Source organism: Siniperca chuatsi, linkage group LG13, assembly GCF_020085105.1.
Source record: "Siniperca chuatsi isolate FFG_IHB_CAS linkage group LG13, ASM2008510v1, whole genome shotgun sequence".
Taxonomy (NCBI): Eukaryota; Metazoa; Chordata; class Actinopteri; order Centrarchiformes; family Sinipercidae; genus Siniperca; species Siniperca chuatsi.
The window spans coordinates 11,459,741-11,603,919 of NC_058054.1; the positions used below are offsets into that span (position 1 = coordinate 11,459,741).

A 144,179-nucleotide genomic window follows, 5' to 3' on the forward strand; every position below is an offset into this window, starting at 1 on the left:
AAGCTTTTGTGGATTCACTCACATCTAATTCAAGTCCTATCTCACATGTCAGAGATATGGTAGCTATGACAAGTGCCTTCCAAGTTTTATTTGGTCAATTTTGGAAACAATATCACTCAGTATAAGCCACAGTTTAGTGGATCTGTACAATGGTGTTATTTTTTGTATTATTTGTTCCTCTGGGCAATGACTAAATACATACTTGTACTTGTACTCAAGTATGGTACTTGTCAAGATACACTGAAATACAAAACGCAAATTCAAACATAATAAATGTTCAGCCAACAGCAAATACTATAATAATATTTTTATTATGCTTTATATTCCCATGAAGTTTTTCGGATCAAGGTCATTTTGATACAGAAAGTTGGTTATATGATGCTGATTGTTTTCTCTTGTGCTTTCTCCTTTCTTTTCTTTCTCTCTCTGGGCTTTGGATCAGCTGTGTTGTGTGTTTTGCAAATACTTTTTTCAAAATCATAATATTTATTATTGTGATATAACGCAGTCCCAGTCCTACTTATTCCAGTGGCTGATATTCATTTTAGATCTCTCATATTTATTTTCTGAAACACAACTAGTGCGATGTCTGTTTGGGTGGATGCAGCAGATGTTGTGCCTTTTGAGCGACAGTGAATCCTATATGTTCCCATATGTTGTGCTCTTCTTTCCTGCTTCTGCATCAGCACTCCAAATGGTCATGTTGTTAGTGGGGGTTGGTACTTCCCCGTGCATGTTTTCCCAAAAATGTAGTGAGATGTTGCTGGTCCATCTGGGCCCTGTCATGCAGATCAGACTTCAGAGCTTCAGGATAACGAATCATCTCTACTGGGCCACTTAATAGGCCTCTTTGTGTAAACATTATTGTCTTAGAAGTTGTGGTTTATTGTTATATTGTTTGGCTTTACCGTACCTGAAAGAACTTGAGTCTCAAATAATTAATAATTAATTAACACATACTGCTAATCCAAAATGTTCCTTCAGGTACTGGATACCAGTACTTACTGAACACAAGAGATGGAAAATGTGAGAATATTACAAGGTGGGACATGTATTTATTTTGCCAGCCAGTAGCTGTCATCTCTCCTCTCACCGCACACACTTCTTCTTCCCTCTCTGGTTCTTCTTTTTTCTTACTCTCTCTTTTGAATTCCCAGTGGTCTGGCCATTATTCTGTGTTTGTTTAGTGTTTCTGCCTGGCTGACAGACAGCTGTGGTGAGAGGCTCTGGGTAGGCCTGTGCAAAACGCACAGAGCCTCAGGACAGCGATGGATGGATGGCGATATGAAACACTGTAACAACTGTGCCTTCTTCCTTTCTTAGTGTGGAATGTTTTATAATTGAGACATTGACCAGTGGTGTAGAAACCGGCTGCTGGTGAGAGGCCAGGGTGATTTCTTTCCTTTTTTTCCTTTTAACGAGCCTCCATTGTGGCTTAGTATGTGGCAAACCTTGGTTTCAAAACATTTAAAACCAAACCCTGAGCCAGATTCAAACATATGACCCTGAAGTGAAGCTGAAATTTGATTTTCACTAAAAGTAAAACTCCAATATTTGACCTCTCATGAGCCTCTTTAAGAAACTTGGACCATTTTAAAATGCGTAACCTTGCGAAGGGAATAACTTTCTTACTTAATGGTGCTCCTTCAGTTGCCATTTTCCACTGACTTACCTAAATGACTTTTTTTAGTGTTTCCCAATGACAGTACTTAGAACAGTCAAACTGTCAGTTGCATTGCATCCACAGCACAAAATAGCATACTGTGCCGTCTCATGTGAAACGTTAGCCTCGCATTAGGTAATTTCTCCTCGAGGAAAAAAGGTCATAATTTCACCCAACACAATAACCTCTTCCTCCAACAGTACAACCAAAGACGATTTGCTGAGCCATTAGGCTGCGGTAATGAAATAAACACCAGTGTGAAAAATGATTTCTATCACTCCTGTCCCCATAGAGTCTGATCTGTGTACAACAACAAACACATTTTAAGCAGCTTGACATCCAATTAGCCTTAGCCTCTGTCAAAAGTCTAGACATTTTGTCCATTCAACCCCTGTACGACACTGATACTGAGGACTGTTTTTCATACATGCACATCAACAAATTAATAAGGGTGATTTTAAGATGCCAGAACTGACTGTTGAGCTTTGCTGTTTATGGGCCAAATTCAGTGAAACCTCTAGCAGTTAGATTTAACATCCCGAATGAGTCATCATCATCCTTTCCTCTAACTTTCGACATCTAAGTGTTGGCCTAAAATAGCTTCAGGGACACTTACATCAGATTTTGTGTAATAGTAAGTGACAACAATCCAACAAAAAGTAGATATTTGTCTGTAAAATGACCCTGTAGTTACATCTCTAAATCTCTGGCTACAGTCATTGATTACGCTCAGCATGAGTGTCATAGCTTCATCTCAGATCATGTGTGGTGATCTCAGATGTTTATACTGTTTCTTCAGGCCTTACAGAACATAGACTTGACCAGTCTTCACAGAGCATCATTGTCTAAATAACAATTTTCACAGCAGATATTTTGACATGACACAGCAGGAAAAGTACAGGTGTAATTCATAATATTGAAAAAGAATTCCATTTAGGTGTCCTGATATTGTGCATGCTCACTTACTTGAATGGCTTACTGGGACACTTAATGGAACTGAGCCATCGTTAATGTTATTAGTTAAACCTTACACCAGTGAAAAAGGCCTATTGCATTCCTGTTAGTTACTGCAAATTAATCAAAATATGTTCATTATTTTGTTTTCCTTTTAATACACATATACACATGCTAAAGAGGCAAAGTCACATCAAAAGCCTAATTCCCTATAGAAATATCATCAGAGCATTATGCCAAGGGCAACTTAAGAGTGCCACCAGCTCCATCTAAACTATAACTACTGAGCATTAAATCCATTCATACTTGGCTTGTCCAGTAGAGAGATCTGAAAATTGTATTTTTTTTTCTTGCTCAGTACATGTCTTTTTTAACAAAAATGTTTATGTCTTTATGTAATAAAAAAATATATTGGTCATTATCAGAATTGTTTTATAAATAAAAATAGACCATAAATTCATGTCTTTCTGCAAGTATTATTGATTTTTGTTTACTATAGGAAGGTTATCCAGCTTTTCATCAATCACTGCAACTGGTGTTTTTTGCATGGTGTGGCCCTTTTAATACAAATCATGTGTACTTTCCCATACTGCAGACCATTTCCCGAGAATAGCGTTACCATATATTAGTGAACACAAAGTTTTTTCCTTCTAAAAACCATCCATGCTGCCTCTACCTGAGCAGTTTGAGAAGCGCATCTGTCCTCCCTCTTGCTGACGTCAGGGCAGCAGTAGTTTGTCCTCGAGCTGCATGAGCTCGGACTGCTGGAGATATCTGCGAAGAGGAGGAGCTGTCAAAGTTTGAGTTTCCCAGAGAAGGAATGGTATTTTTCTTAACGAGAAAAAACTAAACATTTTAAGTTTTGAAGAGGAATATCGCGTGTCCTTGGCATGGAATGACACCTCCTCATCGGGAGCTTCAAAAACACGATGGCAACGAGTTTTCCGAAGTGGATCAGTCTCACCTCTCTTCTCTGCTTGGGCTGCTGTGTTCTGTCGGAAAAGAAAGGTATGTCAGGGAAGCTAATACAACATGTACGTGGCTGGGTCGTAATGTTAAGCAGGCTTTCGGTTTCCTCTTTGCTCGTCCAGCATTTACATAAATCTCACAGAAATCACAGACTACTCAGAAAGCCCCAGAGAAACTTGATCCCGCGTGAGAGAAAAGTTTCTCACTGTTTCGACATTCAGCCTGTGAGCTGGTAAAGAGCTACAGGGAGGCTCCAATACAGTTTAGCGTTCAGTATTAATGCGAGATAGTTATTGATCATGAATACAGTCGCGTGTGTGTTGCGGAAAAGTTGTGATTGAATGGGCAATTAGAAAACTGCGCAAATACGCATCTCTGTCACATCCCGTGTGAAATAACGATGACCCCATTCTACGAACATTTACACTTTGATGATGATGATGCTGCTACGGGGGGTGGATTGTGCAATTTACTGGCGTACTTTATTTTCTAGTCCCTTAATGTGTCTTTTCCCCCCTTTTTATTTGGAACTTTTTGTGAGCAACGCAGAGTGAGAATGTTTGTCTGAAGTGCTCTATGTAGTGTTTGACCTAGTTGTAGGCAAAATTAGAATTAAAATGAGGACGATGCTGTCACCTTGAAGCACACACCAAAAAGCTCAGTATTTATTTCTAGTACACAAAACCTTACTGTGACATGACATTTTCTCATTTGAGATTTGCTTTTCCCTCTATTCCCTCTGCCCACATGTCTTTGTCTTTTGAGAATCCTCTAACATTTAAAAAAAAAACACACAACTGGTGCATGTTTCCAGTGTGCATCTGGTCCTCAAAGGAAATCAAAATGTGAAGACAGTCATTTTATCCTTTTATACTTACATCCACTTTGTACTTAATTTATCTTACCTGTATTATAGTGTATTACATTTTGATTTGCTTAGTACTTCTATTCCTGTGTGCACTAACATGATAGTGAGCAGCTGTAACAAAAGAGTTTCCCCTTGGGGGATCAATAAAGTATTTCTGATTCTGATTCTGACTTGCACAAATGAGATAAAAAGCAGACAGTCTGTAAAGTTTGGAGTGAGGCTGATGAAAGTATGAAAACAGCTGCTGAAGTAGCAGGTTTCTTGGTTTATCTTGCTCTGCATGTTTAAGTGCTTTCTTTTGGCCCTGAAGTAAAGGTCACAGAAGTCTTATTTTTTAAATGACATGGCGGTGTTTTGACTGTTACTTAAATGTTGAAATTTCAGTCTCTAAATGAAGACCTCACTTTAGGCCAAAGCGATATTTGACATAGATTTGATTAAGAAAAATAATAATAAAAAAAAACGCACAGGAAAGATCCTGCATCTCAGTGGTTAAATTAAATGTTAGTGTAAGATTAAGAACTATAATATTTCAATATATTCCACATGAAGTTCGAGTGACAAAGGCCAGATGTCAGGAGAGAAAGTGACCAGAAGTATCACTTTACTCCCTAATGACTTTAACTTCCTATTCTCGTAAATCATCATTGTCCACACTCAATGTCGTGTTGTTCCTCCTTATAAGCAGATAAGCACAGTGTGCTCAGTGCCAGCAGCGCACATGCAAGTTGCATCTTTCCTGTCTGCTCCAACAAGTAACAACCAGTGCTGGTTTTCAGAGAACCATAACAAATCAAGAGTGTTTGTGAGCCAAAAAGACAGAGTCCCTAAATATTTCTGGGCTTCTAAACAAACTAGACAGCACACATTTCACGCAGCAGCAAGTCTCCCACAGTAAATAAAGATTTTAGAATTTTATTAAGACCAGAGAAGATTAGAAATGAGCAGCTGTAATGATAGTTATGCTATGCAGTACAATTTGGTTTAATTACTGTTAATTTTTTGCAACTGATCCAATTTCCATTTCCAGGCAAATGCGAAATCCGCCATATGGTCTGACAGTTTTAGTTGCTGTTGTTGTTGTTGGTGTTTTTTGTTTTTGGCCAGAGGCTAAGACAGATGTTTCTATGTGGCACACCGTGTTTCCGTAGCACACAGTGTCCAATAATTGTCAAACTTGATTTGAACAAGATGTCAAGCTCCAAATATGTTTCTATGGAATCAAAACTCCAAACTGAAAAAGTCAAATAACAAATTCTTGGGTATAAGGGTTGTTTTACATCATGATAAACACAGACGATTTTTGTTATTGATTAAAGAAGAAGTAGCTGTAAGGTGCCACAGTGTGTTCCTGGGGTTGTGCCATCCAGTTTGCAGTTGGCTTATCTATTAACTCAAAATAAAATCCTTAATAACTACATGTTGACTACTTGTAATACTTTTTGAAGCAAGCCATACAACATGCTGCTGAGAAAGTGTATGTTCCAAGGCTGTATTTGTAGTTATTAGCATTGCTGCAAATGTCAATGGGATTTTGAATGAGGTTTTCTCACTTCTGGAACATAATCCAGAAGTTCGTGTTTCACCATTGGATGTTTATGTTACTGGTGGGCTGATCATGTTTTTAGTGAGATTTGGATCAGTATATTTCCCAAATAGATATTAGACAACTTTTATTTAGAAAATAAGAGGTTATTTTCCTGTCTGGCAGAATAATAAAGGATTACTGAAGCTGACTGAACCTGCCTGTGTCTGTCAGCTGCAAGTCCACCAAAATTAAGAAACATAAATGATAAAATATTATAAAAATTATAAATATGAAATTATAAATAAATAAAGATTTCTTTCTTTCTTAAAATTTAAAGTAATTTAAATTGTACAGTACATGAGGTACTGAAATATATCATTGCTTTCCACTGAAAACCACGTATCTTCAAAATGTCAAAACAAAAAGCAGTCTTGATCTAAGCTTAGTGACAATGCATTTCTGAGATAATCCAAAGGCATTTGAAAGGGTTTTATAAGCCTTAAGAAGAAGGATAATTTTCTCAGCCCACAAAGGAGCATGTAATCCTTCGACTTATTTTAAAATCACCAAACTGGGAGCTCCATGGTTTTCAGGGATGGACGACTGTTCAATCTAAATTAGTCTGTTTGACCTGAAAGTGTTTGTGTTGCTAGGAAGCAAGTTAAACAATCTGGTCAACTGTTTACACCAAGAAGTGGCAAAAGATTTTCAAGTTGAGAAATACTTGAAACTGATGGAAATCATGGGTGAAAAATAAACACTTTGTGCATATCGTTTTGTGTTTGGGTTTTCTCTTGGGACATCCTGAAAAATCATTGAGCTCATTGTCACAGTAACAGCCCTCATTTATCACTGATACCTTTACAAAACTATTTGTGGCTTGAAATGTGTACACACATTAACACACGCTAATTCATCACTTTTCAATTGACAGCATGCTTAACCCCTCCCCCGAACAGCAATTGTCCAATTGTAGCTTAGCAACTGTAACTAGGCAAGGCAGACCTGTAAAGATTTCTCCACATGTTGAAACAGTGTGCATGGGGCTGTGGTAAGAGTGATTTAAGAGTTTGGAGGGTGGTGTCGACGAGCAAAAGTGTAAGGAATTAATTAAACAATGTGTTTATTTGCTCTAACGTAAGGCAAAGGAGCAGATTATTAACTAACGACATTGGTTTGTGGGGTTACTGGTTGCAAAAAAGCCCCATTTCATGATAGCAAATCCAATGTGTAGTATTTCCCTGCTGTGTGAAAGCTCTGTCCTGCTCTTTATTGGATTTAGGTACATTTACACTCCAGCAACCATAGCCATCATTACCAGAGATAGCTGTCAAACACATCGCTTTGTCCTTATCCTAAAAGCTTTTTCTCTTGTAACGTTAAAAGTGAAAACTTGGTTGAAAATATGAACAAAACAAGTGTGTAACGTAAGCAGCCAAACAGGGTTATGTTATGTTAACGAAATAACTGTCTGAAATTACATTTTTCCGTATCATACTTATAATATTTGGACTAACTAGCTCTATACTGCAATACAAGAACAATGCTGCCTCTTTCTTTGCATATTTATGACCCCTTTCACAACATTATCATTTTAAGCAAGCCAGCTAGAAACATTAAAATGTCAGCAGAGATGGTGTTTTAAACCAACTCATGGAGCTAATGTTAGCTTAACTAGCTACAGCTACCGAATAAAATATGCTACCAACAGTTCATTTCAGTCAGAAAATCAACATCTGCCGGTCAGAAATGAGAAACCTGCTTTAGTCTACCTCTGCCTGAAATCAAGGACTCATTGTTTAAAAAGATTATTAATAATTTTGAGTGGCTAATCTGACGCCGTTAACGCTGTAAACTGCAAGGTGTAACTAAGGGGGATAGGGCGTAGTAAACAGGCAATTTGTTCATAAATTGCCTTTTTTGCAGTAACTTATAACAGTTGATAAAATATCAAAAACAGCTGTACCCAATGATATCAAATATGGTTTTTGCCAATCAAAGATAAATGCCCAAAGGTAATGAATGATAATCGTACTTGGGAAATAAACAGATTCTTGACCAGGGGGTCATTTAGCCTACCCCTAGTTGCAATCCTGTTATGGGGGAGATGTTAAGGCCTCGTGGAAATTAATTTGCGATTTTATAAAGCACCTGGCAGCAGGCAGCCTCTCCCACAGGAGGCCCACCTGCCAGTCCACTGCTCAGCGACAGCCTGCCAGGGTGTGATGGCTTCTGTGGGAGTCAGACAGGACTTGCTGAATAATAGAAAAGCTCCTCGTCCCGCTCGCTTGCATGCTCAGTTTATTAACTGTCATCATCTGTGGGGAAGTTGTAAATAATGCCCACAGCTTCACCCAGCAGCCAACCACAAGTAGTAACTGTGATGATTTATTTCCCAGATCAAATGCTAAATGGTCTGGGAATCAACTGGACCACTTCTCTTTTTGACTGCAGTTGTACAGTAGAGGTGATGATTACATTTTTTATTGTATGCTAAAATATTTCTAAAGTCTTCTACCTTTCAATGTTGACTGTTGCTTTTCCAAGCTGCCAAAGTACAGATACGAGGTGAACCTGACTGAGAGCCCCTCTAACTGGGCTATGAGTTAACCTGTGAAAGATCAAACTAATCTCAGGGGCATGTCGACGGCTTAATCCTTAATCCCTAATGCGAGGCTCCCCGGCTCGCTTTGGGCACAGGATAACCCGCTTATATCAATATGCTTTTTCAGAGTTAATAGGTTATTCAAGTTCTTGACAGAATGAGATTGGAAGATAATATATATGTAGGTAAAGTCCAGCTCCATCATTTCTGCATTTAAATGTGCTTGCACACCTGCAAACGTTGAGCTGAATCATGACAAAATTTCACTCCTGCAGTGCATTTCAGCATCCTGAGTAAGTGCTTTTCCTTCTGTGTTGTGTTGGGATCTAACAAGCGAGCCTCCCTCATCAGTCATCAGTTTTTTTCCCATCACTTTCAGAAAACCATGCCTTTTCTTTTCATTAAAGCCCACTCTCTGGGATTAGATGGATGTCGGTAGTGAAATATAGGTTATGATCCTGTGTAATCCTAGAATCTCTAGTTCGCGTTTTAGGGTCCAGAGTGGCCCTGGTGCTACTACTGCTGCTGCTGTGTCTTGCTGATCCTCTGACGACCTTCCCAGACTTCCATCTGCTGCAGCCATTGTTGGAAATATGGCTTTTTGGTTTGGGCCGTGGGAGCTGGAGGATAATTTCTTTTCTCTCCTAGCTTTGATAAACTGCACCATGTCTGAGTGGTAGAGAGAGTTTTAAAGAGCTGCTGGTGAGGTGTAGGATTTTGGTTTCACTCTAGGACAATAGTGCCTCTGTAGAGGGCAGGTTATCTGGCAGCACTGATACTTTTGTAGAGCAACCGAGATCTGTGCCGTGCAGCGGATGCACCAGAGGCTAGACGTGTATGTCATCGAGAGGGAACACAGAAGTGAAGCAGCTTTTGTTCTTCTTTTTACTTTTAACCGTAAAGACACATCTGAATACAGTAAATCTATTGTGTAGCCCTAAAAACTAAGTAGTATTACAGTTCTCTAACCATTAATTATGTGTCTGGTTCCACTGCTTTCTGTCTAAACAAACAAATGACAAACAATACAATCTTATGTATTGCTTTCATGTCTGACATTAATATTTAATAAGTTAAGAAATGTTGCTACATCTCTGATTTTAATTATTGCAAGCTCTTCTTTTGGCCTGTCATTCAAAGTAAACCAGTGTTTATTGTCTTGTAACTGCAGCTACTAAAATCCATTCTGTAGTGTGTATACATCCACTGACAACCCAGCATGGAATAAGTGAGTGAATGTGGTTACTCATTGAACTGATTTGCGTCCTTTGTTTGTACATGGTAACGAAGTGATCCGTTGCATTTATGGCCTTTCCATGATCCACTGGTTGTGCATGGAGTCTTCAGTGGAAAGAGACCCAGGAATTCAGGTTGGAAAAAAGGCCTTCTGCTATCTTCCCATCTCATCAGGTGCAGTGTCGTGTTAAAAGGGAAAAGAGGCCACAGCTCCAATTGAGTTAGACATACATAGACAGGCTTACTATCTCCTACAGGATATCTAACTGAGGGGGTGTTGAGGAGTGGTCATAATTTTGTGTGATTTCATTCTTTTGCCTTTTTGAGTAATGTTTTAAGCCCCTGTTTGATGAAAAAAAAATGGTTGGTAGGTATATCTTTTCCAGTGTACTGTGTACGCCCTTTACATTTATGCCAGTTGCAGCAACTGAAACATTTCTTACCAATTAATTTCTGAATGAATTTTATGTTTTTCGTGTGTTTGACAAAGCAGTTTTTGAATGTGTCTTGTCATGCTGGAACTGCTGAAACAGTAAGTCAGCTCTGGTAGTGAAGGTAAAGATGGAAAGTGGGCACCGAACATGTTTCCATCCTGGAGGCTTTCAGCCTGGATGAAAACTGTTGCTCTAAACCGCTCAAGAGAATTTTGCAGCTCAGTTCAGTTCAGAAGTACAGTGAACAGGTAGATTCTGAGCCCTTTTTTTCCTTACAGATAAAAAGGTTGGTGTGTTTGTATTCAGTACTGAGCTCTATGGATCTTCGTGTCACAATGCAAATGTAGGCAATGTCAATGAGATGGACAGGGGTAGGGCACGGATTAAAGGAAGAATTGCAGCAAGGGGAGAAAAACAGGAAAGTTGAGGATACACAAACAAACATCAGAAGGATGGGGTGAGATCTTTGACTTTGGTATTCGTGCCCTTGCTTAATCGGTCATCAAAGCGGCCTCGATCTGTTCTTTCTAGTTGCTGTTGCTTCACTTTGGCATCTACCTTTTTAGATGAAAGTCTCTCACCATTATCCCGAAGGCCTCCTGTAGGTGTGGCATCTTCTCTAATGACCTAAGGGGTCATTCTGAGGAGCAATGTTTCAAACAGTGCTAACCCTAAAGAGGAATCCCCTACAGGGCAGGGAACAATAGCTTTACAAACAAATCTCCATCTCAGAATATTTCAGAAGAAAGCACTGGTTGAAGGGTGGTGGCTGATCTCTGAAACCTGCTTCCCTGAGAGCTTTTAGCTTCTTCCTGTGTGGTCCATTGGCCTAGTAAACTAAATGGTGTGTTTTAGTTGCTGTGACTCACTGTTAGTGGTTTGGACCTTGTTGCACATTATGGTTAATTTATCCAATTTTTAAAAAATAATTCCTGCATGTGGCAAAAGCTATCGGGACGGAGATCCAGGATGTTTAATTTGTAATCCCCTTTGCAGTTTGTGTGTGTGTGTGTGGGGGGGGCTTCCTGCTTCACATCCTGATTATAAGGATGTTGGAGCTCTTGAACAGCTTTAACCTGAAGGATTAGGTTATTTTCCATTAGTATGCATTGCATTGGCTCTGGGCTAATATATTGCTTAAGGATTTAGCTTTTTCCACATTCACACCTGTAAACAATGGAAAATGTGTTACATTGACCTAAAAATTGTTCAGCTTGACTTGACTTGAATTTACTGCAACTGACTACTTCACGCAGGGTGAAGGTGAATATGTTAACATCAAAAACTATATCTAGTTCGTTTATAGACTACATAATTATTTATGCCTTCTCCTGATCAGGCTTGTCTGGTAATTTTCATCGCTTGACTACCTATGAAAAAACGTGTTTTCTTTGCCAATGTGATTAAGGCATTACATGCTTCATTGCAAGGGCGTGGTAGAATGTCAATCAAAGACATGCAGTATGTAAGTTTCCAGTATTTATTGAAAATGTAGTAGTGGCGAGTAATAACTAGTCAAATAGAAACAGAAGGGGCTTTGCCTTGTTTGGTCTTTGTGGTCATCCTCTGCAAGAAAAATACTAAAAGCTTTGATGATATTATAACCTTTTATCTTGCTTTCAGTGCCACTTGAATGCCAGCACCAGAGAAAAATGGCTTATTAACTTGCTGAATTGGTTAGTACTGTAGGTGAATAGGAAAATAGGAAACTTGCTTTACAGAAAAGACTTTTTCACAAGCAAGGTAAACATCTACAGGCATGCAGAATCACATATTAACTGATACCTGTATTGCCTCCAGGTTTCTTCTAGTTTAGACCCCCTGTCATATCTTTGAAAGGGCCTGGTATTGACAAGTTGCAGAGTGCAAAGCTTGAATTCTCAACTTACAGTGTGCCTTTTGTGGTAAGCTTCCCTAGGCTTCTTAACAGGAGTGTCTCCTACAGAAAATGTTAATAAGGCTGAAAATTTGCCAATATACATAGTGGGTGGGTGGCGGGGATCCAGATAAGATAATGAGAGAACACGCTTGACTGAGAAACATACACAAAGACAAAGAAAAGTGCATGAAACAGATTAATTCAAACCCAGCCCCTGCGGCTCATGTGTTAAGCAAACTTGAATGACCCTCATCCCTGCAGAAACCCTAAGTCTTTGGACAAAAGGTTCTTTATTCAGGACTTTGTTGTCTTCTTTGACACAGGCTTATTTATCTTCCTTGACCTTAACTTGCCATATAGACATGACTTTTCAGCCCTGTGTCAACAGTGAGGAAAAAGGCATCCCTGTTGGCTAAAAGTTATGAAGGCTGCTAGGGTAAGATAATCCATTTTTGGAGCTTTATGTTGTATCAAGGCATCTAATCCTACATACAACTATCAGTAGAGAAAAATAGCTTATGCCTTGAAATGGTAGTCTGCAGTCATGCTAGGGCACTTAGGTCCAGCAGTTCTTTGAGCTAAATGCTAATGTCAACATGCTGAAATGCTCTCAGTGGCAGTGCTAACATGCTGAATGTCAACCTCATGGTGACACTAGAGAAAAATCCAGGGAATGACCAAAGTCATTAGGACTGACCCTCTGGGAACCATGAATGTCTGTACAAAATTCTGTTACAATCCAACCAGTAGATGTTGAAATATTTAAGTGAAAACTTTGACCTGCTGGTGGTGCTACAATAAATTCTCAGAGATCACCAATGTCATTAGGACTAATCTTCCTGGCACCATGGATATCTGCACCAAATTTTATAGCAATCTAGCCAATAGTTGTTGAGGTATTTCAGTCTGGACCAAAGTGGTCCACCAACCAACAAACCGACCGACATTTTTATCCCTAGAGTCATGCCACTAGTGTGGCTAAAAAAGTATTTTATAGATGCTTGATCAGGTATATTTTGAAGGTTTTAAAGGTTTGTCTCCAAAACTACAAGAACTCAGCAACTAAAGGGACACCAACGAGTAATCTCCTCCTAGACCAGTGAAGTATAATTCTGGCTAGCAAATAACAGACGTCCCTCCTCATGACATACCTCTGTCTGAATTACGACAACAATGATGATAGCGCTGCTGGCAATGTACTGTGGTGGGGAGTGTTAGAGGAGGAAAAGAAGATGTCAGCCCTTCTCTCGCCATGCATCCAGCATTTTACAAGCCAACATCACCTCTCAGGGATTTCATCAGCATCGTAAAACGTATTTCATCACAGCCATTTATAGATGAGATGACAGCATTGTTCATAATATTGTAGCGGTGGCAAGGCTCGGCTACAGAGTTGATCTGTGATTTGTTTAACTCCCAGTGCACTAAAACATAATGTGCTCTAAACACAACAAGCCTTCTGTAGTACCTTTTCTAATTGCCTAGTAAGTTTCAACAACACCAATGCTGCGTTGAGCTCAGAATTAATTTCCTGGTGGGACTTTGAGCGGAACATCTTCATTACCACATGTTTTCATAATTGAAGCCAGAGGCCTGTAAAAAAAAAAGAAGGAATACTGTTTGCTTCACTTGAAATGTTTCCCTCCATAAAAAGGTGGAACTGACCCTCTTATTGCAACACTGCCCACTAAACCATTAGTGAAGGCCATATATTATAAATATATTCCCACGCACTGCCTCATATTACAGCCGACACTTAAATCACTGATGATCAAATGATCAATATCTACTACTCTCCTTTCATTTTCATAACAAACCACTTCAGCTTGATAGCTATGCAGCTAGGTTGAGAATGGGTTCCCTGGTAGAAATACCCTGGAGTGCATAGTTGGACTAGTGCCAGGCAGTAAGGATTAGCCCTCTGGACCTGCAGTATATCTACTACATCAACAACCTCTTCCTGAGCTGATTAGAAGGCAGTCTGAGATTTTTTAATATGAATCCCCTTGTTTAGTTTTTATCCGAGTATTATTTCAATGATCAGGCACCCAGAAGATTTCCAAGAGATTAAAAATACTGAAAATCTAATTGGGTTTTGGGGTCACCCACTGAACTTGATTTCTTTTAACAGTCAAGCAAGAGGTATTTGAAATATACATGTTAGACTGGCAGGGGAAATTGCCTTTTCCATTTCTTATTGTTATTCAGGATTGGTAAGGCAACAGATACTTTTTATGCACTTGTGTCATATTTTTCCAAGAAATAGTGATCAGAACTGTCGAAGATGTATCCTGGGTTATAAATGCTTGGCACCTGTTGGTCCATTGAAAAACATCTGAAATGGGATCAGGATGTGGAGCTAGAAACATAATTTCATCTGTTGAGCTGTTTGTAACTGACAAGGAGACAAAGATTGTGTGATATGATCGAAAGCTCAACATGTTTGTAATGGTTGCACATGTGTAAAATAAACCAAAATGGCTCACCCCAATATTAAGGTTATTATCAAAATATATAAAAGTTGCATATATTTTCTGTCTACAATTCAACTGGTAATGAGAGGAAGAAAGCCAGTTTCTCTTGGATAACTATTATGTTGGAAAGGTTTTATATCCTGGCTTATACACTACAGTGATTGTCCACTCTCTGGAGTAGTCATGAGAGTTTGTAGTGTGTGTTTCATACACAGTGATTCTGACCCAGGGTCCTTGTGTTCAGCAGTGTAGCTGATAGCGAGGGCTAGCCTGCCAAGTCTGATGCCTTTGATGACTGATGCAAAGCAGCCAGGCCTTGTGGTTGATGCAAAAGCCCCTCTGTGTCTCTGTAGTGAGGGGGCGGCCTTGAAACAACCGCCCTCCTCAGTCATAATCATCTTAAACAAGCTAACGCATTGTTTTGCAGCTTTGTTACCCATGTGTGATGTGCTTTTTTTGTCAGGAACAGGATAACGCCCCGCATGTTAACAATGGATGAAATCTGAGCCGTGGGCTTGTGGGAGAGGTGTTTGATGAAACACTAGCACCATTTTCTGCCAGTCGTTTCTGTTCACACTACTTTAGTAGAGATAGAATTGTTTTGAAAATACTCTGAAGATTAGAACCAAGCACTCTGGGGCCCCAAGTACTTGGCAATGGCACCCCATTACATTTCAGACATTTCAGTTTGATGCGTCATCAGGAAGACGTAGCTAAATTCTTCCGATCTTTCCTGTGCAAATTAAATTGGTCATACTTTTGGTGAGTACAACGCAACATGTAACAAAATACCCTTTCACAGTGTTGAAAATTATAAGAGCTCCTCGGCTGTACAAACTAATTCCCCAAGCTCCATTTGTCCATGACTCTTGCCCTCGGCAAGTGTGGATGAGGAAGAAACTGCTCATCAGTGGATTTAAGGGCCTGCTGATTTGTAAAGCAGAGGTTGAAATGGTGAGTAAGGGCTGAGCAACAGAGTAAAGCTTACTAATGCAAACCCCATGCTTTTGTAGAATATTCCTTTTATGGGGTCTCTCTCTGTGAAGACTCCAGCGGGGCAGAGTTTCTAGAGAAATGACTAAGGCAGCAACAGAGTTGTTGGCAGGCAACGCTGCGAAACAGCGGTTAGACCTACACAGAAATGAGCCTGTCAGCATTCAGGCTAAAAATAAGAAGCCCTTAAGCCGAAAGACTGTCTCAAAGAGTGTCTGGCTCCTTTGTTTAGATGAAGTGAGGAGTCCAGTGAGTGAGAGTTATCAGTCCTCTCTGTTGATGTGCTCTAACCTGGGCCTGCTGCTCTGTACTGGGAATGCTTAAACCAACAGGGGATTCCCAAGTCACAGCTGCTTTCTCCTTCTGGAATGATGTGTGAAATGTGTGGGTTTCTTCGCTTGTGGTTGTTGTTTTTCTTTCTCTGCCTCTCTTCCTCAGCTCTTCTTTTCCAGGCATTGCTCAGTGACGGTTGGTGTGTGTGTGTGTGGGGGCATTGAGGAGTGAGTTAGCAGCAGTACGCTTGCCGTCCCCTCCCTCTCCAGTCTTCCTCTCGTACTTCCTGTGGGATTGAAGAGGAGTATGGTTTTAACAGGGAAGGAGAAAGATTTTAAAAAAAGAGGGAGGGGGGGGGGTTGTCTTGGCTAGAATGGGCTTCAATAGAAGAATGTCTGGACATTAAAGAGGAAGTGGGTTAAATGTTGGAACGTTTCTGGAGAATGGTGGTTGCATTATTGGAATTTAAATGGGGCTGGGGCTAATGGAGGTTGTGTGAGTTCTGGGTAACAGGAGTGGGATTGTTTGGTGCCTTTGTGGAGGACTAATGGACTTTCCAACAGGGCATGTGGGAGAATTGTCTGACTAATGATATGTATGGCTTAATTATTTGGGCCATCATGTTGGGCCCATTGTATATTGGTCACAGCTGGAGAGTAATAGGAGTGCAGCTGCGTTTAACTAACTCCAATAAATCAACTTGGTGCCCAGTAATTTCTGCCTTTTTCAATGCATCTTCTATCATTTATGGATTATTTGTCTCTTCTGTCATGGATATTGCTATTGGGTAATGAATGCATCATTAATTGAGAGTGCAGTATGTTGATTATTCACACCAGTAGCTCAAATGATAACCAGCATGAATGCAATGAAGGATCCTCTTGTAAGTCAGTAACTACATTATAAATGAATATTTTTCTAAATTACAAAAAAACAGACACATTTTCTCACTTCTCTCTAGTGGTATGTAGCCATGCAAACAGTTTTGGGTTGATTTGCCCACCTACACGTATTGGATTATGTTTGTGGTGCTCACAGCTTTGAAAAAACCCACTTAAACCTGCATTAAGTGAATTTTTAGTTTTGGCCACTTGAGAGTTGTAAACACAACAGTGACATATTATCACTTTATAAAGATGTTATGATGAATGCGTTAGCAAACAGTTGTCTATTTACACATTCAGCTAACACAGAATAACATTAGCAATGATTTGATGTCCTGTTTCAGGTGACCTGGCAAATATAACTGTAATATTGACTTTTTAGCTCTATTTTAACCTTTAACTTCTCAGGGAAATATCCGACTCTTTAGCAGCTAAATGCTCCACTATGTTTACCAGCTAGCTGCTAGCTGCTAACTTTTTCTGTCTACAGTGTTTGGCAGGTAGCGAAGAGTTGGTTTATCACCACTTCTTTGATGAAAACAGCTGTCTGCTGCAGCTGGAAACAACACTGATGAGTGGTGAGAGTGAACCAAAACTGAGAAAAGCCAAAAGACCCTTTAAAGCTTTGTAGAGCTGAGGGGAACTGCAGAGTTGGGTGATATTTCTCTGTGGGCGTGTCACTATGAACCCTTTAACATCACAAATAGTAATCTGGCCCATTGTTCATATACAAATATTGATTACTGCAGCTTTTAAAAAAGGACAACTTTTTTTCCAGAAACAATGTCTCTGTCAACGTGGATAATCCATTTTTATTAGAACTATTTGCTAGTGAAGAATTTGTTCCTATGAAAACTGTTGACAGCGAGGTCTGTTGTTTATCCAGAGTAACAGGGACACTGAAAATGTTTCTGTTGAATTTTGTAAATGTAATTTTTTATTGCTGTTAGCAGCACAAACAGAATTCCATTAACCTCCATTGTATTGGGGTGGCACTTTTTTTTTATTTGGGTGAATCAAGCCTCTATATGCTCTATATTCATTTAAACCCAAGAATTTAAGAATGAAATTGCTCTAAAGGTCTAAACTGCTTCTGGTTCTTAAATGAGGCATTATAGTGGAATAATTTATATGCCTTAAGGTCTTAGAAATGCTGATCACAATATGCAGGAGTGTGAGTATACATACTATGTATTCCTGTGTTTGTACAGAACCTAAATCCACTGTTTCCTCACATTGAGGTGGAGAGTAAACATTATGATGGGCCCAGCCACAGGTATCTGGAGTGTCTCACTGACTGGTAGAGAGTGCTCTTCAGGAGCGGAGAGTAAACATTAGCCTTTTTGGTCTTTATTTGGTCACTTTGCTGAGCTTTTAACAGACTAAACTTCACTGACTGTGCTCAAACTCAGGCAGGGCCAGTGAGTGTAGTCACAGGGGTTGAGCTGTTTAGAGGACATGTGACATATTCAGTGGGATGCTTCATTTGCTTGTGTTCTACAGCTGGCTGCTCTGATGCTTTGTCCCCTTTGTTACCCTTCAGGAAAAGGTCAACCATGTTCATACATCAAATGTGAGGCTTTACACCCCCTTTCCACAGTTTGACCCCACAGCCGGCTGCTATGTGCCACATCTACACCTCGGTTAACTAAACCACAAACCACTCCTGACTCTCCTTTTTTTCTTCTCAGTTTCTTTTTTCTCTCACTTCCTTTCCATCAGTTCTCCTTCTCCAACAGTACATTAAGTTAGATTTAGACTGTCGTCCCATCCTCCCCTGGAGATCAGCTACCATCTGGTTCAGCATCCCAGGGTGACCGTCTGGAACTGACCCCCATGCAAAGATCAACTTCCTGAGATGTCAAAGGGACTTGTGTTGTTGCATTCACTGGGGATAGGGAGGGAAAGTGGGGGTGGGTGGGGGTATCTTCCAGTCCTTACTGGCCCCTTTTTTCTTTTCTGAGGCCCCTAGATGTTTTCTCTAAGGGATTGGTGCATCTCCCACGCAAAGGAAGATTGCGTTTCCTCTCTACAGAGAGGAGGATATCAGGAATTTTGATGTCAAACTACAAAGTATGTTTATGTTTATAGGAACATAGTACACCACCAAAGAATGCACACTACTTGTGCTGCTGATTTCGGCTTTATATGACATTTGATCTCCTCCTGAATCTTAGCCAGTCAGAAAATATAAGAGCAGGAAGTATGAGCTGAACGCATAGAAAGAATCAAGGAAGTGGCTTTTTTTCCCTTCAATCACTGATAGTGGGCTTTGAGAGATTTATGCTTCCCTGAAATCTGAAGGTCTGGAAATTTGAGTTAATGCAGCCCCAAGTGAGCCCCAACTTTAAACTGAGGCCAGTAAAAGTAGAACGTGTATTTTTACCTCTTATCAACATCCTCTTACCATATGTCTGCAGAGACATACAGTATGAGGGGGTTAACTGTAATTTACCTCTAAATAAGGGAATTAATCTTGGCATCGATTTGTTATCAGCGGACAAACACTGCAGATTGAGTTACATGCGATACTTTGCCGTAATGCTGTTGACTTGGAGAGAGAAATAAACAAGTCATGTCAGTTAGCATTGTTACTTCCCATTAATCATGTATAAGTTTCAGATAATGTAATTATCAGACTCTGGACGCGGCGTAATTGAATTGCAGGTAGTGAATGAGAGGAAGAGAACACGGCAGGGCCATTTCTGTTGTCTGTAGAAAGGTATAAAGCACGATGATTTAAATTTATAGTAGATGGCTCAGTGTACCAAAGGAAAGCATTAGATGGGTTAGAGTTAGAGTAAAGTTTTTGCCGTGTCTCTGGAAAGTTTGGTTTGCATTTGTAGACATTCAACATTTCTTCTCATGGCCAGAAAAAAAACAAAGTTTCATCCAAAATGTGAATTTATGGCAGACTTTGACCTTTTTCCTTTGGTTGGTTTTGGTACTTAATATTGTACATTTGATCTTACCATGTTTAGTTAATGTGTCTCAAATGTTTACTGTAAATTTTGTCTGCCGTGACTTTGGTTTTGTATCCTGCTTCACTCGTTCCACTTTTCTCTTTCAAATAAGTTTTTCAGCTTCGAAGTTTAAAGAAAGGTTTACATTTTACAGTTTGGTGCCAACACTGCTTACATAAAAAAGGAGATGGACATAATAACACAAACACCTGTAACATATATGTAACAATAGCTCTTTAGTAAATGCTACCTTTGGAAAGCTTTTAAAGAAAAAGTTTGACATTTTGGGAAATATGCTTATTCACTTACTTGCAGAGAGTTGAATATACCTTGTTTGTTTAAACAAGGTATATTCTGTACAAACGCGAAAGTGTAAAAACGGCAATTCACAATTCAAACAGGCCAGATAGCTGTTTCCCCATGTTTCATGTCTTTATGCTAAGCTATGCTAACTGTCTGCTTGCAGTAGCTTCACATTTACTGTAAAGGGGTATCAATCTTCTAATCTAACACTCTGCCAGAATGCGAAAAAAGCACATTTCCCAAAATGTCGCACTATTCTTGTAAATCCAAATTAAGCTGAGCGAGACTGTCAGAGAGATGTCGAGTCAACACAAATGTCAGCTTTTTCTTAGGTTTTTACTTTGTGGTATTTTTGTATTGGATGGCAGTATATTGTAAGGCTTCCCTGTGATTTTGCCCTTTACAATTTTACTTTTTAAAGTAAAGGTTAAACAAATTTTTAAGCATTATATAGTTAGATTTGAGTAATTAGTCCTCAAGTCCCAGCTCTTGGAGAGAAATACAGGTAGTTAACACACCTTTTGATTTGACCTGCCTTCTCTGTAACAGTAGCATGTGAGTTCTCAACTTAAGTGTGGAATTTGAGTTTGTATTGAGTGTGGACCTGAACAATGAGCTAATTATCTCACATAATAAGTGTAGGCAGCTTCTTTTCCTGTAGTCACGCAGATCCTATAGCCTCAAGAAACAAATATCTACCACACACCCTTGACTTCCAACACAAGTCCCCAAGTAAACATGAAAAGAGTGATATGCGACCGCACATTGCAACAAGCTTAGATGACTAATGATCGGGTTTATCAAGTCTTTTGTCGAGCTCTGACTGGGTGCTGATCAGTGCAGCGCAATCCAGGGAATGGTTTGTACTCCTCACAGTGTTGTACACTCACACACATGCCAGTAAACACCCCCCCACACACACACACACGCATACAGTACTGAGGCAGAGATATACCAGACCTGCCACTCCTTGCTCCTAGAGTTAGAGTCCTGAACATATTGTGACGACAATACAGCTGGAGGAAGTGAAGCAATCGATAATTACTCTTTGGCACAGTATCAGTTACGTCACTGCAGGCCCTACCCTTACATTTAAGTAAATTGAAGACAGTACGCTGTGTTTTTATTTTTGATGAGTCAAAATTGAATCAGGTGCTATGGGAAAACAGTAATTTCCATAACTGCATAGTTTTTTCCAAACTAGCTGTTGTCTGTCTTTACTAGCAGAAAGGTAGTTTCCAAATTGCACAACCTTTTATAACACATCTAACTCAGATACTGTATATGAGAGTAATTTTCATTTGTAGAAGGCTGTGTTGTTAGAAGAACATAGAAGTTTAGGTAGAACTATGAAGCCATCTTTTAGTTATAACTTCTATGTAGCTACAGCCTGACCTTGTTTCTTTCTCATGTGCTGCAGCCTGATGAGGAAGTCAGTTTATGGTCGTGGAATATCAGGTAATTTATCACCTGCAACAGAGTTATGAAATCAACAATTGGACAGAGGAGAATGTTTACAATGGCTCTACTGCTCTTAGGTCTTTTTTTTTCTCTTCCTTGTGCATCACACAGGTCTGAGCCTCTGGTGGAGGAAGTTTGTTGAACTTTTAGTCACCTGCCTCATGCAGCCTTTACTGCTCTTATTAATATATTAACTGAACAAAACATTCAGACAGGAAGCAGGCTGTATGTTTGCAGCTGGGAGATATACTGTACATAGATGTACTGTATATGGTAAAACAACAAACTAATTAACCATAATCAGCATCCCTATTAGCAAACTGTCATTCGGGGATGTCCAAATCAGGTTGATTAATATTCACAGCTGCACAGTCATGACAACCTTTTTGCTTATTACAGTTTGGTTTCTCAGTCTGAGTAATAATTAGAGGGCTAATTACATCTCACATGGCTCCTCTAATTAAAACGGTCAGCTTGCTTTTGCTAGTCTGCCTCTGTTGCATGGGCGCTGCTGGACTGCAGGGTTCATGTCAGGGAGATCCCTCAGGGATAAACTAATGAGGAGGAAGAAGAGGGAGGGCGGGAGACAGCTGTTTGTACCTAATTCTCACTGATTGGTTGCCCAATTGCTGTTGGTTTGTGTGAATTCAGAACAACAAGAGGCAAATGCACAGTGGACGAGAAAAGGTACAAAATATTGGCTTCAGATACTAGTTTGACTGAGCTGAAAGATGATATCACGTCTTTTTCTTCAATTTGGCCAATCAGGCATGCCTTGGTGCAATTAAATTAACTGTTATGTACAGTGTCGTGAGGTGTGTCTCAGAATTTGGAGCGCATGTTGTGGCTTTCTTTCAGTCAAGAGCAGACACGTTGTGGAATGTGACCCAAGAGACATTACCCTAGTACCATAATTTCTAATAAACGGAAAGACGAATCTTTTGTTTTTCTGAACCTATTGCTCAAGTTAATCCATAAATAAAGACTTAAAAGATAATCAATTATATATGCTTATTATGTGTGCATGCAGAGCATTTGTGTGTAAGTGTTGGAGGGGTGTCACAGTGTTAAACACAGCTGACTCTCTCTTCAGTGCCATTCAGAACCTGTCTGACCAGCTCAGGGGACGACTGAACAGAGGACGACGACCTGCTTTGTTAAGACACGCATTCTTCCTTTAAAACTACATTCAATAAGAAAAAGCCTTGTGTGTCTTCTGCACTTTTCCGTAATACTGCCTTCTTTATCCAAACACTTTATTGCATAACACCAGATATGCTACATTATCAGCCCATAATTGTAGTCCTGTGAATCTCTCTATCAGTGGCTTTGTTGTTATTGGAACTGAAAACACGAGAAAATGCACAGATCAGCATACAATTTAAGCCTCAAGTTGTTATTTAGTCATGTCAAGAACTTGCCCTGAAATCAGATATGCTTAAACTAGGCTGAAGTTATTGAGGCAGTTATTAATTATGAGATTTAGAGAGCTAGTTCCCCCAAAGAAACGCACTCACAAATCTCATGGAATCTTTGACACACCAAATCTTTTCTCTGGAATGACACAGTGGGCCTGCAGATGCTGGTCGCAGTGGTTTTAACTAGCCCGCATAGCAGTGGAAAGACTCAGGCCTTTGCCAGTATAAATACAGCCAGTTCACTTTGACTCATGAGCCAGAATTTGCTTTGTTGCTGAGATTTGGTTCCTATTGTAGATGCAACCCAGATCGTGTATTTTCACATGAAAGCTGGCCAAGTTATGACCATGCAGATCAAATTCACAAATAGAGACACACACAGAAAGTGATAAATTGAGCCAGTGTGTTACATAAGCTCTGAATGTTAATTCAGATAGATTTGTGACATTTCTGATGATGATTTACAACCAGTTGGTATCTTGTATCATATAAATCTTACAAATTCTCCTATTGTTTTTTTTTTGTCTTTCCCTGCAGTATGCCAAGGCATCACTAACCGTTTAAACCTTCTGGGTTCCAAAGAGGACCACTACCTGAACATGGTGAAGACCTATAGCAACTGCACTGTGGTCCTGGAGAACCTGGAGGTCACCTACATGGAGGAGCACAGTGACCTGTCCTTCCTCAGGGTAAAGACTCTTCTCTGTTAGCAGTGGAGGCTAAACATACACATAACAGATGGGAGAAGGTTCCTATCATCTGTTTTTTCAGTTGTCTCTTTAGTGAAGCCATTTTTCTAGACAATCTATCCTGGATCTGCGCAGGCTTTTCACTGCTCTTATCGCTTCAGTACAGTTAATTAAAAGCAGTGGAGAGTGAGTCCATAGTGACGGATGATTCAATGTGTTCATGACGCTCTGGTTGGAGCTTTGCTTGAACCCCAGCTGTAACGACAAGGTTGTGAACTCTGGGCAGATGTGACGAGGAACCATGCACTCTTGCATGCAAGCTTGCACACACAAACACAGACCGTCATACAGTCTGCAGAGATCATGCAGTAGTTCCAAGGGTGTAATTTCCACTAGTAGGTGGGGGGGGGCTCCCCTCACTTTTCAAAATCCTATTTTTGTGCCCCTTACTTTTACATTTTCAGTTTGATAAAATCTCTCTAAATAGAGTCTGCGTAGTGTCGAGCTGTCATAATCTAGATGAGAGAAAGTGCTGATAAAAATGCTGATACGCACATCAATGTCATCTTCAATTGTTACCGTTTGATCTCTGCAAAAAGCAGTACATTGTACTTTTTGGACTTTTTTATATTGTCCTGGGTGTTGCCTCTCAGGCTACATATATAGTGGTCTAACCATCTCACTGGTGCAGGTTGTTAAGACCTGCAGGGACTAGTCAGGATGTTAAAGCTAAGCTGCAACCTCCTGTACATACACTTCAGTTTACAACAAGGCTTTCTCATTTTTTTCTTCCACAGTCTATTGAAGAAGTAGGCGGCTATGTCCTGATCGCCCTCAATACAGCGTCCAGGATTCCTCTGGAGAACCTGCGCATCATTCGAGGTCATTCGCTCTATGAGGGAGCGTTCGCCCTTGCTGTGCTTGCCAATTATGACAAAGCTACAGGTCAGGGCTCCAGTGAGCTTCTTCTGACCAGCCTGACAGGTCAGTCCACCTCTCCATTTTTCAGTTTCCTGTGACAGAATTTCTCACAAAATCTCAGTATTATTATAAAGCTGTAAAAATATTGGTGTGTTGTAAAATGAACTGTGTAATTCTATCAAATTCACATAGCAGTTTTCTTTTGCAGAAATTCTTAAAGGAGGTGTAAAGTTTGGGACCAGCCTTCTATGCAATGTGGAAACAATACAGTGGTATGATATTGTCAACGCGGACAGCAAACCCAACATGGAGCTCCCAGTGGCCAGCAAAAATCCACTTTGTAAGTAATACTTTTCACAGCAGAAGGCAAAGACTGCAAAGGTGTAAAGTAAACTTTAACTTTTTTTTCTTGTGGTCTGCTTTTACAGGTAAAAGATGTGACTCAAGCTGCTTCAATGGTTCATGCTGGGCACCTGGTCCTCAAAACTGTCAGACCTGTGAGTTAATTTTTTCATGGAAAAAAATAATGCTGTATTAAAGCTGAAATCTGTAATGTTTTTAAATTAATATATTATTGTTAGCATGCAGTATATCCATATATATGGTGTGGTGAATTACTAAAAACAGTTTGCCATGTTAGATGGTTAAAAATATGAATAGAAATAAAAATAGAAACTGAACAAGAATATATAAATCAGTCCAACAGAAAGACAATGGAGAGGAAAAGTAGTGTGAGTGTCCAGAGTATGCCAGACACTCTGGGAGGGGGGGAAAAGATGGCTGGTCAAAGTGATTGGCATAGTCTTTGGTCTCCACTGCTGTTGTACAGTCTGATGGCAGTAGGCACAAATGAGCGCCTCAAGCGCTCTGTTTTGCATTTCCTCGTCAATTCTCAACATTTTCACTGCATACTAACAACATCAATGTGAAAAACAATTGCAAACATGCTATGTTGTTTTTGCCATTATTTGAACATGCAAAACTTGTCATTGCACTGACTTTGTCCTGTTTTTCTTCCAGTAACAAAGCTGAACTGTGCACAGCAGTGCTCTAAGAGATGCAAAGGACCTTCACCCAGCGACTGTTGTAATGAGCATTGTGCTGCGGGCTGCACAGGACCACGGCCCACCGACTGTCTGGTGAGAGAAATATGGGGGACAAAAGTAATGATATGATCAAGGAGCTGTGGAGGAGACAAGCTGCAAGAAAACAAAGCCCTCACTCAGCAGCATCTGTTTTTATGATCAGAAGTATTGTTATTGGTTTCAGTACCAATGAGACATATACATGCTGATTAAATCTTTCATTTGACAGTGCCTCGAGTATCAGCGTCTGCTCTCCCTCTCTGTGCAGCTCTGAGGATTAAGCCAAGGCTGCGATAGAGGAATGCAGTGTTATCATTAGTGTGGGGCTCTGTTATGGTCCCAGTGTACTGGATGACTGTTGTTTGTGCTGCAGGCCTGTCGGGACTTCCAGGACGACGGGGTGTGTAAGGACTCCTGCCCGGGACTCATGCGCTACGACCCCAACCTGCACCAGCTGGTACCCAACCCACATGGAAAGTACAACTTCGGGGCCACCTGTGTCGAGAGCTGCCCACGTAAGAACGGCTATGAATGGAGAGACTTATTCTCAATTGTTTGTATTTTTAGCCAAGATTGATATTTGACTTTTAGCTGTTGTCTTGACAGTCGAGACATTGTGGTATGCTGAACACGTGACCAGGTTGTCCTTCAGGGCTGTTAGACATTCAGTGGTTACAGTTAGTCTCAGTTTAATTAACTGTAAAAACACAGAAAGAAAATGATTGAGTTTTAGGGCATGTTAATGCAACACTGTTCTTTCTCAGTTTAACTTCCACATGTCTGTCCCAGTATTACTCAGTCCATACTGTATGGTCTGCGGCATTATTATGTACCTATAGTCATACATATTCAACCTTTAAATGTTGAATATTACATGATTATGAAGTAAACAGCTTGTATTTTGCAATCATTCCAGATAATTATGTTGTGACTGATCATGGAGCGTGTGTGCGGACATGCAGTGGTGACACATACGAGGTGGACGAGGGAGGAATCAGGAAGTGTGCCAACTGTGACGGACTGTGCCCAAAAGGTTAAGCTATCACTGTGCAACCTGACTCATATACACAATATAGTTTGCAGTGGTGGAAAAAAACTAACAAAGTACATTTACTCAAGTACTGTGCTTTATTAAAATTCAAAGGTACTTTTTCCATTATAAAATATGATACATTGTTCTAAATTAATCTACTTATATGTAAAATTGTGGTTGATTTAGCTCCACAGACTACAACGTGCTAATGCTACTTTCATGTTAATGCATCACCAGTAATAATACAATATTATAATATATAATAATATACCATTTTAAGGGAACCTTACTGCTAGCATACACTACTTACGTACTTTTACATACGTTTGATGTATACGTACAGATAAGTACATTTTGCTGATAATAATTTGTACTTTTACTGTCCTTTACATTGTGGTGTTTCTTCTTTTACTGAAGTAAAGGGTCTTCTTCTACTTCCAACAGTTTGCTTTCTCTAAAATGTACTGCTCAGTTTGGTTTAGCTTAATACCAAAATTAGAGTAAGGTCAAGAGCTTTAAAATAGTTTCTGTACTGATATTTGTTTTCTTCATTGTTTACAGTGTGTAATGGACTTGGAACAGGAAACCTGACTCACACCCTGTCTATCAATGCGACCAACATTGACTCCTTTAAAAACTGCACTAAAATCAATGGCAACATTGCAATCATCCACACATCGATTCATGGGTAAGTCATGGACATCAATACTATACATTAACTATATCAACTGCACCTTTATAAATGGCAGATTATATGTACGTTGTTATTATTTGTAGGGATAAGTATACCAAAACACCAAAGATGGAACCTGCCCAGCTTGATGTGTTTAAGACAGTTAAAGAAATTACTGGTAAGACTGCGTAAGACCTGACTAATGCATGACACGCTAAATGCACACTAAAGAGTTTCACAATTAACAATCCATTTGTTGCTTCAGGATACTTGTGGATTGAAACATGGCCAGAGAGCTTGAGCTCACTCAGTCCTTTTAAGAATCTGGAGATCATTCGAGGACGAACTAAACGGTATGTTCCTTGTAAACGCCCCCCCTTAGATTCACAACCACTGGATCATGAGAAACAAATTTGTTTTTCAAGAGTTGAGTATTATTCAAGGCTGTCATAAAATATATCCTTTTTTTTTCTTCTTTTCTTCCTGTTCCACTTTTCTGCCTTTCATAGTGGTAGCCGCAGTGTGGTTATGGCTCAGCTCAATATCCACTACCTGGGCCTTCGCTCCCTCAAAGAAATCAGCGATGGAGACGTGGTCATCTTTAAGAACCAGAATCTGTGCTACACCAAAAAAAGTCACTGGGAGAGGCTCTTCAAATCAAAAAGCCAAACTGCTACCATAGAGGAAAATGCTGATGCCGCCACATGTGGTAAATTTTATTTTGTTTCCCACACTGAATTCAGTCAGATTCTTTTGTTGTTTTGTTTTGTAACATCTGATTGTGCAATGCACAAGCCAGATTTAATACATTAAGTCTAATTTCAAAATTGGATAATTATCCGTGAAAGATCTCTTCTTGAGATTGTATGTTTTTTTACAGCTCAAAGGAACAACACTTGTGACAGGAAGTGCACCGCGGACGGCTGCTGGGGCCCCGGCCCGGACATGTGTTTCACCTGCCGTGACTACAGCCGTAACGAGAGCTGTGTCAACTCATGCAACATCCTGGAGGGGTAAGGGGGGAATCTGGGTTTTAATGCCTTTTTAAGCTTTGAAATGCAGTGTTCCTTAGTTTAAACAAACAGTCTGAACATCAGATCTGTGTGCTGTACAGTTAACTCCTTCAAAGTCTATTTTCATACCACCAGCATTTCCAGACTATGATATTAAATGAGTTTGGGGATTTGTTATTGAAGCAAAAGACCAAATACGATCCAAGGTATTTTGAAGTTAAACCTCCAGTAGATATAAGACAAACATTGTAGCTGAAATGGCACATTCACTCACATCTGTTTATCTTTGCAGATCTCTGTCAAACATTGAATCTTGACATGCTTACAATTTAACTTATGCCCTAAAAAAAAAGGGATCAAGAATTTCACAGTTTGAATTGTGGTGCACCCGCGATGAGAGTCTGTCAGCTTTGTTATTGTTTTTGCAGAGAGCCGCGGGAGGTCGTCGTGAATAAAACCTGCATGGCGTGTCACCCCGAGTGTCAGCGGATGAATGGGACTGCAACCTGCAGCGCACCTGTATGTGTGTCACCACAACTGAACTATTATTACAAACATCCATTAAAAAAACAAAACCCCCAAAACACTTGAACTATTGTAGAACAGCTTTGTGAACATTATTTATTAATCTAAATTGTCAACAATAAATGTCATGTTTTGTGTCAGTTGCTCAGAATCAAAGAGCACCACAAATGAACAATTACGCAGCATGAAATCCATTCCAGAAGTGTTAGCGCTACCCATTTCTCCATCAACAGCAGCCTTAATAGACTCATAATGCAGTGCAGCCACAAGACATGTTGTGTTTTGGATAAGGGGTGTGGCTGTGTGATCTACTTGGCGCACTGTCTACTTGATATGCTTATAATCCTGTCTTTGACTGAAAACAACAAGTTCAAGCCCCTTTTTGAAGTTGTTGAAAATAACTCTGTTGAAATGTAGGGTATCATTATTGAAAATAGAAGTAGAGAGAAAATATTACATTTCAGCACTTGACTGCAATAAGTGTGTCAGAGAACAGAGTTGTACTGACCTAAACTAAAGCACCACATTTCTGGGTGGGCTTTCATTGCTAAACATTTACATCTTTATGAGGAAGATGGATGCTGCTTGCTTGATGAAATTATTACTATGAGACAGTGCAGTTTACATAATATGTACTACTCCTCTCAAGAGAGTTGTAAAACATTATTAGTCTTTTTTTTTTTTTTTTACTTCCAGGGTTCTGGAAACTGTTCGAAGTGTGCCAACTTCCAAGATGGACTGTTCTGTGTGTCTCGATGTCCCCAAGGCGTGCCAGGGGAGGAAGAAACGCTTGTGTGGAAATACGCAGATGAGATGAAAGTGTGCCAGCTATGCCACAAAAACTGCACTCAAGGGTAAAAGCATTGTTCAGTCAACCTGAGAACTGGCACTACTTTTCCCTGTGTTGCAAACATTTGTCTGTTGTAATGTTGATGCAGTAACTTAATCCAAGCCAGAAGGGTCAGCTGTGGTTCTGTTGGCACAGATTGGAGAGAGAGGTCAACTTTCAGCATGAGGCAATTTGTGCTGAGATTAATGATGAAATCGGACAATTTAGGAGGGATGTTGTGGACTAAGCTTAAAGGAAAATACCAGTGACCAAAGTACCGAAGCATGCTATCATTTTGAAGATTTCTGAATGCTTTTGCCATTGGTTTCCATTTATTTCAGTATTCAACGAATAGAGGTCTGCACTGCATTATAGAACAGATATGAAAGCAGACCTAATGTTCACAGTGATGCACTATCAACACTCAGCTGTGGTGGTGGGTGGTTGGTATACTGATGAGTGAGGAGGGAAGTGGTTCAGGGACACCAGAATGTCCTTTAAACCACTGCTCACTTTTGTAACCGTCATGTGCAACTTTTTATAAAGAAAAATATGACGAAGTATTTCCTCAACTCATTTATTGATGCATCCATTCAAAGCATTTAGTCTTTTAGATTTATAGCAAATTGCAGAGAACTTGGATGCTTTTACTGGCAGAAATCAGCTTTTCATTGTTTTTGCACTCACACGATGGAACAGTGAAATTACATATGTTAGGAAACATAGAAGTGTGGCAACAGTGACAGTTTTCTTTGATGGACACTGATTGCAAAGCATTTCCTTGATTGTTTAGCTTCATAGAGAAACAATGGACATAATGATGACTTGGTGAATTTGCAGTGTGAAAGCACAGTGATGGTATGCTTACATCAGATACATCTTTGCATTGATTTGTTTACAGGTGCATTGCGCCTGGTCTCGAAGGCTGCCAGGGTAAAAGGTGAGTAAATACAGTAACACTGATCATTGATGCTGAAGTATACACTGACTTTGCCTAAGTTCGACATTCTAATTTCATCTCTCCTTGTTTATTGAATTTGTAAATGTGCTCTGTTTTCTATCTGCATTCTTACATCAGCTCCCACCTGTCTTTCAGCCCTTCTGGTCTTTCCATGATTGCGGCTGGTGTAGTCGGTGGTCTGCTGGCTGTTCTTATTGTGGGCCTGTCTGTCTTTGTGTTGCTACGCCGACGCCACATCAAGAGGAAGAGAACCATGCGCAGACTTCTCCAAGAGAGAGAGGTAAGATGAGGGAACTGAGTCACCACGCTTGTAGGGAGACATCAATACATCAAGATGTTAAGAGGAGTTGTTTTTGAGATGTTAGGGTTAATTTAGAGAGAGAGATAAAAGCTGTGCTGTTTGCGAGACAGTATGTAAGATATTCAATCTTTCTTTTCCAGTTGGTCGAACCTCTGACTCCAAGTGGAGAGGCACCAAACCAGGCTCTGCTGCGGATCCTGAAGGAACCTGAATTTAAGAAAATCAAAGTGCTGGGATCAGGAGCTTTTGGTACAGTTTACAAGGTAATAACATGCTTCAGGTTTGTGTCTCAAAACACCTTATTGTCAAAATTCCACTACAGTGCTGAGCTTTAATGAAGCTGGAGTTCAGGAGTACTGTATGTGCCAAGTCCACATAACCAACACCCGTCAGTGTTTTCGCTCATCTACATCTGTTGTCAATTTTTCAATTAAAAGACACATTTTTAACTTGCCAGATCATCACTTTCAGTGCTGTGCGTATGTGTGTGTGTGTGTGTGTGTATATATGTGTGTGTGTTTATATATATATATATATATATATATATATATATATATATATATATATATATATATATATATATATATATATATATATATATATATATATATATATATATATATATATATATATAAGGCTGGTCTCTACAAAGTCTATTTTAGGGTTGCTTTTAGGTGAAGGTTAGGGTAAATCCCCAGAGAGAGAATGTAAGTCACCACAATGTTTTTACTTGGTACAAAAACAAGTGTGCATGTGTTGCTCTTGAATTTCTATCTTTGTAAGGACCAATTTGAGTTTTAGACCTTGAGAGTTAGGACATTTTTGGAAAGTAAGGACATTTTTTCAAAGGGCTATTTGAGGGTTAAGACTCGGTTATAGAGTTAAGGTTGGAATTAGGTTAAGTTATGGTTAGGATACATGTTAAGGTTAGCCAGTTAGTTCTGAAGGTTAAGGTTAGGTGTTGTCAGTGGTGAAAGAAGTATTGACATCTATAGTTAAGTCAAACTACCAATATCACGCTATAAAAATACTCCATTACAAGTCCTGCATTCATAATTTTACATAAGAAGAAGTTAAAAATATTAGCAGCAAAATATATCAAAAATAAAACTATTCATTACAGAATGGCAGAGTGTTAAATTATATGATTTAATTATTATTACTGATTCATTAAGGTGTAAGCAGCATTTTACTACTTCATTTACTTTTGAGTAGTTTAATCTATGACAATGCATCATATTTTATAACTGGTCATATGTTTTGTATGTAAAATACAGCAGTCAGATACATGGAGTACGTGGAGTAAAAAGTATAATACTGCCCTCTGAAATGTACTGGATAAGTAGTATAATAATAGCATAAAATGGAAGTACCTCAAAATTGTACTTGAGTAAATGTACTTATTAGTTATTTTCAACCTTTGGGTTTATGAGGGATTAAGGGTCCTCACAAGTATAGAGTACAAAGTGCTTGGGGGCGTGGTTGATCTCATGCAGTACATTCAGTACGTGTCAGCATTTGTAATTGTACTGTGTATGCTAACATTTGTATGTATGCACTTGTGTTCACTTGATAAATCAGGTAGAATTAAAGCGTGTAAAATTACAAACTTGTGTCCACACAGGGCCTGTGGGTTCCAGAGGGAGAGGATGTGAAGATCCCAGTGGCCATCAAGGTTTTGAGAGAGGCCACATCACCAAAAGCAAACAAAGAGATCTTGGATGTAGGTTTACTGATTTATGTGGTATATTTTTGGACTCTAAGCTTACTGTAATACTTAGTCAGGACCATTTATTTGAAATGTTTTTTTCCCAGACTACTTGAGTAAAGTGTGTGCTGCTGGTGGGAAATGACAGTGGAAGTATAAAAGTTAAAAACTCTATGCACATTTCTTTTTAGCAATTATCACAATATTTTGACTTTAAAGAAGAAGTACCTCAATGTGTTGCGCAAAGTGAGTTACAATTTTTGCTTCCCAGATGTCAATTTTGCTGTAAGGTATCCTGTAATTTATAGCATTTGCAACTTTATTTGAAATTAATGACTACTTATTTTCCTTGTAATGGAGAACGTGTCATGTTTCTACACAGTGACCCTCTTACGGGGCTGTAGGATACAGGATTAATTCATTGGAGGGCTGTGCGTGGGTGTTGGTGTGTAATCCATGGCTGAGGTGTTCTGGAAAGGAATGCAGTCCTGTAGCCACACTAAGAAAGCAGCCTGTTCAAAATGCATTATGCAAACGGCTGAATGTGCATCTTAGATCCTTAGATTTTGTGGTTGTGTTGCTCAGTTACTGTTCATCTGAAGATTGTGGTGGACATACACGTCCTCTGAACTTCATGACTTAAGAGCAGAGGCCTACTTTTAAATGTGCTTTGAAGCCTCTTCCTCATCAGTCAGAATTACAGAGCTCCTAACAATCAAGTGGTAATTTACTGAACAATGTCGATACTGTAATACGCATGTAGAAAATATTTCGGGTACAATTAATGCACTCGTGACAGGAAACCTATTAAATAAAGCTCAGTTTGAAGTGCTGTTTGCTTGGGTCTCTTTATAGGAAGCCTGTTGATGGTGGCCAGTGCGGATTATCCCCATGGTTAAGTCGCTTTTCTGTGATGACAACTGAGAGTTTCCACTCTCAGCTGAGCCACATAAAATATGCTTGGCTGGATATGACTGCTGCTAAGAAACTTATCACCCCCAACACTGAGTATCTCCACAAATGTTGTATTTCTTAAGCTATCAGTGTGGATACTTCTACCAATACTGCTACAGTGGAAGATGGAATAGGCTGTGAGACGTTTTACTCTAACAGACCATTTTTTGTCTTCGCACCTTTAATCCATCAATGTGCATGCATTTTTTTTCTTTTTCCCCCACGCACTAGAAGGAGGTTGTTTTGTTCTTTATGTCACCTGACTGCCCCCAAATAATATTAAACATCGACTGACAAAAAAACATTTTCGTATTTCTACATGCGCACTACAGGAGGCTTATGTGATGGCCAGTGTGGAACACCCCCATGTGTGTCGTCTGCTTGGCATCTGCCTGACTTCCACAGTGCAGCTCGTCACCCAGCTGATGCCCTACGGCTGCCTGCTGGACTATGTCAAAGAGAACAAGGATAATATCGGCTCCCAGTACCTGCTCAACTGGTGTGTGCAGATAGCCAAGGTAAGAGAGAAACCTTGTAAAGGCATTAAGTTACATGGTAGGGTCTGTTCAATAGGTACAACCTGTATGGGGCTGTAGTTGTTTAACACACCTACAAAGATATTAAATAATAAAGGTATAAACTAGTACTTTGTGGTTTACTTGCAATAACAATACTGTTTATTCGATGTCTATGTGAGTTTTATTGTCATACAGGGCATGTGATAAAAACAAAAGCAACATTTCTACAGAGCAAGTCATGTAGTTTTGTTTTTGCAACTGCTAGGAAGAACAGTAAGTGAAAAAGAGCACCAATAACTTGTACTTCATCGTTTGTTTGACAAAAGGGTATGAACTACCTGGAGGAGCGCCACTTAGTACACCGTGACTTGGCAGCAAGAAATGTCCTGGTGAAGACTCCTCAACATATCAAGATCACTGACTTTGGTCTGGCCAAACTCCTCAACGCAGATGAGAAAGAGTACCATGCAGATGGCGGAAAGGTCTGTTGGAGATTAAAGCAGTCTACAGTGTCGGCAGGGTCCATCTGTCTGTCATGAATATTTCAAAAAGATAAAATACATTTAAAAGAAAGTGTTTTATTTATCAAGATATTAAGACAAAGATTGAGCCTTACACTTTAAATTATTTTTATTAATTAAGTTTTATAGTCATCGGTTGTGCACAAATAGGCCTAAATATGAACAACCTTGTTTCTGCATTTATAGCCTGTTAGAAATTGGGTGCTTATTAGACATACAAATGAATTTGCACCATTTCATGAAAGATGGTATTTTTGCATTTGTAGTTTTGATGTAGTATAAATAGTTCTGTCAGTGAACTGAGTTCTAAGAAATCAGATAAGTTTCTTCTCTTATCTGAGTTTCTTTGTGCAGCTGAAAGCACTATTTTCCTCATCCAAAATCTGCTGTACTTGTGTTTACTTTTAACTACAGGGTGACTTATACACTTCTCTCTGTAGTACCTAATAATTTAATATTTTCCCCATAATATAATAATTCTCAAATATTTGTATTCTTTTGCTTAACTCAGTCAGAAATCCAATGATATGGTGGAATATCCTTGTAGCAACATATTTACTTATCTCTTATTGATCGTATTACCTTATTATGTTACGAGAACTCCATTAAATCTGTGGTATATAATTTTTTTCCAAACAGATGATATAATCATTTTGACTAGTAATGTAATACAATATTCAGTTTCTGTCCAGAGATTTTATTGCTGATCCTCAAATAGGGGCAGATGTGGAGACTAAGCTGGACTGGGTCTCAAACGTAGACACCTGCAACTGTTGAGATTTCCTTTATTTGTTGTAGTTAAATGTGTTGCTATTCTGAAACATGTTCATTAAACATTACATGACACTTTTCCAGACCAGGATTAAGCCTTGTGTTAGAAAAAAAGACAACTGAGTATAGATATCCTCTGCAGTATGGAACTGGACTTAATCCCTATGCAGGAAACCATCCCAGAAATTATTTTTTAAGCTTTGCGTGACGCACTTTGTGTGATGACAGCATACTGCTTCTCATCTCCTATAAATTTCAAACTGTGCCAAAACCTTTGTTTACATTTCTAAAATATATATCTATGTTAAATGTTAGCATTTTCAGTAACTTAATGATAAAATGTGGATTTTCTTAATTTGTATGTGTGACCATTCTGCACCACTAGGTGGCAGTACAGTTACATTATGTACTGTATGTAATGGATTTCAATTTAAGAAAGTGCTACAGTTCTTTGAGTAAAGAAGTCAAATTTGACTGGATGTTATTAAGGTACAAATTAAGTTAATACTCATTTTAGCAAGGCTATTACAGAAATCGCTGTTGAGAGTCATTAGGCAAGTGTACAGTTGAGGCCACTGTCTCAATGAGCTAAGTAACCGTCTCTTCATCCCTCTTTAATGTAAAATGCTGTCAGCAAAGATGATCTGATAAAATATATGGAGCACGGTACTGCATTCATTAAAAGACTGCATGTTGTGGCCCAGTCCAGCTTATTGTCCAGATGTACCCAAAGGAACATTATGGTGGTGCATTTTTATCACGTTAAATGCACATTTACTGGGTAAAATGCATTTTTTTAGAAATGACTGCAGTATTTGTAGATTATTACATTACCAATCTTTGTTCCACAGGTACCAATAAAATGGATGGCTCTTGAATCTATCCTGAACAGAACATACACACACCAGAGTGATGTATGGAGTTATGGTAAGTCGTGTGCTTTATGAATACAAGCTGTAGCTCTAACCCAGTGAGGCATGAACCCTGCTTGCAATGCAGATTGAGCTTGGATCCTTGCGTAACTTCAGATATGTAAAACAGTCGAGCTTCTGTGCTCCTGAGTATTGGTGACTGTCTCACCGTAGGAATATTTATTCATGGCTAAATGAAGTGTTTTAACAGCAAGCGAGGCAAAGAGAGGAAAGACGTTTTGAAGATTCAGATGGGATGTTGTTTTTGGATTTAATAAGGCTTGTCAACATTTTGAAACACAAAATGAGAAAGGGAGAACATCTTGCTAGCATCTGCGATTTTAGGATACTGGTAGCGCACACCTACACGCCATCAGTCTCAGATGGACAAAATCACGTCAGAAGAGATTGTTGCCACAACCCACACAAACAGTTCTTCCAGCCCCGGAGCACACATATGCACTTATGCCTATACACACTCACACACACACACACACACACACACACAGAAAACAAACACAGCACAGCTTTCTTGTGTGGGCCAGGTTCCAAATCTTCTTTTCCAGAGGGTTTGATCATGCCTTCCACTCAATATGGCAAAAGCATCAGTAGACCCTGGCAGAAGTGACGGGCTTCCTTTCCTCCTTTTCCCTTCTTCAGCTCCTCCAACACAGAGATGCATCCTGCTAACTCCCACTCCTGCAGGCAGAGCCAATTTGTCAACATAGCTATTTTGATACTGTGTGATATTTTGGGTGCTTACATCCTGTCACTCTCATTTCTTCTCATTTATTGGGAGCAAAACAAAGTGAATGACAGCTCATCAGACTGACATATACCAAATGTCCTCCTTTCTCTAGGTGTAACAGTTTGGGAGCTGATGACATTTGGGACCAAACCGTATGATGGGATTCCAGCCAGTGAAATAGCTGGGGTCCTGGAGAAAGGGGAGCGACTGCCTCAACCACCAATCTGTACTATAGATGTCTACATGATCATGGTGAAATGTAAGCTTGGTGGGATGCTAGTTGAAAGCTTCTGCTTTTCAGAAGTGCATTTACATAATAATTTCCTTTTAGAATCTACAAAATTTGCTGTTGCAGTTAATTTGCAATCATTTCCCCACTGCTGAAGTTTCATCTTCTTGTCTTATGAGCATATCTGCTGATGTGTCTGCACAGGTTGGATGATTGATGCGGATAGCCGACCTCGTTTCCGGGAGCTAATAGCTGAGTTTACAAAGATGGCTCGGGATCCTCCTCGTTATCTGGTCATTCAGGTATAATTTTACCTCAGACAGTCTTAAATCTTCAGTTTACTTGGTGACGAATTGTAGTAACCTATTGGACTTCCAATTCCAGGGTGATGATCGCATGCACCTGCCTAGTCCTGCAGACACTAGATTGTACCGCAGCCTGATCAGCGGGGAGGACATGGAGGACGCTGTCGATGCAGACGAGTACCTGGTGCCACAACATGGCTTCTTCAGCAGCCCGAGCACCTCCCACACCCCGCTGCTTCACTCCACAGTAAGCTACTTCATATAAAAAACAATTCATCATTTATTTATTTTTCTGAAAATGCACCCTGCAGTAGTAGTTGCATTTAAACTATAGCAGCTGTTGACCTGGTCCACCACATTTACTTCTAATCATGCAAAGGTTTTACACAAATCTGCGATCCAGAGCCGGAATATTGTCACAATATTTTATTCTGTGAACTTTCAGCAACTATAGAGTCAACTGAAAAAGAGTGAATCAGTACATATAATGAGGCACAGATACCTTTACTAGAGACACACACACCATACTCACTCACATTGACCTTCTCTATTAAAACAGTGAATGAGGAATACCAGCTGCTTTGGATGCTGGGTAACATTTCCCAGAAAAAGCAACATTAATTGATTAAGAAATTGCACCACATGCACCAGCAGAGCACACTTTACCAACATGCAGTCAACTGTTTGAAAATTGAATTGTGCTATTTTAACAGGGTTTTGGGGAATGGGATTTCAAATCATTACCCTCTGAGTCAGAATGTAAATAAACGCAGAGTCATTTTTTAGCTTGTTGAAAGCAATTAGCTTTCACCTGAAGCAGCAGAAGCAAAACACTGACTGTTAAACTGAATCCAGGTGATCATACAGCGAGGCGAATTAAACTTTCTTTATTTCAATTCAGTGGGGCTTTATTGACATGGGCAATATATATATATATATATATATATATATATATATATACATATACATATATATATATGTATGTATATGTATATATATGTATATGTATGTATATGTATATATATGTGTATGTATATATATATGTATATATATGTGTATGTATATATATGTGTATATATATATATATACAGATAAGTAAAATAAGATAGGGGAAAAATAATAAAAAATGTAGACTTGCAACTAATTGTTGACCCCAGTTGCCCTCATTCTGTTTAACTGTCACCACTGGGACTATTTCTCCTCTTCCTGACCGCTGCCCACTGGTCCTCATTATCATCCCCCCTCCCCCGTTTCCTCCCAGGTGCCCTTTGATTGATGAGAACTCTTCTACCTCAGGTTCAGTGAAGGCCATGCGTAGGTCTGGCTCTTCTACCTGGGATCATTGCCGGCCAGTGACTGCCTGGTTAACTCATATGAGATTTAAAATTGATTACCTTTGCAGGCAACCAGGCGAACTTTTTAAAATCTTTGTCCAACAAAACCTCAGCATAAGCCTGCTTTTGTAATATCACTGTTGGGGCATGGCCCACTATGGGTTGAGATTTTTTTTTTTTTTTACAGATGGTCGCTCCTTCAGCGTGTTTAATTTCCTTTTCTTGTTGAAAGTAATTGCATTGCCACAGCTGTCACTCTCTTCTCTTTATTCGCTCGGTTTCCATGGTTTTAACGCCGTTCACAGTCCTTTGACTCAAGAATCTGACAGACACAACAAAGCTTGTCACATTGCCTGAATGAATATGAATCTGCTCGGTGGACGTTTATTTAGATCCTAATCAGCTTGTACTGAGATGACAGCTATGGCTCCTCTGGTACCATAAATACACATTACTGTTACTACTCAAAGGGAACTTATTGTCCCCTGAGAGGCTTTAAAATAAATCGCAATGACTGAAAGAAACACACACATTAAAAAGAAAAACTATGAATAAAAGAAGGAAGTCAGAATCAAAGACAACCAAAGTGAAAGATAACAAAAATAAAGGATTTGCCTACATCTGAAATTGAGCACAGCAGACCATCTTTGTATTGTGCATTGTACTGAAAATGCCTGTTTAGTTACAGTTTAAACCTTTCTTCACTTCATGTCTGCTTTATGGATATTACAGGCAGATTCACTTGTGTTATGGATCTATAAAACACCGTTTCCTGCTCTGCATTCGCTGTAGTGTCATCATGAGACATTAACTCAGGTTTATATTATCTATTTTGCAGAGCCTCAACAGCAGCGTTGGAACGTGCCACAGCAGAAATGGCTTATTGGTAAGAGAAAACCAATCCTTCAACCATTCCACTTTCCTCTTTGTATTGAATTATTTGTATTATTTTCCGCAGTGCCACAGCTCTAACCTTAACCTCTGCCCTTTGTTGCAGAATGGATTCCCGAGCAGAGATGGAAGCCTGGTTCTCCGGTATATTCCTGACCCCACAGGCAAACTTTTAGACGAGGCCTTCCAGCCAGCTCAAGGCAAGTATCCTTCAATTTCAAAACCCCTTGGTGGCACCACTTCTGTATGTCATCATTCAAATGAATCTTAGCAGAGCTCTGTCCCTCTGTTTGATTCAGTGAGGAAGGGGGACATCTAGTGGACAAGAAGCATATTGCTGTATTTATTGCACTGCTACCCCAGCTGCAGAACATATGCCTTTTACCATTTGGTGTAGTCTTTCTTGCAATGGTTTTACAGTAGTGGCAGCATTAGGGCTGTACTCAGGACCATAAGAACATGTATTATTATCATCTGTGTATTACCTAACCCCTTTATTAGATTTTCCCAAACACCATACAGGTGATTTTTATTACCTTCATGAAAACCTTTTTACTTCTAAATTCCTCTCTCAACTTACCATTGGCTTTCTTACAGACTACATGAACCAGAACGGAGTCTCAGATGTGATGAATCCCATCTACCAGCACCCTGGTCCACCTCGCACCATCCTTCCCACCATCTCTTCAGACGACACAGAGACAGAGTACCTGAACTGCTTTAAAAACGGGGCCAATGGACCCGAGTATCTTAACGAGATCCCGTCCCCCGCCATCCTCCCGCTCACCTCCAATGGCACAGTCCACAGCATTCAGAAATACCAGCCCCAGAATAGCATAGACAACCCTGATTACCAACAGGATTTCACTCCCACCTTCAAGACCCACGCCAATGGACACATCCCAGCGGCGGAGAACGCAGAGTACCTGGGCCCAGACTGAAGACTTAGTGGATACAGACAAGAAATAAGAGACTGTTTCCTGTTCCATTCAGAAAGGGCATTGCTATCTTATCTGGGTAAACATAGCTAAGTGGTACCATCAGTTATCATATATGTTGTATCCTGTCTTACGGAGTCAGGTGACTTTGTGCAGCTTCCTGTGTTGTTTGCATGCAGTCATACAAAACCCCTCTCATTCCAAAGAGTTTTTTCTTACCACTAGACTACAAATGACTCTTTCTTGATGAAAGCTGGACGGAAGCTGACTCATACATGACTCAGTTGACTTGAGAGTTGTCGGACCAGATACATATATGTTGTAACCCCTGTCACAAAGTGAAAGTCTCTTCTGAAAATCTCAGAAGTGAAAATCTCTCTAAACGTTGTGGACAAAAGGCTGTTATGTGATCCAAAGGTGTCAGTGGAGGACTGCTATTAAAAAGGATGTCAACGCCTTCATTTTTTTAGGAGGCAGAAGCTCTATTGCGAAGAACAGAAACTGGCAGCTCAACCCAAAACACAACCTAAGGTACACGTGTTGTAGAATCACAAGTTAGATACACAATCATTCATTCAGTCAGTCAGCAGTATTGATATGTTGAAATTTAAACACACAGTGCTGCTTTCACTTGACGCTGATGTGAAACCTCAGATCATTTCTCTGTGGTGAAGTCAAGCTGATTAAAGGGAGTTTTTAAGAGTAAAATGCTGACTAGACTGTTGGGGTCCTCAGAGGCCTGATGACCCTCATACTGAACGATGAGTCAATGAGGAAACAAAATGTTGCAATTTATAGAATGTATGCCAGTTTAAAGGGGAATACTGTTGAATTGTAACGTTTAAATATGTTACCTTTATGCTCTGAGACAGTTCTGTATGTATTACAGAGAGTAGAGTTTCCTGTGTCCCCTCACACTGACTATGTAAAGAATGTAACGGTAAATATAGCAAATGTGATTGTGGTCATATTCACACTGCTGTGTTTTGCAGTTCAAAACCTGCAGCGCTCTCGCAGCATGAAGCATAGTTGTGTACAAACCCACAAAGTTAGCTAAATTCTGAGCTTTATATCAGTATGGGACATTAGTTTGTGTACCCAGGAAGCTTTTTATGGCCCTTTTACTGATGACTTCCCACAGATGATAACTTTTGTAACACTCACAGTGCACTCTCAGCTTATCAAATTTGATGATCAACAGATTGACACGAATGCAAAAAACTTTACCAGGAAAACTATATAGCTTCAAAATAATAGTGTTCACTATTTTTATGTTTGTTTGTTTTTTCCAATAGTTTGAAAAATGCCAGGTGAACTGTCCTGGGTCATGTTTTATTTGAATGGCTCTACGTCAAGTCAGAAACTAAGAATGTTTCAGATGTTCGTGGTTTAATGTATCTGTATTATTACCTGGAGAATTTATCTTCTCTGAATATTTTTTTTTAACAAAAGTGTAGACTTGTTTCACACAGGGTGGTGACACCACATCTATGAATCTGCTCCTAGCTTTAAAGTCTTGTAGTCTTGCAAGAGCATTAACATTGCAAATGTTATTCCTAGTTTTAAAGGAATAAACTATTGTAGCAACCTGTGAGCCTACTTTTGCAGATTTTACACAGGTACATGTACAGAAAACAGTGAGTATGCTGTAATATACCCAAAAATAGTCAACTATAATTTATACTCAGTACACTGTTTTGTCACAGTCACATCATACGTGAATACGCACTTATTCCTGAATTGTGATTATTTCATTCAAAAGTGAACATGAATAAATCTTTTTTTCTATGCAAATACAACTTGTTTGTCTTCCACCCCCCCCAGCTTTAAGAAGTGAAGGGAGAGATATCGAAAGAAGAGCTGAGACCCTGGGGATTCACTCAGATGCCTGCAGCACTTCAAGTAACCACTTGATGAAATGCCTTTAGCAGATAATCAGCTGAACGAGAGCAGCAACCACCCTGATGCTTTGCTGTAAAAAAAAAATTAAAAGGCTCTATAGTTACAGTATGTCAGTGTGAGCAGTGAGCACCAGCATTTGACCACCGTGACGTGACCTGAAACCACCGCTGACGAGATAAATAGGAGCTTGATTGAGCATTAAGGGGACTCATTGTATACATTATATGTAATGTACACAGAATAAAACAATGGCTTTTTATTTTTAAATAGCTCAAAGGTGAGCTCTAGATGTTGTTTATTCTCTTAAATCTTTCCTTACATTGCTGATTGTGTAACTCTTAACTAAAGAGTTTAACACTTATATTAATATATGAATCCCTAATTATAATTTATATGTAATGGTCCTGTTCTAAACTAGCGGGGAATTATATAAGTCATTTAAATTAACAAGGGGTTTCTTCATCACCAGGGCACGATATGGGGCTGTCTGCTGTGTTCAGGACATAAGAGATTAAGTGAAATTAAAATGTTGACTTGAGGGGAAAATTATTATATTACACACAATTATAATGAGCTGCAAGCTCAAAGAACTGCCAACACAGCAGATTTTGACACATATAAAACTTAAGAGTGGTTAAGTTAGAGATGGTTAAACTAGGTGTGGGGTTAGAAATGAGTATATTTACTTATTATGTTGAAACTTATTGGTTAAATGTATGTAATAGGTCACGGTTAGACTTTTATGGGTTAGGGATTGAGGTTATGTTCAGTCTTTGCAGGTTTTAGAAATATTCAAGTTTAGGTTACAAACTGTTATATTTAAGTATAAGGTGATAGATATAGTTAAAGTTATGTAAAGGCTATGTGGTTAGAAATTATAACATTTAGGTTAAATATTTATAAGTTTAGATCTTAAGCACCTGAACACCTGGTTTCCAATCTTAATTATTTTAGTTGTCTCTTTAACACTCATTTTATCTGCTTCATCAGGACTGTTTTGGTGTGCTTTGATCAAAGTTGATGGTTTCCCCAAACTTATTTACAGAACCAAATCATTATCGATGACAGAGACCAGGATGATGTGTTCACATGAAAACATCAAAAGAAGGAGCACACATCAATCGTTAACAGCCGTCTTATTTGAAGAGGAGATTGTGTCAGTGCACTGTTTGATTTCATTGAGTAGTAAAAATCAATAATAATTATTACAATTATTTTTGCTTATAGTTTAAATATTCTGCATAAAGACAATACAACAATAGGTATAACAAAACCATAATTGTTGTAACTGTTCAATAGTATATTTATCAGATTCAGCTTAACATGCTGTTTAGGATTTTACATGGACGCGCTACTTTTCCTATAATTTCAAGAAGGTGGGAGAAGTTTATAGTCATAACACCAGAGCCAGTGCAGCAAATTTAAACCTTTAATGATTTAAGTCTAAATTGGGTAAGGGTTTTTTTCTATATGCTGATGTCAGGGAATAAAATAAACTGCTTTTATTATTAAAGAAGAGCCATATATGCTTAACTTTAAGGCAAAGGCTAGAGTACGTCTAATGGACTTATCTACTTGTTTGTTTTAGTTTTTGGTGCAATCGAGTTTGCATCTTGAGCTATGTAACCGAGTGTCTATAATACTTTTTACCTTGTCTGAATCACATCAACAAACAATCTATTATATTTTTTTGAGGAAGCAAAGTTTCTAGCTTTTTAGTCCCTATTTTCTAACGTTTCTTAAAGTCAGACATTGAATGCCCTTCTTCGTCTTGATAGTGGTTGATGGACTGTGTAACCAGGGACAACAATGGAAATAAATTCAGGACTTTATAATTCTATCCCTGACAAAGTCTGATATGTTGTATTTTCTAAATATATTAGAATGCTGTCAAAAAACAAAACCCCATCACTCATATTAAGAAGCTGGCTGATAAAATAGGTTTTCAGGGCTATGAATATCACTAGACGCTGTACTGTGTATGACTGTGTATGTGACAATAAAATAATTCTAATTATAATTCGGAGAGTGGATTCAGTCACATGCTGTGTGGATGTAGTGCGTCCTCAGCATCGTGTGGTGGCAGCACTGAGACAACTGTTTGTCGCCGCCCCAAACAAATAATTCGAGGAAGAAGAAACCATCAACAAGGTATGCGAAACTTAGTCTGGACTGTCACTTCGATCTGGTCTCTTCAGTCTGAGGGATGGGAGTCTTACCAGGGAGAAGAATTTTATGTTTACTTTTCGTCATTATAGTCCTGTCAGAGGGGCATTTTCGATGGGTAAGTGTAACTTCCCGTTCGTGTTCGTGTTCTCGTGACTAAAACATGACTCAGCTTGGTTTCCTTGCTAGTGTGATGTTGATCTGAGGCGGCTAGCGAAACTGAGCTCCAGGTCATTTAGCTCTTTAGGGTTTCAACTATTTTGATCCCGGGTTAAAATAGCGTTAGCCAGTAATTGGCTTAATAGTGGCTTAAACATAATAGCTAACGTTAATGCTAGTCGGAAACTGTACCAGCATCGTAACGTTAGCGCAAACCGTAAATGTATGATATAACGTTCAGATGTTAGCTTTGACATCCCTTAGAGACGGATAGTGTTGATAGTTGATTTACCAAGTGTACATATAATGTAGTAATTGTGACAAAACATTGAAGGCTTGACTGTTAAACAACTGTATTAAAGGATACGAATAAGAATTAAAATAGTAATAATAAATAATACATAAACAAGTAAGTACATAGAAATTACAATAGAAAAGGCAACAAAATCAAAAAAAGATTCATATTAAACGAATGATGGACACAAATGTGTTATATACAAGATCCACCTTTTCCATGTTATTACAAATGTGTTCTGTTGTAGTTTTATGGAGAATGTTATTCTTTCATAAGACACCATACGTTATGTCCAATCGTCAACTGAGGGTATTTCTGATGAAGATGTCATTTCAAAACAAACCAGACAAAAGCCAGTCACGTGTGTCCCTGCTCCATCCATTTGATTTGATTTAATCAATCACTACTTCGAAACTATGCTAAAACGTCAGATCTGAATCTGATTAATCATTACTGTTTCAAGATAAGATGTCAGCACCCTGGTTAAAAACAACAGGGATGGGGGATGAGTAAAAATATTGATTATTTGGCGACTACAATTGATAAGCTAAAAGGATTTTACAGAATGTTGTGTGTGTGGCAGTTTCTTTTGTGGGGTTGGGGGGGTGTAGAGCTGGTTTCTGTTATATTTAAACTACTTTAAACGAACCTTGCAGGGTTCTGGTTCTCACTCAATATAAATAATTATCTTAAAACTAGTTCTGAGTCTTGTAAGTGGACTTTCGACAAATAGTTGGTATAGGTAGAGTACTGGCCGAGTCTGCAGCTGCATAAAACTCCAAGATGAACTCAATCTCACAAGACCCCACTTAAGCACTTACTCATAAAACAGTTTGTAGTGAATTAACTTCCCTAAGTCACCCCTCCCAAACAAGTGAGAGCTCTGATGCTGAACAGACAGATAACGGAAACCTTTGACTGCAGAAGCTACAAAGCATTAAGCATTTTTAAACAGTGGTAATGTTGTTTTGTTTTCTTTGACATATCAGATCTAAAATAAATGTTTTTTCCTTTGCTCAAATTGAACATGGTTGTAGCCATAACTAGTGACTGTTGTTATATTGTCATAGAAATCTGACCACAGTTCTCCTTTTTCTGGCCTTTACTGATGTTAAATGTCAGGTTAGTCAAGATAACATTGCATGATGTGACTAAACCGACTCTCTGTTTGACTATTACAAGGCATACTCTTCAGATGCTGGATTGTAAAGAAATCATTTTTGCAGAAGTGAAATTTGTATTTTCAGATATACAAAGCACGAGATACTAGAAAGACAGGATATGGATAATTTCCTACAGTTTAACCTGGCAAATATAAAACCTCAAGCTAAAAAGGTACAGTTTTAACCTCAGATCAGAATTTTTAAGTCCTTTGGAGCAGCCAAAACGAAGTCACATGGTCCGCTGTAGGCTTTAGACAAACTCGTGTGTTTGGCCTTGATTTGTTGGCAAGACCATGTTCTTGTCCTCACTAGATAAAAATAGAAATAGGCTTCTATCAGTAAAAAGCTACATTCAACAGACTCTATAGAAAAAAGAAATAAACTGTATCCAGACCAAAATACTGAAACAAAAAGGCCAAATTAATTTGCTCTATGAGCACACTGCACAAATGATCACTGTGTTTTTGTTGTCTTTCTGTCAGGTTGAGGCCCAGCACTGTGTGTGGTATGGTGAGTGTGGGGAGTCCGAAAAGGTGCCTGGAAAAAAGTACAACTGCAAATACACTGGTCTTCCAGTCCCGCTAGACTCTAAGGGTTATGACCTTCTCACGGTACATACAGTGTCTTGATGATTTTGTCTTGTTATTTCAAATCAATTTTTTAAAACATACTTCTGCTTTCCAGCTGTGCTTTATTTTGCACTGTGGAAAAATTCTGTCAAAGTGGCGTCATCTGTTTTGTGTTTACATGCAGGAGCTTTGTCCTGGATATGACTATGGAAAACGAAGCCTCTGCTGTGATGTTGAACAGTTGCACACTCTCAAAGGGAGTCTCCAGCTGCCCCTTCAGTTCCTGTCTCGGTATGCACTGCGGTTATAACATTAACTAATTTGTAAACACAAAGAGAGGGCTATCTACCCTTTTAAATCTGTCAGTATATGTGCTGCTTAGAGACACACTGGCTCACAGGCCAAATGACTATGATTTGACGAGCTTGGCATTTTTTTCTTATATTTGTAGATTTTATTTGTGTCACTGCATTTGTTATTGCCTTGTTTTTTTCTTTTCAACTTTTATACACTCTTAAACTTTAACTTGTTTTATTATTCTGTAAGTCAGCAATGATCCCTTTCTTTTTTTAAAAATTCTGCTTCTCATGCTCACTACGACTGTGTGCAGGTGTCCCGCCTGTTTCTTCAATCTGATGAACCTCTTCTGTGAGCTGACATGCAGCCCCCACCAGAGTCAGTTTATGAATGCCACCAAGTTCAACCAGTCCAATGTAATAGAAGTGCAGTACTATATTGGACAGACATTTGCTAATGGTGAGTACACAGCCAGATGTTGATTTACATATGAAAATTTGAGTAAACTATTGAGTAAACTTCATCAGTTCCCTACTTAAACATGAAGTCATGCTCTCAGTTGTGTAATTCTGTGGGTGAGTAATGGTCATAACTGTTACATTTTGGTCAAATAAAATGGGGGATGGGCAAATTAACTTAATGGAAATCTTGACTTGTGCCCTAAACATAATCAAATTGGACTTTTTCAGCCATGTACAATGCGTGTAAGGATGTCGAGGCACCATCCAGTAATGTGAAGGCCTTATCTCTGCTGTGTGGGAAGGATGCAAAGGACTGCAATGCTACTAACTGGATCCAGTATATGTTCGATATTAACAATGGACAGACTCCCTTTCCTATCATCCCGATATTCTCAGGTAAATCATTTTGTTGTAGTTTTGTATATTAGGTCATGATCCTGCTGTAGAAAATTATCCCTACTTCTTCTTTTCTTTAAGTTAAATAGAGGTTTACCTTCACTACATCTGTTGCTCTTTATATGATTAATTCTCCATGCTATGTTGCGCCATTTCTTTGCTTTAGATGTTCCCGTGTCTGGTTATACTCCCATGAACAACAAGACGTATGCCTGTACAGAGGGCCTGGAGGATGGTTCGGGTCCCTGCTCATGTCAGGACTGCACAAAGGCCTGTGGCCCAAAACCTGTACCTCCCCCTCTCCCCCCTCCCTGGACAATCCTTGGTCTCGATGCCATGACTGTCATCATGTGGATCTCTTACATGGCCTTCCTGCTTATCTTTATTGGAGCTGTACTGGGAGCTTGGTGTTACAGGTAAAGGACTGAGATTTTTTTTGGCTGTGGCGTATTCTGCTTGGATTCATGTGTTATACCTGCAAACCCTCAACCATTGTGAAAAAAATATGTTGCTTCTGATACTTTCTTTAGAAGTTAATATTGAATTGGCTTGTGTGGTTCTTTGTGCATACAGGAAAAGGACCATTATGTCTGAGTATGGCCCCATATTGGACAGCAATAACCCACTGTCTCTCAACAGTGATAATCCTGACCAAGGTATGTTAATGCATGATAACAAGTCAAATTGTTTGTCTTATTTCTGTAATCTGTTTGCCATGCTAGTAACTGCATCAGTCTTTAGGTGTAATAAAAGTAATATCATTGCTGCATCATTGCTGCATAACGTAAACTAACTCCCAGTCTTTTTCTCCTCTTAGTAAATGCATCATGCTGTGAAACATTGGGGGAACGCTTCGAGAATGCTCTGCGGATCCTCTTTAGCTCCTGGGGTTCCTTCTGTGTGCGGCATCCCTCTGTGGTCATATTGGGCAGCCTGATACTGGTGGTCGCCTCCTCTGGGGGCCTGGTCTATATGCGCATCACCACAGACCCTGTTGAGCTGTGGTCATCTCCCACTAGCCAGGCTCGTCAAGAGAAGGACTACTTTGACAGCCACTTCGGACCCTTCTTTAGAACTGTGCAGCTCATTATAACAACTCCACTCAATGACACTTTCATCTACTCTCCATACTTTGGAGGATCAGATGTCCCATTTGGAGCCATCCTGGACAAAGACATCCTGCACCAGGTGGGTTAGTGGGAGAGGCGAATTCGGAAGATGGATCATTAGCAGTATTTTGTCATTTGAGCCACTGTGTGAAGTATTAGATAGACAGATAGAAACTTTGCATGTAAGAGCAACTGAATGTCTGAAAGTGTGGTTTATTGGTTCTTCTTTCTTTTTCTACTTTCATTTTTTCTAACCTTAACCAACCAGGTGCTGGATCTGCAGCTTGACATTGAAGGCCTTGTAGCCACATACGAGGGCCAAAATGTCACGCTGAAGGACGTCTGCTTGGCTCCGCTGGCCCCGTACAATACCAACTGTACCATCTTGAGTCTCCTCAACTACTTCCAGAACAGCCACGTTGTGCTCGACCACAGCATAGGAGACGACTTCTTTGTTTATGCTGACTATCACAGCCATTTCCTCTACTGTGTCAGGTGATTTTTCTGAAGTTGGTTCATTTTCTTTTTTGTTCATTTTCAAAAGTTTACCAATAAGCTGGCACTCGTGGTCTTAAATTTGACCCTGTAAACTTGTCTTAATTGCCACCAGAAATCCACTGTATGTCTAGAACAAATATTAAAAAGGTCAAAACCTCTATAAAATACATCAGTGTTGAAATTTAACACCTGTAGCTCACGAGAATCTATTTTCTCCAGATGCTGGCATTTGCATTTTCTAGAACTGTTGTCTGTGTCTTCTTAAAATAGCACAATCAGACTTCCTCATTGGTTGTGATGCAGTTGTTCTTTATCTGTTCTTCTTAACTGCACTGCAGTGAGGTCAGATAAAGGCAAAACCTATACTGATGAATGGGTTAATCTAATGACTGTGATTCAGGCTTTTAACTCTTTCTGTCTTTTCTTCCACAGTGCACCAGCATCCCTCAATGACACCACTCTCCTCCATGACCCCTGTTTAGGCACCTTTGGTGGTCCCATCTTCCCTTGGCTGGCCCTTGGGGGATACGATGGTGAGCTGGATTAACACTTTTAGTGGACAGAAGTGGAAAACAGTGTTGGTTTGCCATTTACAGCAGTTACATAATCTGTTTACAACCTCTCTGTAGATTCTTTCATTGCATTAAGAGAAAAAAAAGCTCTTTTGGTCACTGAACTTGCACATTAACCTGCTATATGACAATTAACCCAAAGTTGTACCAGTGACACCTGACACTGTGCTCTTTGCTAATGGTGCAGTGTTGATGCAGTTAGCAATGAAGTGGAGCCAATATTTTTTGGCATTGCCTTAGTGTTCAAATTGCAATAATTAGTCCTACACGGTATATACAATATAATTACTTTTGTTTAGCAGTCAGGTTATAACTGTGCGGTTTGAAATGATAATATGAATAAAATCAAAAATAAGATATCCACTTCTTCCTCTGATTATCATAAGAGCTGCCATAGCAACCAACCACAACCATTTATCTAAAAGGCAGCCATGCTTTTCAGTTGATCTGTGCTGTTGTTGTGTCTCCACCAAAAGGAATGCTTGGCTGTGACTGCCAGTTTGATAATCTTTATTAATGTGATTGATAACAGGATTGTTTAAGTGATGGCCTCACTTTTACAATAAATGTATCTTTTTCCCTCCATTACAGAAACCAACTACAACAATGCCACTGCTCTAGTGATCACCTTTCCACTCAACAACTACCTGAACGACTCAGTCAGGCTGGGCAAAGCTCTGGCATGGGAGAAAGAGTGAGACAACAATCTGTTTCTAAAATCCAATAGAGAGAGCTCTTTTAGCTAGCAAAAGTCACTGTTAATGATGTCTTTCCATGTACTTATTGTATTTTGTGTGTGCATTTCAGATTCATCAAGTTCATGAAGAACTTCAAAAACCCCAACCTGACCATAGCCTTTAATGCAGAGAGGAGTATTGAAGATGAATTAGACAGAGAGAGCAACAGTGACATCAGCACCATAGTAATCAGCTACGCCATAATGTTCATCTACATCTCCCTGGCGCTGGGGCACATCCACAGCTTCAGTAGAGTGATGGTAAGAGTTTAAGCACTGATTCATTGTTCTCATCATTTTCATACAATGTGTCATGCATCCAAGTGTCTGTTACCATAAACCATATCTGAAATAGTTTTACACATTACGCAATGTAACTCCTCTTTTCTGGCTGTGACGTAAGAGCTTGACAAATTGCTTTGTTCAAATTCAACAAAACTAGTACAACATGCTTGACAACTTCCTGCCACGCAAGTGTAAAAGGGAGCAGCTAAAGGGAAGAACATGACTGATCCTCTATTTTTTGCCCATGCAGGTGGACTCTAAGATTTCTCTGGGTATAGCGGGTATCCTGATTGTGCTCAGCTCTGTGGCCTCCTCACTGGGGATCTTCAGCTATTTCGGCATCCCCCTCACCCTAATTGTGATTGAGGTCATTCCTTTCCTGGTGCTGGCTGTTGGAGTAGACAACATCTTTATTATAGTACAGACATATCAGGTAACTGCCCTTCTCCTAATCCATTAAACTAATATTTATTTACCCATTGATTTGTCACATGGTTTAATGGTTTAATGCATTAATGCTTATGTTCATCTGAATTATTAGTGCTTAGAATTTATTAATTTGAAACATGACATTTAAGTTGCTTTGCCACGTTATGTCAACTGTGCTTGTCTTCTTGCATGCAGGTCTCTCTTTAAAAAGAGATCATAATTAAACTTTTTTTTGCATGCTGCCAATAAAACCTGTTAAACCTGCTAAAAAGGGATTTACATTTGTATTTCTCAACAGAGGGATGAGCGGATGCCCCAGGAGGAACTTCACCAGCAGATTGGTCGTGTTCTTGGAGACGTAGCCCCTAGCATGTTCCTTTCCTCTTTCTCCGAGACAGTGGCCTTTTTCCTGGGTAAAATAGATCACCTATTTAATACACCCTATATGTACACAGACAATGTAAATGAAACTATATGTATTTTAAATGATAAAGTTCCACCTTTAAATTAAGAAAATTGTGGACAGGATTGACACAGTTGCTTCAGAAAGTGCCATAGTTTCATGGTGAGTCACATGCTGATAAAATTGTTGACTTGTCTTCTGTAGGAGCCCTGTCCAACATGCCTGCAGTGAGGACTTTTTCTATGTTTGCTGGCTTGGCTGTTTTTATTGATTTCCTGTTGCAGATCAGTTGCTTTGTCAGCTTGCTCGGCATGGACGCCAGACGTCAGGAGGTGAGACTGAGGGAAATAGTGGAGACATAAATAATGATACTGGAGGGGTTGCAGATGGCTGATTGCGAGGTTTATGTGAAAAGGATTTCCTACAGATTTAACAGCACCAATTTAATGTTGCACAGATATGTGACAAGTTTTCATCCTACAAATCACTGCACAAGCTAATTTAGCTGGTTAGTCCTCCTCCCGGTTGATTGTTCGCAAAGCATTGTAATTAGCCAGTGCAGTGATTGTTTGCATTGAAAACTTCCTCTCAGATGACACATGGCTGAAACATTGTTCTAAATAATTCAACCTTCAAATTAGTTACAGACTTTCAAATACCGGGCTGTCTGTTGTGTTTAAAAGGGGAATCGACTCGACATAATTTGCTGTGTGAAGCTGCCAGAAGGTCAGGAAGCCAAGACGGACAGCTTCCTCTTCTGTTTTTTTAAGAAAGTCTATGCCCCATTCATCCTCAAAGAGTGGGTGCGACCGATCATAGTAAGTACCTCACTAACACTCTGCCAGTCTCCCTCCTGTCATGTATTATTCTAACATGTTGATGGAGTTAGGTGGACTTTTCATTGAGTAGAATATAATGATTGTTGACTACATGATCATTATGTTTTTCCTTATAAAGGTTTTTTTCATCTCTCTTTGTTTAGGTGGCAGTGTTTGTGGGAATGCTCTCCTTCAGTATTGCTGTGGTGAATAAAGTAGAGATTGGACTGGACCAGAAACTCTCCATGCCTGATGTAAGTCTTTCTATCATAACTGTGTGTTCATGGATTGCTAATGGACACTGCTTGAATCTTTTTTAATGTGGGTTACGTAGTTATGCTTTGAATATTTGCAGTAGTACTTATCAGTGATGTAGTTTATTTTGCAGGGATTTTACTGCTCCTGTCAGTCATCCATGAAGCTAAATCAGTTCCATGTCGTGATTATTTGAATTCCCATATCATTACATTTTTGCAACAGTCTTCCCCCATATACATGCATAATAGCCTTGGCTTGCATGCCTGTACTCGCGGAGGTCTAGTCTGACGATCTGTTTCTCCGTGTAGGACTCGTATGTGCTGGACTACTTTAAGAACATGAGCAAGTATCTCCACACTGGAGCTCCAGTGTACTTTGTGGTAGAGGACGGTCTCAACTACAGCAGTCCAGAGGGCCAGAATGTTGTGTGTGGAGGAGTGGGCTGCAACAACAACTCTCTAGTCCAGCAGGTCTACACCGCCTCACTCATCAGCAACTAGTAAGTCGAAGCTATGAACAAATTAGGTCACAGATGGTTTAATTGCACAAAACAAAATCGACATTGAAGATAAAAATGAATAATGAGCTACAGGAATTGCCTGAGGACCTGTTTGAAAATGATTTCATTTTAATTATATTAAACACACAACATACATTTGAATGTATATGGCAGCCAGGCACCACAACCTGAAAACTTGGGAGTTCAGATTAAGCGAAGGTCATGAATGGATTAAAGTATTCAAAGTGTTGTCCGTATTCAATTTCACTTTTCCTTTTACTCCCAGCACAACCATTGCCTTCACACCGTCCTCTTGGCTTGATGACTACTTTGACTGGGTGAAGCCTCAGTCCACCTGCTGTCGATACTACAACACCACTGGGGCCTTCTGCAATGCCTCGGGTAAATTTTTATCCAATGTCAACATGCCCTGAACCATTGTCTCATGACCCTGGTGTCACAACATTTTTGCAAGAAAACAAAACATTGTTATTAAATTATTATGCATTGCATTTTGCAGAACAAATTCAGGTATTGCAATATTAAAATTAATATTTATATTTATAAAACTGTATGACTGACTTGTGCAAACCTTAACAGGATCGTGGTGTTTCTGGCATTAATCAGCACAGATTAGGTTAAATGTTGGTGTACTTATTAATGTAGAAAATTGAGGTATTCCATTATTAATTATATATTAATAGATCCCTAGTTAATAAAAATGAATTGTGTACTGTTAAAAGTGTCAGCAACAGCCAGTTTATTTGAGGAAGTGGGAAGCAAATAAAACAGAAATGAGGAAACAAATGGTAAAATCCCTTGCCCGCATGATAAATTGTGATGGGCAATTCAGTGCATGGGATTTCAAAAGTTTATTTTATTTTATTTTATTGCCAAAACCTTTAGTGCAACTTTGAGGTCATTGTTCATTCATTTGTTTTCAGTTCATGGCTTTGTCTGGGAGGAAATTTGTATATTTCTCCCATCTTGTTGGTTAAATGGATGAATATATTCCTGATATTGTTTTCCAGTGGTAAATCCCTCCTGTGTACACTGTCGGCCCATGACTCCCAGTGGAAAGCAGAGGCCAGTAGGAGACGACTTCATGCGGTTTCTACCCATGTTTCTGTCAGACAATCCCAATGTCAAGTGTGGAAAGGGGTAATTTTATTGCTGTGCTGAAATGCTTATTTGTTTTGTATTGGGTTTTTTAGAAAAACACGACATGCCATTGAATACTTTCACTTTAACTTCTGTTTGTGTTTAAGAATGTCTCATCACAGTATACCAGTTTTGTTGTGGTTGGTAATTTTCCTCTTTTTTATCTCTCTCACAATGCGTTAATGCTCCTCCAGCGGCCATGCAGCCTACGCCACAGCAGTTGACCTGTATCCCAGCAACACAGGAGTCGGAGCCACTTACTTCATGACTTACCACACCATCCTGAAAGAATCCCCAGACTTCATAGAAGCTTTAAAAATGGCCCGAATCCTGGCTGACAATATCACTCAGTCCATGGACCACAAAGTCTTTGCCTACAGGTAAGTCCTCTTGTACTGCATGTAGTGCTCTCACCTTTGCTTAATAGGCTGTATAAATCATATCTTAGTCATTGTTTTCTTTGTGGCAATAATTAGGTGTTTTAGTTTCACCCATTGCTTTAGGGTTTTCTATGGTGAAATACTTTTTGCTTGTTTTGAACTCAAGGTTCAAGGGTATTGGGAGGGAAGTAGGTCATAGATAAGTACACAGCAAAGTAAACATTCTACATGGCAATGCAGCTCATGTTTGACCTTAAGTACTGAAATAATCTTCCTGCCCCGTTTCCTATTTAACAAAAGTCACGCCACCAATAATGTAGATAAAATATTCCAAGAAAAAGTGGTTTGAGGATACAAATTTAGATTTGCTGTGTCTTTTTAATATTAGAATAAGTTGACTTATAGGTCTCTGATGAAATGCATGACAAGATAAGGTAGCAGATAATTAGCTTTGATTGAAAGAACATGAATATCTACTAATAAAAATAGTAATTAATTAATTACAATACAAAGTACAGACTAGCCACATCCTGCTCTGTCCATTTCAAAATACCAACTGGACAATAGTTGTCAATTTTCTTAAGGGTTGTTCACTAAAATATATTTTCCTCCTTTACAGCGTCTTCTATGTGTTTTACGAGCAGTACCTCACCATTGCGTATGACACAGCTCTGAACTTAGGTGTGTCGTTGGCATCCATATTTGTGGTGACGACAGTGTTGTTGGGCTTCGAGCTGTGGTCAGCTGTGGTCGTCAGCATTACCATCGCCATGATCCTGGTCAACATGTTCGGCGTCATGTGGCTGTGGAACATCAGCCTCAATGCAGTATCCCTTGTGAACCTGGTCATGGTGAGAAGTAACATGAAACACACACAACATTTACACTTACAGTGGGTGAAACACCTGAATAATATCACAAACACAATATCAAACAACTTGTAAGTTTTTAAGCAAAGCAAGAAAAACTTTAGAAAACATCTTTTAAATTGAAACAGACAATATACGCATGAAAGGAAGACTTGTCAGAGGGGAATTTGGGGTTAAATTTAAATTAATTTTTATTTCAGGATCATTCACTTTTTCTTTCACTTCCAAATGATAACTCTATAAAGGCATGATTAGCATTTTTGATCATATAAATTTAAAGGTATGTTAAATATATTGATGTTGTATTTATATTGGTGAATAAAATGTTGTCATAACCATCAGGACATTTTCTTTCTCCTAACTGTTAACAACTTGCCCTTCATCTCAACTATAAAATATTCATTTCAAGCAACATTGACTTTAATCAATTGGCTTATATTCCAGCATTTCCATATTTTGATGATAAGTTGTTTCCTGTCCTCTGATGCAGTGCTGTGGTATCTCAGTGGAGTTCTGCAGTCATATTGTGCGAGCCTTTTCCATCAGTGTGAAGAAGAACAGAGTGGAGCGGGCTGAGGAGGCCCTGGCTCACATGGGCAGCTCTGTAAGTTTCGCTTTACCTCTTACCAAATTTTCAATATAAATAAATAAGGAGCTTGAGAGGGGGTTGAAGGGTTGAAAAATGATTCTTGCATGCTGGTAATGTGGATATCAGTGTGAACAACCTGTAGGGCAGGATAAAGCAATGTTTTCTGAGGAAAACCTAATTTACTGCTGTAGCTGTAGCAAGTTTAAACATTTTTGACATAAAAATCAGTTGTAAAATTATTTTGGTCCTCTATACATTAATTTTAATTTTGGTCATCATCACATGACATTTAATGAGTTTCTTTTTCGCAGGTATTCAGTGGGATCACATTAACAAAGTTTGGAGGTATCCTAATCCTGGCGCTTTCCAAGTCGCAGATCTTCCAAGTCTTTTACTTCAGGATGTACTTGGCCATAGTGTTGCTGGGGGCAACACACGGCCTCATCTTCCTCCCTGTACTGCTCAGTTATATTGGTCAGTAATATCACACGTTTAAAAGGAAAAGACATTAAGCATACAAGATTTAAGGACAGATTTAATTCCATTTTAAATTAAATGTAAAATGTTCTGACTTTTTTCACAGGTCCTTCAGTGAACAAAGCAAAGGTGTTTGCTGCTAACAAGCGCCATGCAGGTACAGAAAGGGAGCACCTCCTCAACTACTAGCAGGCCGTTTGGGACAATGAACAATGAACAATGAACTAACTATTTGTCTGGGAGGGACTGTGTGGGTGCAAGCCGTTTCTATGATTACTGACACAATAATCATCGTTGCCAATACTAAGTACGGATTTAACTCAGGAATATACTTGGAAATGGGAGTGCCGGAGGCCTTGTCCAACTGCATACTTAATGAGTTTCCTCAGAAGACTTTGGACCCCCACCATTCCTCACCTTCTCCACCTTACACTACAGGACAAGCCTGACTTCATTATTTGAAGCATGAGCGACATACCAATGAAGAGAAAACAGTGTGGAAGTAGGAGAGACACCACTCCCAACATCAGTTGACAGACAAACTCAGTTCCATTCAGTTCCATATGCTATGAGCAATTTTGATTTGGCAAAACTCAAAAGGGTAAACACATTTTTTAAATATATACCAGAAAAATGCAATGTACAATGTGGAAAAGGACTTTTTTGGGGGGGCAAATGTTTACTAATGGGAGGTTTGTAGAACAATTTGATATTATGAATCATTTATTGACTGGCACACTGCACAAACTGGAGCTAACATAATAATGATGTCATAGGCCCTCATAATACCTGGCATCAACATGTATCATATCTGGGGCTGTGTCTATACTGTGTTATATAGCAGGCCAGCTAGTTGTAGCATTTTAACCTAGCAATAATGTGTGTCTTGTGCAGCTTGTAAGTATTAGGACAGTAATGTTTTGACTCCAGCACACTGGATTTGAAATGAACTTTGAGGTTAAAGTGCTGACTATAAGAGCAGCGAGCAGTGTAGGAATTGTAGCCTCTTTTAGTTTGGGAGTATACATAAAAAAAGGCTACAATTGCATATGGATGTGGATATAAACACCCCCAAAGCTGAAACCTCACAAGCATGGTTTCATTTAAAAGTCAGTACTGGAATACAGCACCAAAACAAAACAGTCCAAATACTTGTGCGCACTGCACCTTAGTGTGTGTTGCTCTCCAAACCGCATCCTGCCTTGTCTTTTATTTCCACATTGGAAGCTATTTACATGATCCGGTGCAACATTTCATTTTAGAGCTAATTTAATGTATCTTAAGTGTTTGCATGCCTAGATTGTTAGTCCATCTTAGGTGCTTTTACAAATGGTCATAGCAACAAAAAAACAAAACAAAACTGTGTGACATCAGTCAAGATACATGTTGATGCCAGGTGTAAAGGGTGCTATAATGCTAATAATGGTTTTACACTGAAGTGTTAATGAGACACTGCAGATACTGAACAAAACATTTGTTGCATTAAGAGGTGAAGAGATGAAGATTTACATTTAACTGTAAATAGCTTACACAGGGCTAATTTAAATTTATTCCTTTGTCATCTAGAGTATGTTGATACAGAATACTGTAGAATGACTGGATAATTGTACAGTCCTGAGTTGTTTTTTCCCCATTCCTACACATTTAAGCTATTTTTATATTTTTAATTTTAACTATTAACATTTTGTTAATATGCTTTGCTTTCTTAAAACCCCCTTCCAGTGTCCTTGTAAGCCCTCTAAAGGAATCATTTTGTTTTAAAGAAAAAATAACTTTGTGTAGCCAGTTAGAAAATAACTTTACATCCCAGGAGCGTGTTCACACACATCACCTTCACCTCAACTAGTCGAGATGATCACTCATCAAGGTGATGTGCTCCCACTAGTTTAATTTGAATATGGTTGTTACATCACTGGAAGAGGATGTTAGCATTTTACCCAAGGTGAATAAAAGGTGTATAAAACCTGCTGGGACCTTTTTAAAGAAACAGTACCATTCCTTGTTTTTGATGTTTTGGCGCTGTTTTTTTCCACAATGCAGTAATGTTTATTGGAATGTTTGAAGTCAATGAAAAGTTTAAACCTGGATGTGAAAAAAATGTTTATAAGCAACCAACTGAAAAAGTTGTAACATGAATAACAAAGAATTGTGCTTGTTAACCATTCTGTGCATTGACATGATCAAATAATCTCTGACATTGAAGAATATGACTGTGGAAAGAGACTAAACTAAGCATTGGGATAATTTAGTTTTTAACGTTTTTTAACACATTAAATAGTTCTCAGAAAAGTATGCAGTGGAGCCTGCTTCTTCTTGTTATTTCCCAAAGGATATACCGCTATGAATTCTGTTTGTTGTTTTTTTTTTGCTGATATACATTTGATTTAATATGATGTAATACCCCAGTTAAAATTAGGTACCAGTTAAACACAAACAGCCACTGTAAAATCTCCTTAAATCTCATGTTTTTCAGTTCCTGCCTGAAGAAGACTTTTTGGAACAAACTCTACAGATTCGTAGAAAAGGTTTCAGTCGTAGTCATCTGGACACTGTTTCACAATTGAGAATGACTTCCGGATGGGAGCCGAAACGTCTTGATTCTGAAAACAGTGTCCAGATGACTACGACTGAAACCTTTTCTACGATAGAACACTCCTGGACGAATGAGGGACTACACCGTCAAACTCTACAGTAGTTTTATTCTTTCAAGGTTAATTATAACTGCAGCGGATACTTCTGTAGCATAAACCACACATAGTTTAGATTGTTCAGACTGACCACAGTGTGGCGCCTGAATCCATTCATGGAGCTCAGTCTGCATCATGCTCTCAGTAATGTAGTGGGAGTGACCTAATTTTTATGTCTAGAAGAGAAGCAGTCTTGCCATGCTTTTACATTGTCAGTGAATTCAATTTCTGCAGGGTGCAAGTATTTCAAATGCCAAGTCCACAGAGCACATTAACTAAAGCATCTGAATGGAGCTGGTTGTTCAATGTCTAAATCAGCAGCTTTTGATATTTACACCAAAACTTTACAGGCCATCAGTCACTCACATCCCATTCGAAAGTCGCTGCCAAACCCCGAGCTGTGTACTTCCTCCCAGCGTGTATTGTTGTGGCTGTCCATCCAGCCCTGTTGTCACACAAACCTCCAGCTCATGACTTATTTAAATGCTGCTCTGAAAGAGCAGGGACTGTTTTTTGAGTCTGGCTGAGAGATTAAAATATTTATTTCCTCCGCAGGTCTGCTGTGCTGTCTGCAGGGGGGAATATGCAGGTTGTGAGTGTACTATTATGTAAGATGTGCAAGGCTCGCCTCTCACTAGACGCACACATACTGCACAGCACGGTACAAAAAACATTTAAGGAACCAAAAAAAAACAGAAAAAGAAACTGATTTGAAATTGCAGTCTTTGCTGACAAATGTAACTGAATAAAATTAACCCCACATTTTTGGCTCAAACCCAATCAAACCTGAACACAGAAATGAATAGCTCTGCTTCTATGAGTACTGTGAAGACTGTAATGCCTTTTTATGCTTCCTAATATGTTCCTTAAATATTTTAGAACGTCAAACCAAAGTGAAAGTAGCAAATCCTGGCTGAGGAGCTAAACTAGACATTAATATCAAAACTGAAAAGACAAAGTAAAAGTAATTGTGATTCTCAAAAGGATATTGTAATCCTCAGCTATGCATCCATATACTGGTATATTATCAAATGGCATGTGCATCATCACATCTGTTTCTGAAGTATATACATGTAGTCTGTTCAAACTTAGTCCTAACTATCTCCACTTGCCCTTCCCTATGGGCTTCTTCCCACAGGTTTCCTTGAACTCACACTGGGGCCTCCACCACACCTAATTAACAAGTTGATCTGCATGTTTTTGAAAGACCCATCAATAAATAAGTGTAAGAAGCGTTTAATGTCCTGCTTGGCGTCACCGGTTTTCAGTTACAGTGGCTTCAGCTGTCTCTGAAATAGACTCTTGGGGTGGAACAAAAGGGATTAGGTAGCCATGTCAAATCCTCGAGAGGATCAGATTTTGAGGTCCACCTGCAGTGCTTTTCCCTCCTGACCATGTATCAGCATTGAAACAACATTGCAGTCACTGATTTTAACAGATAGGCATGTTTCTAATGTGAACAGGGAAGTCTATCTAAATGCAACAAAGATTTTGCAAGTATAGTCAAACTTGTAATATTGCTACAGAACAGAATCCAAGATTAAGGTAGTCAGACAGATCCCACTCAATTGTTTTAGCAGTTAATATGCCACAATTGTCAGTGTTCACTACTTCCTTGTTTACAAACTACTGTAAATGGTGGAAAAGCCCTGAGTCACAGTATCATGACAGGAAAGGGGCAAAATGCCGTTTCAGCCAAATGTTATTTTAAAAGGGAAGGGCAATAGGCCGCAGCTTGCCCCAAACGATGGTACACATATTTTCACAATGAGGGTCACTTATGTGTGAGCAGGGCTCAGGAAGGGCTGTCAATAGACCCCTTTATGAGGCGCTGAGGGGGGAATTAGGCTGTCAATGGAGGGGACTAAGCCGCGTATGCCATATGTCCACACTCGGCCCTGGCCTGTTTGTTTTGATGGCAGCACGAGACTGGCGTGACTGCGGGCCTTGTTTACATTGGATGTGTGTCAAGCAGGAGAGTTCCCACTAGATGAGAAATTGACCTCTCAGATTGCATCAGAGCCACGGGTGCACTCCATTTCCAGTCAAGGCTTCTGGAGTCGGCCCTTTTACTGTATTAAAATAATCAGTCCTGACAGTTTGATAATCCGAGTTACGCATTTGCAAGACAGAGGGGGTGTTTCAGAAACGTGGTTCAGAAACGCAGGGCTTATTGTGAAAAGCTCGTCTTGACTGTCAGTCAGTTTAAGAACTGCGGGTTCATGAATTTGAAACAGACTAAACACATCAAGCACAGATCACATCAATTGACAATAAAGAAAATTGTGATGTTTGTGGCCACAGAGCAGTACATATTAAAACACATACTCTGGAGAATCGAGTAAAAAACAAAAATCAACAAAACCACATTAACAAAGCAAAACACAACTTTTGGCAGCCTGTTGTCGACCAGCAGTGAGTTCACACTTTGACACAAGTTCCATGTGAGTAATTTTCTTTGTATCGTAAGTGCTGGAAACATGACATGGTGCAACTTTGAAGTATCAAATAGGACCCCAGACAAGTCATTTATGTTACAGCAATACAATTAAATAATTAGCATTTTCTAGAAACTGGTTCAACCTGAAGTGAAACTACAGCAAGCTTGAAAACGAGCCTGACCAGGACCAAGCTAGTCTGGGGGGATAAGTTTTCATAGTAACTTAAGTTTGACTTATCTCAATCACTTTTATGAAACAGAATTTCCTGAAAATAAGCCTCATTTATTGGTCTTTCTTAACTAGTAATCATGCTTTGTGAGACACTCTACAGGTTCTCTTGTTTTTGAGCCTGAACAGTGGTTTTAGCATCTGTGACATGTCTTACCTGAGCTGTCTGTTTATTTTATTGTTTTTATGTATTTTATATTTTATCATTCACTGTGGTATTTTATTTCTCTCTCTGTGAAGCACTTTGTTTTGATAAGTGCTCTATAAATAAAGTTTTATTATTATTATCAGTATTATTTAAAAGGCCCTAGAAACCTATTTTCCCAATCAGGTAACTTAGTATGAGTGATGGGTTCATAAATTAAACACAACACACAATTTTCTGCCAAAGTTAGAACAGTTTTGGTTATTTCACATGAGAGATTTCTGTATTTCTGATTTTGTCCTTGCTTTTCTCAGAAGTGGTGTGCGGCTCAGCTAGAAATATGTCACATATTCCCACCAATCAGAGTTTAGAAACATTCAAATCAAAATCTGTTGACAGTTGTGGGGTTGTTTGCTGTTATCAAACAAACCACACCCACACAGTTCTGATAAAGCAGTTTAACTCAGTTTTTGAGAAATAAACTCAAACGGTATTTATTTATTTATTTATTTTTTAACCAAACTTTGATTTTAACTATTGCTTAGTCATTAATATTCAATGAGTAACTTGCTAGCTAGCATACAGCTAAAATCTGCACAGTGACCTCAGACAAAAATTCACTTCGGTTTATGTCTGAACATACCCTGAGAAAGAGATTCACTTAAAAAGGTCCAATGTGTAGGATTTAGTGGCATCTAGCAATCACCCTCCCCTTCCAAGCGTGTAGGAGAAACTACGGTGGTCCTGAAACTCAAGCAAAACGCTAACAGCCCTATCTAGAGCCAGTGTTTGGTTCGTCTGTTCTGGGCTACTGTAGAAACATGGCAGTGCAACATGGTGGCCTCCGTGGAAGGGTACCCGCTCCCACTGTAGATGACAACAGCTTATTCTAAGGTAATGAAAATTATTTTCAGGTCATTACACACTAATGAAAACATACTTATAAATATTATTTTCCATTTCTGCCAATAGTTCCTCCTAAATGTTACACACTAGTCCTTTAAATTTAAGAACAGTCCAGTGATTTCTGTTCACTCAGTGCACGCTAGATTCAGGTGAAGCAAAAACATGTTAGTCTTGTTTTGATTGAACAAGCAAAGCAATTTATTTACAAACATACACAGGTATTAAATTTCGCCCATGAGTCTTTCCTCAGAGTATTTAGTGTGCATCTTACCATGAAATCTTTGAGCTTGCAAAACAGAAAGTATTTTTTCACCTTAAAATCAGCATAATCCATGCTTTTCTCATACAATTTGGCTTAATGTTGATCATTTCAACTCAAATACCATTAATACTTAGAGCAGCATTAAATACCATTTTTTCATGTGGGCCATACTGTACGTTCCTGATTTGGTGGCCTCTGAATACTGTGGTACTGTGTGAGACAATTTCAAGGTAATAAAAAAAGAAAATCAAGTTGAGATACATGCCAAATAAATGGAATAATACTTGTAAAATTGGTCACATTTGTAAGGTTGTTAATTTTCACTGTTTTTTTTTTTTTAAACATCTTAGATTTCAAATCCACAAATGTTGATTCAAGTTATATGCAAATCTTGATTCATCATTGAACCCAGTTTAGGTTTTTCTCCTCCTCAGAGAGGTCAGAGGTCAGGCCAGCTAAAGAGAAGTGTCCCTGAAGCCTGGAGGGCCTCAGTGTCTTGCTTAAGGATATTTCAGCAGGTGACGGACATTTTCTCTCAACACTAGAGCACCCGGCTGTCACTCTGCTTCTAATCCCGATCACTGCTTAATGGCATTTTTGCACTCATGAACAGCTCTTCAAAACTACCTTCCTGACCCCATTATCGCACTGTAAATGTGCTAGCAATACACTCTAACATAGAGCACAGGAAACTCCACACCGATAAAAGTGGTTCTGGTCTCCATAAGTCCATAGCAAGCATTTGACTGGTAGAAAATGAATAGAATACTTCAGTGAAAATAGGAAGTCCCATCTTGTCTGCAAGTACCTGTGTACTATCAATCATTACTATTCATGCGGATAGTTGTGGCTAGAAAATTGTGAATAAACCATAAAAGAGAGAAAAACAATTCAAAAGGTCCATTCAAATGACTTGTGTGTGGTGCTTATGAACACAGCTTATTTTTCAGGGTTAGTTCCCAAGCTGATTAAAGGTCTGAAAAAATGTCCCCGTCTTGAAATATTCAAAAAGTGCACTTTTAAGACGATGACTTGCGAAAAGATGAGTCACTCTGAGGAATTAAAGTCCAGCCAAAACCAGCCACTTAAAAGGCTTTTGTTTAAATTTTACGCAGGTCAGGAGGCAACCAATCATACCAAAGTTTACAAGAAGGAGATTAATGAAAGGAGATGATAAAAATATTACAATCATTGGTTGCTTTCACTGAGAAAAAAAGTTCACCATCAGATTCAAATGAAAAAAGCTCTCTTAATCAACAAGAGGTCTAAAATATACAAAATGAAGATGAAGACGTCAAAACATGCAAACTACTTGTTTGCAGACGGTTTAATCCTTTCTTTCAGAAGACTTAGTGATGATGAATGTAGAAGTTAAACAATGGAGAAGAGTTTTAGAAATGTGTGTCCCTTTGGCTGATTTCAGGTCTCTGAGAGGAAGGAGCGTGCTGATGAACAACTGCAGTTGAGTGACAGCCAGCGGTACCTTAGAGCTGTCACACGGGGACGAGGAGAGGTGGTGGGAGGATGGATACCGTGGGAAGCAGAGGATCAGGAAGAGAACCTGGTTTGTTGTCCTCCTGATCGGTCAATAATGCTAGGAGGTCTGCAGCAGGCGTCTGTAGTGGGGCATGATCTCGTGTTCTGGCAGATGCAGGTTGAACTCTAACGCCACCAGGACAGGGAACTCGAAGGCTATCAGCTCTCTGCGGTTCACTCTGAACCTCTCTTCCAGTTTCTGCCAGAAAAAAATAAATTAAAAAATTGAGAGTTAAGATTAAACATTAGATACATGCAATGCTGCATTTCTAATTGCTTCTCAATGAATCATAACCAAACCTGCTTATTTTTAACCAGCATTACAGGGCTGGCCCTGCTCTGCCTCACAGCAGATTTGGACAAGAGGAGATGTATGTTTGGATGGTTGACAAACCTACTGTTGATGCAATCATCATACTCTACAAGCCAACAACAAAATGGTAGCAGAGGTGAAATGTTATGATTTTACTAACACAAAACTAAATTTGTTGTTTTTGCCGGTTCTGCAGAAATGTAACCATAAGCTAATTTGCCACTCTAAGAGCTTTCACTAAAGGGGCACTCCACTGATTTTACACATACAAAATCGATTTACTCTTCATAAGAAGTACTACTCAGCCTGTGAATAAATATTTATAATGTCTTCAGTGGCTCTGGAGGGAGCTTTCTAAAATCATGATGTATGAAAAATGGGCATTTACTTGGCAGGGGGGGTGTAAGGAAAGACACTATTGTTATGGGAATTTTAGGAGCCCAAGTTTTTGGTCCTTATTGGAAACAAAAGATTTGGTTATCTCAACATCTGGTGCATCATTTTTGACCAATCTGTTTTTAAAGAGTAACTTAACACCCCCTGAAAATCTGATTTGTTTTTCTGACCTCCAGTGGTTCTCACCTTGCTGCAGAAGAAAAAGGAAAGCTAAAAGTTGGAAAAAGTAAGACGACGAGATGGAGCAACGGCAACAGGCAGCATGCATGTTGGCGCATGTGCACTATAATATTGAAAGGTTATGTCAACACTTTATTTCACACTGTGACTGCAATACTCTTTCCATTTTCTGAATTTAGTCTTTTGTGCATGATGGCTTCACTGTGTCCCGTCTACTTAAAATTCCTAATCAACAGGTATACCTGGTAACCTCTACAGTTGTATGCAAAAGTTTAGGAACCCCTGACAATTTCCATGATTTTCATTTATAAATATTTGGGTGTTTGGATCAGCAATTTCATTTTGATCTATCAAATAACTGAAGGACACAGTAATATTTCAGTAGTGAAATGAGGTTTATTGGATTAACAGAAAATGTGCAATATGCATCAAAACGAAATTAGACAGGTGCATAAATTTGGGCACCCTTGTCATTTTGTTGATTTGAATACCTGTAACTACTTAGCACTGATTAATTGGAACACACAATTGGTTTGGTGAGCTCATTAAGCCTTGAACTTCATAGACAGGTGCATCCAATCATGAGAAAAGGTATTTAAGGTGGCCAATTGAAAGTTGTTGTTCTCTTTGACTCTCCTCTGAAGAGTGGCAACATGGGGGCCTCAAAACAACTCTCAAATGACCTGAAAAAAAAGATTGTTCTACATTATGGTTTAGGGGGAGGCTACAAAAAGTTATCGCAGAAATATAAGCTGTCATGGTCCACTGTGAGGAACACAGTGAGGAAATGGAGGACCACAGGCACAGTTCTTGTTAAGGCCAGAAGTGGCAGGCCACATAAAATATTGAGAGGCAAAGGCGAAGGATGGTGGAACGGTCAAAAACAGCCCACAGACCACCTCCAAAGACCTACAACATCAACTTGCTGCAGATGGTGTCACTGTGCATCGTTCAACAATTCAGCGCACTTTGCACAAGGAGAAGCTGTATGGGAGAGTGATGCGAAAGAAGCCTTTTCTGCACACACGCCACAAACGGAGTCGCTTGAGGTATGCAAACACACATTTGGACAAGCCAGCTTCATTTTGGAATAAGGTGCTGTGGACTGATGAAACAAAGATTGAGTTATTTGGTTATAACAAGGGGCGTTGTGCATGGCGGCAAAAGAACACAAGGTTCCAAGAAAAACACTTGCTACCCACAGTAAAATTTGGTGGAGGCTCCATCATGCTGTGGGGTTGTGTGGCCAGTGCCGGTACTGGGAATCTGGTTAAAGTTGAGGGTCGCATGGATTCCACTCAATATCAGCAGATTCTTGAGAATAATGTTGAGGAATCAGTCACAAAGTTGAAGTTACGCCGGGGCTGGATATTTCAACAAGACAACGACCCAAAACACTGCTCAAAATCTACTCTGGCCTTTATGCAGAGGAACAAGTACAATGTTCTGGAATGGCCATCCCAGTCCCCAGACCTGAATATCATTGAACATCTGTGGGGTGATTTGAAGCGGGCTGTCCATGCTCGGCAACCATCAAACCTAACTGAACTGGAGATGTTTTGTAAGGAGGAATGGTCCAAAATACATTCATCCAGAATCCAGACACTCATTACAGGCTATAGGAAGGGTCTAGAGGCTGTTATTTCTGCTAAAGGAGGCTCTACTAAATATTGATGTGATTTTTCTGTTGGGGTGCCCAAATTTATGCACCTGTCTAATTTCGTTTTGATGCATATTACACATTTTCTGTTAATCCAATAAATCTCATTTCACTACTGAAATATTACTGTGTCCTTCAGTTATTTGATAGATCAAAATGAAATTGCTGATCCAAACACCCAAATATTTATAAATGAAAATCATGGAAATTGTCAGGGGTTCCTAAACTTTTGCATACAACTGTATACCTGGTTTTTAATATCTGAAAGCAATGTCAGCAAAATCTTATATTTGAGCGTGGAAGCCTGTCACTTAAAGGGTCAGTTTACCCAAATTATCACAACCATATTTCCTCACTTACCTCTAGTGGTGTCTAGTCATGCATATAGTTTTGGTTTGAGCTTGTCATGTTTTGATTTATCTGCTGTTAAGACGTCTGCCACCACCCCCAGTGGAAATTTGTTTGTGGTGCTCACAGCATTGAAAAATTACATTTAAAAAAAAAAAAAATAATTCTTTTGCTAAACAACATCCTGGTTGGTCAGAATAATCCACAGACTTCACTGCGGACAGTTTTCACCATGTTTGATTTGTTGACTTTGATTTGAGTGAAATGACCCGTTAATGTGGTATGATGAGAGGACACAAGTCATCCAAGTATGATCGAGGCACAAAGTTATGATTTTTGAATGTGTGAGTGAGGAAACTTACATCTATCAGGAGCTTGACCTCATGTTTCTTGAGATCACCACCAATCTTGGCTGCCAGAAGGACACAAGCTCCAGCACAGAGTTTACGATTCTGCTTGTTTAGTTTGCCTTGAAGAACGAGTTTCTCAAAGTAGACGAAAGCCATGGCTACTGTCGGTTCCTCATAACCACATTCATCCTGGGCCAACTTTCTTATCTCCCTTTTCAAGCTGCAGGGAGGTGAAAAAGGAGAGAATGAGGAAGGAAAAGAGAGAAAGGGGGAAATAAAGTTGAGGTTAAAGAAGAGAAATAAAACAGGTCATGGTAAAGTTAAATCTTTATTTTAAAGGAAACGTGCTTAATATGACACAGTCTATACATTTCTGTCTGTTTTACCTCCTAATCTTGCTGAGTGTAAGCCTTATGTGGGGGAATTTCTCCTTGAAGGTTTCGTTCATGTCCTTCTTGAGGTCAGAGGGTTTGACGTATTCAATGACCGTAGTCTGAAAAGAAAAACCACTGGTGGTGTCACAGTGACCACACTTTCAGCACTGAGCGAGGTGACTGGATCCTCACACACTAGTGTTGGATTCCAATGTCTCACAATAAGGCCTTACAGAGAGCTGGTGTTACCCATGTCACTTAAAGGATAAGTCTGGTGATATTCCATTTTTTTTTCTTATTGTCAACAAATCCCATGAAAAGACTAGAACCAACAATGGATTGATCTTACTAACACATATCTTACTGTGTGTATCCGAAGCTTCGTATAGATTATACATTGGATGTTGAAAAATATTGAGAGATGGACCAACACATTGTTGGTTTTGGTCTTTTCATAGGATTTGTTGCTGATAAGAAAAAGATTATTGCCAGCCTTTTCCTTTAAAAACCTAGTGGAAACGAAGCATTTTGCTAATCGACCTTTCCATGCCTTCACCTGGCTTCTATTAAACAATCCTTAGTGCTTGTTATAACATGCTTGGAGTACCAGGAGGGTGAATCACATTACGGCAGAATAATGAGAGTTGGGGCTTAGAATAAGATCCCTGAAGAACAAAGTGCATTTCTAACACTTTGAATTGTTGAATCCACAACTTAAATTTAAGATGTTCTCAAGCCAAAAGAAATCTTTACTGCTAGATATGCAGGCTATTTCTGATTTATTAAAACATAGGTTTTATTTTTGTAGCTTTGGCAATCATTCCTCTTAGTAATAACATTCCCATTACAGTTTACAGACCAACTTCTTGGTTCAACTTTGACCTACCATACTTGCTGTAGCTGTGCATGTGGCATTATTACCAACACTATGGCTGCACTCACTTCTAGTTTGACCTCCAACACTTAAACCCAATTATCTAAACCACTTTATCTGGCTCGTTGTATTTATTTATTTTCTCTTCCTGCTCCTTATATCCTGCTTTTTTATCTCAGCCAAACTCATGCATACTCCTAATGCAAGTGATTGAACTGCGATTTGACTGTGATAAATATTTTTTTTAATTGTTTTGTTTGTGTTGTCTCCAAATTTCACTGAAAGTACACCTAAAACAATAATACAATCTTAATATAATCTTAATAAAATAATAACTAAGTGTAGGATTGTTTACAAACCATCTGATCGTAGCATTGTCGCTGTGTACCCAGATCTGAGCAATGACACTGGTGTAGAGCTAAAACCATTAGTCGATTAAACAGTAGTCAATTGAAAGAAAGTGAACTGGCAACTCAATTTATCATTTCAGTCATTTTTCAAGCAATGGTGCCAAACATTTGCAGGTTCCAACGTCAAATATGTGAGGATTTGCTGCTGTTCTTTGTCACATATGACAGTAAATAAAATATCTTTGGGTTTTGGACTGTTGTTCAGAGCTCTTTGAATGTCTCACCTTGGGCTCTAGAAAATTATTCGCATTTTTCACTATTTTGACATTTATAGACAAAATGATTAGTTGAGAAAATAATCTGCAGATTAATCGACAATAAAATAAATCATTAGTTGTTGCTGTGATTACGGGTTTTCCTTGCTGATAGAAAAGATGCCAGATGTACAGAAGTAAGACCAAAAAAATGGAATTATCCTTCTGTATAATAAAAGTCTCCACTGCGTAGAAGCGATTAAGTAAGGACACACTATGCAGTGGTGCTAAAAATGTAGGGATGGCTCTTAATATGCATGTATGGTATTGCAGGCGCCGCATGGAGTGTGAATAATGGCATCCACCCTGAACACCATGCTACTGATCATAAATTGTGAAGGAGAACGAATGCTTATCAATGGTCATAGCCCTAAGAAATGAACATTATGCAGAACAGCACTGACTTTGCATGACAGAAAATATAGTCCACTATGACCATGCCTCACACAAACTTATGTCACCACATAAAAACATTTCATTATTCCATGTTTCTACTGTGAGGATATGATTACACAAATCTAAAAGCCACCAAACCTGCTTTTTTAAAAGTCACATTTAAAATGACTAAAGTGATGTTTTCTTTGCTTCATATTCATATTCTAGGTCATACAAGTTTCCTCAATTGCATGCAGAGTATAAAAAAGCTATTATTATCCCCAGCATGAACTTGAAAGTTCAGTTAGAGAGTCATGTTTTCTAAGCAGCCTGTGTTCAACCAATGAAATGCCGAGAATTTACTGGTTCCATTCCTGTAGTAAACACAATAGCCATTGTTGTGAAACGCTGAGATTTGTAATTGGAGGAAGAGAAAAAAACAAAAAAAAACAAAACACATAATCTGGCCTTGAACATTTTAACTATGTCAATCCTTGTTGTGTATTTGGCCAGTCTCCGTAACAAAAATAGAACCCAGGAAAGAATGAGGAGGGAGTCTAGTCAGGTTTGTTTTTCTTTTTCCAACCACGATAAAACATCCGTTCTTTTCCAGAAAAAGTGCGAGAGTGATGCAAATACTACACTATCTGTTGCTCTGGTGAAGTGGCTGTTTAATAGCTCCTGCCCACTACACTGGGATAAAGTATGTGTATTCATTCAGGTCCCAGAAGGTGGGAGAGAGTCTTGGCCAGTGACCTTACTGATTAAAACCGTCTGACACATCCTCTTGGCTCCTTTTCAAAAACAGCTGATAAAATTCAGGCGGATTTCTTTTTTTAGGAAGAAACTGTCGAGGCAGAGAAATCTTTCCGGAGTGTTATTGTTCTTGTGGGGGGAAAACTGAGCACAAAAGGTCCATCATGACAAAGATAACCATTGAAAAAAGCATTAACAGTGAGACATTGCAGGACATTTCAACAAAATATGTCAAAACAGAGGTGGATCTGTTTCAGCGAATTATGTCCTGAATGAAAACAACCTTTCCATCCAGCTCTCAAGAGGACAAGGCTGCAGTTGCTACTGTTGTTATTGTTGTTGCTGGTGGTGATGATGTGTTGGCTAGATTACTTTCTCACCATGTAGGAGGGGAAGATGAGGACTCTCTTGTGCTTTCCACAAGGCCACTGCGGGTCATCCAGCAGATTGGGGTCGTACTCGCGAAAGTCCCCCAAATCATTCCCTGCCACGAGCAAAACACAGCAACAGAGGTTGAGCCAGAAGTTAACATTTGCACTATATCTTTTCCAATGAAAATATACTGGATAATAAAAAAATACATCTGAGGGTGAGGAATACACAACATTCATAATGAAAAAGTTCAGTACTTGTTGGCAGTCGACTAACCTGTGTCTAAGCTGCTCTGGTTGCTGTTGGCTCGGCCCAAACTGAGGCTTCTATGGCTGGCGTTACGAGACTGAGAGAAGGACGAGGTGGAGTCAATGGTGTTTCTTCGACCACCCAGCACATTAGTGGGATACAGGAACTGGGTGTAGGACACAGTCTGCAGACACAAGTGTTGTTATAATTTCTGTTTCACAAGAGCCTAAAAATGTCTGCTCTTATATAACACCTGTTCAACCAGCAGCATTTTGTCAAAGCAGGAAAAGCACAGGTGGTTCCACTGACATTAGCGATGGCTCCGTTTCATTAAGTGTCCCAGTATATCATACCAATGAGCCAGCATGCACAATAACAGGAGCCTGGAACTGACTTGACTCCTAAATGGAATGCAGTTATTAATCATGTGATTAATTGCACCAGGGGGTTTCCTGCTATGGCATGTCAAAATGCTGCTTGGAAAAATGCCTATTGCCTGGTTCAAATATGCTAAAAACTGTGTTGATTTGTGGGAATTACCTTATTGAACACTACATATGAAACACAAGTCTTCCAAGTTTATTTTTTTAATTGATCAAAAACCCAGTGCAATGTTTAAGCTAAACAGTTTAGTATATAAAGGCAAATAATTTGGCTGACTAGCTAGCTTAGTACCATTCTTGTCTGCGTAGCAAATAAGCTAGTGAACTAGCTAATTTTCCTTCAAAATTCAAGCATTGGTGAGCTTTGATTGAGCAAATAGAGCAGTTCCTTATTAAATAGTTAATATAGTTATCCTAGTTCTTCTCAGTAATAGCCTTGCTGTAACTTTGTTTTTTCATGTGTAGAGTAAATGGTACCATTGTTAATTTAAGAGCTTCCCCAAGACTGAATGAGAGTAAATCGAGACTCATATACACATACTACTAATTATACTCTTTATGTTGCAGCAAGCATAATCACAATAACATCTAATTTTACCCACTAAAGACCAATTAGAAAATTATACACCATTACAATATTTTTTTGTTCTCTCTTTTGTGTGAACTGGTCATTTAAAAATATTTATTTTGATTAGTCACAGTAAGTATGTTGTCATATTCATCTTGTTATCAATAATGATAAAAGGATTATATTCCCCCTCCACACAGCATACTTCTGCTGGCTTCTCACCTTTCCATCAGCTCCTAACTCCACTCCCTCCAGCCCGATCACCATCTCCTTGGCACTGACGCCTCCTGACGGGTGCCGCTGACGACCTCCTTCCAGCTTTACATCCCTAATGAGCACAATACCCTTTAGAGCTTTCACCCTACAAACCATCCTACAGCTTCTTCTAATTCCTATCCCTTTCCTTAACCTTCTTGCTGAGGCCTGTTCTAGCTCACCTGCATATCTCTACCTCACAGATAGGCCCTATATCGATCTGCGCTCATCAGCTGGCCTAGTTTCTGTAATTGCCCATGTCTTTGGGTACATCTGAGGGCAATGAGAAATAAAGAGCACCTTTGGGAGGAAGGATGGAGGAGAGTACAGTTTTGTTCTAGCAGTCACTTCAGATTCAGCTGCTGCCTCACGTGTGCCTGAAATGCCATACTGCTGTGGCAAATATGGTCAGGTCAAATGCTGAAGTAGAAAACAGACGACTGGAGAGTAAAGTGTGTCAGTGGAGTAAACAGAGGAGAGCCCTCGACTGAACACATTTTGTGTTGGCCAAATATTTCTGTATTTAATGTCTGCTGCTGGGAATGTACAGTCGACTGGGGCAATCACATGCAAAATTAAAGATTATGTGCCCATTAAGTCATATTTAATTGGCATTTCAATGTTTGGATATGGAGATAAAACCACAGCAGCAAACTAAATAGTAAAATATACTAATTAAAGTAAACATTTGTTACCGCTATGATTTAACTTCACTTGATGATTTTAGGTCACTGCCAGTAGAGGCTAATGACTGTGTGCACTGACAAAAAAGATTACATGCCTGCTGTCCACTTTATTCACACTCTGCCATACTGAATAAATGATACCAAAGAGGTAATGGCAAGCCGAAGACTCCAATTCTTTCCAGCAATTTAAGATTTGTGATTAAAAAACATTTTATTTGTGAAAATTAAAATGCTGAAAACAAAGGCAGAATAGACACTCATAGTTCCTAACTAAAAACAGAGAAATATTATGTGCTGAAATGTATAGCAGTGAAATGTCAAGAACACAAAGATAGCCAAATATCCACCTGTGTTTGTGTAATATTAATTTCAGCCTTACATTTACATTTCGTAAAACTGCAGACATTAAATCTTAACACTGTCTTATATTTTTACTCCTCCCTTATCTTCCCTAGCTCAGTCTTGCTTTCTGTTTAAAATGATGACCAGATCAATAGAAGTGACACAGTAGAAATGACACAGAGGGCATTCACATGACTCTCCCAGTGTTTTGATGATATGTGGGGCCAATCTGTTATAATGAAAACAGTGTTATCTGGGAAGACAAGCACATCAGTACACAATGTTGACAGATGCATCATAGACATGGAGATCCCCAGGCAGGAGACGTCTCACAGAACAGTGGAGATTGAATAAAAAGGGAGAAACATAAGAGACAGAAAGCTTTCTAGGGAGAGAGCTTTTCTATGAAAGCAATCCAGAAAATAAACTGCTGAGATTCAATCTGCTGAGAATAAGGAGCAATGAAAGGAAATCAAGAAAAGCTGACATTACTTAATAACATGCATGAATAGGAATCACTGGCTTCAAACATCTGTATGTTAGTAGTGTTATAATGTATGCAAAGTGCTATCATGCCCTGCGTGTTTCCAAATCTAGAATGACTAAAATGAATAAAGCATCTTGGCCCCTGCTGACTACTTTACTACCAAATACTTTACAGCTCACATAAACAGTTTAGGGTTGGGTTGATTAGCTTGTAATAATATTCCACCACAGTCTTGCCCAAACTCCACCCATTACACTAAACCTATGAACATAACTAAGTTATACTTTATTAATCCATGTGAGGAAATTTGTTCTAGCTACCTTTTTACCCCGGAAGCCAACTTGAGCTGATCTCCAATGCCAGGAGCATTGCCTAACATGCATGTCTGTTAGGGTCTGAGGAACTGAAGTATATAAGGAAACCCATGCCAACACAGGGAGAACATGCAAAGTCCACATAGAAAAGCCAGAGTCGAAAGACGAAAGTGGTATCAATCTTTTTTTCCATTTAACTCTTGGCAAAAAAGCAAATAAGTGTATTTCCCAGAATGTCAAACCATTCCTTTGTATTAAATTATTTACTGATGTAAATGTAGGAGAATTGTCCTCATTATGTCCCCATATGTTTTTTGGGACCATACCTGGCTGCTGTGCAAAATTTGGCAATTTTTGTTCCTGGGGCAGTAGTTATAGTAAGGACAGAGATACAGAAGAAAGAAATAGAAAAATTGACATGCAATCAGCCGTTTGTGCCCGGCAGTCTAATAAAATGTTTTGCAGTTACAACACTTAACTGAGCCAGCCAAAGTCTGACTGTAAACTGTCAATTAGCAGCAATGAGCAGTCAAATGTGCATATTGGATAGCCCTGGGGGTTTATTAACCCCTGACCTTGCACTGATTGGCTGGCTTAGGAAATTCCACAAATGGATTGAGCCTTTTATGCACTTAAGCCCCGGTGTGGAGCTTTTCTTTCTGTGCATTGTATTCTCTGGTGTTTATCTGTCCCCTTTCTCTTTTACTTCCTCCAAAACACATCGTTTCATGTGACTGGGGGGTGTCAGAAACCAAGGCCGTATCAGAGCTATCCCCATGCAAGCCAGGTGGGTTCACATTACATAGGGCCTTGCAATGCTTAAACAAAAAAAAAAAAAAAACAAAAAAAAAAAATGAAACAAGCGTTGTCTACAGATAAGCCAGAGATGTTTTCTGCTTTAGCACCAAAACATGTAATGTAATATGTAAACTCTACACCAATGCAAAGAATAAACAAAAAGGGTTAATTACAAACTGTCATGACTGTGTGCAGTGCAGGCAACAGAAACTCCAGTCTGCCAGCATTGTGGATAATTAGACCAAAGACAACACATGAAAATGATTTAAGGGCTAAAGATTCGAAATCTAAGAAGAGCAGGAACCCTGGGAATCTTAAATGCTAAACAGCAAAGCCAGCGACAGTTGCAACAGACAGAAATGGGTTGACTTTAACAAAAAGGATGAGTGCCCAATAGCCACCGGAGCCATTATGGGAAAAGCAATACAAGCAACAAGCATTGGGCTACAATATAGTCTAGGTATATATGAAATGAAGCCTTTGAAGGCCATTTCAGCCCACTGTTTATTATTCATTAAACGTTAATGGTAAAAATGCATCCACCAAAACCAACCCTTAGCAATGCACCAATCAAAGGAGAGTACATCCACAGAAAAAGAGGGATGAAAAAACAAAGGGAAAGAGGGAGCACAGGCTGGAGGAAGTTACAAAGTTCAGCATGCTGTAGGATACATACCCTGCTTGGCTACAATCTCGATAGGGCAGGACAGAAAATACACTATAGAAGGATCTTCTGCCACTGATAAGGACTATCCTATAAAAACAAAAATAGTAAACAAGCTAATCAATATCTATCTGACAAGATCCACAGGTTAAAGTTGGAGAGAGTGTGCAGTAAAAATAAGAATGAAGAGGATGAGCTGAAACTTCAGTATGAGTGTGTGTTGTTTTGTAGTATTGTAGCACATGTAGCAAGTAGTCAGTGGTTTGGAGGCAACAATGATGCATTTTTGATACAAGATCGTATTTTATTGATAACTTTTAACATATGCTATTTTTAAACTAAATTGCCTTGTACTTGTTTAAACATGCATACAGTATCCAATCAGAGATGTTTCCCACTCACCAGATGTCAACAGCACAGAGTTTTCGTGACACTACAACAACCTCAAAATTGCTTCTTTTAATAGCTGCAACTCACAGACACATGAATCTCACTACTCGGCCAAATCAGCATAAGGACATAAACAACGTGAGTCATGGGTCTGGATATGAGGAACAACAACTGACTTAATTTAACAAGTGGAACTTATCAAGATGGTACCCTGATTGTCTAAATAAGAGATACTGTACTAACTTGCACACAGATCTGCTTCTTCTCATCAACTAAATGCTAAATAATAGAACTTAAGATTAACAAATACATCTACACCAGTACACACCAGAACTAGACTCTGCCCCACAAAACACAACTGATTTAGATTTCAAGTCCAAAGAATGTAACATTGATAATGATAAAAATCACCAGAGCAGTATTACCCAGAAACACTTTGTAGGTCTCTGGCCTTAGATTAAACAACCGTCACTGTGGTTACATTCTGCACACCCAGTAAAATATTAAAATGAACGCCACTGTTCCAATTTTTTTTTTTATATTTAGGGATTTGCTGTGCTGAATACATGATTGTGTAAACTGACACAATGATATGTGATTTAGCTTTAAGTAGTCAGAGTGATTTCATGGTGCGATTCCAAACTTTTTAACATAAATATTAAAATAAAATTCAATCAGATTAAACTCTGTGTAAATGGACAGGGTTCTCAATCAATTACATTTCATTTAGAAGTCAGAATGAAATGCAGTGAATGGGCCAGGCCTGCTTGCCTACGATGTGGCTTGAAATGTGAGAAACATCCAAACTGCAGTTCATTGACTGGGGCACTGAGGACTTGTATTGACTAAGGGATGGCGTTGTTTGCCTTCATACCTTCCATTGCGCATATCATGTTGCCTCATGTTCTTTATGAAGTGGATCTTCTTGAAGGTCTTTGGTCGGGGTGAACCCGATAGGGTTCGACATCTAAGATGTAAAACAAACAAAACATCAGTACCTCAAAAACAGAGAAACTGTGCCAGTGGGATACATTACACTGAGCTGAATTTCTTAGTTTAGACACACAAAATACAGTAGAAGACAATGTGAATAAGAACGGTTTTGCAGTTTACTACCTGCGTAGAGGAGCATTCTCCTCAATGTCCTCCAGTGTTTCAAGTGAAGAGCGCTGAGAGATGAGTCTTCGTCTGGGAAGGCAGACAGAGGGAAGGTTTGACGTTAGGGGATATGAAGAAACATCGTCACACCAAACACACGACCAACTGTCCTTCTCTAAAAACAGCTTTTAGAAGAAATAACTCTCTATTATTATAATAAAATAATAATAATAATAATAATAATAATAATCATCATGATAATCCTTTTCGTGATATTCTTTTTGGCCAAACACATGGGCACATGGCCCTGCAAAGCAATTTGATTAAAAGGCAAAGCGCTAAATCAAAGTGAATTCCAAAGCACTACCTGAAATGGCAAGAGTGGGCACTGAAAGTCCATCCATTTTCCTCACAAATTGAAGTCAGTCTAGCTTTTAGAATGAAACAAGGTATCAGCATTCACAAACAGTGCAGATAATTTTAACCATATACTCCATTTACCTACTTAGTGCAAATCAACGTGTCAATCAATGTGTATAGTGGATAAAGCCACTATCCACCTGACTGTACTTTTACACAACTACTGAGAAACTGAGCATGGAAGATACCTATCACTCATTTTCATCCAATGATAAACAATTTGCTGGTTATAAGTAGGGCTGGGTATTGTTTGAAAATGTTCGACATTTGTGCCAATACGATACCCAGGTTTTTCGGTATGATAGCAAAACAATTCCTTTTTTGATACCTTAGTTTGAGGAAAACAAGCATGTTTAACCCCTTTAACCCAAATACGTAAAGTTCCTCTATGCATCAATGTTAAATTAAGAGTTATGATCATCCATCAACACCAATGTGTGCCTGTGTGGTCAGTGATCACTCCCCAATCTTGCGCAGATCAGAGAATTTTCCAGGATCAGAGCTGCTAAGAGGATAACGAGCTGGCTCTGCAAGCACTTTGTGTAACACATTTTGTCACAGATGGCCTTTATTTCACACTTTAGTCTCACGACTCAACAGGCTAATTCTGCTGGACCGCTTTTACATGATCGGCTGCCAATTTAAGAAACAAACCCACATGTGATAGCTAAGTATGCCTGAGCTGTTCCAAAATTAGGTTGTAACTGCATGTTTAGCACCAGAATAACAACATAATCCAACTCATTAGTCAGCCTCACAAAGTGGCCACATTTAAAAAATAGTGGAAATTAACACATTAGTGGTCATATAACAAAAACTTGACACATTCTCCCAAAGGGTCGATCTGTCATCAAGAACTAAATAAATCTGCAGCAGAGTCTTACTACTCAGCAAAGCCAAGAGGATGAGAACAAATGACATGTTCACACCATGCATACTGTATATCATCTTGGACTATCTAATTCTTTTCACAATTCAAAATGTGTTGTAATGCTGCAGACCGGGCAAGGCAAGCTAATGACACTTGACCTGACCCACCCCCTCTTCACTGAGCATTTCAGCCAAAGGGCGAGACAGCGGAGTGTAAAGCAGAGTGGCTGGTTAATAAACGACAGAGCAAGAGGACAGATTGACAAAAGATGACTCTGTCCTTGAGAATCTCCCAGGCTTTAAACCAACACACGCTGAGTGAACACTGTATACAGGAGGAGACAGGGGAAGATAAGATGAGCAGACAAGAAACCGAGGGCCTGAACAGTACATTTTTTAGTCCAAATGATCAGAACAATGGGCAGCTGACATCCACACTGTCTCTGCTTGTGAGAGTTGAAAGGGTCAAAATGAAGGGGCGTGACCTCTGCCTGAAGGTCAGATGAGTGGGATCATATAATTTATGGTCTTACATCATCCTTCTCCAGTGACAACCCTGAGAGATTGATTGGCTGGATAAGGATCTGAGGTTACAGGCAGTCTAAGAGGACAAGGCTTCTAGTTTCTCTGATGGTGCATTACGTCATTCCTAACTAATTTATGTTCAATTAAGCTTTTGGAACAATTTAGGTAATAAGAAAACATTTCCAAGGTGTCATGCTTCCGTATTTTGATGTATTTAGAGGTGAAATGAGACGTCGGCATGGAACATAACACTATTTTTAGCTAATGAGAAAGTAAAAGAACCTTGTCTTAGTCTTTAATCCAAAACCCACTAAAATTAAGCAATTCTATCTGAAGGCTAAGCTTAAAGCTGCACTAATCAATATTTTTATATGAACCATGGATCAAATGACTATGTGTAATATGAAAGGTGTCGCTCGTAGTAACAAACCCACAGAGAATTATCACCTGACACTGCAGTTCTCCTTACCTCTACAGAGCGTTCAAGATTTTTTCAGCTTTTTGTTTTGGTTTTATGGCCAGCAACTTTACTGTTTCGGTTCACTCTCACTAGATGCAGCAGGCTTGCCTGGGTCCAGACCTTTGAATCCGCCCACTCCATCAAGTTGACTGATTCTAGTCTGGCATTATGACACGAAACAGCAGTTTCTCGGCTGAAAAAGCGAGCGATCCAATGAGTGCGGCAGGGGGACTAACGATTAGCCAATCAGCCGCACGGGCGGAACTAAAGCTATTGTCAAGCATTGTCAAGCTGTGCGCTGGAACCAAGGAGGAGTAATAACAATGGTGACCGCTATAGACAAGATAGACGCTGCTATCGAGGCTGTTCTAGATAGATTAAAAGTAAGCAGTTTGTTTTTACTTCGCTCTACTCTTAAAACCCCGGCAAAACCAGTATGTTGGCAGGCTACGCATCAGTGTCGACTTAAAATGACGTTAGAGTCAGGCAGATACGTTGGTCTCTAGTGATTGGTTAGGGAAAATCAAATCCGCTTCCCCCACGGAAATCAGTTAGAGTGGCGTCAGACTAAAGATGGTAATGGAGTGTAAAGAGTTGACAATTCTGTCTGATGATATCAGGCAAGCAGCAGGCAGCTGTTTTGAAAAAGCAAAAAAACACAACCCTGATAGACCCACTGTGCGCTTCCAGCCCGGCCAGAAACAACAGAAACAAAGTTTCATCTAGTTGGTTCACATAGTGGAGCATTTAGCATCTGAAGAGCGAGATACTTTTCTCAGGAGTTGGTGGAGATCAAAACAGAGCTAAAAGGAGAGTGAATACTGGACTTAACTTCACCAGGTGGCCAGAGACACTATTCCAAATGGATGCTAACGTTTCTCTGCACTTTTCCTATAGAGCAGGTCTAGACCATACTCTTTATAATATTTTTTTTACAGACACCCAAGAATTCCCATAAACTTCAGCCAAAGCTAATATAAGGCTCCAGCAGTCTGATTTAGACAAATCAAGTGTGTATCTTCCAAAGTTACTGTGTTTTTGTACAAATTCCCTCTCTGGGTCCCCAGACAGTGTTTTCTTGCAGAGCTTCAGTGGAGGGATAGTAACACAAAGATGAAATTTCACACTAAAATGCTTGCAACCTTGGAAGCTACCCACTTGATTTCACTAACTTAAGACTGCTGAAGACTCATGAACTTTGGCTGAATTTTTGCAGGAAAGGAAGAATATAGATTGTATTGTCTATTGTCCCATCTCTTACAGTGATGATGGACTGATCATTTTACAGCTATGGACAAGAGAAATGATTACAGCCACCAAAAGAGCTCAACATACATTTAGGCATGAGTATTGTCCTTTAACTCTGCAAAGAGTGTTACACTGTATCCCCAACCGTGCCAAATAACCCCTTATTGTAGCCATTTGTCTCAATTCTGTCTCGACAGCATTCATTTTTCCAGTCCAAGTCTCAGTGAATTGTTACTGTTTTTCAAAAATCATTGACCAGTTGGCCCATGGGCATGTTTCCAGTTCACGAGGACACAAATGAACTGTGAGGACTTTGATCCTGGCACTGTAGATGTACAGCAGCACCAGGACGTGTTTTTAATACAAAAGATGTTTTCCAGGCCGGTACCCATCCTGGAAACCATAGCACAGGCCAGGCCACTCATTTAATCAGACACAACTCTAACAACCAGGGTTAGAACAGTTTCTACCCAGTTTGACATTAACAAGGCCCGGTCCGAAGCTTGAAAGAAGCCAGTATAAATCAGTGGCAAAGGAGCAACAACAAGCATCCCTCAGTATCTCAGACACAAATCCTGCTATTGTTGCCTCAAGTGATTTTGTTCAAGCATGTTTCATAAATGCAACCCATGAAGCATAGAGCTATTTCTACTGCAGACACAATGCCATCCTCTTGCAATGAAAATTTCAGAAAGCTATTGATAATCCTGCCCAGTGGTGCCATCCAATGAAGCTATAAAACTCAAGTGGACTATTTAGATGTGGAGATTAAACAGTTTCACACGTACGCCCTATTGGCAGCTTGCCACAGGACATAGTCTTCCATTTTGTCAGAGAGTCGCTGAGTGGAAATAAATGTAATGTTCTGTGCTTCTTCACACAAATACAGCCCAGGCAAACGGAAATGTGATTATTCAGATTTTTAAAAACAAAAATCCAGTCAGATTAGTTCAGCCTCTCTGATCCTCAAACACAACAGGAGTACAAATGGGATGTATCAGCAGATTTGAAAAATAAAATGGGCAAAAAGGAAGTTAAAGAAACAGAAAAAGAAATAAAATGGTTCTGGTGTGTAGAACAGCAATATATGGTACTGTCAGCTGTGCAGGGTCAGAACAAGTCCTAATGTGTAAATTTAACTCTGGATACATGAAGTATACACATGCTGACCTTTGTTAGTCTTGTCTTCTACTTGACACATCTTATGGGCTTTTCAGAGTGTTTGTTGACAGCTCAGAGACTCTGAAGGAAAATGAAGCATTCTTATATAATCCTGTCATTATGCCAACCATGACCTCAGCGAACAACAATCAACCTCATAACCAGAAGTATGTGACCCAATCACACAAAACTCCACAGGACCATTATAATGGCTTGTGCTGCTTGTTTTCCAGCCACAGCCTCTGCTGCCTCATGCTAAAAAAGAATCATGTTAAAATCCTGTAAAGTACATGATTCTGCACTACCTAATGGTGATGGGAAAGTAACTAAAAGAAGACTTAACCTGCCCATGTTTTAGGGAGGAAAGGATGAAATGAAGATAGCTCTATACCTAAGGCAGACAAGGCCAGATGGTGATAGGTGTGCTATATTTAAAGCACAGCTCTTGGCATGCTGATTCATGATGGATGCTGAGGAGTGGAAGGAAAGCTGAATATGAAATCATCCATCATTTTCATGCATTAGATTCTGATGAGGATATGGTCTAAAGCAGCTTTGGCTTCAGAAAGTCTATTTTGGCGGAACATCAGAGGCTCTGCGACTTCCTGAATGGGAGCAGGACTGCAGGATAAAAGTCTGAGGGGAGAGTGTCTCCTGGGAGAGGAAGTGGGGGACAGAAAATACAGAGCAGAGAGCCAGGCTGTTTCTCAGAAAGCCTGGGCATCCTGCCTCTCCCAGCCAGGGACCTCTGGACACGTTTCCACCAGCTGCCCTCAGAAAACAAACCAGCCACTGTGCAGAAAGCTTGTCTGTCTGCGCGCCGGTGGAATATGGCCGTGCTCCATCAGCAGGTTGCTTACTTATCAACATTAGAATTCATTTTGTGTGGACATCCTCCAAGCACATTCCAAAAGCAGGGTACAGTCAGGGTTTAACAACTTTATACTGTATATACTGACTGAGCAACACAGCGGCTGTGTAGAAATGAGATGTCAGATATGCAACACTGTGGCTAGGGGTGCGTATTAAACCTCAGTGCTTTTTTGGTACCAACTGAAATGTGTCCATAGCACAAAGTATCGAAAACTGACAAGTGCTAAAAGCTGGCAGAGAATGTTCTGAGCATACAATTTATGATTAAATCATAATTTTGCCAATTTCTGACTGTATTTTATTCAGTTCTTGCAGAGCTGCTTGTGTTTAACATTTATGAAGTTTGGCTTCCTTTGAATTAAATAGATACATTATCTGCCCAAAGTGTGGTGGCAGTAGAGCATTTAAATGTATCCAGTGACGTATTTTTGTGAGATACAATTTAATGCAATTCAAAACCACATGCATACAACTCGACACTATTCATTACCACCATGTATACCTATTTGAACCAAACAATTTTCACTTTAAGACTGAAAGTTCATTCTTGACCTTGAAAACAGCAGTTGACAGAAAAATCTTACCACAAGGTCCATTTAGTATTAGTTCTGGAGCTTTCGATCGTATCACATGATCTCAATTGTAGATTTTCAAATTTCCATTTTTATGAGCACTTTAAGGACTTCTCGTCCATGTTTGTTCAAAAATTGAAGCCCGAGAACAGCTCATAATGGATTTTATGGAGAGACTGTTCTGTCAATTGCTGTCCAGAATGAACTTTCTATCTCGACTTTTCAGCCAACATGAACAGGAGGTCCTTAAAGTGCTCAGGAAAATGGAAATTTAAACATCTACAATTCCATGACTGGGACATGAAATGACCATAACTGGGCAAACACCATCTGTTGAGGGAGATTGTGTGATATGATTGTAAAACTCCAGAACAGCTACTAAAAAAGGACTTTGTTGTGAGATTATTTTGAGCCTGTGTATCGCTTCAACTCTGTTTATTTTTGAAGCTGTAGTTAATGGTGTTGTACTAGATTGTGCTTCATTATAAGGCGTTTTTTGTGTTGTTCATTCCCTGTACTTTTTGAGCGTCAGTAAACTATAAATGGTCTCTCAGAAAATACAGAGTGCATTTAAAAATTATTAATGGAGTCTTGAGTGTTATATAACTTATTTAATACACTTCTTTCACTATCAAAAAGTACAGATTAAGACTTTCGGAAGCTGTTAGGTTGGCAGTGCAATTTCCATGAGGTCAGGAAGGGAAACTAAATGCCTATTGAATGTTTCAACATGAAGCAGAGCTTCCTGAGAACTCTGGCAGAGGCACCAGAGGGAGGAGAGGATTTTGGTATGAGAGGGGCTCTGAATGGGAAGCAGAGCAGAAGATTTGACAGCAGGTTCTGACATTGAGAGGACCATGAGACGACTGTTACTGACAGCTGTCCTGCTGTGAGGTGTGACCCTCCAAACTCTCCTTGTACCTCCAATGTTAAGATGAAGTGAACAAAGAGGGCAAATAAAAAGACATCCACATGGAGCAGCAAGCCCCAGTTGTATATGTAGTTGAACAGGGGTGTAGAGTTACAGGATGTTTACAGAGAAAGAGACAGCAGGTGTGTACCAGGTTATGGAATGATATTTGCTAAAAATAATTTGAGGTCTAGCAAATTTGACAAAGGAAGACAATGAATTAATAACAGATTTGCCAAATTGTGAAATGCACAAGGAATCCTGCTAATCTACTAACCTTTAACAAATTAAACTATAATCTGGCTGCTGCTGTAGCCTGGTGGTGATATGTAATATATACACACAACAAAATAAAATCCAATGGATGGTTTGTCAGTGGCATCTTAGTTATGCAACAAGATTTTGAAAACAAATGAAATATATACAGTTGTCTGCAGGACTGATTTTACCAAACATACATGAGGACTGACTGGAGCAGTCAGTATGCATGCTTGCAGTAACACGCTTTATAGATTGGTTGGGGGTGGGGGTGGGGGCATGGTTAATGTTTTGTTTGCTTGTCATCATGACATCAGTGTACAGTTTAATGGTCTGACAGTGCAGATCCTGCATCGTTACACCAACCACACTGTACAGCATGTTCCCAAACACCAGACAGTTCAGTAAAATCGTTGTTCACACAGTTACCTTGACCTCTGCAGCTCTATCGCAGAGTTGGCTATCTGGCCGCCCTCCAGGGAGTAGTTCTGGGAGGTTTGCCTGGAGTAAGGGGCAGGTAGGATTCCCTGAGTGTACGTCTGCAGCCTCCCTCTAGTCGAGACTGGGACCGCGGAGAAAGGCGAGCTGAACGTCGAGGGCGCGAAAGCGTCGCCCTCCGTGTCTGTACTCGTTGGGGCAGCTGCGGGACCCATCCCAAAACTGGCCCGACTGCTGGCGAGGAGAGCCTGGTTTGCAAAAGCGAGCGCCTGGGCGGCCGTGGTCGCCGCCGCCGCCGACGCCGCAGCAGCAGCAGCAGCAGCAGCTCCGGCGGCGCCAGCAGCCCCGTACGACGAGCGCTCTGGAGAAACCAGGCTCTGTCTAGTCCTAGCTTCAGGCGAGTTATCCTCTTCGTTTCGATTGTCTGCATCGTCTTGCACGGGTCGACCATCTAGAGAAATGTTGCTGAGAAAAGACAGCGCCGCTTGCCTCCTCCTCGGGTCTATGCGTTTCCGTGTATGCTCGATACTGGAGTGCTTGATCTGTAGCGTGGATGTGTTGCTGCTCGTGGCAGCCGCCATGGTCCACTTCCAGCGATCCGAGTCCCCGTACCAGCGGTCTTACCTTGCTGACATTAATACTGTGTTAATCGTGCTTGTGTCGGTGCATGGTAGTGGTCTGTCTTTTAAGTACATGCGTTTAACTGGGTGAAAACAGGGAGGTCACGTGTGTGCAGTATTGTGGCAGCACAGGGAAAATTTGGACCAATGGGCTGTCAGGAATACATGCGGGTTTTTGTTTTTTTTAGCTTTTCCTGACTGCTGAAGCCAACACTCGCTTCTCTGACATGGCATGCCAAAATTACACAAACTGATCACGGCCTCTCTAAATCAGTCTGACCTGCACAATTTTAGTCCGTAAGCAACATTTTCCATCTTTTCTATCAGTTTGGATAACACATTCCTACAAAACATGATTAACTTTGAGAGCAGCTTTCTGCATTACAAATTTCACTCAAGCATGGCGAAAGAGCTGCTTGCTGCTTCCTCAATCGGCACAAGGCGCAGTTATATGCACAATGATCAATGGTTGCTGACAGAATGGGGCCCGGCTCTGTTTGTTTTGAGAAAATAGATCATTTTCTGAACTGTACAAGTCAGCATATCTGCAGCAATTGCGCCATCTGTCTGCTTGACATGCACTGCGTGTGCTGTTTTTGGCCGTAACCCCATTAAATGTGCCATCTAGTGGTTTTTGGGTGACAGCCGCAGTAGCTTATGCAGGGCCATAACCAGCACGTTCTGACGAAGAGCTCAAGAAATGCATTGTAAAATGTGGCCATTTAATTGAGGATGTATTAATGTATTGAATAGGCTTATATATGTTCCTCAAATTTAAGATAAGTCTTTACTGATCTCCAGAAGGGGAAATTCACAGCATTATGGGGAATCCTGCACACTCCCCAAATTATCACAACTTTGTTTGGTAAAATTCAAATGGACATGAAAAAAAGGAAACAAGACAAATGCTGTTGTTTGCCCTATTCTGCCCTCTCAGGTCTTGAAAGAAATTGATGGTAAACACTCCCTGCCATGGTCGGATTAGGGGGGCTGGGAGAACAAAAATGACTCCTGTTGACCCCTGTTATGTACTCTGTTTCCGTGTTCCCCCCAAGTAGTCTACATCTGACATTGAAAAGTCTACCGTCTTTTCAATCCCTTCTTAAAATGTTCTTTTATTGGAAAGCATTGATGAATATTTAATTTGTTGCTGGGTTTTATCATCCCACTCTTGCCATTTAAATTAGTTTAAACTTTTATTTTAACCCCCCAGTGTTTTATGATCCCTGTGTTGTTTTTATTAGTTTTTGTTTCTATCTGCTTTTTCTTTCTGTAAAGCACTTTGTAACCTTGTTAAGAAAAGTGCTATATAAATAAAGTTTATTATTATAAGTACAGGGCAAGCAGCAGAACACACACGGCAGCTTCTTCATTCCAGATCCAGAAAACAACCAGTGCTCCAATGCTGAAAAATATATCAGGTTAATGTGCGTCAGTTTGTGTTAATATGAACAAACACAACTTTATTTAGGTTTAGACACCATGTGAGCACAATGTAAACTAAATTAATGAAAGTCTTAGAACTAGATTTTGACATGGGGCCACAGGACTGCATAAATGCTTAGATAACAATGCAGGACCGACCTGACATAATAATTCAGTGGTGAAAATGAAGTAATTTCCAATCAAATCAAAATACCACAAACTGACAGACAGCAAACCTCAGGCTTTGGGGACAGCCGGGGGTCTGGGGCCACAGGGCCGAGCAGTTGCCTGCTTTGACAAGTTGCTCCCTGCCATCTCTCAGCAATGTTTGTCCAACAATGTGGGATTTAACCTCATTTTACAAAGATGCTATTTTCCCTGCCTAGAAATCAACTGTCTTGTGATAAACTGATGTGTACATAATTGCAATCACACCCCTGACTTTGACTAAGGGAAATAATATTGTTAGCTACTACCAGAGGAAGACATTTAACGCAGTTTATTACATCCATGTTCCAACAACTGATTCATACACCCTCAGCCAGAGAACATGGAACTAATCAGTAACATCGGCGCACGATCTGAATAAAATGAAAACCTGCCCAGTGACTCTTGATAGGCATGACCAGGTCTTCTAATTTATAGACCTGCTGAATGGAGACTGTCAATAGCTGTGTCAGATCAGATGTTACTAACCTATCTGTCCAGCTGAGAATTATTAGTGAGCCTATCAATACCAAGTATAGTCATGACAACTAAAGTTAGTCTGAAAAAAGATGGTAATGATCATCACTCATTCAAAATATAATGGAAATGTTCACTTTAAACATGTTTGATCATACACAGTATGTGTATAAAGAAATTAAATTAAATTCCTATATAATGGGACACTTGCAGCCATGCCTAAATGTTGCAGATGTCATACAGAAATAAAGAGAAATAGCTTGTAATATAAGCTATCCTCCAAGCCACCACACATTAGTCCTGTCTTCATCTGCAGAAGAGGTCACAAAATAGACAAAACATGTTAAATTAGTCTAAATTAAATTAAATGTAAAAAAAAAAATAGACGTTGGCATACTAATGTGCTTTGTAGAGACTACATAGCATTTCTTTACCACTAGAGGTCTCTATTGAACCTCAAATCTGCACTATGCTGCATGTTTCCTACATTCTGCAGTACATGAAAGAGCATATAGTACCTGATGTTTATAAAGCCCCTGGGTGGATGTACATCATAATATCAGTCCTAAGTATATATGTACCTTGAAACCCCTGGCAGTGTGTTTTATTTATGAAATACTGTAACTGAGAGGCACTGATGATATGTGATATAGACTAATGATTTTAATCACTGATCCTCTGAGGTTATGTTAATGATAGACAGACACAGTAGTCCTGGTGATTAATCTTTAGGTAATTTTTTTTTTGTGTTATATATTCATTTTAATTCACTTGTGCTCCAAAAAAAAACCACCCAAAGAAGTTTTATTCTTTCACTTGAGTACTTTTTGTACAGGGAAAGTGTTGCCAACATTCAAAACCAGAATGCTATATGCAGTATATCTACATTTAACATTTAGCTTGGGATAACAACACCATACCCTGCAGATCTATGCTCTGATGCCTTTCTGTAGACAGCCTGGGCAACAATAAAGTGTAGGAACTGCAGGTTCTTTGGCCCTGGTTAATCTGAACAGCCCATCAGTCCCTGCAGCGCCGCAGCAAAGACTCCTGCCCTCGGTGAGAAACACTGAGCTTCCTGTGTTTGTGTGAAGTTTCCTACTCATGAAGTACTTCAGCACCTCATTGTGAGGCTCCATGCACATGACTCTGCTATTACTTCACAATGATTAAAGACAAACATGCCAACATGCGACATCAATTTTCCCTCACTGCCCCTAAGAAACACAATATTGTAGTCTCTTCATGGATATAGCATTGTGCAGTAGTGCATAATTTGGAAGAAAAATGGGACTAAGGTGAGAGGATAGGTTATGGAATGAAGAGGGAAAAGATCAGAGAAATCATGGAATTTAGCTCTCACTGGGAGAAACTCCCTGTTAGTGACGTACGATTTTGTTTCTGAGTAATTCTACGCCTGGGAAAGGTTTCACCCTTTTGTTTTTTTGTACCAATAACATTTTGAGCCATTGCAGGGTAAAGCAATTAAAATGCCTGCCAAGCTATTTCAGGGGTGCTAATGTCGCTGCTTGCCTTAGTTGGTCTTGCTGGGACACACTCCTTACATGCATGTCACACACACACACAAATATTGGGCCAGGAAAGCATGACAGCATCACTTATAGAGTGCCTTAGCGCCTACTGAACCAAAGCATATTATATACCAGTGGAGAATCAAATCTATCAACATTAGCAGCTGAGGTCAGATTATGTCAGATTATGTGTGTGTTGATGAAGAATTTAGATAAGAGCAAGTGTGTGAGGCCAGCGCTGAGCTCTCACACAGGGACAGCTTGTCTAAATGGGACCGGGGTCTTATCAGAGGAATCAAAAGAGCTCCCTGAAGTTCACCTCAGTTTAATCGCAGGCTTTTGGATGACACTTATATAGCCCAGTGATGTACTCAGTGGAAAGGACTATTCACTTACATAAGAGTGAAAACTGTGGGTGATAAGTTCAGTGACATACATCTTTTTATTCTATCCAGGGAGTGTTGATGAGTCAACAGTTCATCAAGTCTCTGAGGAAGATTATGAGGAAATAATCGGCACTGATCTTTAGGAAATACACTTAATTGCTTTCTTGCCGAGAGTTACATGAGAAGAAGAAGACACCACTTCTATGTCTGTAGAGTAAATATGTAGCTGGAGCCAGCAGCAGGTTAGCTTAGCTAGCCTGTTTGTGCCTGACACAAACAGATATGCTTACCCTGGTTGAGTGTTAGTGCTCTGTGGTCAAGAGGGCAGGGCTGCTTGTGGTCGGATCCACGGTTAGGGGAGGAGGGGGAGCAGGAGGGGACAGGAGGCGTGGAGAGGTGGTGGGGTCTGCAGTTGTGGCCTGGGATTGATGACTCTGTTATAGGTCGTGGAGAAAGAGCCCACCCGCGTGCCACAGCCCCCCAACATCAAACATGCCGTATTATGTTGATCTATGGAGATGGCTGGGCAGCACTTTCAACTGAGTCAGGCCAGGTCCATCAAAGGATTTATCTCTTCACAAGATTAAAGGGGGCCAAGGCGTCTGCCAAACAAAGGCTAACTTTGAGGGTCAGCCCAGGTCCTGAACTGAGAGATTTACACTGAAACAACCTTCGGATCATAGTAAGACCCAGGAGAAGGCATTTCAGGCTCTGTGACATCTGCCTTAAATCTGACAGCCAGTAAGCAGTTAGCTAGCTGATACTCATATCATGATTGCTAAATTGTCCATATGATTTTATTGTAGATATATCCATATGTATGCATTGATATAAATGTTCAGCAGTATCATCTAACGCTATAAACACATTAGCACATAGTTTGTGTCAGACCGTGAGGCAGGCAGGGTTAAAGTTATTCAAAACCTCCTTTATATTTCTGACATGTTCCTGGCATCTTTCAGGATTCCACAGTAATGACGAAATCAGTTTTTGGGAACATTAGGTCAGTTATTTTTTTCATATTTCCTTTTAAATAGTAAGATGGTACACTATAGTTAATCTTGCACGTGAAAATCTGAACCGCTTGTGTTTCATGTCACATCCAGTGACTTGTTCCTGTTGCTTTGACCTATGCACTCCTTCCTATTAGTCATTTTGTAATGTTTTTAGTCTAGGAATGTAGGCCTGTTTCACTGTTGCACTTATTGTAAGATGCTTTGGATAATTTAACAGCTAAATGCTAAAAACAAATGTAATTGCGTAGAATTTCGTGTGGATTACAATGTGAACGTCAATTTTAAAGCATGTGTCTCATTTTACTGTAAATGGTCTTCCTCATCTTTCTTTTGTTCTTATGCAGTTTGCACATTAGCCAAATGCAGACATGAAAAACAATTTGGCTGCAAGAATTTCCTACTTGTTTTTCTTTTAGGCGAGTTTGCTCCTTTTAAGAGTATTAAAAGCCATAGCCAGTGTTTTTGGTAACATACTTTGCTGTTTTCGTTCTGTCTCACAATGAAAACACTCGTTTATATTCATTTGGAATTGAGTGGGTGAGAGACATAAAGTGAACTGGTGGCAAGATACGATCGGTTGCTGTGACTGGGACGACGTGTGCTCTCACACATGAACGTGGAGGGTTTTAAACAAGCTTTTTAAAAGACCCGAACTTGGGCAAGAAAGCCTTAAATCAGTATAAAACATTTGCAGGAATGTACCTTCACATACCTTGCAATTCATTTCACATGGGAATATTTATCAAATCTGTGGTTGAGAGTGTTGGGTGACATTAATGGAAGAGTGAGATGCAGGGAATAAAATACTTTTATTTGATGTCTTCTGTTCTTCTAAAGCAGTCAATCCATAATAACTATAAAGTAGAAGAGAAATGTGACCTGCTGACTTTTTTTTACACCTCATCATTAATAAAGCTACTACGTGTTTTGATTGGCAGCCTGCTAGCCATTGTCTAGTTCATAAATAACAGTGAGCATGATGAAAGACTGCAGCAGAGCTTTTTGCTACACGCTAAAAGCAGCAGTATTGGAGAAATAAACATTAGAAAGCAGATTCTGAACTGTAAATGTATTTATGCAACAAGCAAATATCACAGTCTTTATTCTTTGAGTGTGTGTAGGTGTGTGTGTGTGTGTGTGTCTTGTCTGTCTGTTGACCTATCTGTGTATGCACATATCAGTATTAGCACAGTGTTGCTACGTGCTGCAACGGCAAGCCTCGCCCATAGTAGGAGGAGAGTACAGGGCAGGGTCAACACTGTGTGAGCCAGAAGAGACGCTGTGCCTGGCACCGCCACACACACACACACACACACACAAAACACACCCACACACACACACACTAGACAGGCAACCTTGGGAATCACAGTCAAAGCAGAACAGAATGTACATTGGGAGGTCGTCTCTCCTCCCCTTATTTCTCTCACTGCACCCTCCATCCTAACTACATGGTGAGGCTTAAAAAAGTTCCCTAAAATCTCAGAACTGAGGTGCAAATTGGAGGGTAAATTCAACACTTCCTCATTTATGTTACTTCCTATTTGCTTCACAGTAGTGTCAGTTAAATCCGCAACAATTTTTCACCCAGAAATGTGGCTCAAATAGCACTGGCTCCATTTTACTGTCATGTTTGTTTCTTAACATCAAGAGCATTTAAAGGTTGAAGAGCAGTACGCCATAATCAAGCCCTCGCCCTGCTGCTCCCTTCCTCCTTCAGTCACTGACGAACAGTTTTACCGTTGGAGGTCACATGGCTAAACTTTGCCTTGTAAACACCCATTGCATGGTTTTATCTTTGTGTTAAATGTCCAGCTTTAACAGTGCACCCAATGAGTAGCAGATGAGGGGAGTTGTGTGTGTAAGGTTTATAGGTGTGCATGTGTCAGGGTTGAGTGTGCTGTCATGTAGGGCTTGGAGGATCTATTGCAGGTCCTGGGACTTTAGAATTAGTATGGGGGGAATAGCGCTCTGTTTTACAGCCAAAATGTGAAACGTTACCCTTAAAGGTAACTGACCCACAGACCAAAGAACAATCGAAGCCAAAGAAGCTAAAATGATTTGAACTGTAAAATACAGTAAAATACAAAATTCTGAGAAGTTTATCCAAGTAATTTATACAGCTGTTCCTGCTGCATTAAAGGATACTTCTGGTTTATTTCAACTTGGGTCTTATTTCTGTTTTTGGCCATCATTCCTATTGGTAATAATAACATTGAACTCAACAAAGGAATTCTGAGATCTGGAAACGCAGTGGCATTGTTAAAAGAAGCCAGACTGGGAAAAGGAACACAATCATACAGGCTTTAAGAGTATCATTTATGTCCACACTGGACGATTCCACAGCTCACAATTTATATCCAACGTTCAGTGTCAATGCAGGACGTTGTGTGCTCTTTATGTAGCAACACGGTTGGCAAGTATGTGGAGGTCAGGATCTTGAGCAGCATGTGCAGCAAGTCTTCATGCAGGGGACCTGAGTTTGCATCCTATACCGTAACCACCATCTTTCCCTTTCCTCCTACTACAGTAGTTTCCATAAATGATGGTGTGTGCTGGTGGCCTTGTGGTTAAGACATGTACCATATATCTGCAATGTCCCTGGTTTGATTCTGTCTAGGGACCTTTGTTACATGTCATACCCTCTCTCTCCCTGTGTATCCTGTATATACTATCAACTATCAAATAAAGACAAAAATGCCAAAACACTGATTAAAAAAAAGCAAATGATGTTGTGTTACTGACAATAAAAAAGTGTTTCAGAGTACACAAATTTTAGTCCTGTCTCAACTGCAAGCTCACCACCTTGTCCTGACAGCTCAGAATTGTCAACCACTTCTTCCTGTTATGGATCCCTGTTGCTGTTGATGAGAAAGGGTTGAGGGAGAGAAGAGAAAACACAAGCAGCAGATTTCAGGCATTCTACAACGCATTAGGTCATGAGAATTGGAACTCGTGCTGTTTAAATGATGAAATGGCTCACCAAAGGGACCTCGACTGAGGTCCACACAATTGGTCACCAAGAGGTCATCTCCATCCGAGAGAGGAGAAGGAATGATAAAAAAAAACGCTCAGCTCCACACAATTATTAAATTTCTGCACCCCCACTCAACAGCAAATTAATTTGTTCTTGAGGGCTGTTTAGGGTCGAACATGAGCTTTGTCTTTGTGTGGGAATTCGAATGTGACAGACACGCAGAGAGCGTTGAGGGCCAGAGAACAGAGAGGTTGTAGCCAGACATCAGAGCTATTTTTGTTTGTAGAAATTCAGAAGTGGTCCTGTTACCCTGGAGGCAGCTCGTGTTTTCCATATAGCTCAGCGACTTGGCAGGCCTCTACAGGGGCAGTTTCACATTGAGCCCCCTCCCGTCCCTCCCTGCTTCAAGCTCCTCTCTCCCCCCTGCATCTCCCCCACCTTTCTCCTTTCCTCCCTCTATCATCCCACCATCCTCCTCTCACCCCCAGCAGGAAAACGCTCGTGGCCTGCAATGGAGACAGCCTGACTGCGCAGGCGGCCCGGCAGATGCACTGGAGATAAGTTTGTGTGCGTAAGCTGGGCCGCGACCCTTGGCGGCAGGACATTGACCAGATCCTGTCAGTGAGAGGGCCTAGCACCTCTTCTGCTCATTTGCTTGTATGCTGCCTCCCCCTCCCCATCCTACTGTCTCTATGCCTGGCTTCCCCAGCAGCCTAGCAAGGGCCAGAGGGGAGGACAGGCCCCCTGGAGCCAAGACTTTCCTCTGGGATCCAAGACTCCAGCCCTGGTCTCCCTGACACCTCCTGTATGCAGTAGAGGTGCCACAAACACACTTGCACACACAGTCAAAACTCCACCAAGCACACAATAGGTCCCCAAGATAACTTCCCCAGTCCCACGGAAAGATAATGGATAGGGGTGTGTGGCAGACTTTGTGACAGAGACGTCGAACCACTTATGAAAACACCATCCTTCATGCTACATCAGCACTTTTTGGTTTCTTTTGTCCGTGAAATTGTTTCAGAGGAAACACCTAGGCTGGAAATGTGAATGATTTGTCATGTGAAAGCGTAGCTGGTGGCACCAAGTGGTGACTATGAGAGAAAACTGCTTAAGTTTTTGTATAGTCAGGTTTTTTCCCAGCAGGAATAGTATACAACAGGATTTCTTCTTGTCTTAAGTCATCAATTCAGAGAGTCAGTGAAGCTGAGAGGAAAATTACCTCTGACAAAAAGACACAGTAAGATCATAAAGTACAGAAACAAGGTCTGGCTGAAAAAAATGCTTCAACAAGGATGATTGTTTCTATATACTATACGGTGCTCTAACTCCCACATCCCAGAATGCCAAGCAGCACCAATGACTTCCTGACTCCATCTAAGTGCCTGGCCCTAAAGGACCATGGGGAGAGATGAAAGAACTGGCACAACTTGAAATGCCATGGGGAAGTATTGACAATTGGGCTGCTTTGAAGTACTGATAATTGAGCTTTCACTAGTTTTTATCTCCTCCTGAGACTATATTTAAACCAGTGATCACTGGCCAGCGTCATTTAGATCTTGCCTGCAAACCAGGGGCCAGATCTCTGTAAACACAAATCAGGTATTCTACACTTTAAAGGGTCTGGGATTTGTTGGGACTCTGTAATTACTATTATAAAGAGTACGGTCTAGACTTGCTCTATAGGAAAAGTGCAATAAGATACCTTCTGTTATGAATTTGCACTATACATTGGTTTCTATTCATTTCTGTACCATGTAAAAAGCTGTTAGCACACTATCGAAACTTGCTTGATTTAATCACAAGTCTACATATAAGTTTTATTATTATTGAGAGGCAATTAAATGTAGACGTCCCAAAACAATGTGCGCTTTAACCGCAATACCAAGCAATGCTTACCTTGACAAAAAATAATGCAGACTTGATATTCCCTCTGACGTATTACACAACATGACCTAGCTCCAAGACTCTGCTAATTGATATTTGTATCATACAGAATTGAAATGAAACCACTGGCTGCCTGGAACTATGAGAAAAATACACCCAAAAAACTGTACATCATGCATTTGACAATAGTAAACATACATGTAAAGAATAATAAGAATAATTTGTACTTAAGGAGCTAAAACTTGCTATAGTTAGTGTTTAGTGCTAATTAGCAAATGTTAGCATGTTAACTCAAAGTACAGACTCATGGAGTCGCTAGCATTGCTGTGTAGACTCTATGACTGTAGAGTCTTGTTATAATAACAATGGATCAATCATCACAGCATGTAATGTATAAGGGATTCGCTTGTAGTGACGAACAGATAAATCACCAGACTTTGTAGTTTTCTTTAGCTCTGTGGAGCATTTTTCTGCTCATAGTTAATGTTTTTGTTCACTTTCACTGCTGTCATTAGCATCTTTTACCACCGTTTTCAGTGAAGAACTTATGATAAACCCACTGTACGCTACCTGCTCAGCACCAAATGGCAGCCAAAGTTAGCAACTAGCAGGTGAACATAGTGGAGAATTTAACAACTAAAGAGCCAGATATTTTCCTCGGGAGTTAGTCCAAGGCTAAAAGGAGAGTGAATATTGGACTTACATTCATCAGGTGGCCAGAAACCTGGTTCAAAATAAATTCTGATGTTGCTCCTTTTCGACTGGATGTGTAAGGCAACCGTTTGCTAACAAGTTCAGCAAATCAATTTTAGAAGGTAAGAATATGTCAATGATGTATTTACAGCTTGATGCTCTGCCCCCAAGTGGCCAAAAAAATCAACTAATGCACTTTTAAATTACAAAACCAGATGGGGATTTAATGCTTGTTTTTGACCTCCACCTAGATTTAGTCAGTTATCAACTGGTTATAATGCAGAAAACAAGAGAAATCATACTGTTTTTGTTTGCTATTCTAATCTTGTTTTAAATTGCAGTCATTAATCTGTCCCTGCCTGTTACAATGGCTAAAGGTGCTTGTGACTCAAATCACAGTATGCTAGAAGGAACATAAATCCATACTGCCCTGAATCATAACCTACCACTTGAATTTCTTTCTCACCAGACAAGCGACTCCTCCACACTAAGCAATATGAAGCTGAACCTAGCTACTCATAGCTGGGAGGTTAAACCTAGTTTGTCATCAGATTCCAGTGGGAGGGAGAGATGAAGACGTGCAAAGAGCAATCAGGCCTGTTCACAGGCCGGATCTGACTCCTACTGACACCTCTTCTAGGAAATCTCATCAGCAATTCCCGTTGAAACCAGAGGCTTCAAGTCTTTCAATACTCTTACTCCTCTTATTGCTTAGTTTTCCAGAGAAAAATTATTGTGTATTACCTAAGACCCACACTTTATAGGGAAAAAAATTAAGTTGTTTCTAGTTTAACATAGGTGATCAACCTATTTTAAGGCACATTTCATATTACAACATCTTATCATCCAGGTGGTCCTGGACTTCGTGTTCTTTGTCTCTAGCTCAGTGATGGCAGACAACAAAAGAAAAGAAATTGGAAACAGACCCTTCTTGCTCACACATCACAGACTTCTGCATAAAACTGCATATTTTCCAGAAATTAATAAGAATTGTTAAAGAACAAAACAGACAGTCTGCGCAAGCCAGTGGGGATTTATTTAATGTTTGTACAACACTTCACATTGACATCAAGAAAACCTCCCAGCCAGCTGAAGGTATAGGTGTAGATTTTTCTGACTCAGAGAGATGCACCTGTCCACCACCAGCTGACAAATTACATCCAACAAGCAAGGGTTTAAAGGAGAAGCTCACCCAAAAACAAAAAAAGTTAACTATTGTCCACTGACTGGTGTCAGTCAAAACGTATAGTGAAGTTTGTCAGAAGTAGCTGCATGTTATGCCAAAATCACAACAAATGTGACAGTTGCTTGTTTTATCCCATGAAGTATGTCATAGCGGAAAACAAGCGACACAGAATCTGGGATGTCTCACGACGTCCTGACAAAAAGACTAATGTGTCCATTTTTTTGCCTTCTCTCGCCTAGTTTGAACTTTTATGATGATGACAACAAAGTGGGTGTGACGTCACCCTCTGCACACTGTATATATGCTGCACACAGACACACTCACCCTCTTTGTACCAGCTTATGTATCTTGTGGAAGTTGTGAAAGACAGCAAGTTATGATCGGTCATGATTAGGTGATCATGTGTATGATCGCCTAATCTGACCCATTGACCACCTCGAAAGACAAAAATGTTGTTTAGTCTGATCCCAGAATTAGAAATCTCCAAACAACTGAAGTCAACAGGGATTTGTGAGCCAGAAAATGACACCAAACAGGGCGTGCAGCACATTCCCAGTGTTCCAGCTGTGTTATGAAGCCTAATGGTCCCACTGTGAATTCAAAAGTCCTATATTTAAAGAAATATTTTGTCTCTCTATGTAAAATGACACTTCAGACTCATATTGCAAAAGTTACATTTTTGGTGAGTTATTTCTTTAACAAACATCAGCATCACACCCACTGCATGTCAACGAGAAAGAGTTACTGCAGGTCGTAGAGGCACCTTAAGGGGACCATGTGGGACTAACAAAGTCAGCGACAGTGCTCATCAGGTGTTGTGCTGTAAAAGAACAATGTAATGACAGACATAATGTTGTGTACAGTCATACTCCCTGTTGTCTTGCTATGAATTTCCTGTTGCATTGCACAACATGTGAGAGGCTGTGAGCCAGGGTAATTATTGTCATAACATGATTCACCCTCAAATTCTTAAGTGCACTGGTGGTGTTGTGTTTAAAAAGAATGGTGTAAAAATGAAGATATTTCATTTGTGGGTTTTTTTTCTTAATGTCATTATGGGAGTGCAGTAAAAGCATTTCACACTCTGATGTCAAGACCAAATTGCGTCATACTCCAGTTTCGTTTTGAATGAACGAAGGGCCCTGTGTTGTAGTTAAAGTAAAGGTTTGTACTTTACTATGCATGTAGTTACTTTACAGAAATAGATTTTACCTTCAAAACACATGATTATTGTAATATGATGATATATTATATTATTATAATATTATTATATTATATAGAATTGTTATAGATTTAAATGACCATACCAGTGGGGCTGTATGCGTTAGCATACTGTATTTACCAGATATCAAATATACCTTATGTCATAGCTAAGCATTTTATAAACCATGTTGTTGTATTTTAGATTTTGGATTTGTTTTCCAAACCACTCTCAGCAACTATTTGTGCAGGACAAAAATCCATTACTTCTGAAACTTTAACTTTAATTAATTTGTCCAAGTGACACTATTCGTACATGATGATACAGTTTAAGTGCAGATTGATTTGAAAAGTCTGCACTGCATTACCACGCAATGTAAAAGTAGCTGACGGCAGTTAATGCAGACTTGATGTTTACTGTGATGGTTTATATATAACTTAGGGGGTAAATGTCAAAATTTTTATTTTGTACAGAAAAGAATAGGAACCAACCACTGCCTGTAACAGAAAAATTACATAACAAATATATAACACATAACATTTAAAGATATGCGGCAGAAATGTTAAGGAGCTAAAACCTGAAAAAAATGCTGGTGTGGTTCTTTAACTACCCAGCTATATAAATCCCAATTAGAGTTACCTCAACCAACATCAAACATACTTAAGTCAAATTGTGAATGCAGGACTTGTAATGGAGTATTTTCACATTTTGGTGTTACTTTACTTAAGTAAAGGATCTGAATACTGGTGGTCTGCATCAAGAAGAGCATTGATTAGCTATTAATCTTCTTTAAGCAGTCCCTTTTGGGGATAAGCATTCACTGTCCATTCATTGTGTGTTGCAGACATCTTCCCATGACATGATATCTACTGTACTCTTTGGTTTGTTTTCTGCTGTCACAAAAATGAATGGTGCATTTTATGAGAAATTATTACGCCATAACTCATGTACTTCAGTTTCAATTAGCATGTGAATGACCATGTTCTTGAGGGAGTGTCTTGTTACAATTAACGTTTAAACAGTGCCATTCCTGAGCACGGTGCTCAGCGATCGAGGGAATATGTTTTCTGTTCTTAGGAGCCTGTCTTTCAGCGCAGGCAAGTTTTTGCAACAAAGCTAAAAGACTGGCTATTACAAAATGTTGGGTTACTTCCCAGATTAGAAGATCAATGATGTTAAAGTTTTCCTCTCCTGACTCTTCTGAGTCAGACAGAGGAACATTTGTGTGACAGATGTGGCATATTTGTAGTGATTAGCTGAGCTGTCCTAGGTTTCACTGAAATACATCTTTGTTTAATTTGGATAAAAGGTGACTATAAATGATCATTAACCTCGAAACATGTAAAACTATAATGCACCACAACTTTGCAGCTTCAGTACAAAACTATACCTGATGTATGTTTTGAAATATTTAATACATTTTTTTTTCTCATAAAGGTTGTGAGTTTGTGATGACTAACAATATGTTAGTTAGGTGAGGTGTGGCCAAGTATGTCATTTTTTGTGTGTGTTTAGTAAAAATGTTTCCACATTTTGTTTATGATTTAATTTACACTTAATTTGACATAGTAGAGAAATATCATTAATGCAACATCAATATTCATATACAACCATATGAAACTGTTATCTAGGGTGAATAAATAAGTACATATGCCTTTAGAATTCATGGTTCACAGTCTATTAAAAGAGAAAAGGGAAGAATGAAAGACACAGCAAAGGAAAAAGCATGCAGGAAAAACCATAACTCCCAAACCAAAAGGATATAGACATTAAATGATCTGAGTCAAATAAATAAAAAAACAAATCACCTTGCATGTCCCATATTAATATTATCAAAGAATTGGTTCCAGACCTAAACGTTCCTGCCATTAACACCTTTAAGCTCAGCTACATACATTTATGTGAGGCAATGTCTGCCATTAAGATCATCCACTCTTGCAATTACTTCCCTCTGCCGTGCTTAAAATATCCTTTATCTTGCCACTTATTTTACATCCAACTATAGGTAACTCCAGGTCAAAAGTGAAAACAAAGAGAGAATACACAGAATACACAGTCCTGGCAGCCACCAGCCTATCAGTCAAAACAATATATCAAGAAAGTCGACTGACATCAACATCCGCTGACTAAATGTGGGGTAGGTAAAATATTGTTCTCTGCTGTTTACCTCACACACTGGCTGCCCTTTAATCTCTAATCCCTCTCTTATCCCTCAGACAACACAGGCCAGCGGACCCATTGTATGGAATTCCACGTCGCTCTCTCAAGGTGTGTGATTAACCCCTACTGTACATAAGAGCAAACACTACATCAAAGGCAGCCATAGAGGGTGTCTGCAGGTGACAGGTCATCGGGAGGTGAGAGGTCAGTTGCAAGCTGGCATAGCAGCCAGTCTGAGAATGGATGAAGAAAACAATCAAAGAAGAAAGCTGGTTGGCTGAGTGGAAGACCAGGGTGAGAGTTTTTACTATTGAATCCCCACTCCTCCACCTTGGCTGAAATTAAACCATTACCCTTTAAAACCAAATAGTCCCAATGTGCCTGATGACAAATGACCCAACAAACACTGCTGCTACTCAATATGCGATAAAGTAGACAAGACATATTCATCAAAAGATTGGCTGAGTAATCTGTGGGTCTGAAATAGGCAGTGATGTTGAGACTCTGTTCTTGTAACTTATTTGTCTAATTGTATGTAATTGTTGTTGTATGTAAAACCATATCCAATATCAATATGAATTGCCTGTGATGTTAAAAACACAAGAATGCACAGACTAACATGACATGTGTTTTGTCTTCCCATAACTCTCTTGCATGTTTCACACAATTCCAGAAATGGATTTACTTCTTAGTCTTTGCTTGGTTAAACAGCTTATCACTACGTTTTCCTTTAATTTGCGTGCCCCATTTTAGGCTTGTGTTTTGTGCAATAAGGAATTATTGGCTTGTTTACAACCTGTCTTTTGTTTCTTGACCCTAGACTCTTTTGTAGTGATGTCACTGTGTTCCCAAGTTTCAGCATTTTTGGAGAGTGCAATATTGAAATAATCGATGGAAAACTGTGAAAATAAGACCCCAGTTGTAATAAAACAGAATTATCCTCGAATCCTTGAAACTCTGAAATGGCGTAGGGTGCTCTGTTAGCCATGTCAGTACAGTGTTAATGCACTCACTGTACTCCATGACAACCGAGCAAACCACTTCCACTTAAGAAAACCATGAGATGTGGTTGAAAAAAAGGTAGTAAATGAACCTTAAGTTAAGATTTTTTTGTCAGACATGATGTTTTTTTGTATGCTTACTCAAACATGCGTCATTTAGTGCGTCATTATTATAACTATTCTTATAACTCAACAAAGTCAGAATTTCCAAACATACTGCATTGTATGCAATGGTATGTTAATATGTTATACGTCTCTTTAGAAAATTACTTTAATGTAATAACTGGTACCTTAAACTGAAGGTAGAATAAAGTCATATTTCCCTAAATGTATTCCTAACAAGCACATACAGATGCAGGTATTTTTAAATTCATATTAGGGTGATCAATCTGTTTAGCAGGTGTTGGCACCCATGTGGAGTCAGGTTGTGAAGTGATGTTACGCTCTATAAACAGAGTCAGCACAAACACACACAAACACACTCACACCTCTTCCCACCAACAGAGTTCACCACAAGACCACACAAACTGTATTTACACCTTGCATTGCTTTGCATAAACACTGCTGCTATTAATTGAGCTCACGCTGTTTGTGTCCTATTTTGTGTTGCTAGTGTGGGTTTTGGAGAACAAAGATATTTCAGATCCCTCCTTTCCCTCCTTCTCCCCCCCTCCTGTTGCACTAATTGAGTGATTCAGAACAGGGCTCAGACACGCCGCCCCTGCGACTCTATCTGACTGGGATATTATTGGAGTGGCTGTCAGACGAGGGTCCAGAGCGGCTTGAGAGGAATGCAGCCTACAACTGTGGGCCAGCAACAGACCCTCTACTGCAACTGCAGACCCTCAATTCCTCCCCCCCATTCCCCCTAACTACCTCAGGCCAATCAGTCAACAGGACCCTAGGGGCCATTTTCAAAAACAATCACTCTCTCTAAGTAGTCAAGAGGTGCCAGGGCTAATTATAAACAAACTATTGATGTTCTAGCAAAGGATTGTGCTAGACTGTGCCAGCGCAGTAAATGTTTGTGTGTGCATGTGTGTTAGGGTCACAGGAAGGTTCTGCTTGACAGAGCATTCAATTGGCCATTAACAGACCTCACCCGAAGTGAACACTCCATGAAGACAGCCATGGACTCCTAATGACAAGTGCTTGGGTTTCTCTAAAACAAATAGCAAGAAACTGTAAATAGGAAGAAAGTAATTGCCCAAGTCCTGATCTTGATCCATTTTTGTCAGTGTTCAGTAAACTCAGAGCAAAGAATTTAAATGCACTCTAGACTAAGGTCATTGAGGAATGAGTGCAAGTCTGTGTCATATTCTCCAAGTAACTGAGAAAATACTGTAATTTTATGCATAAAATAAACCTTTTCAAATGCCAGGGACAGCTATCCTTAAATATAATAAGATATATATATAATTTTAATTATATAAAATATCCAGAGGTAACCAAGAAAAATGGTGCATTATATGAATATTTGCTTTCTAACAAGACTAAGAGTCTACAGCCATGCTAGCAGTTCTGAGAAGCTGTACTGAGGCTGAGTCCGTACTGCAGCAGCCTGGGCCCTTTGCTGCATGTCACCCGCCCCCCCTTCTGTTTATCCTCAGCTGTTCCTATCCAATAAAGGCAGTAAAAGCTCGAAAAAATTATCTTAAACAAATAAAAAATATAAAAAAGACCAACCAAAAGCTCAGTCGCAGGTCATTAACTTCAGAGCGACAACCAATGAATCTGGTTTCACCGCAGAGTGCTGCTCACTTTAAAATAATGCATTTAGGTCTAAATCATACGATAAGGGTGCATGCTGCTGGTCTGTGCTGTGTGACGGAGACAGAGAGCAGAGTGACAGACGCTCTGCAGAGCCAAAGAGTTCCATCCTCCTCCGGTTAAAACAACAGCCTTTTACTTGGAGCTATCGCACTATGACACATGGTCTGATCCAAGAGAGCCATATTTATTTTGGTATGGGCTACATTTCTTTCCTTTAAGTAATGAATTAAGAAAACACAGGGCCTGGCGCTGGGATGTGGAGATGTGTGGGAGAGAGCTGCAAACCAGAAAGGAATGGAGTTGGGCATAAGATATCCAAGGATAGGAGAATTCCCCTCATCCTTTCATCCTCTCATCCTTTCATTTCTTGACCCCACAACCCTTCTCTCTGCTGAAGTCATGTTTTCAGTCCTCTGTCCCAGAGAGACGGCCAAACTTGGGAGGACTGGATAAAGTGGGAGACGGAGAGTAGTGGAGTTCGAGGGAGTATGGGGATGTCTTGAGAGCAGTCTAAAACATTTAATGGCAGAGAGAAGACAGCAACTGTGTGTCTCTACACAATAAATTAATCTACATGGGCTTGTGTGTGTGAGACGTTATAAATGTTTAGGATATCAGTAAAGGTTGGTAACAGGTCAGCCAAAGAAATTTGGGTACAGCTCCTTCCCCTGCACACCCTCTACAGAGCACCTTCTGCAAAAGGGTTAAATAAATGTTAGTGATGTGATAACCAGCCTGTTTATTGAGGGGCCTCCAGCAGGACAGCTAGTGGGCCGGCTTGGGTTTCCTCTTTGATGATGTCATACCACCAGGCCACCATATCAGGCATCCCTTTCTTTCCATCTGGTCTTATACATTACTTCAGAATTGGAAAGAATCATGTTAAATGAATGAAATAGTGTGACATTGGCAGCCACGGAAAGGACACAATTTAAGAGTTTTTACTTGTATGGCATTACATCAGTGGTAATGCAAGAAATTAAAAATGCAAATATTCTTCAGCGTAAGTGTCAGTTATTACAGCTGAGACCTGCGCGGTGTCCAGCTTTGCAGAAATGCATTGTGACAGTCAATGTAGAAGAAATTCAGCACTTGACTTACTCTGAATTCAAGGCCAGGATTCTATTATTCCTGCCAAATTAGTCATGAGCCAACAGGCATGTTTCCTCTGTGTTTAAATTAACAAAAAAGTGTGTTTTCTTTTTTTTCAGACTCTGAAGAATGACAGGAATTCAGCCACTTGAGGAACAATGTGAAACCAACATGTTTTAGCTGCAATATCTTTTGTCCATGTTACATTGCATTACAATTGCCACCTTTGGGCTCACTGAAAGCAGTTGTACACTGCAGCTCTGTGGAGTCCCGAAATACGAAATAAAAAATAAAAATAAAAAGTGTGCTTAACATATGGCACTTAGTTTGTAGTGCTCAAAGCGCCAAGACATTGGAAAAACTCAACAACAATGTCGCTTTCAAAAAATAATGACCCGGCTACTCAAGCTAATCCACAGATTTGTTGTGAGCAGTTTCATGTAGGAACTATTTTCTTTCTACCGATAGTTCCTAGGGTCATGATTTGGATTCAACTTTAGGTCCCAGTTTCACAAAATGAAAAAGCAGCCCTTGAGCAAGGCCCTTAACCCCAACTACTCCAGTGGAGCTGCTCAGTGGCCAGTAGATCAGACTGTGTTGTGCTGGGCGGCTTCCAGGTGTGAATGTGTGTAACTGTGCGAATGTGATCAGGGTGTTCCTGCAAAATAGAAGCTTCCTCTCAGTGAAACTTCCCTGAATAAATAAAGGTTTTAAAAAAACGATACAGATGGCAGCAATAGGCAACTATGCACATTTGATCAACTTGGTGTTGAATTTTACAGATTTTCACTTAAGTGAATGTGACATCAAAATGTAAATATGTACTTGTGTGCTGGTACTTGTAATTTATTAGGACACAACACCATACAGTACACCGTAATAATGTTGTAAAGAGAAAAGCTTTAAAATTAAAATTTACCTTCTCTGTCACTCACCGTCATTGTGTTCAAACCTTAGTGCCTGTATTTCAAAAATATAATTGAAAAAGTGTCATAGAGAAGTGTTTATCCTCAACAAATACCTTACTTTCAGACATGACACCAAAGCAAAATAAATAATTAAATTAAATGCTGATATACTAAAGTAATGTCCATATTAAGAATCTGCGGTAGTGGGGTGAAACTGTTACATCAGCGATATATACTGGATTTAATACTCTGTTTTAGAGTACACACTCAAGTTACAGTAGATTCACCTACAACCTGATATGGCTAATGAAAGAATTCCACTTCCCATTGTGCTCTCTTCTTAAATTAGGCTAGACTCCAGATTTTTCTAAATTCCCCCCTTCAAAATGTTCCAGCCCTGGTTTTGCGCCCACATACATCTTCACTTTCTCCTCCTTTTTCCTGTTTCCCAGTAAAAAACACAGAGGGTGAGTCCTGGAGGTGAGTTTCAGTTCAAAGTTGAAAAGGGCACCATGCACTGAAAAACACTGGCAGGTGTTCAACAAGTGTGGTGCATTTATGATAACAATCAGGTTGACTTGGTGCTCTTGAACACTAGCTGTGGATTTAGTGTACCTGAAAGAAGGGAAAAAAAGGCAGAGAGCGATATGAAGTGTGTCTGCTGTCAAGGTCAGTTTGTAAGTTTGTGTCCAGACGCCTTTACTCAGCTTACGTGGCAATAGCAAAGCCATACAGTGAAGTTGTAGCTGACAGCACAATATCTGTGTGTGGACTGTGGCCAGCCAGTTGAATTGTGCCATGTAAGTGAAAGCTTGACCTCATAACTGCTTAGTGTTAATACTGCAGGAATTCACTGGAATCTTGTTTTCATAAATGAGGACAGGAAAGGGTAACAGCGGAGGCATAAATCAGGGAATTTTTTTCCTCTCTCAGAATAAGTGACCGCATGAGTGTAATAATAAACATCTCAGGCAGAGATTGATGTTGGATGGGCCTGACTGAGGGCACGTAGTTGTTAATCCATGCGCAGGCTGTGCCCACGTCAGGCAACAACTCTCCGCACAATTCCCACATTATTCGGGGGCGAAGCAGGAAGAAATGACAGACATAATTTCCCTGTGATCAAACATTGTTGATCCGTACATTAACACGACCGATGCAATCTGTTCTGGGCACAAAATAATTGAATGTGCTGAAATTGGAAACTATTTTGAGGTATTTCCTCTCTTTAGAGCAGCAGGGCAGATTGGCTTAATTAAGGAGGGAAAAACAGGAAGTTTTAAAGTCATGTCTATAATTAATTGGTCGCCTCAGCCAAAGGGTCTGCCTGGTCAGGGGAGCATAAGGAAGCAGCTCTGTTGTTGTGCTCAGTCACTGGGTTCACGTAAGTCTTAATACAGTCTATGGTGGATGTTTTTAAAAGGAAAACTACAGTTTATTATTACTTGGATTTTATTTTTGTAGCTCCAGCCATCAGTTATATCAGTTATAAGTAATCTTAGAACGTAGCAACATTGTTAAAGTGAGTCCAAAAGGGCAACAATTCAGACGATCATGTTTACGATCAAGTTTTGCCAAATCAGCTACCACTTTTTTTGGAGGTAAAACTGATAAACTGATAATAGTGAGCGTGCCTTTAATGTCGGTCATCGCCCCTCATTGCACAGGAAAACCGTGAGTGTGCACATGGAGTCTCGATGGACCACTACAACCTGCAAGGCGAATGTCTAATGACTGATGAAAAAATGCAAAGGCGTTAGTGGGCTAGTTTTCAGTAGCCTTGCTAGCTTGTCTACGTGTAAGATGTTAATCAGTGAAGAAACATGTAACTGTCCCTGAAAAATCAACCTGCTGCGATTCTTTATTTTTTTGCATCTATTTATTTTTGACAAAACAGCAACTTAACCACTGTGATTCCAATGTAATCAATCCAATGTCAACTAAAGGCTTGTAGCAGGCCAACCTCCCTCCAAAATATACTCATGAATATTAAGCAAACATAACTTCAATCAGATTTTGAAGACTTTCATGTATTACAGTTGTATTTTTGCTGAATTTTCCCTTAAATTCTTTAATCTCTAGGTCTGTTGCCCAGCAAAAGACTTCCACCAACTCTATTCAGAGTGTCTGGCTACAAAAACACCAGATAATGAAGAGGAAACAGCTCAGCGCTATTGTAGTAGAAAGACAAAACACTACATTTTCAAATATCAATTTGAAATATATTTGTTATAACACAAAAAACACATAAAACAACATTGACAAACCCACAGCAAGTGTAATCTATAAGATAACACTGTATTAATAGCTTGCACAGCAGGTAGTAAACATGCTAGCTCGCTAGCAGTAGTGCTAGCATGGCTACCCCCGTGAGTTACGTGACATTTGCCATGCAGTTCATAGCATCCCTCAATAGTCTCCCGTAAGCTGGGATGGATGTTTACTAAGGACAGTTTGGGTTTTAATTTCACCATTTACCTTCGTCTTCTCTTCCAAAAAAATTTGACTAGCTTGGGAGTTTGTTTACAACTGGTATGATCATCTGACAGCTTGTTGTTGTCCTTGTTTTTTTTAGAAAATAGCAAAGCAACTACTTTGGTGAGTACAATGTTATCATAAGAAATAGCTGAAGCTACGAAACCCAAGTTTTCCTTTAAGATTTTGTCTTTGTATATTCACTTAAAAATAAATATGAAACAGAGCTCTCTCTTTTGGATAGGTAGCCAAGTAATTTTGTAAAAAACATTGTTAAAAAAATCTGAAAAATTTGACTACATTGACTGGTGAGATTTTAATGAGGAGCTGTATCTTCTGTTTGGGAGCCTGCCATGCGTCAGCCTGTTATTTATTTTAGATGCTCATTTGGTTATCAGGAGTTTTCATAAGAGGTCTCAGAAGAGAGACGCCCAATCAGCAGGCAAGAGAGAAGCCTCACTGGGCTCTTCTGTCAAGCTGCTGCATCCTGCAATTTATCCCCCGTCGTCACTGTGTGGCTGTGCTGCTATCTTGAGCTCTAGATGTAAATTTATTACATTTCAAGACTTCATTGAGCCAAATGGTGTTTACACAAGCATACCTTGTTCTAAAGTCCTAAAGTCTGAGACGCGGTGTTGCATTCTGGGTAAGGAGGGGCTGGAAAAATCCCATCAAACTTCATAGCCCCCTGTTGACACAAATGACTAAAGCTATGAATCAATGCATATTCTCCAGAAGCCCGGACACTTTGAGCTAAACAACTGATACCAGTGGGGAAGGCATGGTTTTTCCCTGCCTCCTCATCCAAGTCAAACAGACACACAAACACAAACATACAACATGCATACATCATGGAGCATGGAAATCACCCATCTCTTACTCACTTTATTGTTTTGTCAGTTTCACACCAGACCTGAATAATAAAGATACTGGAAATGAAAACAATCAGGAAAGATTTATTCCATCTTTTTTCACAAAATTTGTCAACACTGTATATTTATTATCTATCTAAAAACTGTAACTGAACCCAGTTTTGTCTGTTAGTCCTTTCACAATCATGACTGACTTCTGATCATACATCACCAGGAGAGAATTCGCTCTCCCCGTCGAGACAATGATTAGCATATTGCTTGTTGACATATGTTTAATTGATTAAAACAGGCCTGCTGTGATTTCGCTGTGTTTTGTTTTTAAAGGCCAGGGTTCTGACAGAAATACTCCGGGAAGTATTGCATTTGGCGGCGAGCTTGGGTTCCCATACACGAGAGCGCTGAACTTAATTCAAAACGCCTTGGACACAAGGCTGACTGTTGGGCTAGTAGGAGAGGAGAGATAGCTGTAACCTTGCGTTGAACTCCCAAGAATCTCAGCGTACTCCTTGGATCGCGACAGCAGAAAAAACTTACACGAGTTACATGATTTAGTGGCCGAGTTTCAAAGCCCTTTAGGCACAGGGTTTGGTAATGAAATAACTTTTCCATTAGAGAGTAACAGAGCTCAACTGGCATTGCATTATCTAGAAATAGGGGTAGATTTGATAGTCAAATTGTGCCAGGCTTCTCACATACTTTACATACTTTACTTGCTTCCTGCAAACTGCATGAAAAGAAATGTTTCTACCGTTGAGAGGGAGTTTACCAAAGAGTTGAATGGTTAGGTGAATACAGGAGAAGTAACAACATGTCTTCATGGCCACAATATCAGCCCCATTTTCGGTGTGATGTTGAATATCTATGTATCATTATTTTTAGATGTCATTTCCCATTTTAAACTTCCCATAACACATCATGTTTCAACCCACATGTCGCTGCCATCTACAGTAAGTTGGTTCTTTTTGTCATAATAGTAACAATAACAATATTTTGATGACATTTTAGTATGAATCATTTTCAGCTCCCTATCACCAGCTGATGAACACAGCATATTTTAGCAACTAGTGGATTGATTGCCATGAAGTTTTGTGTAGACATTCATGGTCCCCAGAGGATGAGTTCTACTGACTTTGGTGATCCCCTGACTTTTTCTCTGGCGCCACAGTGAGGTTGCCATTTGTGGCTTCTAGTGAAATATCTCAACAGCTATTTTGTCATACAATTTGGTATACACATTCATGACCTCCTCAGGACGATTTGTAATAACTTTGGTGATCCTCTGACGTTTCCTCTAACACAATGATCATGTCACTATTTAAATTTCTCCAGTAGCCTCAGCTGTACTTTGTGTTCAGTGCTAATTAGCAAATGTTAGCATGCTAAAATGCTAAACTGAGGTGGAGAACATGGTAAACATTACCTGCTAAACATCTGAAAGTTAAGAATTTATCATCAAACAGAAGTGCTTGCACACTTTGCCGTCATTCAAAAACAAAATGTCTACAACTCTCCCTTGCAGTGACCTTGTTTGTGTGTGCCTGAGTGCAAGTGAGGCACACTATTCATAGCATAGAAAGTTCCTAGCAGCCTGCACCTTTTGGAGGAACAACAGACTGAACAAACACAAAATGTGACCAGTTTTTTCACTGGTAGGCGAGACATTTAATCCCAACATCGTTTTATTTGTCTTGAATGTTTGCATATCAGAGTAGAGCTTTATTTACTGTTCTTGCAGTACCAGACGCTTAAATATTCAAGTAGAGAAATATTTTTTCCCAATATACATGAATGTATTATTCCTCTGCAGCAGTCTTAATTGTTTGAGGGGGGATGGAGGACATATGGGCTACAGAATGTCTATCAAACAAAATATCTGTGGGTCTCAAATCAGCCTTGTCTGGATGCAGCCTGGATGACTATCACAGTAAAATTCTGGATCTTGATTAATATAAAGTCAGGTGAAAAAAAACAGTAAGGGATGTTTTGTGGCCTTCAGCCAAACATTCAACCACATCCTCATGTTGTCATCAAATGTGGGATTAGGATGTTTTTTTTAAGTGTTTGGGTGCAGTAAGGTCTTTGACATGGAAAAACATTCTAAACATTAGTCTTTCTTATAAGATCCCAACCAGGTAAAAAACTATATGGCCCCATGTTATATTTAAGACAGAAATGTCAGTGTATAGCTAATTCAGCAAATTACATACCTTAAAAATCAAGGTACTAGATCACATTAATGCAAAAACCATATAAAAATCTAATATTGCCAAAAACAGGTGGGCTCATTAATCTGCAATATTGCCCACATAGCCTAATACAGAGATATTAAAGGGAAAACTATAGGTATGTGTCGAAGCGATATGCCAGATTACTATTGGCACCAATACTGACATTTATAAGCATCAACCATTACGTGACAGAGTCACATTAAAAACATTTTCTTTGTCAATGTCATTATAAAATGCATTGTTTCCACTATAAGTTACATCATTCAGTTAAGGTGGCTCACAACAAATTTCTAGTGCTGCAGAAATACCTGGTCTCATGTTAATTTACATAAAAATTAAGTTGTTTGCAGTGAGGTATACAATTTGGGACAAAGAGGGCACTGTACTACTGTTTGCTGATTGGCACTTTGTACTGATCATTGTCTGGAGAGAAAAAGTTGGGCACTTGACAAATTTACATTACATATCCATTATTATAAACAGCTGGATTTTATGCAAATCACCGGAATTTAGCAATTATTTGAATAATAAACTGTCACCTCAAAACATTTATTTCATTTTGACAGGTAACTAAGAGTTAAAAAAATATAATTCTTTTCAATTCTTGGCAGTAATGTGGGACATGATGGCCTTTCAGCTTGACTGTTTGTTTCCAGGTAGCTGGTGTAGCTTGTGATTCACTTTCAGATGGTAGGGTTGTAGGTTATCAAGGAACTTTTCCTTTTTCATCATTCCATAGTTCCTTCCTTTTGTCTTTCCCTCCACTTTCAGCCTTCCAACACATCTCCTCCCATTTAGTTATATTCCTGTCAACACACACACACACACATACACACACACGGTCAAGAGTAAGGCCAACAACGTGTCCCACCCTGTGATTTTCACTCTTCTCCACCAGAACACCCAACCTTCCCCGAACACACTCCCACTGTTTCTGTAATAAGTAACACTTTCTATACATAGTGATATGACCTAATCTCTACACTGTGTGGAGCCAAACAGTTCACTGTCATTTAGTTTTAACAACAGTGACGTTACTGCTGTTTTATTATTAGAGAGAGAGGAGTTTCTCACCATTATTTTGTCTTTTGTAGTGAACCTTCCCCTTGTGTGTAACAAACATCCTGTGATTAAGACTGTGAGAGTTTATGACAGGGGTGGAGGAGGTGCCTTTATTCTCTCCTATACATTTGTGGATGTGTTTGCTAACTGAGAAGGTAACATGCTCTGTGGACATAGCTTTGAAAGCACAGTTTGGCTTTCTATGAATCTGACAAAGCGGATAAATCACAGAATAATAATCCAGGACAATAAATGGTTTATGCACACAAACTCTCTTTCCATTAGAGATCTTTTGATGGTACACCAAATGTAAAAAGACTCCACAAACGGGACAGCTATCATGTTTTTAAGTGTTTTTTCTCCCAGAATGCGCCCCCATGTCTGTCGAGGAAACCCAAAAGGGCTGAGTCAGAGATCCCATCTCTTCCGGAGGCAGGGCCAGCAGCACTCTCCTTTGAAAGGCAACATGGAAAGATCAACGGGCATCTCCTGAGGGAGCCACTGGGCCATACTGTGCTGCTGCCCCATGGCCAAACAGCCCTGGGGCCTGTAGTCTGCTGCTGCTGCTGCTGGGTTAGCCTGTGCTGTTTACTTTGGGAGGACTTTCAACCCTACGCAGCCATCAAGATCTCTGTTTTCTCCCTTTTTGTCTGTCTACATCTATCCCAGTCACGCTCTCTCTTTTCCCCTTTCAAGCTTTTGATCACTCATTTGGAAGTCATTCCCACCAAATCTGCAACTCTGTGACAAACATAATTCACAATCACTTTACAGATAATAACTGTAAGCTTGCAGTTTGCATCACTTTGTGTGAACGTGGTTGTTGATGTGACCCTCAGCTCTGCGAACATCTATCCAGATGAGAGCACAGGGAGGATATCTGCGCTGCTGTGTTTATATTTCCTCCCTCACAGCACCATGGATACCAATCGAACAGTGCCAAGGTAGGACCACCTCATAAATTAAGAAGCCCATAAATATTTGCTTCACTAGTTTTCATTTACATATCAAGAGGTGGTTTTGTAATTTATTTGTGTGGAAGCTCAAGGACTTAATGCCTGGTGGTCTCGGTGTACAAATTGTGTTTTATATAACACCCAGCAGCAAATTAACACATGCCAAACATTTCCATTTGCCATTTACAGCTTACTTCGACACTAGTAACACTAAGACAGAAAAAATAAAACTTTATCATGGACAATTTGTGGCTAAATGGCAGTGGCATAATTCTAATAAAAGTTTGATCTTTTGCAAAAGAAAGAAAAATAAGTGCAATTACAATGTCAATCTCCAAACTGTGGATGTGGCTGTTGTGCAGTGTAGCACATTCCTCCACACTCAATAAACTCAGCTAAATCAATATGTTGAAGAGCAGACAGATAACGCTAAGCCCAGACATAAATCTTAACCATCTCTAAAATCTTTTCATGTGGTATTACTCAGAGGCCATATTCGCTTAAGTACAGTAAACATTGTGACAGGTACTTTGAGCTGCTGGTTCAAGAGGACACAGGAAAGTGGATTGTGCTTTGAGCCTTCAGGGGCCGGTAGAAAAGAAAAACTCTTAAGTAACAAAGCTGTCAGGAAGAATAAAAGCTTGCTTTAATGAAACATAAGCAGAATGTGGAAGCAAACCACCCAGAAAAGACTGGAAATCGAAATCTGCAAGCTTAATATCTGGTTTGAGATGCAATTTTTTGAAACATTTAGGTGGGATGTCTTAATTTCTGAAAAGGAAGCACACGTTTTCTTTTTTTCCCAGGAAATCCTTGCCTTGCATTAGCTGGTCTTGATTTTTTTCTTCATGTGCTTCCCTCCCAATCATGTAAACATTTGAGAAAATAAAGCTATTCAGTTTTTGTTCATCCAGGGAGAAATGGGGAGTTGAAGCATGCCTGTTATTGCCTCATGCAAAAGTATGCCTGAGTAATAATAATATTATGCAGGAACATGGATCTTTCCACAACTTTAAAATATTGATTCTTTTTCTTTAAAACACAGGGTAACTGTAAATTCATTTGCATCACCAGAACAATTTATTGGACTGAATTTAAATAAAATTATTTCTTGTAAAAACAAAAAAACAAACAAAAAAAATGCTGCTGAAATAAACATGATAATTCAAAAATAAATAAGTCCAGAAGAATGAATGACATGCCCTTTTGGGAAAGAAAAAATGAAAATAAAAATAAGAAATAACCCTCTTTACGCCAAGTTTCACATGTAACTCATCAGATTGCTTTCAGGTTTATATATACCCAATGATTGTTTTTGTGGCCTAAAATGGCCTTTTGAGACTCCACCCACACCACTGATGGAGGACGTGGAGACAAACAGTGTGAAAAATCAAACACAATCTCTCAAATTTTGATTTTGCATGACACCCATGCAGCTGTGAATTCAAAATATTTACTACAATGAGTGTGCATTCTGATAATTCTGAAAATATTGCATTGTAATATAAATTGTTTACTTCTTTTATTTCCTCAGTCAGTTGTCCATTTTAACGCCTCATTACATAAAACTATTGGGCCATTACACTCCTTTAAATCCTTATGGGGATTAGTCAAAGTCAAAAAAGTAACGGGAATTTGTTCAGAGGTGACCTCATTCTCCACTTCTAATCTTCTGATCTAATTTTGGTACGACAATGATGCAACAGTACATGCTTGCATTTTGAAAGGTACACAGTCTATAGTGAGTCAGGTAGTGCAGCCAACAGTCTTCCTCTGCAGTTTATGTCTTGTAACATAAAGGTCAGTAGGCCCACAGCTATTCTGGGTGTGCTTTGTTAAAACAAGCCATCCAACTGCTTTACATGTAAAAGAGTTTTTGTAGCTCTGCTTTGAGAATAGTACCTTAATGTGACCCAACAGCTGACAACAGTAATATATCAATATCAAAAATGAGTCTGAAGGAGTTGATTATTTGCATTTTTCAGTAAATAATTAAACAAAACCACTAGATGACATAGTCTTTTATACCCTGTTTAAACGAAACTAGTTTCAGTCAAATACAGTAAGAGCTTTCAGTGGAAAACATGTGCAGATTCAACACTACTGTACTACAAACAACCACTTGTCAAGAAAAAAAATTAGAAAAGAAGACATCAGAATGGTTTTACTTCTACTCTACATTGATATCTTTATTAACAATCATAGCCATGTTTTCAACAATGGAAGATTTATAAATATTTTTTTCTTTTGATTCATAAAAGTTGTCTTGGCACTTGTGGCATGATTCCAGTTGTGGAAAGAAAAAAAAATCTAAATGTCCTTAAAGAATACAGCGCTTTACAAAGCAGTGGTATCCAATCAATCCAATCAACAGCTTTTTCTTCAGAGAGGAAATCCGTTATGTACATGATGGCTTTATTTTAAGAAACAAGATCTGGTTCTGTGCCATGTATGGGAGAGATATCGAGTGCATGGCAGGTCCAGAAACCATCCAAAGCAGGCCACCTGATTGATCATCTGGCCTGGCGATTCCCTTTGTTTTCGTAAGGCAACAAGATCCCCACACCAATCTGGAAACCAATCCCGGCTATTCCACGTTCGGTTCAAGCTTGCAGTGTGACTGAAGGCCTTCTCACCCTTTAACTCCCCCACCCCCACCCCCACACGTCCGAATCTTCTTGCATCAGCTGCGAGGAAGGAAACAAACATCACCCCCGAATACTTCCACACTACATAGCATCCAGACAGAGGGGCCAGGGATTGTTGTCCTCCCAAAGATTTAGATGTTCAAGCTAAGGCCATGGGGCACCAGGGTTCACCCCTCACTGAAGCTACATCTGATGGCTGGGACAGACTGGTGTACAGGCCGTCCTGTCCCGGGTACTTCACCGCTGAGCCTGTTCCCTCCCCTGAGCTGGACAGCACAGACGAACTGACCTAAAACATTAAAAAATATGCATTATTAGCCTAATAGCATTTTCAAAGCAGACATTTCTTGTGTAAAACAAGCATTTGTCTCTATTGGGAGTGTTATTCATGTTTGTTTTTTGGACTGAAATGCCACTTGTATTTATATCCCACTGGGGAGAGAAAGCACCAGATCCTGAGCAATGTAAAGCTCATGCTGTAATATTATGGTGAAATATTTGTTAGCAGCAGTAATCACCACCACAGAGCATAAGTCAGCCTGCATGTGATCTTTTTAGCAAAACACCTGCTGTAGCAAATGCTGTAATGCTTTCTATGTGCTCATTACAAAATATTCAATCCTGAGGATGCATCATTTAAAATAACTGTAAGGAGGGTATTTTCAAATTATTAATACCCATAAATTTTACTTCAGGTTTTATTAAAAACAAACTCCTGTGCCACATCACACATGTGTCCAATTATATTTTATTTTATGCTTTGAATTCAAGCATAAAAGCAGAAGACATTTAAAATATTTTTTTTGTTTTAAAAGTCTTACCCCTGACACCTGTCCGGAGGGAGAGCTGGTTTTGGAGCAGTCTTCGGAATTAGATGAAGATGTGGATGTGGGAGTCATAGAGACAGCGTTGTTATTTCCTACAAAAAAAAATATATATATATAAAATATATCGTTAAGATCATATCAGAAATAACAACATTTTGATGATAATAATCCACAGGCATATGAGCAATAATTATCAGTGACTCACCAGAGGATCCCTTTGTTTTATTCAAGGTTTTCGGTTTTCTTTTTCTTGTCTGGATTCCCTCTTTCTTCATGGCGAGCGGCCGAGGTACCTACAGATTTCAGACCATTTTTGGAGACCAATTATTATTTGGATTTGTGATGCATTGATTAATCAAAGTGGGTATTTGAAAGAAATGTGAAATCAAATCTTGACTTACCCCGTGTAATTTTGTGTAGAGCCCGCATGCGTTACACACCGGCTCTCCCTCCGCGTTTCTGCGCCACAAAGTGGTCGTGCTGGTTTGACAGTTGGCGCAGGACAGGCCGATTCTTCTGGACGTTGACTGGTGACAAAAACGTAACATTAAATTAATGATTATAAGCAATACATAATCGAAAGATTTCAGAGAATGATGTGATATTAACAGATCTGTCAAGACTTGGAGTCTTTGTCTGTCAACTTAAGTTAAAGAAAATGTTTTCAAAGTGAAAACCACACTGCTAATTTAATCAGAATTGGGCCATTCACACCCTATTTCCTAACAATAACACGGGTCCTATTATGATCTCCATTTAACTGCCATTTACGCACGGCTTTTCACAGGATGTTCATTTTCAGGGAGTCCATACTTGACATTAGATTTCCTTGTAAAAACTGTGCTTAATGCGCGTAATGGCACCAGGAAAGGATTTGCCCTTACTGTCTCCAATGAAATTACCCAACAGAAGCACTGAATAGGGTGACAGATTACGTGCCTGATTAATTACGTTAACAAATATCTCCAAGTATATGTGTTTAATTCAATTAAATCAGTGCCTTCAATTCTGTTAAAAACCAATTTATAGGAAATGTACCAGTAGACCTCTTAGCGACCAGATCTTCCAATCCCAATGATTGTTGACTGAATAAATTATTAGTATTGAGTAAAGTGCTAAATGATGTCATCAAATTGCACAAAAAAAGCATCAATTCTCAACTAAAATGTTAAATGTATGTGTTGTGATGTATTTTACAAATAGATGTCTGCCCATTTTAGGATCAGTCACAGACATAATGAAACCAAAATTACTAGAAAAATCTAATCTGAACTAAAGCTTGATAAATCGCATACAAGTCTTTTTTTCTCCATTAGACACTATGAACATCATCGGCGATAACCTCCAGCCATTGTTTGGATAATTAGGCAGGACATTGAGCGGTTAAGTGGTCCCCTGCTTACCGTCCGTTTCTGTGGTTTAATTAATGGCCGGCTCAGCCCATTCATTTTGCTGTAAAGGCCGCAGGCGTTGCAGAGAAAGTGGCCCGTGCCGTCGCGCCTCCAGAGCGGCGTGGAGATGGAGCCGCAGTTGACGCACTCTCTGCTCTCCCCCATGTCGTCGAGAATATCTGAAACTAAAAAGAAGGACTTGAATCAGCATAACGCGCAGCTTTTAAACATGAAAATCTGCCCACAGGTTTACATTTCCCTAAGGGATTGTGTTTCTCGGACAGTGATATGTCAGGAGAAGCTAATTAAATCAGATCCACAGATTTCATATAGTAAAAATAATTAGGCTATTTAAAGGAAACAATGACGATGACGAGTTGTAAACCTGAAACACTTTCAATATATTTATACTTTTTTTTAAAAAAACTTAAAACTATAGGCCTGCGCACACAAACAGGCCTCATTTGTCTTGCAGGACTCACCCACACCAAATCTAGCCCAGTTTTAAACATAAGAAAAATTATACTTCATTAATTCTTTTTGATCTTTTGAGCTCTGGCCTCCACAGGGAGATCAGGTTACGTTACAACGAGCACTAGAGTTTCAGTGCCTTGCCTAAAGACACTTCAGCAGTTACATGCCTGATTAAAGGAATTTAATCAGTATTCTTCCCTCCCAGACAGTGAGAATGAAAATTATTCCATCACTTTGTTTTATTCCAGCATTTTTTTTCTTACCTCCGTTTGGTCCACGAATCAAGGGCGCGCCTCTGCTCTGCAAGGTGTGCAGCATCGTGTTATCAAAAGGTCCCCCGGTCCAAGGCGAGGGCAGCTGGGACAGCTGCGGTGCAACATAAGGAGAGTATGGGCTCGCGTAGGTCCCACTGAGGGGCCGAGAGAGGCCGTACTGGTCCCTGCTGCTCACATTCAGCGTGTTACTGTAGCCGGTGTCCCTTGGCGTCCCGTTATTCATGGGGGGGCTTGGAGGGTAGTGGAACCGACTGGAGGTGTGCGGGCTCCCGGTGCTGTATGAAGGGCTCTCCGGGGCGGACTGCGACCAGACCGAGTGGCTGGAGACGGCGTGGCTGGGCTGCGCAGAGCCGCTCGCCTGCAGATAAGAGAGGCTGGGTATCATTGGGCCCACCCGGGAGCTGGGGACATACACGGGGGAGTTGGGGTTGGAGTGCATATAACCACCAGGGGAGGAATCATATCCAGTCTGGCTCTGGGCTGCGGCGATGGCCAGTGTTTGGTACATGTCGGTCGGGTCCACCAGCAAGCCCGCCTTGTGTGCTCCGCTGGAGAGGACGAGTTTGCTGCCCTGGTCTAAATCCGTAAACAGCGGGATGTCCTCGGTAGTGGTCAGTGTGTTGTTATGGTGTCCGAAGTGAACGTAGGAGTGTAGTGATCTGCCGTCGGAGCGGCGGTGCCCCAGTGCGTCAAGGTCGCTCGGAGGAGTCCTCAGCTCATCCGAGGTGGGACCGTCCCTCCTGCTGTCACCGGGCAGGTAGCTCTGCTCAGCCGGTGACCCTGGGCTGCTGGATACTTCTCGCTTGACCATGGACCAGCTGGTTTCGCCCAGGTCCATCCAGGAGCACTTTCCATACACCGTAGGGGTTAATAAAAATCGTCAGGGAGTACCCTGTAAAAAAAGAAAAGAAAAAAAAAGAGTTGGAACAGTTAGGAAAGCAGAAAGAAAAAAAAGCTGTCCTCGTGTGGTACAAAGTTATGGACAACTGAATTTTAAATTTGTCCCGTAAACATCTGCATAGAAACTTGCCAAGTTTCTGGAAAAACGCAAATCCACCTCTGATTTGCAGCTTGTTTTCATCTTTAAAAGAGCAGCCCATACATTTCCACAATCAAAACTAACTATGAACTATGAATCGGACTTTTAATTCCGCGGCATGTTCACTGACTCTGTATCATCTTTAACTCCAATAAAACGCATCCAATCCACAGTGACTGCTATACTCCCATCAAGCGCTCTAAGAGGCACTGGATCCGTTCGAGTCAAATCTCTGTCCTCCCACACACACACACAGACACACACATAAGTACAAACACACACATAACAGATAGGAAACAAAACGCAATATGTCTTCACAGCAAAAGAGATAACCGTTTGATAAGACCCAAAACAGATAAGGGCCGAGAGGCAGGCTGAAGCGATAAAACAATAATGGATTTCGGTCTGCGCTCCAACACCACACCGCCAGATGTTCGAACCAGCTTTGTGGCACGAGGGTGAAAAGACACGCCAGTAAGACGGTAAAATGAGGAGACTTTCCATCACATACCTGCTAGTTGTCTGCCATAGGTCGCACGCAAAGTTCCTAATAGTGAGCCGCTGCTTCTCCTGGAAGTAATGGGAAACGATAGTGCGGTCTGACGAGGTTTATGAGAGGAGGCGCTTCTGGTGGCTGCGGCTGAAGGAGGCGGACCAATCATGTGGAGTGTGAGCGGCTGGAAACACGAGGTGCCAGCCTATGAACTCCTCCAATCAATCACACGGAGAAACAGAGAGAGAGAGAGAGAGAGAGAGAGGCCACTTGATCGTGTCTGAAACTTATAATAATTTGCAAATGCAATCATGTTTCTAAGAGTTTTCGACAATTATGCTTTGGACAGAGATGGAGCTCCACCCACTCTCATCTGTTTTGCTTTTTTCATTTGATCAAATATGATTCGTAATCAATAACTAATACCCACAACAAAACCTGCAGGGTCTAAAGTCCAATCCTATACATTTTTACGTTTTTAAATTTCATTTTATTTTTCAGTATTGTAATGTTGCTGTTTTCTTCTATAACGTTGGTTTAAATTAGTTACTGACAAACCTTCTGATGACAGCGGTGGAATGTAGCTAAATACATTTACTCAAGTACTTTAGTACAATTTTGAGGTACTTTTACTTTACCTGAGTGTTTCCATTTTATTTTACTTTATACTTCCACTTCAGGGAAATATTGTCCTATTTACTGCACTATGTTCATGTCACAGCTTTAGTTATTTTGCGGTTTATAATTTTACATAATAAATAATATGGCCGGTTAGTAAAATATAACAAATTATTACACAATGAAACTTCCCAACAGTATAAATGTATTTAAAATGAGCTCCAGCTCGACCAACTACAACAGTAAAACGCTACTTCCACATTAATGCACCATTAACAATAATACTGTGATATAATATATCACAATAACAATCACAGGGCCTGTTTTTCTGCTTAAGAAATAATTTTACGTTTTATACTTTAAGTTCATTTTGCTGAAAATACTTCTGTACTTTTACTTAAGCCAGAGTTTGAGAGCATTGTTTTAAACTTCTAATGGAGTATTTTGACAGTGTTCTATTGCTACTTTTACTTATATAAAAGATGTGAATACTTCTTCCACCACTGGCTGCTTATTACATCTATATTAGATTAATTAATTAAGATGACTTTGATTGATAACTGCTGTCTAAATTCGCAATTACCACCAACTTTATAGTGCTACATGGATATGGAGCATTGTGTTGAGCCGTTTAAGAATATAAATCAATTAATAGGCTACAATATGTTTTCTCAAGTGGTAATGTGAACATTTTAATATATTTATGCGTATTTTTAATTTCCGCTCCCATTCTGATCTTTATTCAAGATCCTGATTCAGGCTAATGTCTTCCTCTTTGTTTATTCTCTATATTCACTGCAGTGATTAATAAATCCCCTCCTAATTAGTTTATTTAAGTCAGACGCTTTCATTCAGGATTAAATGACTTCAGCAGTGTAGAAGCACGCTGCCGCTGTGAAAGGCTTCACTTTGAAGCGCGATGATTCGTTCAGCCACAATATACATTGTGAGTGAGTGAAGTGATCAAAAGTAGCGAGGTGTCAATTGAATCATTCACTCATTTACGGGTCCTCTCGTGCGTCCTTCACAGAGGTTAACAAATAGTTCTCGGTTCATCACACTCACAGCCATTCAGCCGGTATTTGTGTCTGTTTACATTTTGTCTGGATGGGAGATAGCTGAGCACTAAAAGACTGAGCTGCACAGAGACCTGAGGACTCCACCATTACTGCTACTTCACTACAGTCTGCAGCTGCAGAGCTGGACTCACATTTCTACTACCACTGCTTCTATTACAAGCACTACTATTATTATTATCACAGCTACTACCACTACTGTTTCTATGGCTACAATTACTACTACTATTAGAGCTACTACTACGATACTACAAATACTATTATTATTAGCCTACTGCTGATTTTTATACTCCTACTATTATTATTACTGCTTCTATTGTCATTAATACTACTACCACTATTATTCAACAACTACAGCTACTTCTACTATTATTATTACATATAATAGCGCTGCTATTATAACTGCTGCTTGATAGGCTGCTGCTGCTGTGATGCTGCCACTACACTATTAATATTAACATTTACTTTATTTTTCCTATGTGTACCTACTTCCATATACCTTACTGAAAACACAGCATTATTACAACTAATAATAAAAAATAATACAAAATATTGCTTTTATTATCACTGCTGCTGTTAATGCTGCTGCTGCTGAAACTTGACATGGCTACAGTGCCGTTACCACTGCCATTGAAATTGTAGTATTTCTGATTTGTGTGGTGGATAGGGAAAACAAATGTAAGTCACTGCATCTGACAGCAGGCTACAGTTCCAAGCTCCCACGTAACTTTAATAACTCTGCTCATATGAATTAATTTTTAGGGAAATATATATAGATATATTTTACGCACTGTGAAGTCTTGTCTTGTAGCTCTCCTGGCTCAGGATCAAACTCGACACAACATCTGACAGCCATGGTAATCGGAGAGGTTTTGGAGATGTGATTTTATCAGAGGGAGTTACCAAACCCTGCGCTACTGTCTCCCATCCCATCGTCTCCCTGAGCAGTTGTCATGGAGGTGCGAGAATACAAAATCCTGTGTCCCCCCCCCCCACTTCTTACTCGCTGGCTGCGGAGCGCCTGGAGTTGATGAATGAGGTGTTTTCGCAGTGATGTCAAAGTGTGCTGCTCTGACACACGGAGCCTGTGAGGAGAAGTGGCAGGACGCCGCCCTGTCTCCACATTTATCCAGAAACGGTCAAACAATGTGGGCCTGCACGAATGTCAGCAACGGTAAAGAGACACAGGCCCATAATCTAATTATCTTTATCATAACTTTCACTGGAAAACGCCTTTTGAAATGTTTATATCTTGTAATTGTAGGCTAATAGGCTCACTACGACTGCCGCCAATAATAAAAATCATGATAATAATAATAATAATACAGTAGAGTATTAGTTTAAATGTTATTTATGTATGATAAAGGTCATTTATATCATATAATTTAACTCTAAAATGAATATTTGGTCCCACTCGGAATATTATGAAACATTATAGCAATATTCGTTTGGTTGGAACAAAATGAAAAGAAACAACAACCAAATTAATAATAACAATAATAACGTCATGGCAAATTCTAATCGCCATATTAATTTCACTTTTAAAGCCTCTGTTTCCTTGTAAAATGATCTGAGTTTTTATTTTTATTGATTTTTTTACCCAGAAGACCATGGGCACAGATTTATCTGAATACTGTTTGTTTCTTTCAGGAGGTGTGCAGACCAATGGCCGACTCTCTTCAGGTGTCAGTGCCTTATGTACCGACTTGATAATGATTATCTCCAGCACGCCATCACTTGTTATAGCCTGCTCGTGATTAGCCAATACTGCTGCAATATGCATGATGGTATGGAGATAACAAGGAGCAGGAATAACGCTGAGTTTAGAAATTCTTCACTAAAACAAGGATTAATATCACCTTATTAGCCAGTATGAATTATTAGTGATGATAGTGAGTCTGACGTTATTTCAAAACTGGCCAGATTGTTTGTTTCTTTGTGACTCAGGGAAAAAGCCACAGAAATGCAGATTTGATTTCTTACATTACATGTGGTAATAAAAGGCATTGTTGACATTTAACACACCCTATGAAAGTCTCTGATGCCTCGATTATGATTAATAAGACACACCGTAGCTACAAGTAAAACATACTGGGAAGAGAGTCAATTCACCACTCAGCTGTTTTGGCGCATTTTCTTTTATCGTCGTATTTCAGACAGTGCCTGGTTGCATGCAGAGCCATACATGTTGTAATAGCCACTTAAATATTATGAGAGATTCATTTTGATTTTGGGAAATATTTTCAGTTTGGATGGGTAAAGTTTGCACCATAACGGTATGGGGTAATTTTTCTACCATCAAAACAAAATTCCCTTTTTTTTCCTGATAAATGACACTCAACAGTAATTTTTGCTGATATTTACATGATATTTATCTGCTGATAATAATGTACTTCTAATTTAAAAACAATTATTTAATTGCATAAATACTGCAACACAGCCTGTTTCAGGTAGTACTTTAAATGACATAGGCCTGTTGCTTGCATTTTAGTCCCATCCTAAAATGGGAGATTAAATGCTTGTTAAATATATAACTGAATAGTTATTACATTAATACTGTTAAACATTCTATTTCCCCCACTCACAATACTCTTACTAAAAGGCAGGAAAAGGGTATTCAATATACGTAGGCTCTATATACCTACGCAAATATACTATGAACTATTATTGCCTGGCATTTTTCCCATTTGCCCACCATATAACCTTTGATGGCAGACAGGAGGTCTCACACCTATTAGGGGATTATTACTATACATTCAGTAGTGAACATGTGCCAATCTAACTTATACAGTCCACAAAAATCAGTATAAAAGTTGTTGGTAACACTAGATCATGACAAAGGAACGTAATTGACAGTGTATGCAGTATAAAAATATAAACATTTTGAGATTATAGTAGATAACACAAGTTCTTAATATACTGGGGATTCAGTATATTCTATGGATATTAAATGGTGAGTTTTAAGGTAATTATTATTTTCTATTCAAAATAAATTATCCATTATAAATAAAAAAATGGCCCATCCCCTACCTATTAGAGTGAAACACATAAACACTTGGCTTGGGTTGTGAAATTGATAGTCCTCTTGGTAGTACTTAAAAAACCCTCAGAATTGATTTTTGAAATAAATATTCCACAATCAATTACTAATTATTATATTACATTATTGTGTATAATCATATACTATTTATCCTGAGCCATTGCAATGCACCACCACCTTTAAAAGAATCCGATTTTCACTGCTGATTTGATGTTTTGTTTGTACAGCTCAAACTAAAAGGTTCAGCCACATACTGAAACTGAAAAGAAAAAAACACTCAACTGATGAATAAAGCAACTGGCTCACATCTATTTCATCTCGTCTTATAAATGTGTAAATCCATGCAGGATCAATCCAGATCTATTTATGAGGGAACTCTGAATTTCTCCTAATGCCGAAATAGCACCTGTGAAAGCCATTTCCTGTATTTATTACCTCCATGTCTTGCTGCTGGAGCCTTTAAAACATTGACCTATTTGCTCTTAATTTATGGAAGTCACACATAAGTTTAATACCTGCACAAGTCTGTTTCTCCCTTTCTTTTACTGAATGGCAGCTTGTCCAGAGCTGCTGAAGCAAAGGCTGCTGGGAGGCCGTGAGCGTCAGACTCACTTGTTTAAAGTGGTAGATGATTAAACGGGCCATGACAGGTATAAAAGCAACCTTTGTCATGTTGGACATTTACCGTTCTTGCTTCCTCGGCTCGCCCACAACGGAACGCCCTGCTCACCTGCCTGCGTATACTGAGTGTGTGTGCATCAATGTGTGTGTGAGTCAGTGTTGGGGGTGTTGGTGGGGGATTGGAGGCTACAAACAATCCTGCACCATCATACTGCCCGCCAGCGTCACGTGATGAATGACGAATACATTCCTGCTCATTTGAGAGGTGTAAGCTTGTTGTCTGTGTATTTATGGTCTTGGCTCTGTGCCGCTCGGCGTAAAGAACAAGAAACATGAAATGCCACAAATGATGGCACACACTCCTGGGGAACAGAGCCAGGCACGTCTGTGACTTGAGAAAGATGGAGGCACATTTATCTGTTGTTATGGGCTATTATTTGGGGCTCCAGCAGCTCCAGTTTATCACTGCAGTGTCCCAATGTCACATCAGCCTGACACAGACTGACACTGGAGCTTTGGCTCCAGTCATGCATCAGCATATGTTATTATATTATGAACTGTTTCTATCATTTGTGCTGCTCTTGTCTTCTTCCCTTGAAAAAGAACCATGATATCAGTGGGAATATTCCAGTTAAACAAAGATAAAAATAAAATGTAGATATTTCACTTTTAGATTTGACATAAAACACAGGGCTTATTCTGTTATTCTATGGAGTTGAAATTCAAACAAAGCTTTCGTACACGCTGAGGCTAAGCACATTGCTCTGTAATATGAGGGATTAGGTGGATTAGTAAAGCAAAGTCGTGCTGCATGTAATTATAATATTAATTTGCACATTTTTCAGGTTGTGCTTAGTCATATTGGATCTGGGATTAAGCGGATAAGTGGAAGGATCTCCTGCTGCATTATGAAATTAGTTTGTACACTTTTCAAGTTGTGCTTCATTTTTGATGTTGACTCTTCGATCAGCAGCAACTTGTCTGCAAAAGACCAAAGTCAGTTTACTGTTTTTAGATGTTCTATGATGTGGATGGATGACATAGAGCTCCACTGATTTATTTTTGGTTATAGAAAAGTGAATGCTTATTATGACACATAGGAAACAGAATTTGCTGTATTTCTGAATGACTACTTTCATACTACTACTTTTCACAGACTAGGAGGCAAGAGACAAATGTTCTGCACTTAATTCAGTTGTAATATCTTAGTTCATTTTAATTTGCTTGCTCATGGTGGGATTTGTTGGGTCTCTGTAAATAATATTATAAAGAGTACGGTCTAGACCTGCTCTATAGGAAAAGTGCAATGAGATAACTTCTGTTATGAATTGGCGTTATATAAATAAAATTGAATTGAATTGAATGAATTTCCATGAAAGAAGGTGTTGACTCATATATTTTTTTGTTTAACAAGAAGTTGACTCATAGCAGGAATTTCTATGTGCAGCAGGAATTGTTCACGTCAGGGAGCTGTGATCATTTTTGCTTTTACTTTTTTCTACAAAGGAAAGAGCCACTAGTCAGATAAGCCCCCCATCCATCACCTATAAAACTTAAGTGTTTAAAAAGCCATTAAAACAAGATAAGGCAGAGGTGTACAAATCAACACACTTAGTCACTAATTGCATTTACAATGTGATCATTACAATGGAACTGTTTTATGTGTTAAAGGGAAAAAAATGACCTTAAGAGCAACATTTCTGGGACAGAGGTGCATAGAAATCGAAAAATATTATCCATACTGTGTCAAAGCCAATGAAGATGAGAGTTTTATTCCAAAGTTCAAAAAGTATAATGCAAAATGAGACAAACATTTAATTTATGGGATACAAGCCGATTAGCTTATCTTAGCACAAAGACTGGAGGAAGAGGAAACAGCTAGTCTGGCTCTGTACGGATTAAACAAACAAGACATGCTAACTAGTGAGCTTCAGAGGTGCTGTTGGGGCCAGGCTAGCTGTTTCACCCTGTTTCCAGTTTTTATGCAAAGCTAAGCTATCCGGCTGCTAGTTTTAGCCTCATATTTAACATCTAACTCTTGGCAAGAAAGCCATATTTAATGTGTGAAAGCATATTTTCCAAACTTATTGATACTAAACACAATTCTGTTTATGCTTTCCTGACTTTTCTCTAATATTTTTTGTTTTTGTAAATTTTAGATTGTTTTAGTTCTTCAGGCCTTATTATTATAATCCAATAAATTGACAGGGGAAATTCAGTCCTTGTTTGACACACGCAATCTCACAAGCAGGACAATTTGGAATTCACCACACAATAAATGATTTCAAATCAAAGAGGGATCGAGTGTGTGCTGAGTTTCGTCTACTACTTTGGCTGACTGCCTGTCTTTCTGTCTCTGGAAAACCGAGCCTCATCTCTTGTGTAGATTCAGAGGCCATGTTATTGTTTCCATGCTAACGTCCTGTGGAGCCAGCCCCTCTATATGTGTTTTGTCTCAGGAGAGAAGGTCAGGTCTCCAGTACACTTTGTGACTTTCCTTGAATCAGCTGTTTGGAGCTCCAGCCCAAGAGAAAACAGCCTTGGGCACAGGTGACGTCACTGATAGCAAAACAGAGACAACTTGGAGGTGAGTGGGTGGTGGTGGTGGGGTGGTAGTGTGGGGTACGGAGGGTTGGATACTTGGGCCTGGCACTGTAGTGGAGTATGGACAGAGCAGCTGGCAGACCTTGCAGGTCCACTCATGATTTCAAGGTCTACGGAGTCTCAGCTGCCTGTTAGAAAGATATGAAAGGAGTGTGTGGTGCAACTGAAACAATCACCAATTGTTAAAATCTAAATTTTGGCACAGATGGAGTAATATAGGTGCCGATTTTGGATGTTGAACAGGAATAGACCTTTTTCACAGCAGACATTTTGACAAGTCACAGTAGGAAATGCACAGGTGAAAAAAATAAAATAAATGATGGCTGAATTCCATTCCGCTGCTTCAGTTTCAGGGACCTGGTTTTGTGCAAGCTGGCTCACTGTCGCACTGTCATGACTTACTAGGACACTTGAATAGAACAGAGTCATCGTTAATGTTACTAGTAACACCTGTGCTTCTCCCACTATGACAAGTCAAAATGTCTGCTGTGAAAAAGGCCCATTTGTTCAAAACTTGACCTCATTTCCAGCTTAGTTTTTAATGTTGTTATTTCTGAGAAGACAATATTTCTGTGTCATTTTAAAGTGTCATTACACCCAAATTACAAAAAGACATATTTTCTCACTAACCTATAGTGGTGTCTCATCGAGCAGATTGTTTTGGTTTTTGCACGTCACTTTGGACAAAAGCGTCTGCTAGAATAAATGTAAATGTAAATCTTTGTCTCCTCTCATCTCTTGCCAACTGTCTGCTCTCAAATAAGGGCACAAAATACCCCTATGTAGCCACTGTCGCAGCTGTACGTCTCTTGTAAATGTAATTACATATTGGGGCTACACATACCACGTGGACACCACAAGAACTGATTGGTTAGCTTAGGCTGCTTGTGTTTGAGTGACAAAAATAATGGTGAAATGGTAAAAAATAGTGGTGCTATCAACAGGTCAAATTTGATATAAAATAAAACATATGCTGTAAATATCTGCAGCATAACTCCTTGCGTCAAGTATAAATCTAGGTTTAATGTGGTTCATTTACAGAGACCACTGTCAATAGTTTTCATTGGTAGAACCGACCTTCTAAATGCATGCAGAAATAGCAGCGAGATGCTAAACAATGTTTCAAAGAAACTCTCTCTCCAAGTAGGAAATGCCGAAGTTTGGCCTTGACCTTCTGTAAATACAGTTAAACTTTCTTTCCGGGGAAAAATGTGTTCAAATGTGTCTATAGCTTTTCAGTCAGAAGAACAAATAAGCCCTCTGAGATCTGATAAGATTTGAGCTCCACTCAAAGGGGTCTGGAGCTCCACCAGAAAATGGCCGACTTTTCATGCCACTTGTCCTTCCATGACCGTACAACCTTGCCTCTTCACAGCCTCAAATACATGCAGACAAACACACACTCACACAGCTCCCCTTCCACACACATTAAACACACTCTCAGACTGACTTGAAGGTTTCTGTCGCCCTCTCCTTCACTTTAGTCAGTTGCCAGACAATGAAAAGATTGAGAAGCAGTTTCTATGGCGTGACCAGAGCTTTTGTTTGACTGAAAAACATATGCATTCTACATGCTCCAATTATGGTTTTATCAGATCGCTGTCAAACACACCAATCATGCGCCTTCCTTTGTGACCTCTCTAACGGTGTGTACTGTACCATGCGGAGCAGTGGCTCGCTGTGTTTGCATGTTTGCCCATGGTGGGAGTATAATATCTCAGACTGGTTCGTTTCCCTGTTGGTGGAAAACACGCGGCTTAGTAAAAAAACAATGTGTCACAATGCCTTCTACTTCACAGTAACAGATTGGTTTCAAATGCAGAACTTCCTTGTGTGAATATGACAGCAAAATTAAATATGAGTGGTGTTGCCCTTCTCCAGTATCTAACAAACACATCCAGTTTCTGCTCTGACCGCCACTGCCACCCATATCAGGGTGATCTGCAGCACGTACAGTTAAATCCCTTATTGTGACTTCCACTGTACGCCTCAACAAAAGAGCCCAAGAAAGACATGGCTGATCTGACTTACCATTGGTTCAGTTCTCGATTGGCCTGATTTCCTTTCAGTGTCAAAGTCACGTCCACATTGCCAAGTATTTCACAAGAATGCAGTTATCATGACAAAAAAATTGTATAACCATAATATAAATATATAAAGACTGTGTGGTACACCTGTAGCTGGAAAACTGTTGGTAGATAACTTTATGAACATATAAACTTAAAAAAAAAATCTAATTTGATTCTGTTTCCAAACCCAGACAAAAATAAATCCTATCCTATTCTGAACTTCAAAAGGAGAAGTCCTCCTGACTTACTCTGTGCCTTATCTAGATTAACGGGGACACTGACATTTTTTTAACTGAATATTTCAATACTGTGAGCACCACAAATGAAATTCCATTCACCTTGTATTGGAGTGGAAGCAGAAATGTTAAAGACGGAGATCTCAAAATCAGCAGGTTTTTCATCTTGCAGCAGATGAATGTAGATCAGGAGCAAAAAAAGCATAAAAGACAAAAGCTAGATATCATTTTATGGTCTTCTTTACCACAAAATTCCACACATTGTGTCTTGGAGTCACACTGAAGATACCAGCTGTAACAGCCAATCCATCCTCGCCTTGATTCACCAGCATTATCATTTTATGTTAATCGTGTTTCATGGATAATATCAGCCCAGTCCAGGCCTCAGACCTCAGTGATGTCTGCCTGCCTGGATGCAGCATCTTGAGGCTGTAAGGCTGCGTTCTAGCAGATCTGTAAATACTGGGCTTAGTGGAACTTAACCACCTAAGCTGCTGACCGGTGTCTATCAAAACAAACCACACACACTGGCCAGGGTTTGTCTTTGTGTCAAAGGGCTGGGGTCAAGCTAGAGGGACTATTTCTGTGGTAGAAAGTAGTAACTGTAATTTATATATATATATATATATTTATATATATGTATAACTGACCCCTTGAAGGTACTGTGTGGAGTTTTTTACATGTATTAATTGCTTTTTATTGCTAATGTGTGACTTAACATAACTTGTGACCTTCCCTGACTTTCTTGCCTATAACAGCATGTGGACAATTTGATGACAGGGAATACACTACCGAGGTGGTTTGGCTCCTGGCACCCTGGGGTGGACCCCGCCGAAACCCCCGCTCAGGCCTCCGGAGGTGGGCACTGACTGATGCCTGACCTCCCTCTCACTCCTCTCCTGCTTCACGCCTCTCCTGTCCCTGCCTGAAGCCGCCATGTCTTCGTCGTCCCCGGAGTCAGAATAGTAGTTGTTGTCAAATTGGCCTCAGTCGGTTTCAGGGGCTGTGTTTGGTCCCGGTTCAGCCATTTTCACAGTTTTAGCTGATGCCCAGGATGCACGCTCGTGCCTACGGAGTGCGAGTGCGAGCAACAGGGTGCTGACTACAGTTCGGTGTCATAACATATTCAAATTTTGCCAGAAAAAATATAATTTGCTAATTTATTTGATAAAACATGATTCATGATCTAGAAAACATACACAAAAAACAGTACAAAAACTAAAATGTAAAAATTACAATTTGTGTTTTTATGGGGAGTTACATGCTGTAAGGACAGATAAATGTATCCCCCCTTAAAACCACTGATTAAACAAACAAGATAAAACATGTTAATTAGTGAGCTTTAGAGGTGCTGGGGGACACATTTCTGAACTATGGAGAGAGCTAGGCTAGTTGTTTCCCCCTGCTTCCAATCTCTATGCTAAGCTAGGCTAATCACCTCCTGGGTCTACCTCTAAACTTAACGCACAAACATCAGAGAGGTATCAATCTTCTCATCTAACTCTAGAAAAGAAGTGAATTAGTGTATTTCACAAAATGTTGAACTATTTCTTTAAAGACATTTCATCTCAAAGGAAGGGGCAATTGGAAGGATGTAGCGGTTAATGGCAGTGGCTGATCAATAAGGTGCACCGCACCAACCAAAATCAAAATTAAAATCAACATGTCTCATTACAGAGCTTTGATGATGTTTTATTTGGCTAAAGAATCATTTATAAATTGCTAACGAGAGTATTTATCTTCTGCGCTATGTTGGAAATATTACAACGTAATGTAGCACAAGCCGAGTTCTTATCACAAAGCACTTTAATATTTCCTCATCTCGCAGCAATAGGCCTTGCTGTACATGTGCTGTGAGTCATTCATCAGTGTCCTCTACACCTTAGACTTTTGCCCCAGAGTAAAGTACCTGGAGCACTACGTGCCAAACACGGTTCCTCTTAACTTTAAGACATCTTTACGTCTTGGCATTTTATGGCAGAAAGGATAAAGGTGATCATGAAGGTCATTGAAAAGATCCAGCGAGGGAGAGAGGATTGAACTGCGTGAACAAGTCTGCGTGGGAGAGAAGGAAGCAAAGAGGGATGAATAGAGGGAGGGAGAGGAAGAAGAAGAAGGAATTATGACTAGGAGGGAGGCTGCTTTCCAACACCACACATGGCTGGTGTGTAAAAGCCACACCACAGGAGCGTGCACACACACAAATACACACCTAGCAGGATTCCTACCTGTGACTTAGGTCAGTGGGAGGCTCAAGAGCAAGAGGTGCTAATCAGTAACAGTGTTATATGGCTGTGTTAATAGTTAACGTGGCCTCTAGACACCGTGCCCCTGGTCCAAGCACCTGCAGCCCCTTTTACAGGCATCATCCATGGAAAGAACAAATAGTCTGGATGCATGTTGGACACGTTACATGAACCATCTCATGTGACATGCCAACAGGTGTTTGGCGAGAAACACTCCCAAAAAAAGCGAGATCTGGTTAACAGAACAGAGTCAATTTGCGATCAAACTTTATTATTAGCTTCATAAAGCCATGGCATGTTCTGCACAACTTTATTGCCCAGTTTTTCTCTCTTCTCTTCTCTTCTCTTCCAGCTCTCCCTCCAGGGTCATAGTAACAGGAGTGAATGCTATCTGTCTGCCCAACTCCCCCTGATGGCCTTCTGGCTTCACACACACAAATTAATATTTGACAAACACTTCTGTCAAAATCTTGTAGCTGCTTCGAAAATTAGCCATTGCTAATCTCTCTCTCTCTCTCTACACATAGATACACACACACACACACACACACACACACACACAAGCATGCATTGCTGGCACATATCCATACAAAAAAACCCTCACACAAACACATGCCTCCCTAGGTCCTTGATAAATAGGGGCAGCATAAAATCAGGTTCAGGTCAGGATAACCTCATGGTGACCCACCTGCTCCTTCTCCTGTAGTGACCTCTCTCACCAGCTGCTAAGTCTGGCCTGCTGGCCCATCCCTGCTGCCAGGACAACCACACGCACACCCAACACTTCTGCATAAATGTACATGCACACAAGTTCTTCCAAAAACTTTACAGCAGTCAGGTCTCTTCTTTCTACAGTTGGTTTGTGATACCTTTTTCAGTATTCCACGTCCAAGCAGACTTGATCAAGTCTCAAAGTCCAAGAGCTTGATGCGAACGTAATGGCAGTGACATCAAGAGCGCACTAAGGCAATGTTAATGCTTCTCTATCTGGGCAAATGGAGGTGTGTGTGCACAGTGCAAACACACCCTTGTACCGAGGAGGCTAAGCTGGAGCAGTGTAAAAAAATCTGGGCTAATGTCTGTTTCTCGCACTAAATTGTTTTTTGATAAGGGAATATCTAGAGATAAGTGTTGTCACTATCCTATCTGAAAACCGGAAGCCAGTTCGATAAATCTCCCCTGTAATCTAATAGGAGTCATGGGCAGTAGCTGCCATCGAGGGAACACTGTCTGCTGTGCTGGGCTGAAGTGAAGACTTACTCTGATTAAAGAACAGGGAAGAAGTTAGCCAACACTGCCAGTTTGTGAAAATTGATAACATCTTTACATTAAACAAATGACTATCGCTACTCATTCAGGATTACTTTGGATTTGTGTACATATTAAAGTAATACTGATAGCCTTTGTCAGTTGCCTAGTGACAGTGTATCTCTGTTACAGTGCACAGAGCCAAAAAGTGAAACAAAGTGGAAACATTTGGCACATGTATTATATTCTGTGTACCTGAGGCAGGGCCAAGACGGTGACCTCTTTTAAGGATGAAAATGTCAGATGTCAACTGGAAATGCCTTTATGATAACCACTGACACAAAGAATTTTTGTATATAACTAATGAATGTAATTTTCTAGCTGTTTTATAGATTCGTTTTGTGCTTAAATACTGAAGTAATTACAAATAATGGTTTTGGATTATTAGGACTTTTCAATCTAAATATTGAAAGCAATTTGTTTTCACCTTTGTTTTTGAATTTTAGACTGAATTCATTTTCAGCAGTGCTTTGCTTTTCAGCCCCACAATTAGACACATTCAAACCCCAGCACCTTCCAGCACAACCACAGTCCTCCATTGTTGTCAAAAATTATTAAAAACACATCAATGAGCCACACTGTATTTGATTCTTCATTACCACGAACATGGCTGCTGTATGAGTCTATATATATGAGTCTTAAACAACAGCTGTTTTCTTAAATGTCCCAATAAGGAGGAATTGTCAGAGGTGTCCCTGCTTGCAAGCTGTATTATCATATGTACAACAACAATGTAACTTAATCAAAAACTAACTGAAGAAATGGTAATGTAATTATTCCAAGTCGATTTGCGTACTGTATTGACTTGAATGTGAGCCAGTGGCTGCTTAGATGGTAGAAAACCAATCTAAAACATCTGAACTGGACCAGCAAATCCTTCTCTCAGTAACACAGAGGCACTTAATCATTCAACCTCTTCACTGTTCTCCAGATCTTTTTCTGTGACAACAATCTAACTCTCTGAGCTGGAGGCGAACGGGGTCTCCTCCCCCCGGTGACCCGAGCTCCCAGGGGTTGGTGTTAAGTAAACTTTGTCAGCCACGCAACGATCTCCAGCAGAGAACTGTCTCTCTGCTCATCAGGAGACCTTCTCCATGACCCCCACCTCTCTGCCTTGGCATTCCTCTGCCACACCACCTCCCTGACCCACCTTGTCTTCATCTCTCCTGCCCTCCCCCGTCAGCCCCGCCATCCGTCCGTCGCCTTGGGTCCTGCTCTCTGTCCTAGCAGCCCGTGCGGCCGGCTGGTGTCTCCTCCGTTGGAGACAGCCTATCAGGGGCCTCACGTCATCTGTCTCCAGGACCTGACTGACAGGTCGACCTCAGAGATTACCAGCTACTATCAGAGGGGGGGGGGGGGGTTGTCTGTCCTCCCTAAGTGGATGCTCCTTTCTCTCACCATAACAGTGGTTGGGAACTGGAACCTACTTTAGGCCCCTGAAACTCTGATGTGGCATTTTATCTGTCTGGGAGCTGCTCTGTTGATTCGCTGCAAGGTCTGCAGGGACGGAGTGCCAGACAGTGACAGATATCAACTATCTTGGTCAGCGTAGACACAGAGAGGAGAGAAAACCTCAAGCTTGTTGGTCTTTGCTGTAAACATCTAGCGGGTTTCGGCTGTCCATCCAAGGGGTTTGTAATAACATAACGGAAAACTGCTGGTCTGCTATCAAGGTCCAGATGCTGCATTCCCAGGCTGCATGCTGAGACCTTCAACCCTAATATTAACAGAGTGAAAATTCTTCCAATGCAGGTTGAAAATATTCAGTGAAAATCAATATTAGTCTCTTCTTGATTCAGACACAAAGCAAAAAGTAGAAAATCTTTAATAATTTATATGGATAGGCTACTTGTAAATATAAAGATGTTTGTTAAAAGAATAGTTTGAAATTTGAGAAATACGCTTGCCAAGAGTTAAATGAGAAGACTGATACCATTCTCATGCTCGTATGCTAAACATGAAAATACAACCAGGAGCCGGTTAGCTTAGCTTAGCATAAAGACTGAAAACAGCTATCCTGACTCTGTCCAAAGGTAACAAAATCTGCCTACCAGCGTCTCCAAAGCTCACTAATTAACACATTATATATTGTTTGCAATTTGTACAAAAACCAAAGTGTAAAAACATCAAGTTGCAGTGTTACGGGGGTTTATGTGCCAGACTCTTTCTTGGCCGCCATACAGTCTCCAGCCTTTAGGCCTATGCTAAGCTAACCGTCTGCTTGCTGTAGCTTCATTTTCACGGTACAGAAAGGAGAGTGGTATTGATCTTCTTGTCTAAGTCTCGGCAAGAAAGTAAATTAGCGTATTTCCCGAAATGTCAGTGCTTTTCAGACATTAGCCAGGTACAACCTTCAAATTGTCAAAACATGTGAATGTTGATAAAGTATTGCCTTTTGCTTTCCATAGGAGCCCTGGTCTAGCCTCACTCTTTCAACAGTGACTCTACCAGAAGCTTATTCTGGCCTTTAAAAAAGACCTTTCTCTCTGCCAGGTGGTGTGAAGCTGGCTAACTCTCAAGCTCTCATCATTGCTCTCTGTCTAGAACATGGAGCCCTGGGATATTTGTGTATCGTGTATTGATTTGGAGGTACAACCCCTGGCTGTAAAACAAAGATAAAGAAGTTAGGCATTAACTATTTTTCCAGGGTTCACTCTGAGCCTGTTTCACATAGCTGGAACCCACCTGAAAAAAAACACACCAAAATGCCTGCTCGTGTGATGGACTCTGGAATATTGATTTTTCTCTCCGAACAAAAAACGGCCTTTGCAGTCAGTATTTCCCTCTGAGCTCAGATAGGGCTGCTACATTCCTGTCTACTCCCTCCAAGGTTACTGCCTGCTCGGCAGAGGCAAACACCTGTCAGATGTACGCTTGTTTTGTTACACAACGTGTCTTTGTAGCATTTGCTGTCTCCATAGAACCCCTTTTTTTTTTTTTTTTTTAGAAATGGAAAAAAATTGTAAGAAACAAAAAGGATTGCTCAGGGGAATTCAGTAAACTCTGGCTTGGGGAGTTTCCTTATTGTCTCTATCTGAGTTCACAAGGATTACAAACTGTTGAACTCTCTACTCGCATGTGGCTTAAATACTGATCCCAAAGCCAACCTTGTTTACAAATCATCACCTGGCACCATGCAGGAGGACAGTGTCATCAACACCTTGTTTGCTTAGTTGAGAGTTAAATGTGATGAGGTTTGCACTTGTTGATTAAGTATGTCTACCCAATTGTTCTACATTCTTGTGGAGGTGCGAAATGAATCACATCTAAAGAGGGCTCTGGTTTCTATTGGTTAATTACTTGAATAATTTACTTGTTGCTCTGATGTGACAGTGTAATACTGATAGTTAATGTTTTTTCAAAGAAATAAATCTAAAATATGAGCATACTAATACTAGTTCTTTGTGTTAGTTAATCCATTATTCATGTATTTTTAACCATTTAAGTTGACTGGAAATTGCTGCTTTGTTAGTGTTTGTAATCTACCCAATAAAATTAATAGGTTGCAGCATTTCTTACCTCGTCAGGAATCTTTTCAATCTCAGCATCAAAAGCACTTGACAGTTTACTACCTAGGCAAAGGTTGCAGCTCCACAGTTTTATAGAATTATTAAGTAAGCAATTATGATAACCCACTGTTTTAAAGATAATGGGATGATAAGGTTCTGCCAAACTCACACTGTAGTTTGCCCTTACACTGCTACTCCTGAGGAGAAAATCAATATCTTTTGCACTTAGTCCACTTTGTCCTCTTGACATGCTGAGTGTTTATTTTACCTGTTGAGCATTAAAAGTTCCAGAAGATCCACAGAAAATAGTAATTATAATCTAAAAATACACCTCGTAGCTTCACATTGTAATGACCCTGCTTGGCTAGTGGCATTTTTATCAAAGCTCATAAACCTTGAATGACTATATATTGATAAAGACTGTTTAAAGTGTCATTGGAACGATAACATTTGCACTGTAAATGTGGCTTGCAGGCTCCAGCCTCCAATCGTGCTGGGACGATAAGGACAGCACTGATTGGGGCCACAACCAATAGGTCAAAAGCCACAGAATATTTGTTTTGTGGATGTTGAAAGGCAAGTTTTGCTTTGTCAAAATCATTAAATGAAAATAATTAAATCAACTCAGGATCAAACGTGTGGGCCTCTAAAACCAGAAGGCAAATTAACTGTGATAATTAGTAAAGCATTTGCAATTGATGCAATTTGTCCTTAAACGTTGAACTCCAAATAATTGCTATTGAGTAAGGAATACTGGATGTGACCTAGTGCACATCTTGCAAACACCCTCCTGTTCTGATACCACATGCACATGATTTTATGTTTGTAGAATACAAAATGTAACTAGAAGGGCACTCGGAGAGCGCAGACCTCTGACAAGGCCAATAGTCCAGTCTTCTATGATATGCAAACCTGCAAGTGCAACCACTATATATGTCTGGATACATTTCCAAAACTATTAGAATTACAATATGTCAAAAATGGTTGCGCCTAGCTGAATCCTCATCATCTCAGCCTAGCATTTATTATGTACTTCTAAATTGAAAATATTTCACATACTTAACATACATTTGTGAAAACCAGAAAACACTTAATTATCATGTACATATGCACAAATATCAAATACTTGGACTGAAATAACATCATGAACATGGCAGCTTGTTATCAAAAACAGTTGTTATCAAAAACTGTATGTTCACAAGGAAGACATTTTTACTTGAGCGCAGGTTGGAAAATCTGGAATTCCGGATGAATCCGGAAAAATCACATGCCTAATTGCTTCTTTCTTACATACCTGCTGCATTTGTTTCTACAGTGATGTTTGAGGTGGCTGTTATGTTTTGTTGCATTGACCTATCACGCAATGTTAATGAAAGTGAAAAATAATTTGTGTATCACGAAAAACGTGAACAGCACTATCTAGGGCCAGTGTTTGGTTTGTCCGTTCTGGGCATGTTTCTGTAGAAACATGGCGACCTCTTGGGAAGGGGACCCACTCCCTCTGTAGATAAAAACGGCTTATTCTAAGGTAACGTTAATGAAAACACAGTGATTCTTATTTTCAGCTCATTATACAATAATGACAACATACTTATAAATATTATATTCCATTTCTGCCAATAGCTCCTCCTAAATGTTACACACTGGGCCTTTAAGTCACAAAAAAGTAGATCACACACTAGAAAAAATACTAGTTAAAATACAAGTTACTTTGTGCTTTTTTTTACTTATAGAAATTTTTGTTGTTTGTGTTAACCTTCTCCCTCTACATGCATAAATAACACATAACACACCACTGAGAGAGAGAGAGAGATGGACGAGTGGTTTGACACTTTGCCCTGATCAATATTAATAAAGCAATCAGCATATCAGGGGCCTATGAGAGGATAGCTGTTTATGGCTTTACTGTGGAGGTGGGGCTGCTGCTGTCAGGTACATCAACCCACCCATACAACACACAAACATCTTTGGGGACTCTGAGTGACTTGAAGGTTTACCATAACCGTAACCACGACTAATATATGCTAAACTTTACCCTAACTGTAAATAATGATGAAAATTCAGACAGTTTCTGGTGCATTCAGCAGAAGCTGAATGCACCAGAAACCAGAAAGCAGTTAAAACAAAACAGTTTATGTCCTCACTTTGACAACTGGCTCAAAGTCCAAAAATTGGTCCCAAAATGCAACACAAACAAATCCCTGGGCTGGACGTTCGGCCCTTCCCTTCTTCTCTGGTCTTTAAAGAGTCTGTCCAGACAGCCAGATTGCACTTTGCTCAGCCCTGACCATAAACTGAGACAATAAATTCAATCGGACTTCTGAACTGGATGACATGAGGGAGAGGACCTTCAGACAGTCAGTGATCAATTCCTCCAACATGGAAGGAAAGCCCAAGTGGCCAAAACAGATGGAAAGAAGTAGGCCTATTGTCCCCATTTTTTTTAATCTGTGTGGTCCAAATCCAGGGAAGAAATGATTTCTGCAGCTACAGGTTTAACAAAAAACAAAAATACTGACTGAGAATTTGAAGTCTGAAAATTTAAACTAATGTTGTGTAATAAGAAATATGCTGCAGACGGCAATGATTCAAGGTCTAATTCTCTAACTTTACCCTCTTTTCTGTTGGTGGAAAATACGCCAGACCCAGAATTAATTTCCCATTGAGACTTCATAAATCAATCCAGTGAAATCAGAAAAATGTTACTTAATGTCCATTAAGTAAACCTTTTTGTTTTCATAGCTTGATGCTGAGGCCCTGAATGATCATCACTTCTTAGTCTGGGTTTAAGTTTTGCTCAGACAATTTAGTGAAATATCCTTCATGCTGTTTCTAGCAGGAACGGAGCACAATTGGGATCACAACATGTGGAGTTCAAGTTCTGTATCAAGATGTGGTAGTAAATTTAAGCTTTTCTGCCAGCCAAGGTGAGGATTAACAAGTGAGCCTATTGCTCTGAGACAACTAAATATTTAACCTCTAGATGAATGATGGTGTCTATAACTAGCTGTCACACCAAAATAGAATGCACGATTAACTCAGACATTTTGTTGATTTGTCCTCTGCAGCACAAATATAAGTCTATATATGACAGGAGAGGCCTACAGTATTTAGTCATTGGATGTACTGCCACCTTGTGATGTGCTCTGAAACCTGCATGTCAAAAGCCTGTTGTCAGAGCTTCACTTCACAGTAGATGTGGAGAGAATATATTCATCTCTGTCAGGTCATAACTTCAGAACCAACACCAAGGGCAAAGCCTGGGGGGGAGGCAGGCACAGACTTTTCCTCCCCTGCGGCATGCTGACTTCACCGGCAGATGGATGTCACCGACCCTTCTCAGTGATCACAGCAGAGACTTGAAGCAGGGTCACAGTCATTTTCCTGATCGTGGTTGACCACTCTCCTCTCCAGGGGTTCAATTCATCTCTATCTGCTGCTCAGTGAAGCCTGCAGTGCCGGGCCACCATCACTCACACGCTGTGGGGCAGCCGGTGGATTAGCTGACCCCCTGGTGTGGGAGTAACAACCCCTGCAGTCCAGTCTGCAAACACTGCAGCCTTCAAGCAGCTGAAACCAGCAGGCGCGGCGGTCAGGGATCCTCCCCAGGATCAGGCTGTGGCCAGGGGAGAGATAGTGGCATCTCCAGCACCCTGACAGACAGTCAGCATGGCAGGACTGGTCTGCAGTCAGTCACAATGATGGACAAGCAGCCTGGTCCTGACATTCACCCCTGAATGTCTCTATTCAGCTTGTAGACTATTTTAAAGATCTAATTTTATGGGTTTTTTTATAATTCTGACATACACTACATGGCCAAAAGTATGTGGACATGCAAATATCACACTCATATGTGATTGTTGAACACCTCATTGCAAAACCCTGGGCATCTGCTGCTAATGAGCCTCCACTCATCAGGGAAAGCTTTCCACAAGATTTTGGAACCTGGCTGCAAGGATTTGCTCCCACTCAGCCACAAGAGCATCAGTGAGCTCAGCCAATGGTGTTGGGCAATAAAGGGCTAAAGGGCCTTCCCCTAACTGCTGCTACAAAGTTGGAAGCACACTATTATCACATTATCCAGAATATTGTAATGTTGCTGCTCTTAGCGTTAACTGTTAACTGTATTCTTACTGCATACAACTGTAGCTGCAAGAATTAGTCGATGGACAGAAAATTCATCGGCAGCTATTTTGAAATTCGATCAATCATTTATGCAATTTATTAAGCAAAAAGGCCAAACATTCTCTGGGTCCAGCTTCATCACACATCAGGATTTTTGCCTTCTCTGTTTTATATTAATGTATACTTCTTTGGGTTTTGGACTGTTTGTCGACTAACACATTTTTTTAGACATTTCATAGTCCAAACAAGTAATCGATTAATCAAGAAAATAATCAGCAGATTAATCGATAATGAAAATAATCCTTAGCTGCAGTCCTACTTTTGGTTTGGTTAGTTCTGCATCTTCACAAAAACAAGGACATTTTGAACAGTGAAATATACATAATTACCATTAAAGTACACCAACCATCCAAATAAACATTGGTAAAATGAGGTAATCTACAATGAAAAACCTCCACAATAATAAATCTAATTTTACAATATCATTGTATGCTGTAGCATCAAGATTTCCCTTATGTGGAACTAAGGGGCCAAACAATGAAAAACAGCTGCAGAAGAAACATGTCCAAGTGACTGGGATGTCCACATACTTATGGCCATTTAGTGTATGTATTCTCCAAGCAGAAAATGGCGGCTGCCATTCACTCAATGTCTAACACTGTAGCAGGAAAACCATATGAGTACCCATTGTTTTAAAGACAGCTACTTCAGTATAAAAAGACACAGCACTATACACCAACTGTCTAGGCCTTGTGCCAAGTCACAGAGATCTGAGAGGGTATAAAGAGGCGTCAGAGTCTCCCCTACAGTCAGTGTGCATTGACGAAGTGAGAGGGTGACAGCATGATAAATGTCTTGTTATGAGCAGCTGCGTACTGCTGCTGCATGTGAGCCAAGCCCAAAGACGTCCAGGTTATGAATGGATTAGTCAATAAGCTAGAACATAAATGGCCTTTGGTCATAATTCCTTAGTGCTAGGAAGATGCCTTGCGAGATGTCCCGCTGTCACACCACTCACTGGAGAAAATGCATCACTCTATTTGGGCCTCTCTCATCTCTCCTGAGAGGTTTTCTTTACTCTTGCTCTTTGCTCTTCTCTCTCTGATTAGCATAGCTGACCTATAGCATGCCGGTGCCGAGTCATTATTAGGTGTTAGCATTTTCAATTACCTCACACCTCCCATCTCTGCCACCCTGTCTCCTCTTTGAGGCAGACGCTGCACAGCAGGAGAAAAGCAACAAAATGTTAATTTTCTGCTTATAAGAAGCTAACTACATCTGAGCTCAACTTGAAAAACAAAACAAAAAACAAGCTAATGAACAATTCAGTAGAAGTTAGAACAACAAACTTCCAATGTC

The 144,179-nt window shown here is 39.7% G+C and overlaps 4 protein-coding genes and 1 long non-coding RNA gene across 9 annotated transcripts; 3 read left to right on the forward strand and 2 right to left on the reverse strand.

The window, feature by feature from the left end:
• The first annotated feature begins 3,335 nt into the window (after window positions 1-3,335).
• egfra (epidermal growth factor receptor a (erythroblastic leukemia viral (v-erb-b) oncogene homolog, avian)) lies at window positions 3,336-42,557 on the forward strand. Of its 2 annotated transcripts, none has more exons than XM_044218224.1 (28): window positions 3,336-3,625; window positions 23,443-23,594; window positions 24,392-24,578; window positions 24,724-24,855; window positions 24,944-25,012; window positions 25,536-25,654; window positions 25,974-26,115; window positions 26,517-26,633; window positions 27,195-27,321; window positions 27,411-27,484; window positions 27,572-27,659; window positions 27,816-28,015; window positions 28,187-28,319; window positions 28,748-28,838; window positions 29,541-29,698; window positions 30,575-30,613; window positions 30,752-30,914; window positions 31,076-31,198; window positions 32,560-32,658; window positions 33,930-34,115; window positions 34,442-34,597; window positions 36,259-36,334; window positions 37,179-37,325; window positions 37,500-37,597; window positions 37,680-37,847; window positions 39,773-39,820; window positions 39,932-40,025; window positions 40,423-42,557. In XM_044218224.1, exons 1-28 carry the CDS (start codon window positions 3,547-3,549, stop codon window positions 40,764-40,766), a joined length of 3,609 nt encoding a protein of 1,202 aa, XP_044074159.1. In that variant the 5' UTR covers window positions 3,336-3,546; the 3' UTR covers window positions 40,767-42,557. The 2 variants fall into 2 exon arrangements, with proteins under 2 accessions (XP_044074159.1, XP_044074160.1); XM_044218225.1 differs by having other exon boundaries at window positions 3,337-3,625; window positions 30,770-30,914.
• Window positions 42,558-44,793: 2,236 nt separating this feature from the next.
• Window positions 44,794-59,546, forward strand: npc1 (Niemann-Pick disease, type C1). The gene is made up of 25 exons (XM_044218223.1): window positions 44,794-44,949; window positions 46,931-47,059; window positions 47,202-47,308; window positions 47,628-47,773; window positions 48,004-48,171; window positions 48,338-48,587; window positions 48,745-48,827; window positions 48,989-49,359; window positions 49,549-49,775; window positions 50,211-50,311; window positions 50,942-51,044; window positions 51,158-51,347; window positions 51,622-51,804; window positions 52,099-52,213; window positions 52,408-52,535; window positions 52,887-53,021; window positions 53,186-53,275; window positions 53,588-53,778; window positions 54,065-54,180; window positions 54,810-54,939; window positions 55,134-55,319; window positions 55,939-56,170; window positions 56,679-56,792; window positions 57,089-57,251; window positions 57,361-59,546. The coding sequence occupies exons 1-25, from the start codon at window positions 44,872-44,874 to the stop codon at window positions 57,441-57,443; spliced, it is 3,819 nt and encodes a 1,272-aa protein (XP_044074158.1). The 5' UTR covers window positions 44,794-44,871; the 3' UTR covers window positions 57,444-59,546.
• A 4,289-nt stretch (window positions 59,547-63,835) lies between these two features.
• cables1 (Cdk5 and Abl enzyme substrate 1) lies at window positions 63,836-86,852 on the reverse strand. 2 transcript variants are annotated; one of them, XM_044218226.1, is made up of 10 exons: window positions 86,082-86,852; window positions 78,374-78,445; window positions 78,132-78,224; window positions 76,880-76,957; window positions 73,544-73,649; window positions 72,398-72,554; window positions 72,130-72,233; window positions 69,093-69,199; window positions 68,719-68,926; window positions 63,836-65,658 (listed from the first exon to the last, which is right to left on the reverse strand). In XM_044218226.1, the coding sequence occupies exons 1-10, from the start codon at window positions 86,669-86,671 to the stop codon at window positions 65,518-65,520; spliced, it is 1,656 nt and encodes a 551-aa protein (XP_044074161.1). In that variant the 5' UTR covers window positions 86,672-86,852; the 3' UTR covers window positions 63,836-65,517. The 2 variants fall into 2 exon arrangements, with proteins under 2 accessions (XP_044074161.1, XP_044074162.1); XM_044218227.1 differs by lacking the exon at window positions 76,880-76,957 and having other exon boundaries at window positions 86,082-86,845.
• A 14,887-nt stretch (window positions 86,853-101,739) lies between these two features.
• Window positions 101,740-106,441, forward strand: LOC122887144. Its single transcript, XR_006380482.1, has 3 exons — window positions 101,740-101,831; window positions 101,911-102,148; window positions 105,840-106,441. It is a non-coding gene; the product is annotated as an uncharacterized LOC122887144 (long non-coding RNA).
• Window positions 106,442-114,845: 8,404 nt separating this feature from the next.
• gata6 (GATA binding protein 6) lies at window positions 114,846-121,550 on the reverse strand. Of its 3 annotated transcripts, none has more exons than XM_044221130.1 (7): window positions 121,387-121,550; window positions 119,825-120,728; window positions 119,100-119,272; window positions 118,098-118,223; window positions 117,902-117,989; window positions 117,691-117,788; window positions 114,846-117,158 (listed from the first exon to the last, which is right to left on the reverse strand). In XM_044221130.1, the coding sequence occupies exons 2-7, from the start codon at window positions 120,672-120,674 to the stop codon at window positions 117,009-117,011; spliced, it is 1,485 nt and encodes a 494-aa protein (XP_044077065.1). In that variant the 5' UTR covers window positions 120,675-120,728; window positions 121,387-121,550; the 3' UTR covers window positions 114,846-117,008. The 3 variants fall into 3 exon arrangements, with proteins under 3 accessions (XP_044077065.1, XP_044077066.1, XP_044077067.1); XM_044221131.1 differs by lacking the exon at window positions 121,387-121,550 and adding an exon at window positions 121,006-121,268; XM_044221132.1 differs by lacking the exon at window positions 121,387-121,550 and adding an exon at window positions 120,867-120,999.
• Between the last annotated feature and the right edge of the window lie 22,629 nt (window positions 121,551-144,179).

Excerpts from the sequence above, each read along its gene's own strand:
- egfra (XM_044218224.1), top strand. The coding sequence starts at position 3,547 with ATGGCAACGAGTTTTCCGAAGTGGATCAGTCTCACCTCTCTTCTCTGC. Across the intron at positions 3,626-23,442 it reads TGTTCTGTCGGAAAAGAAAG|TATGCCAAGGCATCACTAAC; the intron begins GTATGTCAGGGA and ends CTTTCCCTGCAG. Across the intron at positions 25,655-25,973 it reads CACGGCCCACCGACTGTCTG|GCCTGTCGGGACTTCCAGGA; the intron begins GTGAGAGAAATA and ends TTTGTGCTGCAG.
- npc1 (XM_044218223.1), top strand. The coding sequence starts at position 44,872 with ATGGGAGTCTTACCAGGGAGAAGAATTTTATGTTTACTTTTCGTCATT. Across the intron at positions 48,588-48,744 it reads CTGGGAGCTTGGTGTTACAG|GAAAAGGACCATTATGTCTG; the intron begins GTAAAGGACTGA and ends TTGTGCATACAG. Across the intron at positions 56,793-57,088 it reads TGGCTCACATGGGCAGCTCT|GTATTCAGTGGGATCACATT; the intron begins GTAAGTTTCGCT and ends TCTTTTTCGCAG.
- cables1 (XM_044218226.1), bottom strand. The coding sequence starts at position 86,671 with ATGGCGGCTGCCACGAGCAGCAACACATCCACGCTACAGATCAAGCAC. Across the intron at positions 72,234-72,397 it reads CCAGAGCAGCTTAGACACAG|GGAATGATTTGGGGGACTTT; the intron begins GTTAGTCGACTG and ends TGCTCGTGGCAG. Across the intron at positions 68,927-69,092 it reads ACACTCAGCAAGATTAGGAG|CTTGAAAAGGGAGATAAGAA; the intron begins GTAAAACAGACA and ends ACCTCCCTGCAG.
- gata6 (XM_044221130.1), bottom strand. The coding sequence starts at position 120,674 with ATGGACCTGGGCGAAACCAGCTGGTCCATGGTCAAGCGAGAAGTATCC. Across the intron at positions 118,224-119,099 it reads TTAAACCACAGAAACGGACG|TCAACGTCCAGAAGAATCGG; the intron begins GTAAGCAGGGGA and ends TTTTGTCACCAG. Across the intron at positions 117,159-117,690 it reads CCTCCGGACAGGTGTCAGGG|GTCAGTTCGTCTGTGCTGTC; the intron begins GTAAGACTTTTA and ends TTAATGTTTTAG.